General features: G+C 41.4%; 3 protein-coding genes and 1 long non-coding RNA gene across 4 annotated transcripts; 3 read left to right on the top strand and 1 right to left on the bottom strand.

Annotated features, from left to right (window-relative positions):
* Positions 1-44,687: 44,687 nt before the first annotated feature.
* Positions 44,688-82,970, top strand: LOC117562014 (F-box only protein 40). The gene is made up of 6 exons (XM_034239780.1): positions 44,688-44,767; positions 45,357-45,437; positions 45,638-45,728; positions 46,697-46,867; positions 78,311-80,170; positions 82,100-82,970. Exons 1-6 carry the CDS (start codon positions 44,688-44,690, stop codon positions 82,280-82,282), a joined length of 2,466 nt encoding a protein of 821 aa, XP_034095671.1. The 3' UTR covers positions 82,283-82,970.
* Positions 82,971-83,036: 66 nt separating this feature from the next.
* ttc36 (tetratricopeptide repeat domain 36) lies at positions 83,037-86,963 on the bottom strand. The gene is made up of 3 exons (XM_034239798.1): positions 86,803-86,963; positions 86,381-86,569; positions 83,037-83,369 (listed from the first exon to the last, which is right to left on the bottom strand). The coding sequence occupies exons 1-3, from the start codon at positions 86,906-86,908 to the stop codon at positions 83,101-83,103; spliced, it is 564 nt and encodes a 187-aa protein (XP_034095689.1). The 5' UTR covers positions 86,909-86,963; the 3' UTR covers positions 83,037-83,100.
* A 5,901-nt stretch (positions 86,964-92,864) lies between these two features.
* LOC117562020 lies at positions 92,865-93,913 on the top strand. The gene is made up of 3 exons (XR_004571477.1): positions 92,865-92,919; positions 93,504-93,663; positions 93,879-93,913. It is a non-coding gene; the product is annotated as an uncharacterized LOC117562020 (long non-coding RNA).
* A 1,438-nt stretch (positions 93,914-95,351) lies between these two features.
* On the top strand, positions 95,352-97,624 carry LOC117562024 (G2/M phase-specific E3 ubiquitin-protein ligase-like). The gene is made up of 4 exons (XM_034239799.1): positions 95,352-95,415; positions 95,592-95,776; positions 96,494-96,666; positions 97,278-97,624. Exons 1-4 carry the CDS (start codon positions 95,358-95,360, stop codon positions 97,540-97,542), a joined length of 681 nt encoding a protein of 226 aa, XP_034095690.1. The 5' UTR covers positions 95,352-95,357; the 3' UTR covers positions 97,543-97,624.
* The last annotated feature ends 46,555 nt before the right edge of the window (positions 97,625-144,179 follow it).

The following is a 144,179-nucleotide window of genomic DNA, read 5'->3' as shown; positions in this document are numbered from 1 at the left end:
TTTGGAGCTAAAATTGAGCTCAAACATTCAAGCATCACCGACACAATTCTAATTTACGACTACTACCGGCCACAATGTATTCAATTGATTGATTCCGTGTATTTTTAAATGTGTTATTGTCTCTTTATCCGCACGTGAATTCTCACTTGACAGCGTGCCCGGTATTTGGAACACCATGTGCGGTCTGTGTGACTGATGTGTCAATAACGGGCGACAAGTTCTTGTTTTTTTTCTCACAGCCTAGGTTGTTACGCTGCATAAATAATCATCAGAGCAAAACAAATTTGTACTAGACCTGTTGGGGGGTACACTCAATCCAACTCTCAGTTGATAGTCATCTCACTGAAGCTCAAAAGGGACAACAATAAAAGTTTGAGCCGGCTCGGGAGAAGAGAGTTAACGAAGCGAGAAGAAACATACCCAAGGTTAGAAATGTTAATGAAGCCCAAGGTTGTTCAGGGAAGAGAAGTTTACATTCTGACAAGGCTTAATAAGTTATTAATACAAATTTGACATGAAAAATAACAAAAACAAGCCCTCCGCAGTGGGCGCTAAAACATCAGAGACATGTCGGCAGTAAATTGAGGATATTATAAAAAAAGAAAATCACTGAACAACTCATTCAATCTTCAATCCTTTTGGGGAACAAAGTGCTTTCTTTGAAATAAACGACATTCACTAACAGAAATAGCTTTTCACTCGACTGTTTTTAAAAGCATGTCTTTGCAATTTGTAGGCCAGACTGTTTTTATCTAGGCCCTATATCAATATTGAGTTTAAGCTGAGGGAAGAAAGAAAGGAATAGAAACGCAGAACAGCAGGAGGTTTACTTGCGGTTCACAGCAATCAATACCAGTATCAGTGGGCTACTTCCAGCTGCTGACCGACATCAAAGACAGGGGCTAGGGGGGCTTCTAGGCTCACGCAATGCAAATTGTGCAGTGAACAGAGCAGGAAATCAAGTGTGAGAACTCTGTGTGGATCCAGGAATACACCATACTTTAATATTTTCCTCCATGTTTGTGTTTTTCTTTTTTTGGGTGAGTGGATTCTTTGGGAGTTGAGCAAAAGTTGGATATCTGTTTTTTCGCCCCAACTGACTGACTAAATCTAAAGCATTAAAACCTGCAGCTCCGAGGATAAGTCTTCACATTCACAGAAGGCACAACTATCCTTTCTCCCGTAAAGCCCCTGTCACACTGTCCCGAAATTGACACCCGATGGACACACGAATATGGAATTGTGAATTTCGCACGAAGATGGCCCCGAACCACACTCGAAGGCAACATTTACATTACATTTAAGACATACAACTGCAATGAAAGTACCAAAAACAATTATGTTACAGTACTATGATACTGTACTGATATCTTCAGACTTTGTTCTTTACTTTATCCGTCTTTATATGTAGAAAATATTACGTTTTCTCCGTAATGTTGTTTCCATAACAACAACAACTTCCTGTCAACTGTCCTTCAAAATAATATATTATATCCTATATGATCGGGGCGAATACCCGATGGCACCGATGATAACAAGATGCCCTCACGATGGCCTTACGAAGAGCAAAATTGACACACGAATTCAACACGAAAATGAACCTTCGCAAGGTCCTCCGGCTATTTTTTGGCATGCCAAAGATTTTGCCACCGCTCACGAAGTTGCTGCCGGAGCCTGAGAAACTCCACCGGCGGTCATACGATGGCTTAAGATGCCCTCACGAATGGCCCGATGTTGCTACGATCACAGTCGAATTTGAACATTTCCTTTATTGTGTGTCCATCGGGTGTCAATTTCGGGACAGTGTGTCACACTGTCCCGAAATTGACACCCGATGGACACACGAATATGGAATTGTGAATTTTGCACGAAGATGGCCCCGAACCACACACGAAGGCAACATTTACATTACATTTAAGACATACAACTGCAACGAAAGTAACAAAAACAATTATGTTATAGTAGCCTACTATGATACTGTACTGATATTTTCAGACTTTGTTCTTTACTTTCTCCGTCTTTATATGTAGAAGATATTACGTTGTCTCCGTCATGTTGTTGTTTCCATAGCAACAACAACTTCCTGTCAACTCGCCTTCAAAATAATATATTATATCCTTTTCAGTTTCACAGAACACAAATTGGGTTATTTACATAATATATTTACATGATTTTGTTGTGCAATAAAACAACCCGATGGACACACGATAAAGGAAATGTTCAAATTCGGCTCTGATCGTAGCAACATCGGGCCATTCGTGAGGGCATCTTAAGCCATCGTATGACCGCCGGTGGAGTTTCTCAGGCTCCGGCAGCAACTTCGTGAGCGGTGGCAAAATCTTTGGCATGCCAAAAAATAGTCGAAGGACCTTGCGAAGGTTCATTTTCGTGTTGAATTCGTGTGTCAATTTTGCCCTTCGTAAGGCCATCGTGAGGGCATCTTGTTATCATCGGTGCCATCGGGCATTCGCCCCGATCAGAGTGAGGGCGAATGCACCGATGATAACACGAAGATGACACGACTTGACAAGATGCCCTCACGAGTGCCTTACGAAGTTGCCGCTCACGAAGTTGCTGCCGGAGCCTGAGAAACTCCACCGGCGGTCATACGATGGCTTAAGATGCCCTCACGAATGGCCCGATGTTGCTACGATCACAGCCGAATTTGAATATTTCCTTTATCGTGTGTCCATCGGGTGTCAATTTCGGGACAGTGTGACAGGGGCTTTAAAGAAAGCCATAGCTCAGAGAATTACACAATACATCTCACTAATGCTTTTATCGGATTGTCAATCAGTTTTATGTGCTACAGAATCCAACACTCCTCTAATTGCATCTTAGATCTGTTTAGCAAACAGTGCTGAACCACCCACTTCCACTCCACTGAACAAGAAAATAGGGCCTCAGTTATGTTGGCATGGGAGGATAAATCTGCCACTCCTTGGAAATCATCACACCTCTATTGGACTGCGAATGTTGTCACACATGCGCTTATAAAAAGAGCATGATAAATAACTATCAAAAGGAGCTGTTAGCTGGTACCACCACTGTCATAATAATCACCTTATGTTAAAGGGCAATTATTTATTTTTGCTCATGCCACTGTAAAAGAAGGGGAGCCTATTTTGTGGCCAGAATTGAGTTGTCAAAACAGGAATAATATTTTAAGCCTGTGCAAAGCATAAAGGCTATATGGCATACCTTACGACTTCAATAAAGCATGACTCAAACAGGAGGGCATAACTAATAAAACTCCAGACTGGGCCAAAAGTAATGATGTATTATATAGTAAAATCATCTGAGTGGGCAAGGAAGCCAAAAATAATGGAGAATAAGGTGTTTTATTAAACTGACAACCTTCCAAGCACTAAATAAAAAGGTGAGAGATTTTTACATAACCAAACAAAGCCAAGACAACATTTATTGTTCCTGAATAACGCATAATTTAACACGCTTTTAGCATGAAGCAAAAATGTGCCATTTCATCATCTTCACAGGACATTTGTATACCGACAATAACTTTTATTAGGATTGGTTGAAGCGGGTGAATTAGCTACATACAATATGAACATATAACCAGCTGAAAAAGAACATGTTTTGACCTCGCCTTGACTATCCCTATGTTTATGTTTGGTTATGAAGAATCTCCACTTGATAAGACCTTCAACTTATCCTCATTTTCTTTCTTTGTCTTTAATTATAATCAACAACAACTGTTGGGAATAACAGAGCTATAAAAGAAGAGAAGAAAAAGATTCTAAAGCTAAAATTAACTGCAACAAATATAGAGCATTATTTGAATTTCATAATTGACTGATTACAATATCTGGGCGTCATATGGATGAAAGAATGGTCTTTTTTGAGTTGCAACATACTTGCCATAATAAAAAGTACAAAAATAAATTCAAAAATGTAATATGTTTATGAATGGACAATGTGAACATGTGTACTAGTATGACTTTAATGTATTTATTTATATATTCAAGTAACATTTTCCATTAAAATGTCTTCATGTTGTTAAATTATCTGTTGGTTTCATTTTACAGGCCTGCATATTTTATTTTGTCTGAGTAAAACTTTTATTGTAAATTCAGTACCTGGAATGAATCTATTACACTTTGAACATAACAATACATCATACCTTCACTAATATAATAACAAAAACTCTTCAATTAAGGAAAATCTTGTGCAATTCAGAAATATTAAGTCTCAAGGAGTTTTGCTGCGTCAAAGCGTTCTGCAATAAAACATGTTTTCCACTTATTCTGAATTCCCTGATTTGCTGTGAAATTATACAAACTGTTTAAACATCCAATTTTGGTTGCTAAGATTAACAGTTTAAATGGATTTCTTAATATTATGTTGCATCCTCATAGCACATGTTCTACACTGCTGCATCAAATGGGCTCTCTGATTCAAAGTCTATAAACTATGCAGGCTCCCTAGTGTTGCAAGTCCTTTCTTTAGAAGACAATGAATCATGCTGGACTCCCGCTATCTCAATATTGCAATTAAAAAGGCAAATGCATGTTTATACAAACCAATAATGGCAAACAAAAACAGAATCAAATGTAATAACACAAGCTGTCACATTCATCACAACTTGGTTATTGTGCCATTTCCCCATAATTTTCTTTATTTTTTTGCCAGGAAAATAAATGAACAGTACCTAATTTAATTTTTTTTTTTTAAATGCTGTTGAAACTAATTAAACATTTGTGGTTTTACAAAAAGTAAAAATAACAAATAAATCTAATAACGTTTTCCTGTTCCTATGTTCACGTATTTACAATATTACCTGACAAAGTGGTCACTTCTTACCCCCTAATCCGCGCTGCGGCGTTTTTAGCGATCGCGGCCACTCTAGTCAATGGGTGCAGCGCAGCGCAGCGCAGCGCAGCGGGTCTGGTGGAATACTGCGAGGCTGCACACACGATGCTCCGCTTCCGCAATGTTTTGAAACGCGCCTGGTGGGTTATGACGCAGGAGGAGGTTGTAGCGCGTCGTAGCGCGTCGTAGCGCGTCGTAGCGCGTCGTAGCGCGTCGTAGCGCGTCGCAGCGCGTCGCAGCGCGTCGCAGCGCGTCGCAGAGCGTCGCAGCGCGGCACAGCCGCAGCGCAGACGCTTCCGGTGGGATCAGGAGGTTAGACGAATGCAGCGGTGGCCATAACATGTAGCACCTAACATTCATGGTCCACAGGGGATACATCTTAGCTATCTTGGGCTGGTCATCTTGCCATAGGTCCAGCACTTTAGTTCATGACTTAATGCATCATTCTATAGACTTTGGCCAAACTGCCGTAGAGCTAAATGCTAACATCAGCAAGCAAACACATTCACAACGCAAATGCTAACACTCTGATGTTAAGTAGATGTAGGCTAGTGCTTGAACAGGTATAAGATTAGCATTTTCTAAACACAAAGTACAAACGGATACAATTACCTTATATTTGGCTAAAAGGTAACTAAGTTCCTTAATCATTCAAATATTTAATCCAAGCTTTTTTTAATTATTAATTCTTCAGATGTTGATATGTTACACAGGAAAAGTTAGAGGTTCATCATCAAGTTCCTTAGCAATGCTCCTAGCATCGCTGAACATTCAGTGGTCCATAGAGCTGATGCAATGGTTCATGCAAACAAACCTTTAGGCTTTCACACCTTTCCACTTCACCATCAGAAGCTGAACAGGCAGCAAAGATTGGCCCAGCAGCAGAAAATGGCAGGTCTGTGTGGGTGTTACTTTTGACCTCAATTACCATGCTATATTATCTTTTCTTGGATAGGAAAGGGAGCTATATTTCTTGCAGAAGAATAATGTATGGAGACTTTTCTGGATGGACATGTAAGGAGGGCCTGATGAAGTCTCACCTAACATCTGAGTACATGAAGTGCTACAAAGTCTTTACTGGCTGAAAGTTGCCTGCTTTAGTCCCTATGGTCCCTCCCACACCCGATCATAGACCAGAATGATGCCACATCACCTTCAGCTAAAACATTGGCCATGCCGATAAAAAAATAAACAAATTAAGTGATGTGACGGCCCCTAGGCCTTAGACTCAGGTCCCTGGTTAGCCACTCCCCAAATCAGGAGAGATTGCTGACACCTGATTTGGGTTGACTGCTCAGCTACAAGTATGGGTGCCTGAGCAGTCAGTCTTTCTCTCCTCTTGGGTTGCTTGGCTCTACTGGACCTTGGGTGGGTTGTTCTTTCGGTATATACTGATGCATGTTCACACACACCCACACACTACACACATTACTGATTAACTGACTTCATAGTTAATTTAGTTTCTTTAAATAAATGCACTTCAATTGGATGAATCATGTGTGGTCTCCTTCCTTTGTCCGTCCTTGAGCCAGGGTGTGACAGTGATTATATCCATGTTTGTACTCTTACCTGTCTTTGCTTGTGCAAATGTAAAACTGCAAACAAATAAGTAATATTGCAGGAGACAAACGAGGTTGGTCCGCAGGCTAGCTTCAACATATCATTCCCAGAACTGCATGGACATTAAACTTTACTATTCCAGGAGAATTGCATAACACTAATAATCATAGACCGTTAAAAGTTGGTAAGAGCCTAAGATCCACAGCAAGAAACAATTCCACAGTGTGTTAGCCCAGCTTTGTTCATAAAAAACTACAAATAGATTTTGACCTTCAAAAAGGGCCCCATCTGTCTGGCACCTGTGTCAGAGAGAAAACTAGTTAATGTCAGTCATCTGCAACACTGAATTATTCTCAATTGTGCCAATTGTCGGACTAGGCTGAACTGTGATCAGCTTTCATTGTCATGTGGCTTTATGGAGGGTGAGTGTTATTGTTTGCATATTCAGGGCTAAAAATATAGGATTGTCAGGAGTTTTCTTTTAAGTTTATTGTGTTATAATGAACTAAGGTGTTTGAGTAGGTGGATGTTAGCACTATCATTTACATGGGTTCAAGTTCAATCAATTAGCATCAAATGTTATTGTCTGATGTGCTAAAGCCACAAATATGCTATGATGTGCCAAAATAAAATGTCCTCTCATATTCATGAATGTAGCATTGTGTGCTCGAGACAAGTTTTTGCACTTAATGCTAATTAAAAATGCCTTACTATTTACTGTTATGTACTTGTGAGGAAGATCAGCGTCCATGTCATGATCATAGACTGTATATATGGTCATGATGCAAATTGAAAGGGAAAAACAAAAGCAAAGTCAAGTTGCTGTTTGAAAGGAAAATGTGAATCAACTCCCCCCAAAAATGTTTTTTTCATCAAGCCTATGTTTCTGTTAGGAGGCCTATGAATAAATGTATACTGAAACTACAGCTGCATGTGGCTCACTCTGTAATGGGAAAGCACATTATCCAAAAACTTTTGGACCATGCTTGCCTTTTCCCTTTCCCCATTGGATTTCAGATTGAGATACCCAAATCTTCACTCCTGCTCTATCCATTAGTCTGCAGTGGATTGCTTACATCTGACACCTCAATCAAAAGTGGAGATATTGCCTAGAAAGACGAGTGGAACAGATGCTCGGGGCACGTCAGCAAATCCCTGGTTAAACAGTGATCACTCATAACATAACAGCTTTTTTAAGTCACTAGCAGCAAATGTAGCTTGAAATTGCAATGTCTTTCTTCCCCAATGTAACAACTGTTTGAAAACCAGCAACCGTGAAAGTAGACAGACATATTATCCTGCAATGATTGACGGGCCACGTGTCATATTATTGTTTCCATGTTTCAACAAAATGTAGAGGTCACTTTTTATGAGTAACAAAGATGTATTCCCCAAAAGGAAATGGCCAAGGAGTTCTCAGTAACCTTTGTGGTTTGATTGCACAATATTTCAAAAAACATTCACATTGAAATGATATCTGGAGGACTTTGACGGTTAGGTCAGGGGTCAAGCAACAATTTAATACATGTTTTGCTTGAGTTCAGTTTTCTTTTTAAATAATTAATTAAAAAAATGTTTTTAAATAAACTTCAACATTAAAAGACATGCAGATTCATATTTTTTTAATATATCTTAGACATTTTTTTACAGATAAGTTAGCAGTTCTGTGAGGTGGTACTGATACAGCAGCCGAGTGAAATGCCAACATCAGAACATGACAATGCTAACATGCAGATTTTCATCAACCATACCATACTATTAAGTCCATCGTGTTATGCTTAAAGGTGGGGTAGGTAATTTTGGAAAAACCAGCTCGAGTGCGCTAGAATTAGAAAATACACAGCCGGAAAAAATCTGCAACTTCCTTACAGAGCCCCTCCTCCAACACACACGAACGCGCACATGACCAATGAGGGCATGAGATAAGTTTGTGCACAGATGGAAGGCTGACAGGCAGGTAGGCCATCCAGTTATTTTAGCCGGGCTGGCTAAAATGATTGGTCGTGCTTTTTACATTACTACGGCTTCCACAGATGACATTTTGTTTCTGATTTTTTGTCAAAACACTTATAAGATATTCATTAACCACATGATAATCTCAGTGATGTTGAAGATCAAGATTAATATTTGAATGCAAAAAATAAAATATAATTATATATAATGTATTAAGCTACTTAGCAGCTACTGTATTAAGTGATTAAAAGTAGCTTGACCTTTTCCTGCTTCAACATTAAAGTTACACACACAATGTATCAATAATTATAATTCAATAATATAATTTATATTATTATAAAATGTGGCATCATTGTACTATATCTGAACTATGATACATTTATTTTTTGACCTAACAATCAACATCGGCACCTCAGTTGTTTCCCCGACTCAGAGTGCAAGGAATCTGGGTGTGACCCTAGATAACAACCTGTCCTTCACTGCAAACATCGCTGCTACAACCCGTTGCTGCAGATACACGCTTTACAACATCATGAAGATACGTCCCCAGCTGACTCAGAAAGCGACTCAGGTTCTGGTCCAGGCTCTCGTCATCTCACGCCTAGACTACTGCAACTCCCTCCTGGCTGGTCTACCTGCATGTGCCATCCGACCTCTGCAGCTCATCCAGAATGCAGCGGCTCGTCTGGTCTTCAACCTTCCTAAATTCTCCCACACCACTCCGCTCCTCCGCTCCCTTCACTGGCTTCCGGTAACTGCTAGAATCCACTTCAAGACACTGGTACTTGCTTACCATGCTGCAAATGGATCTGGCCCTTCCTACATCCAGGACATGGTTAAACCGTACACCCCAGCGTGTGCACTACGCTCTGCATCAGCGAAACGACTCGTTGCGCCCTCGCTGCGAGGGGGACCCAAGTTCCCATCGGCGAAAACACGTGGGTTTGCTGTCCTGGCTCCAAGATGGTGGAATGAGCTCCCCATTGACATCAGGACGGCAGATAGCTTGCACATCTTCCGGCGCAAACTGAAAACTCATCTCTTTCGACTCCACTTCGAGCGTTAGAACTATTAACGAAGCACTTTTATACTAATAAAGGACTGGCTTACCTAAAGCCAGTTGAGTAGCACTTGAAATGTTTGGCTATATGAAACCTGATGTACTTATATGATTCTGTTTTCTTCAAGGTTGTGTCTTCCTGGTCGAATGTACGTATTGTAAGTCGCTTTGGATAAAAGCGTCAGCTAAATGTAATGTAATGTAATGTAATGTAATGTAATTTGATCCACTGACACTACTTCTATTGATATTTTGTAACATCTTCATGCACAGATCAGATGAGTAACAGCTTCATATTGGGCAAAGCAGCATATAGATTTATTGACTTTAAATACACACCTGATTGCACATACTTGGGATCTCTGTGAAAATACAGGCATAGCATTGGTTTGATGTAAACACCGAGGTCTATAAATGCATCCTTCTAAAAGTTATTTAAACCCCGGGAGGACTTTCAAGAGCACTGGAGGAGCATATGCTGCTGCCAGTGGCGGCGCCAGAGTATTTTTGTTGGGTAATCTATGGTAGGGCTAACCCATACAGTGGTGGGGCTCAAGTCAGTATTTGTAATATAAATTACATACACGCTATATCGCACCCCTTGACAGTGAAACGCCACGCGTGAGTCTTTTATTAGCTTTTATTAGTCTCCTTTTATCAGCTAAATTACATTGAGAGCAACAGGTGTGAGTTAAACAATACAATAGCCTATTCTGCTAATTCCACGTTGTTACAACATGCTCCGCAGCGGCAGAAACAAGAACAGTTGGCATATATAATTGACACGGAGAGGGAAAGAGAGAGGGAGAGAGAGAAGGAGAGTGAGGGAGAGAGACAGAGAGAGAGACAGACAGAGAGAGAGACACACATACACAGGTAAACAGAGAGAGACAGACACAGCACACAACAGGTGGCCTGTGTCTCTATTGTCATACAAAACACTTTTTCAAATGACCCATTATTACAAAAATATATTCAAAACTCACTATTCACTCTTCAGGTGGGTCGTGTGACTCTGGCACCTGTTCGACTTGTACCTCAATGCGAGGGCGTTTAAGAACAAATCTATCCATCCGAAATATACAATTAATCCTAGAAGTTCTGCTGTCTGTCTGCAATTTACTCGGCGAGTTTGGGGACTTTTCACTGTGAACGTGACGAATCAGTAATGCATGACGCAGCAGACCCAACGTTTCGTTGCTCTGATTGGCTGTAGGTCTATTCAAATTGCATTCGGAGGCATTTTGATCTGACCGCGGCTGCACTGATATTATAACGCGAGAGAATTTCCACACATTTAGTGTATAAAACTCCCCCACTACTTAGACTATTCCTTGCACCCCTCTAGCATAAGCCCGAATGGTCTCAACCATATTGCGTCAGTAACGTGCACTTGTTGTTACAGCAGGATCAGTTTGTGTGTTGTGGACACGATCGGTAGATTTTCGCAATCCGTGTTCTCAACATGCTTACTTTAACATACTTTTTCATGGTCGGGCTAAGGTAGGGCTAAGCCATTTCTTGGTATGGCTGTAGCCTACCCCAGCCATACCCTGGCGCCGCCACTGGCTGCTGCCCACAGCATGTATATTGATGAGCCTCATAATAATAATAATAATAATAGCTTGGATTTATATAGCGCCTTTCAAGGGACCCAAGGTCGCTTTACAAGTAATAGGGCAAAAACAAACATAACAAAACAAAAGTCAGACAGACAAAACAACAGATCGATTTAGGGGCCGAAAGCCTTGGCAAACAGATGGGACTTGAGGGCCCTTTTGAAGGCGTCAAGTGTGGGGATGTTGCGAATCTCCGCAGGGAGAGCGTTCCAGAGGGTGGGGGCTGCCACACTGAAGGCTCTGTCCCCGAAGGTTCGCAGTTTGGTGCGGGGGGTGGTAAGCAGGCCAGAGTCTGAGGACCGCAGGTTCCGGGGTGGGGCATGTGGGTGAAGGATGTCCGATAGGTACTGGGGGGCAAGGGCATGGAGGGACTTGTAGGTAAGGAGGAGGACTTTGTAGGATATGCAGGACTTGACCGGCAACCAGTGTAGGTGGATGAGGGTGGGAGTGATGTGCTGCCATGGCTTTGTGTGCGTGAGTACCCTAGCAGCACAGTTTTGAACATACTGGAGCCTGTCCAGGGTTTTGTTGGGAACCCCGAACAGGACACCATTGCAGTAGTCCAAGCGGGTGGTGACAAACGCATGCACTAGGGTTTCGGCAACCGACTCCGAGAGTGACGGTCGGAGTCTGGCAATGTTCCTCAGGTGGTAAAAGGCCGATTTGGTCACAGATTTGAGGTGGGAATGGAAGGAAAGGGTGGAGTCGAGGATGACACCCAGGTTGCGGGCTTCAGGAGATGGGGAGATGGAGCAGCCGTCGACCTCGAGGACAAAGTCACCAACCTTCTGGAGCAGGGCCTTGAGTGCCACAACCATGAGCTCTGTTTTATTGCTGTTCAGCTTAAGATAGTTGGAAGACATCCATGTTTTGATGTCATACAGGCAGTTGATGAGAGAATGAGGGGGGAGCTGGGAGGATGGAGTGGTGCTGAGATACAGTTGGGTATCATCAGCGTAGCAGTGGAAATTGAGTCCATGATGTCGGATGATCTGGCCGACGGGGAGCATGTAAATGGTGAACAGGAGGGGGCCAAGCACAGAGCCCTGGGGTACACCGTGGTGGACTGGGGCCGGGGGTGAGTTTGAGCCATTGATGGAGACAAACTGTTTCCTGTTGTGGAGGTAGGATGTCAACCAGGACAGCGCTGTGCCAGTGACACCTAGGAGGTCTGAGAGGCGGGTGAGGAGGATGTTGTGAGAGATGGTGTCAAATGCTGCAGAGAGGTCCAGGAGGATGAGGATGCTGAGGCGGCCAGAGTCAGCAGCAATGAGGAGATCGTTGGTGATCTTGATGAGGGCGGTCTCAGTGCTGTGTTGCTGTCTGAAGCCGGATTGGAAGGGCTCATAGAGCTCATGGTTGGACATGTACAGATGGAGTTGGCCGGCGACCACTCTTTCCAGAGTTTTGCTGAGGAAGGGAAGGTTGGAGATCGGCCGGTGGTTCTGGAGGTCGTCGGGGTCCAAGCCAGGTTTTTTGAGTATGGGGGTGACTGAGGCCATTTTGAAGCTGGTGGGGACTATACCAGGAGCCAGAGAAGCGTTGATGATGACCACCATGTAGGGACAGAGGGTGGGTAGGCAGTCCTTGACCAGGGCTGTGGGCATGGGGTCCAGGGAGCAGGTGGAGGTCTTGGCCGAGCTGACCAGTTTGGCCACTTGGAGAGCATCCACAGGGGAGAAGGAGGAGAGGTTGGAGTGGGAGAGGCGCGGCGCTTGGGGTGCGTTACCAGGTGGCTGAGGTGCAGGTAGGGGGGAAGGGCCAGTCACCAGGAGCTGCTGATGGATGGCCTCGACTTTCGCCTGGAAGAAGTCGAGGAATTTGGAGCACAGATCGGGAGCCCCTGAGGGCTGGGGGGCGTCAGGGGGCCGTAGTAGGCGGTTGATGGTGAAGAACAGTCTTCTGGGGTTGCTTTGCTGAGCACCAATGAGACGGGAGTAGTAGTGAGTCTTGGCATGGGAGATAGCTTCTTTATACGTTTTGATATGCTCACGAAAGGCCAGGAGGTGGACTGTGAGGCCAGTTTTTTTGGAGAGCCTCTCTAGCTGGCGACCATCAAAGCCATCAATAACTATAATGGTCATCCAGACATTTATGTTACAGTTACTGGGATGAGGAATGGGGCTTTTAAGAGGGCAACCACTGACTTTTATTGTTTTCATGATTTCGTTATCAAATACCAAATGAGGGCCAGAGACAACATTTTGTGAAAAAGTCATTTAATGAGATATTTTCCTCATAGGCAGAAATGTAATACAGTTAGCAACAGCAGCGCTTCTGATTTCAGACCTTCTGACTCGAGGCTTTCCAGTTTTAATGCAACAAAATAACCTGATTGGAAAGATTTCAGTCATTCTTCAGGAAAGTAAAGATAGAAATATGATGTTTAATCATGTAATATTTTTGCATTTAAACACCAAAAATCAGCCAAACTGCATACCAGGGCTTGCCTTTTAGCTCTCCAGTTGCCTCTCATTAAAATAATTCAGATTTGTATAATCTTTGATCATATATTTATGCACATAAAGCTTCAGATTTGCATTTTTTAATATATGGATTTCTGAATAAAATGTTCATTCCCCCAAACTTTTCTTTTTGTATTAAAGTGTAATTCATATACTGTACATCACAATCATTTTGAAATTAATTTGTAATATGTTCAACCCAATATGTATTTGTCACTACTCATTCATTTTACCAAGTCACTTCTTACATTTAAAGTAAAATGCACTTCTCTCTATTCTGGCTGTGAGATAATTCAAGTAGATGAATATTGATAAAGTCAAGAAACCAAAATGAACATTCTCATCGATTAGTCTTTGAAAACTCTGTTGAATAAAACATGGTATTTAAAATGTGATATATGGATGAAAAAGGTTTGTTAATTACAAACTGCAAGTCAGTTTAACATCAGACACATTCAGTTTTATCAGATTCATTACTTTGAACATATGTTGGATCTTACAGATTTTTCCAATCAAACTGTACTTTTCTGTTTAAAATGATACAAACTTTAGAAACTACATTTCCTTTATATCATTATCATCCATCATAGTTATTTTAAAACATTATGCCTATGAACTGTGAAATATACTAAACTTTGTTATCTCTTTGCCATGTTACCATGTTTTTTTAAAACATTAAAAAAAAAATGGTTTGAGAGTGTGCTGAAAGACTCTCAGAAATGCTATTCAGCTTTGCTTTTTTATCTGTATTACTGTTGTGCAATTTAAAGTAACGTTACTTAACAATGTTTCACCATCTAAAACAAGGTATTACGGTTATGGTTCCACATCATGGCCAAGTTATTCAAAGACAGTCTCTAATCAGATGAGCAAAATTCATTGCTGCTCCACTGAGAAGCAGCAAAAATAAACTGTGTTTAACATTAACTTATTTTCCTCTGAAAGCCAGCCAATTATCAACTTACACCAACCAAATCAAGTACTTAAAGGGGACCTATCATGCAAAATGCACTTTTTGATGTCTTTTATACATAAATATGTGTCCCCGGTGTGTCGGGGAACTCACGCAGCGTCAGACAATAAAACCCTTTATCTTTTCCTTCGTACCCCAATCTTTTAAAAACGGGGGTACAACGAGCGGATACAGATTTGCTGCCGATATTACGTAATATCGGTGGCGGAACCACAGAAAGTTGCTATCAGAAACAATACCTGACGTGTTTTGGAAGTAATCTCGTCTTTGTTTACATTAGCAAGCCTTGCTAACACTCAGAGCTAACCTGTACTGGAGAGCACATGTGTTTAAAAAGCAAGAAATAAAAAAAGGAACTCACCTTGTGATAAACCCACAAGAGAAAAAGCATTTGAACTCCATACTGTTTCAGAAATAATCTTTGATGTGGTTTAGAACAGGATGGCGTTTTATCACAGCAGAATTGAACTTTATCTCTGGTAGAATTCTGATCAGGCATTAGCTCCGCCTCCTTCTCTTTTTTTTTCAAGCTAAGGACCCAAAATACGCGTTTCTCTAACAGGGCTGCAAAAGAGGGGTATGAGCAGTATGAGCAGTGGCGGCGCCAGGGTATGGTTGGGGTAGGCTACAGCCATACCAAGAAATGGCTTAGCCCTACCTTAGCCCGACCATGAAAAAGTATGTTAAAGTAAGCATGTTGAGAACACGGATTGCGAAAATCTACCGGTTGTGTCCACAACACACAAACTGATCCTGCTGTAACAACAAGTGCACGTTACTGACGCAATATGGTTGAGACCATTCGGGCTTATGCTAGAGGGGTGCAAGGAATAGTCTAAGTAGTGGGGGAGTTTTATACACTAAATGTGTGGAAATTCTCTCGCGTTATAATATCAGCACGGCCGCGGTCAGATCAAAATGCCTCCGAATGCAATTTGAATAGACCTACAGCCAATCAGAGCAATGAAACTATAGGTTACTTACATAACCCCAGTTCTCAGAGTAACATGAAGTGAGATGTCTCACTATGGGATGCGCCTCAACGCGTATGCAAACAGAAGCATCAATCTCATTACGCCAATTCTGATTGGCTGGTGATCTTGACGTCTACGTCAGGGAATCCACCCACCCTTTAAGTAGCTTGCGCTACGTCGCAGCGTCATTCAAAATAAGCACCTCTTCTCGCTTCGCCTTAGCAAGAAGGGCCGTCTGGTGAGACATCTCACTTCATGTTACTCTGAGAACTGGGGTTACGTAAGTAACCTATAGTTCTCATTCATAACACTCTGTTCAATGTCTCACTATGGGATATTGAAACTCCCGTATTGCTAGACATGCTTATCTCGAAAATCACCAAAACAACCAGAACTTAACAGGTAGAACCCTGTCTCAACACGGGGCCCAGCACTGCACGGGCCACACTTGGAGCAGAGACATCTAGCCTGTAAAAGCGGACAAAAGTGAGCGGTGAGGACCAGCTCGCTGCTGCACAAATGTCTTGGATGGAAACATCCTTGAACAAAGCCCAGGATGTAGCCAGTCCACGAGTAGAATGAGCACGCAGGCCCGTTGGTGCCTGCAAACCCTGACTCGTATAAGCCAGAGCAATCGCTTCCACAATCCAGTGGGAGAGCCGTTGCCTGGTAACGGGCTTGCCCTTATGAGGGTTAGCCCAGGATACAAAGAGTTGGTCATTGCAACGAAACTCTTTTGACCTGTCCATATAGGTGCGTAAAGCACGGACTGGGCACAGCAAATTCGGCCGCTGTTCCTCAGAGGAACACAGTGGCGGAGGAAATGCCTCAATGTCAATGGGGGTACATGAGCCAACCACCTTAGGTACAAAGGCAGGGTTGGGCTTCAGCAACACTCTCGTTTGCCCCAGGGAAAACTGAGTGCATGAAGGATGTACAGAGAGCGCATGAATGTCACTGATTTGCTTGGCAGATGCCAGAGCCAGTAACAACACTGTCTTCTGTGACAGGTGTTTCATGTCAGCTTCTTCCAGGGGTTCAAATGGAGGTCAAGTGAGCCCATCTAAAACCACAGCCAAGTCCCATAAGGGCACCAGTGACCTGGAAACAGGGAGGAGCCTGCGAGCCCCTTTCATAAAACGGCAGACCAAAGGATGTTGGCTAGCCGTCTTTCCCTCAAAGCCCACATGGCATGCAGCAATAGCAGCCAGGTACACTTTGATCGTAGAGAAAGCTCTGTGTTTATCAATCAGGTCCTGTAGAAATGATAGAATCACCCCGACAGGACATTGAAAAGAGATGTGTCCCTTTTGAAGGCACCACTCCTCAAACACCCTCCACTTACAGTCATAGAGGGACCTGGTGGAGGAAGCTCTTGCACTCTGAATAGTGTTTATCACCTTCTGAGGGAGTCCCACTGTATTCAGGTTATACCACTCACGGGCCAGGCCCATAGTGCCAAGCGCTCTGGGTGTGGGTGAAAAATGGTCCCCCCCGCCTGAGACAGTATGTCTCTGCGTAGCGGGAGCTGCCACGGCTGCCCGCACAGCAGCTGATATATCTCCGCCAGCCAGTACATTGCAGGCTAGTGTGGAGCTATTAGGATCAGTGTGTGTGTGGCGTTGTTCTCTCACTCTGGCCAGAGTCGGGGGTATCAGAGCCAGGGGTGGGAACCAGGCTTGGATTTTCGTCATTTTAGGGGCAAGGCCATTTGGCCTTTGGTGTCACACATTTTTTCAGCGCGCAAAGGCCACATGCCAGGGCACAAAGGCCATTGAGGAAAAAATTAGGATTTGGAGCTTACAAATAAATAACTTCACTTTCTAATGACAAAAAACAAATCACTTTTTTAATATCAATATTCGTATCATCCTATAGGCCTATGCCTCCTTAGTATTACCGTATATAAAATGAAATACTTGACTTTGAATAATTAGTGTTTGGTATGTTTTCCATCTACTACTTCTCCCATTCACAAATCCGAAATGAAATCTAAAAATCAAAAATTATATTAATATGTAACAAATATATTCCATTTCAGAGCAGAAGAAACAGCCTTCAAGGGTCAAACTCTGCACATACATCATTCAGCAGTGCAGAGTGAAGCTCCAACATCCAACTGAACAAGCAATACTTTGAAATGCAAAAGTGTGTGTGTGTGTGTGTGTGCGTGTGTGTGTGTCTCTTTAATCAACTCCTCACAGCTCCTCATATCTGTTCAGAAACTAGACAAAAGTTAAACAAGTACAAACCACAGACTGTCTCTGTCATGACGAATACAGTCGCTGCTTTAATTCTGTCTTTAGGACGTTGTTGTGAGTGTGGACGGAGCAGCTACAACGTTAGTTTAGCCTGATCGATCCAATCTCCATTCACAAAACGCGCATTTTAAAAGGTTTTGCATGCCGTCTTGTCTGCACACTTGTCAAAGCATTAAAGCATGGTTTTTACTAACCATTATCAGTATTTAGTAGGGCCGGGACTTTAACGCGTTAATTAAGATTAATTAATTACACAAAAATTAACGCGTTAAAAAAATTAACGCATTTTAATCGCACTTATTTTTGCACCGCGGAACGTTTCTCACTGGATGAGTTTCAGGCGTACCGATTATACTGGAGCACCAACTAACGTTCATGACTTCAGACAACAACAAACCATAGTGAACAACAGTGGGAAATGTTGTTTTAAAAAACGGACGGATGGAAGCGTCGATAAGAGCACGGTTGTGTGCAAATTATGCAAAAAGGAATTCGCATATCACCGCAGCACATCAAGCCTCAAGTATCCCCTCAATGCAAAACATATAGCAGCTAGCGTGGAAGCTAGCGTGGACGTTAGCCTCTTTTATCGCGTTCACACCAAAAAGAGCCGGTACTAAAATGTGTTAATGAGAACCTTTTTACCCCCACGAAAGTCCCTGCTAGAGAGCAGAGAGCTGCTAGAGAGCAGGGACTTTCGTACGGCTCTCTTGTGAGAAAAGAGCTATATTTCTGATTGGCTGGGCGGATTGCAAACCACGCCCCGTAAAACTCCCAAAAAGTTTTGTGAAGCCGCCATTTTATTATCCTTGCATTAGCATTATTAGCATTAGCCCAGCGCAGAAACGCAGAGAGACTAACTTATGGCAACACAAAATAAAACATGGGAGCGGTGGAGATGAGGAGGTGTCGGCGTTCTGGCGATTTACTCGGAAGGCTGCTGGGACTCCCAGCAGCTTCTACTGAAGCCAGTCCCTAACTCCGGGGACTTCCGGCCGGGGACTTTGGGCGGCAGTATACGCCGTGAAGTGGTTTGCGGCCTGCCAGTAAACCCAAAGCAGAAGAAGAAGAAGTGACGTCAGCTGCTTCATTTGCCTAATCCACCCCCAGGTTCAAAGAGTTCTCATGAACTAAATTCTCATGAACCTTTGTGGGAAAAGTACTGCGGTGTGAATGCGCCTAATGGTATACTAAAATCCATGTGAAAAAAAATTGCTTCTCACTGTTCTCAGGTCAAATATTTATATGCGATTAAAAATGCGATTAATTTCGATTAATTAATTACAAAGCCTCTAATTAATTAGATTAATTTTTTTAATCGAGTCCCGGCCCTAGTATTTAGTTACTTCGGCATCATTTTGTAACGTGTATTACAATTAAATCACGGCAGTGGCGGCGCTAGGGGGTGGCTACTTGGGCTCAAGCCCCGGATGTTTTCTGAAAAGCCCCGGATGTTTCACTTAAAAAAAAAATAATTAATTAATTTTTTTCCCAAAACGTCTCGGGAGTAATGTGCAGTACCGGAGTCCACCAGAGAGGCAGCCACTGCGGGACAGTAGCCTTCCCTGCCCTGAAGAAGAAGTGATCCTTCCTAGTGCCTGACGAGTTTTAAGCTAATAGCCTATAAAGTTATGGATATTAGAAGGTTATTTTCATCGAAGCAGGCACCACAAGCTGCAGCAGCAGCAGCAGTATCAGCAGCTGACAACAATGTCATCACCAGCAGTGAAGAACTAGACGATGTTTCAGGTTTGTGAATCTAATGGTGATATCTGCACTCTGGCTGACTGAGTAAGAAGTGAAAAAGAGTGTTGTAACGTTAATGTTATAGCTAGTAAACATGGAGTAACCACACTAAGTATACCCTTATATGTTAGTATGTATACAGAACTAAATGACAAAAAATTATCCTAAGATGTAACGTTAACCCTTCATACCTCAGTCTACTTTTAAGACACTAAAATAACGTATTACAATTTTTATTTTGTTTTCGTCTGTGGAAGTATACCAGCTCTCGTTTCAGTACACATAACAACGGAACCATAGCAACGGAACTGACAGGCAACGGAACTGACAGGCAACCCTCTGAATCAGACTCCGATTGGCTGTGACTGCATTCAGTGTCCGATTCAGAAACGTGACTCTTACGGCCCGTACACACAGCAGCTTTTGGCGATTTGTCCACCGCTTCAAGCGTGTCTCCGCCCATTGACTTTGAATGGGGATGACGTCACTTTCCCTCGCTTGTCGCCGAACTGCATTGTGGGGGGGCGAGGCGAAGATTTCCAGGATTTTCAGGATGTTCAACTTTTGAGGCTGAGCTGGAAGCGACAGCCAATCAGATCCGTTTATGCAAATCTGACAGTTCAAGCGCTAGCCAATCAAACCGCGTGCAAGCTGGGAGAACCAGACCCGCAGTTCATTTCTATATTCCACAAAAATGGAGGAGAACTTAGTTATTGCGGTAGCAAATCACCCGGTTCTTTATGACCAGTCCCTATTTACTTACCGGGATACAAACCGGAGGAACCAGGCATGGAGGGAGGTGGCAGAGACAGTGGGTGAAACTGGTAGGTTTTCGCTTGTTTGGGGATTTTATATCCAGTTTACTTCGTTGCTAGTGTACTTTGTTGCTAGCAAGCATAGACAGTATCATTAGCCAGCATGGAATGTAGCATAAAATAGCACCATAGACATTAATCTCATAAATGTTCAAAATGTTAAAAAAATAAATGTTCATCATAGCCCTTCCTATTTGACAATAGTGTAGAAGAACCGGGTATTTTTGCTTTGTATGTCGGGGGCGGGATATTCATGTGATATTCATGTGATTGGTTGTTAGTCGCGAAATCCCCAAGCTGTCAGACACGCCCAGCTCCAGGATTTTCAAGATTTGGTCAAAGCTGCTGTGTGGACACACCGTTACACTCTTTACGTCACAAACAAAGATGGTGGATGAGAATAGATCTATAAAACGATAAGCAATGCGCCAGAATCAAGGTGAGACTATCTGCATCCTTTAAAACTTTACGCACATTCGTTTCACCGAAATAAGTAAACGACTGTATTTGAGTGAGTTAAGGCATTAGCTTGCTTCATTAAAGGGTGTTAATGAATAAGTGTTCTCCAGTGCCTTTTGTCCGCTTTAAGGTATTATTAAGGTAGGGTTAATGTTGCCCTCAAAGTGCACCAGATTGATGCTTTTAACTTCAATATTTAAAAAAAAAATCTTCCCGGGGGAGCATAACCCCGGACCCCCCCTAAAGGATGTTCGGTCCACTCCCCACTTGTAAAAAATAGCACTAAAAGCTCCAGATAATTTATGTGTGACCGTTGGAGGTCTCTGCTCCAGAGACCCCTCACAGGTCGACCTTCGTATATACCCCCATAGCCCGTCAGACATGCGTCTGTGGTGACCACCTTCCGCGATAGGACAGCACCCATAGGCACGCCCCGTACTAGAAAAGTCGGGTGCAGCCAGTGGCTCAGTCTGAGGGCAGCTACCCAGCGCTGAAACTCCCTCATGTGTAAGCGTCCCAGTCGTACCACCAGGATGGCTGACGCCCTGAGCCCCAGTAACCGCAGACATGATCTGAAGAGAACATATTTGCGTGGCTGGAAATGAGCGAGGCATGCCCTGAAGGCTTTCACTCTCACTGCTGACAGGCGGGCTGTAAAGGGCACCGAATTCAGGCGTAGGCCCAGGAAGAGTACAGTCTGGGCTGGGGACAACATGCTCTTTTCTGTGTTTATTACGAAACCCAGGTCGAGCAGGTGTTTTACGAGGACATTCGTCTGCGTAATAGCCTCTTGCTCCGACTGTGCGAGAAGGAGCCAATCGTTTTGGCGCACGAGACGCAACAGAGATGTGTGAGTGAGCATTCTGAATTTGTATCTTTTGAGATATTTGTTCAGAGCCCTCAAATCTAGTATAGGCCGAATCCCGTTCCCTCCCCGTTTGGGAACGAGGAAATACTTGGAATACAAGACGCTCTGACTCTGTTCGGAGGGTATTATAGATATAGCCTTATTTTCTAGTAGCGAGAAAATCTCTTGCTCCAGAATATGGGCCAACTCTCCCCGGGCTTGCAAATGCAGAATGCCAGAAAAGTGAGGGGGGGTAACAGCGAATTGGGAGTCTGTAACCCCGTGCTATTGTCTTGAAAACCCAAGCAGATTCTGTGAGCATCCTCCACTTTTCGCTTCTCAAAGCGAGCGGAGATGTCACAGCTCTGTCGTTTGCCCTCAGTGTCTCTATTTGTTGTGTTATGGGGCCCTCTAGTGTCTGAACACGGTGGTACCCCAGGTTGACAACCCCGGTCGACACTGTGCATGCGCGTGGCGGTGATGCGTTCACAGCCCCGTCCATCGTCCGCCTTCTGAGAGAGGTAGCAGCCACTCTTAGAAGGGGGGTAGACGTCAGACTGTTTATTGTTTTTATTGTTTTTCTTTTCATTTTTATTGACTGCGCCCTTGGCTTTAAGCCTGGAAACGACAGTGGAAAATGATTTATTAAGAAACAAATAGTGATGACTTAAACGAGCAGCGGAGCTTGCTGTCTTTGATGTTAAGTCCATTTCCCTCATGGCGCGAACTTGAGGATGACGTTCTGACATCACTCGAGGCGGCGGGAAGATGGGGGCATGCGGTTGCACCCCGGAAACACATGAGCATCTAACACTGGAACGTGTTCTGGAGCTGGAGAACAGGGAACTTCCAGCTCTTTTATCGAGGAGAGGAGAGGAGGCTGTCAGGACGCCCTTTTCTTCTTCCTCGTCTGGTGGCTGAAAGTCTGGACTGGCTGTGCCTGAGCGGCTGCTGCCGGAACCGGAGACTTTCTTGGCCAGCTCGTCTTCGCCTTGTGTCTGGGCTGGAGACCCGGGGCGGGCTGTGGCCTCTGCTGTTTCGGGATCTTGAAACGGGCAGGACTTAAGGCGGCCTGAGCGAAGGACTGCCGCGGGGCCGTTGAAGGCGGCGACTGGACCCTTCGGGGAAGACAAAGCTGGAGAGCCTCATCCTCCTTCTTTTTGGATTCACACCGCTGCTGCATCGAAGCTAGAGCGGAGCCAAATATGCCCTCGGGAACAAAGACGTCCTCTTTTTCCCGGTCTGGAAGGTTCGTCAGGGTAAGCCACCTGGCTCTCTCCTGTACCACCATTATCCCCAGTGCTTTGCCCGTGGCTTGGACTGCACAGCGCTGCACACGGAGGCAAATGTCCGTGATCGCTGCGATTTCGTCCCACACGGCAGGCTCAGGTTTGACCGTCATGTCCTCGCAGAGCTCCGCCTGGTAGGCGGTCAGCAGCGAGGAGACGTTGAGCGCCCTGGCGGACAAAGCTACGGCTTTATAGGCTCATTCGGTCATTGCTGACTGGAAGCGGTCTGCCTTTGCCGGTAGCGTGGGGTTCCTGCTCGGTGCCGAAGCCAGCCGCGGTTGGAGGTGGGCTGCCACCAGCGGCTCCATAGGCGGCATGCGGAGCAGGCCGAGCTTCTCCATGCCGAGCTTCTCCATGCCGTCACAGTCCAAAGAGGAGGCACCCTGGATTGGGGCCTTGATGCTGAAAGGGCGGTCTCTCCACGAGACCGACACCTCGTCCAGCACCTCTGGAAAGACTGGGAGAAGCTGCTTCCTCATCCTCGCTGCTTGGGGCAAGTTCTTCCCCTCATAGGCAAGGCAAGGCAAGGCAAGTTTATTTATATAGCACTTTTCAACACAAGGCAATTCAAAGTGCTTTACAAAAAATGAAAGAGATTAAGAAAATGGCATTTAAAATCATTAAAAAGAAAAGCTAATAAAATAAACATTAAAAGAAAAAATACATGGATAAAAGTTACAGTGCTGTCAATTAAACATTAAAAGAAAAAAGTACATGGATAAAAGTTACAGTGCAGTCTAAGATATGAATAGTTCAATTAAAAGCAGCGACAAAAAGAAAAGTCTTCAGCCTGGATTTAAAAGTAGTCAGAGTTGCAGCGGACCTGCAGGTTTCTGGGAGTTTGTTCCAGATATTTGGAGCATAATAACTGAACGCTGCTTTACCATGTTTAGTTCTGACTCTGGGGACAGAAAGCTGACCAGTCCCTGAAGACCTGAGAGATCTGGATGGTTCATAATTTAGCAGGAGGTCAGAAATGTATTTTGGGCCTAAACCATTCAGTGCTTTATAAACCAGCAGCAGTATTTTGAAATCTATTCTTTGACACACAGGAAGCCAGTGTAAAGACTTCAGAACTGGAGTGATGTGATCCACTTTCTTAGTGTTAGTGAGGACTCGAGCAGCAGCGTTCTGAATTAGCTGCAGCTTCCTAATAGATTTTTTAGTGAGACCTGTGAAGACACCATTGCAGTAGTCGAGTCTACTGAAGATAAAAGCATGGACAAGTTTTTCCAAATCCTGCTGTGACATTAGTCTTTTAATCCTAGATATATTCTTTAGGTGATAGTAGGCTGATTTAGTAACTGTTTTAATGTGACTGTTGAAACTCAGGTCAGAGTCCATGACTACACCTAGATTTCTGGCTTTATCTGTTGTTTTGAACATTGCGGACTGAAGCTCAGCGCTAACTTTTATACGTTCTGCCTTGGCTCCAAAAACCATTACCTCAGTTTTATCTTTGTTTAATTGGAGAAAGTTCTGACACATCCAGTCATTGATTTGTTCAATGCACTTACTCAGTGTTTGAATTGGAGCATAGTCTCCTGGTGAAATTGTTACGTAAATTTGTGTGTCATCTGCATAGCTATGGTAACTTATTTTGTTGTTCTTCATTATCTGAGCCAGTGGTAGCATGTAGATGTTAAAGAGAAGAGGCCCCAAGATGGAGCCTTGAGGAACCCCACATGTCATATTTGTCAACTCAGATGTGTATTTACCTATAGAAACAAAGTTGTTTCTGTCCTTTAAGTAGGATTCAAACCAATTCAGAACTGTTTCCGAAAGTCCCACCCAGTTCTCCAGTCGGTCTAGTAATATGCTGTGGTCAACAGTGTCAAACGCAGCACTGAGATCTAATAATACTAACACTGAAGTTCTGCCACTGTCTGTGTTTAAGTGGATGTCATTAAAGACCTTTACAAGAGCAGTCTCAGTGCTGTGGTTTGGACGAAAGCCTGACTGGAACACATCAAAACAGTCATTTAAATGCAGGAAATTACTCAACTGTTGAAAAACAACTTTTTCAATGATTTTACCTAGAAATGGGAGGTTTGATATGGGCCTGTAATTGTTCATTACTGAAGCATCTAGATTATTCTTTTTTAAGAGCGGTTTAATGACTGCAGTTTTCAGGGCCTGTGGAAAAATACCTGAGTGAAGAGATTTGTTTACTATATGAAGTAGATCTGAGGCCATGCAAGGCAAAACATCTTTGAAAAATCCTGTTGGAATAATATCAAGGCAGCAGGAGGAGGATTTCAGAAGTTGAATAATGTCCTCTAGGTTTTTATCATTAATCTGATGGAATTGTGTCATGATGTCTGAATTGATGTTAAGTGGAGATAGGGACAACACATTTGCTGTTCCTGATGCAGAGGCACTGACTGCTTGTCTGATTTTCTGAATTTTGTCAGTGAAGAAGGAGGCAAAATCATTGCACGCCCTGGTGGATAGAAATTCAGAGGCTACTGACACTGGGGGGTTAGTTAGTCTGTCGACGGTAGCAAACAAGGCACGTGCGTTGTTTTTGTTAATGATGTCAGAGAAGAACGATTGTCGTGCGTTTTTCAATTCTAAATTATAAAGGCCAAGTCTCTCTTTATAGATTTCAAAGTGAACCTGGAGATTTGTTTTTCGCCACCTGCGTTCAGCTTTTCGACATTCTCTTTTTTCTGTTTTCACGCTCATGGCCTTTCTCCATGGAGATATTTTCTTGCCAGACACTTCCTTTACCTTAGTTGGAGCAATGGCATCTATAACATTTTTAATTTTTGAATTAAAATGATCTACTAGCTCATTTACTGAGATGTTGGCAGGGGCAAGTGTGGAAGAGAAATTCTGAGTAAACATTTCCCTAGTATTTTCAGTTAAATATCGCTTTGTGGTTACCTCTTTTTGAATATTTTTGTGAACAGAAATAGAGCTCTCAAAGAAAACACAGGAATGGTCAGAGAGTGCAACATCAGTCACCACAACCTTAGAGATATTCAGACCCTTTGAGATAATTAAGTCCAGAGTGTGCCCCTTATTGTGCGTGGGCTCCGTCACATGCTGAGTCAGTCCATAGCTATCAAGAACACAAAACAGTTCTTTAGCCCCTCTGTCCTGGGGGTTGTCAACATGGATGTTAAAATCACCAACAATGACTAGACGGTCAAAGTCAATACACACTATAGACAGCAGTTCAGTAAAGTCATCAAAAAAGCTTGCACAGTATTTGGGTGGTCTATAGATATTTAGGAACAGAGCTCGAGAGGAGCATTTCAGCCGGAGGGCCACATATTCAAAAGAATCAAAGTTTCCATACGATGTCTTCCTGCATTGAAGGGAATCATTGAACAGAATAGCAACTCCACCCCCTTTCTTATGCATTCTTTCCTGACTCATAAAACTAAAGTTGGGAGGGGTTGATTCGATAAGAACAGCTGCACTGTTATTTTGTTCAATCCAAGTTTCTGTTAAAAACATAAAATCGAGATTGTGCTCAGTGATAAAATCATTGATTAAAAATGTTTTTCCTGCCAAAGACCTGACATTTAATAAAGCTAGTTTAAGTTTGTTAAACACACTATCAGTCATGTTTTTTATAACAAGCTGTGGCTGACATGGAATCACTGCTAAATTAGATACACTCACACAAACGTTTGAGCGCTTCCTGTTTCTATGATTCACCGCTCTTAATCTATTACCTATCAACACAGATATTGGCAAAGCTACTGGCAGGCAGGGCCCCGACATGTCCTGGAAAGAGTTGAGAGTGCCATACGCCCTTGAGCCTGGACCCATCACATATCAGTAAGAGTTTGTTGTGTTTTGTACACACACATCCTTATCAGGCTTCGGAGACTGCAGAAGCCCCCTCGAAGGGAGGGGAGGTGGTCGACGTAGGCACGGTGATGGAGACGGGCTAGATGGTGCGGGGGTAGAGGACATGCTGCCAGGGGGGGGAGGTGGTTGACGTAGGCGTGGTGATGAGGACGGGGGAGATGGTGCGCGTCTCCGCGGTGATTTTGGTGGGCGTCGTTGAGGAGCGGGGGTAAAGGACATGGTGCCAGCCCTGCGTATCGCCTTCGTTTGGTCTTTGAACTCCAGGAAGGAATCGGTGCCAACCCTCTGTATCTCCTTTGTGTGTTCATCGATCTCCAGGAGGGTGGGCGAGGGTGAAAGGGTGAACGGAGTATCCTCAAAGGCGTTGACAGGGGGGGGGGGCAGTGGAGACTCCTCCATGTGTCTCATATGTCTCCCATAATCAGAACATTCCTCAGGCGGGTGCAGTGATAATTCTTCAGGGTTTTCTGCGTGATGTGTTGTGTCTTTCTCGTGTTTTGATTCCTCTTGCCGCTTGTCCTTGGCAGAGGGAACAGATTGATGACGCAGGCAGTTGAATATGTTAGAGATAAACAATTTCACTCCTGACTTGTTCAGGCAAACTCCATTTGCCTTGAAAAGATGTCTGCGATCCCAGAAAAAGTTAAAATTGCGAGATCTGGAGGTCTCCTTGGCCACTTCAGGCCAGGGGATGTCCAGCCTGGACGCAGCGCGTTAGCACACGGCCTGCAAGTCCATACTGAGGCAGGGCGAAGCTGGTGTGCTTTCGCCCGGGGGAGCAGACATCGCCTCCGGCTTGGCAGCCTGGGCAGATTAAACGAAGATGTCATCTTCGTGCTCATCCGAGTCGGATAAGAGGAACTCAGAGGCATCCTCTTCATCCTCCTCCATATAATGGAACCAAGGTGAGGTCCAGTTGGGAGCCCCAGCTTGACACAGCGCGGGGCTCCGCTCTCGCGGCTCTTGCCGCCACCGGGCCTCAGCCTGACACGGCGCGGGGCTCCGATTCCGCGGCTACCGCCGTTGTTGAGCCCCAGCCTGACACAGCGCGGGGCTCAATCTCCGCGGCGGTCGCCACCATGTCCCGATTGCCGGGCGGCGAATCAACGGACATGAAGGGGTCCTGTCCCGACAGGCTAGCTTGGCGCGCTAGCCGTCGACGGAGGCTCTTGATGGTGAAGCGGGCACAATGCCCGCACGAACCGGGGGTATCGATAGTTTCCTGGGCGTGTTCCAGCCCAAGGCAGGACGAGCAGACCTGGTCTGAGTCCGTGCTCGAGATCTTAAACCCGCAGCCGCAGAGCCGAGCCTCCGAGCCTCCGACTCCTCTGGTGTGAGGGAGAGAAGGGTCCATCCTCGTTTGCCGGGATGTCGGCGCGGAGGGTCAAGCTAGTAACAGGTATGTTACCGAGAAAATAAATCCAACCTTATCGTTATTCCGAAAGGAAAAAACGACGGGGTAGATTTTTCTCCAAAAAATATTAACTGGTGTGTTAATATCTTTCTTATCTCCGTCTCCTCTGGTGTGAGGGAGAGAAGAGTCCGTCCTCGCTCGCCGTGGTGTCGGCGCGGAGGGATAAACTAGGAACAGGTATGTTACTGTTTGAAGAAAAAAATCAAACCTTACCGTTATTTAGAAAGAAAAAACGGCGGGGCAGATTACAATATTAACTGGTGTGTTAATATTTGTTCAATTCTTCTGCAAAGCAAAAAAGTAACCGGCAAGCGCCCGTCGACCGAATGTTAGCTTGGGTTCAGTCTGTGGACCGTTAAGCTAGCTCGGCTACTGATATTCAAGATGTGCTCTGAATCGAGAAGAGGTGTTTGAATGACGCTGCGACGTAGTGCAAGCTACTTAAAGGGTGGGTGGATTCCCTGACGTAGACGTCAAGATCACCAGCCAATCAGAATTGGCGTAATGAGATTGATGCTTCTGTTTGCATTAGCGTTGAGGCGCATCCCATAGTGAGACATCGAATGGAGTGTTATGAATGAGAACGTTGGGTCTGCTGCGTCATGCATTACTGATACATCACGTTCACAGTGAAAAGTCCCCAAACTCGCGCAGAGTAAATTGCAGACAGACAGCAGAACTTCTAGGATTAATTGTATATTTCGGATGGATAGATTTGTTCTTAAACACCCTCGCATTGAGGTACAAGTTGAACAGGTGCCAGTCACACGATCCACCTGAAGAGTGAATAGTGAGTTTTGAATATATTTTGTAATAATGGGTCATTTGAAAAAGTGTTTTGTATGACAATAGAGACACAGGCCACCTGTTGTGTGCTGTGTCTGTCTCTCTCTGTTTACCTGTGTCTGTGCCTCTCTCTCCCTCACTCTCCCTCTCTCTCCCTCCCTCTCCGTGTCAATTCTATATGCCAACCTTTCTTGTTTCTGCCGCTGCGTAGCATGTTGTAACAACGTGGAATTAGCAGAATAGGCTATTGTATTGTTTAACTCACACCTGTTGCTCTCGATGTAATTTAGCTGATAAAAGGAGACTAATAAAAGCCTCACGCGTGGCGTTTCACTGTCAAGGGGTGCGATATAGCGTGTATGTAATTATATTACAAATACTAACTTGAGCCCCACCACTGTATGGGTTAGCCCTACCATAGATTACCCAACAAAAATACTCTGGTGCCGCCACTGAGTATGAGGCATGGCTACAATGGGTGATCTGTTAGGTATTTTAAGCAAACAACTTCACAGACATGTTTTGTACAGGTATGGCCCTATAATATATGTTTCCAATATAGCATAATAGGTCCACTTTAATGATTAATGTCATGTTCTGACTCACCTCTACTCACCGCTGGGTCACCAGACCCTCCTTTCACCCACACACTGACCTCCTTTTCCCCTCTCTCTCCAAGTGAGGTTCTTACCCTCATTACCTCTGCCCGCCCTGTCTGTCCTCTGGACCCCATCCCTTCAAACCTCCTTCAGACTATCGCTCCTGATATTCTACCGTTTCTCACCCATTTCATCAACACTTCTCTAACTTCTGGTCACTTTCCAAACAGTCTCAAGGAGGCAAGAGTAAACCCTCTCCTAAAGAAACCCACTCTCAACCCGTCAGATGTTATAAACTACAGGCCTGTCTCTCTACTCCCGTTCCTGTCTAAATCACTTGAACGCGCTGTCTTTAAACAACTCTCCTGTTATCTCCATCAGAACAACCTTCTGGATCCGCACCAGTCTGGTTTCAAGGCAGGTCACTCCACATAAACTGCTCTCATTGCTGTCACTGAGGAACTGCACACTGCCAAAACTGCATCCCTCTCCTCTGTCATCATCCTGTTGGACCTGTCTGCTGCATTCGACATGGTGAATCATCAGATCCTCCTTCGCACGCTCCAAAAACTTGGAGTTTCAGGCTCTGCACTTTCCCTCCTCACCTCATACCTCAAAGACCGTACCTACAGGGTGACTTGGAGAGGGTCTGAGTCCGACCCTTGTCAATTAACTACAGGGGTCCCTCAGGGCTCTGTTCTTGGTCCCCTCATCTTCTCCCTGTACACAAACTCGCTCGGATCAGTCATTAGCCCGCATGGTTTTTCATACCACTGCTACGCTGACGACACCCAATTAATTCTGTCCTTTCCCCGCTCAGAGACCCAGGTCGTCGCACGCATCTCTGCTTGTCTAGCGGACATCTCTCAGTGGATGTCTGCTCATCACCTCAAGCTCAACCTTGACAAGACTGAGCTGCTCTTCCTTCCGGGAAAAGATTGTCCCACTCTTGACCTAACAATCAACATCGGCACCTCAGTTGTTTCCCCGACTCAGACTGCAAGGAATCTGGGTGTGACCCTAGATAACAACCTGTCCTTCACTGCAAACATCGCTGCTACAACCCGTTGCTGCAGATACTGTTAGAGATTTAAAGGGATAACTGATCCGCTTTTCAAATCTCCGCGCGTCCCTATCAAGCTGGTTATGATATAGGAAGGAATCCAGAGCTACCAAGTAACCGTTAAACAATAATCTACTTTAATGGTAATATGACAATGCAATACAATCATTACAATACAACATAATATATTACAATTATATTGTAATGGTTAAGGAGTATGCCGGCCTACTCCTGCCCTGGTTCGCGTGCTGCGGAGATCCTTTCGGTCGGGGCAGCATGTGAAGAGAGACCGAACGCCAGGGATCTCCAGGAGATATACCAGAATAAGAAGGAGGGGTTAGGGGTTAGGTCAGCTGGTCATCTTTGCAGGTCATCTCATTGGGAGACGCAACGCTGGCCAGCAGAAAACCAAACAGGCTCACTTTCCAACAAAAGGTCTCAAGGCCTGCATACCTACACCTCCCCCACAGAGCAATAAAACCCTGTTTACTCCAACCAGCCCAGAATGTTTATAGCCATTTTTAGTCCTTACATTTATGAAAGGATAAAACGGAGAAATCAATATAAAACACAAACACAGGTATTGTTTGAACAGTATTCACTTAACTGCTACTATTGATAACCACCAGAGAAACCCAAGGGACCTCTCTTAATATCTATCTGGAATTTGCAACAAGACTTTCTGCCATTTCAAATGTAACACACTTCTTAAATATCAGATGATAATACTCTACAATCCCCCTTTTTATCTCTTTCTCCAGAGATAAACTTAGACAAGGCATTTCGAAAGATACCCACTGTCATTCTTTTCTACTGTGTCCGTCCCCCAAACGTTGTATAAATCCATCCGAAGCTGGTATTTAGAGTACTTGAAACCTTCATGGAGACAGAACACCACTTTCCATGGCAGTGCAGGAACCATGAGGGGGCAGCTGAGTGCTAGAATCATCAGCCCCCCCCCCCCCTCGGAGGAATAGCCCACAAGGACAGCTAATAGGGAGGGGGAGATGCGGCTTTCCCTTCACGGGTGGAACTGATCAGAGAGAAGTAGACTCCTCTGCTGCCTCGACAAGTCCCCTGTGCCTTCCTGGCTTGCCGTGTCTTTGTCCCCCCGATCCGCTGATGGCAGCTTCTGGGCTGCCTGCTAGAGAGATGTCTTCCTCCTCCTCCGGCCCGCTGATGGCGGCTTCCGGGTCGATGCTGTAGAGATGTCTTCCCGATCCTCCTTCTCCGGCCTTTGATGATGCCTCCCGGGTCGTCTGCTGTAAGGATGTCTCCAGGGTCCTGCTCCTCCAGTCCGCTGCTTCCGAGTAGTCCACGTCTGCCAGGGCCACGTCCGTCCTGATGTCGTCCCCTGGTCCTAGCAGGTGGTTTCCCCGCCGCACACTGGCTCCCGTGGTACGAGCTGTCCCCCTTTTCTCCCAGGCAGACGGCATAAGAGGTCCGCTGGGTCACTCGGTCGGGGCCGGAGAGCCTGGGGTTGAGCCACTTTGTCCTGATGACTTTCAGCCCGACGAACTCTGCTGTGTCGGCCTTGTGCTTCTCAGGTCCCCCTTTTGGCGCCAGCAACCTGTGTGGAGAAATCTGATACAACTCCCTCAAGCCTACGCTCAGCTGTTTTGACCCACTTGGAGCCTGTTGGTGGGGTGTCTTGAAACAACAGCCGTCTGTGAACAGGTTTTCTAAATTAATTGTAGACCTCCTATCTGCCAGTGCAGCTTCAGAATCTTAATACTTGGATTGTGCCAACTAAATAAGAACCCCAACATCTTTAGGTAAACTAAATAACATATTTCAATAGCTCTGAATTTCTGACAAGCATCCGTGTTTATTTTTAAATGAAATCCTATTTAAAATCCAAATATAATATGAACTGCTAATGTTTCTGGTAAAGAAACACACTAATGTTATGGATTCAAAAACAACCAAAATCACGATACTAACAAAGTGAATGATTTCCTGGTGATACTGCTTTTACCTGTCAGTGCTTAGATATTATCACACTGAAAAACTGAATACAGAATTCCAACAAACTGTCATCAAATGTCTTTCTATTATAACTTTAGATGAAATGTATATCCCCATACTGACCTAAACAATAACGTCTATGGCTTTTACTTCTTTACCAGGCTAGTTACATGATGTTGTCAAAATTAAATTCTGTCTCAATACACTACTATGTTTTAGCTTTAACTGTAATATGTTCTTTCTACATTTCAAACCTCAGTTACTCTAATGTCTGTTAAAATATTACAAAATTGTTTCATTATCACAGGTCAACTTCTTCGGTATTCTATTCTGGAATTACATCTCTCACAGTAGCCCCTTTGCCACTGCTTCTGTGTTACCTGTTATAACTCAAATCAATATTTAGAAACATCTCAACATTCATCAAACAGTATCTTATCCCCAGATATGGAGCAGGTTAATTACATTCAATGCTCAGTTTGAACATCTGGGTTGGGGCGGAAGGTTTCTGTCAATCCTTAAAAGAAAAATGTAAATTGTGAATATTACAGCCATGTTGACATTTATACATTATACACACTCCCCCCTTTTTACACATGAAATCATGTGTAACAAAACCCTGTAATGGGAGGGGAACAAAAACTGTCAGGTAATTGGTTAGGGACATAACGAACATTATTTACAATTTGACATCCATTATCATTATTTCCACAGTAAACACTTCAGTGAAAAGAAGTGTTCCTCTCCGTCCTTCAGGCCTAAAAGAAACAGAATCTTCAGATTTTTGTTTTACATTTGCAAACCGCCAACTCATGTGAGAGTAAAATATCATCAAGTAGAGTAGAACCGGGTCACATGTGCGGTTTCCCCCTTTTTGTGGAATTTTTAGGAAACCTCTCGTTTCCCTTGGAGCACCAAAATAATATGTTAGTCCAAAAACATGCTTGGTTAGTTATTGTTTTCGAATCATGCAGTTACACTGATCACATGCCGGCATTCATTCACACTCACACTGTCTGGTTGTCATGTCAGGTTTGGTCAGGTACACCCCAGAGTCAGTCATCCACAGTGCCTTGTCAAGTTACACTGTCGGTCAGGGTCAAAGGTCAGTTGGTCTCCGTCTTTTTTGGCCATGTGTCGTGCTCTGCAGAGACTTTGACATTTCAGCATAGGCCAGTATCCTTTGTCTACAAAAATATGTATATATGGAGCGCCATCATTTATTCTAACTTGTCATTGGGACTTCTGCCTCCCACTTTTCCTGAAACTTGGTACAAAACTCACTTCCTTCGAGTACTACTACTACTGCAATCCATTTACACCTAATTAGTATTAAAATGTCTAATGATCTATTTCAGAAACTTGTGTACATAACTATTATCTTGAGTCAAAACATTACTAGGATGTGTGTCGCTCTGCATTTCATAGCTCATTATACTCATTTATAATTCTGGTCTACTTAAAAAACAATGTTAAACTCTTTAGCAGTGTGTGGATCCTTGGGTGTCCGAACATGCAACAATTACTCCCTCCTTTATCAAGGATTTAAAACCGAAGTCGTTTTATATTTCCATCTTAAAGCCCTCCTATGGTAATAACTATGCTACAATGGTGAAATCAACACTTTAGATTGGAATTGTATATGTGGCTTGGCACCAGCTCTCCCTTTAACATTATTAATACAAATAAAGATTTGTCTTATAGAGTGGTTCCTAAAACTATCCTTTTAATGGTGATCAATATTGTAACCAATGAGATCACTACTTTATTCACACGTGAATAAAAATCCCTTAAAGAATGATTTGTTAAAAGATTGAAGAATATGGTTCTACTCTGTCATGTCTTCCCCTTTATCCCTCAGTGTGTTTTAGGATGATTCTCATTTTACTTTAATAGTTTCCTCTTTACCGCTATTTTTAATTGACCACTTGATTAATTCATGGTTAATAAATCTTTCTGTCTTTACATATTTATGAAGTTAATTCAAGTTATTTAAATGTGCGTTTTGTGAATAAGTGTGTTTATGTGTAAACTCACTCATTCCCGTTCTCCTTTTCTTCTCCCCTGGTTTTCTCAAGCCGTGACCCCGGCCTCCTCACTTCTAATCGACCATGCCAACTCCTCTGATTCTGTCTTCTCTTCAGTCCATCAGCTGTTGAATCCATCCGCTGTAACTTTTTTAGGCAGCCATTGGCCCAGTTACATCTGCAGCCCCATCATGCCACTATTGTTGCACTCCTCCTTTACAGTCTCTCTGCTGTTTTTATGGAGGGCGGATTCTGCTCTCATGTCCCACACTCTGCTATTGTGCCAAATCTCGTGGCGCAGTTTGGAACTTCATGTCCTGTTTGAGGGACCGATGAGAGTTTGCCTCTTTGTCAGCATGCTGGTTTGGTTCTAGATGCCTCAGGTGGAGATGGTTCTGGATGCCTCAGGTCGTTGTTGGTTCAGCTCTGGTTCTCTGTCTGTACGATGGAGAAGGAGGAGTCTCCTGTTGGGTTAGGTCTTTCGTCTGCTTGGAGGGTCGGGATCAAAGCCTTTCTAACTCAGAGGGGGAGTCCAGGTCTCGGTACACATTACCTATAAGAAGTCTAGCACACTGCGGTTAAATAAATCCAACCCTTTCCACTCTGTCTCTTTCTAATCATACTATCTGTCTTAGTTGTTAAATGCCATCTAAACAACATAATTAATGTCTACCAATGATATTACAAAAACTCACTCTAAAAATTGTTTCATCCATTGCTACATATTTACCCAACACAACTCTGAAATACTTACATGTTTCCAGCATCACATATTCCACACACTACGAAAAAAAACATCCCCATATTTTCTCTCATTTTAAATCCCACTGTTACTTCGAACAATAGTAAACCTGCAGAGCACACCAATCGGATCACAGTAATGAAATTTGAATCAAGTGTAGGCCTATGTCTACTTTCCACCATACTTATTACTTTTGCTGAACATTTATTGATATTGTCTAAATTCCTCGTCTATGATGTGCAAACAGTTCGAGTGTAAAATGTGTTTTTCACAATGTATTTACACTCTACAGATTCTTGAGTTTACTCATCTCCTGGTGCTGTCGTTGTAAAAAATGTTCAATTCCTTATTGTTTTGTACCAGTTTTCCAAAATCAGTTCTAACTGCTGTGCCGTTTCTGGAAAGGTGGCGGTACGGCTACACAATGTGTAAGAAGGTGCCAACATGTTCCTTTTTTAACTTTGATTAATATACTGGGCTATTGTCGTTGTTACTATTAACGTGCTTCCCGTCTTCAATACCGGCCAGCAATGTAATGAAAAATGTCAAGGGTGTGATACCCCCTTTCAGCCACTAGATGGCAGCAGCAGAAGTTTACAGATTAAACTCGAAGCTAAACCATATAAAAATGTCAAGGGTGTGATACCCCCTTTCAGCCACTAGATGGCAGCAGCAGAAGTTTACAGACAAAGGGAAACGCTCTCCCTCGATTTAACATATAACAGACCTCTGGCTTTTAGCTTTCAGCCTTGGTCTGTTATTTAACCCCAGTTTTAAACGGCGACCCGATCTAAAATATCGTGTTTCCAGGTTTTGTCGTGCAGGAATCAAACCTCGCACCGAACAAACTGCACCGTCTCCACGCCACTCAGGAATAAACTACCTGCAGATCCGCGCCAAACTGCTCTATTTACGTTACGCAGGACTTTCCGTCTACCTGGCGATCAACGTTTACGTTTTGTATATAACTTTCCTAACATAGTAAAATATGCATTGTATATTCCATTTAAACTTTAAAAACACTGTGAAACGCCTACAGACAATCCTAAAGTTTTAGTGTATCCAATTACAGACAGTCGGTTTTCATAACAGGCGTCTGCGTACCTTTATTTGTAGAGTTGTGCAGGGCCCTGCCAATTGTCTGAGATGTTTGAAAGCGTTTGTTCCCGACCCATTCTGGTCGTCTGGATTCTTCCTCAGCTTCGTTATATCTGGCACGTCTGGGTCACCACTTGTTAGAGATTTAAAGGGATAACTGATCCGCTTTTCAAATCTCCGCACGTCCCTATCAAGCTGGTTATGATACAGGAAGGAATCCAGAGCTACCAAGTAACCGTTAAACAATAATCTACTTTAATGGTAATATGACAATGCAATACAATCATTACAATACAACATAATATATTACAATTATATTGTAATGGTTAAGGAGTATGCCGGCCTACTCCTGCCCTGGTTCGCGTGCTGCGGAGATCCTTTCGGTCGGGGCAGCATGTGAAGAGAGACCGAACGCCAGGGATCTCCAGGAGATATACCAGAATAAGAAGGAGGGGTTAGGGGTTAGGTCAGCTGGTCATCTTTGCAGGTCATCTCATTGGGAGACGCAACGCTGGCCAGCAGAAAACCAAACAGGCTCACTTTCCAACAAAAGGTCTCAAGGCCTGCATACCTACACCTCCCCCACAGAGCAATAAAACCCTGTTTACTCCAACCAGCCCAGAATGTTTATAGCCATTTTTAGTCCTTACATTTATGAAAGGATAAAACAGAGAAATCAATATAAAACACAAACACAGGTATTGTTTGAACAGTATTCACTTAACTGCTACTATTGATAACCACCAGAGAAACCCAAGGGACCTCTCTTAATATCTATCTGGAATTTGCAACAAGACTTTCTGCCATTTCAAATGTAACACACTTCTTAAATATCAGATGATAATACTCTACAATACACGCTTTACAACATCAGGAAGATACGTCCCCAGCTGACTCAGAAAGCCACGCAGGTTCTGGTCCAGGCTCTCGTCATCTCACGCCTAGACTACTGCAACTCCCTCCTGGCTGGTCTACCTGCATGTGCCATCCGACCTCTGCAGCTCATCCAGAATGCAGCTGCTCGCCTAGTCTTCAACCTTCCTAAATTTTCCCACACCACTCCGCTCCTCCGCTCCCTTCACTGGCTTCCGGTAACTGCTAGAATCCACTTCAAGACACTGGTAATTGCTTACCATGCTGCGAATGGATCTGGCCCCTCGTACATCCAGGACATGGTTAAACCGTACACCCCAGCGCGTGCACTACGCTTTGCATCAGCCAAACGACTCGCTGCACCCTCGCTGCGAGGGGGACCCAAGTTCCCATCAGCAAAAACACGTGGGTTTGCTATCCTGGCTCCAAGATGGTGGAATGAGCTCCCCATTGACATCAGGACAGCAGATAGCTTGCACATCTTCCGGCGCAAACTGAAAACTCATCTCTTTCGACTCCACTTTGAGCGATAGATTTATTAACAAAGCACTTATATACTAATAAAGGACTGGCTTATCTAAAGCCAGTTGAGTAGCACTTGAAATGTTTGGCTCTATGAAACCTGATGTACTTATATGATTCTGTTTTCTTCAAGGTTGTGTCTTCCTGGTCGAATGTACTTATTGTAAGTCGCTTTGGATAAAAGCGTCAGCTAAATGCAATGTAATGTAATGTAATGTGCATGATCTCCGAGGCTCATGACAGCAATACAGCACAGAGGGATGCTTTCATTTAGATTTAAATACACAAAAAAGGGATTTTTTTAACAACAGAGGCAATACCATGAGGCAGTGCATGACATTAAAGATTTTGGGAGATGGCCCTGTGGGCCATCTAAGCTAATTTACAGATGGCCCTGAGCCCAATGGAGATTGCCCTGAAAATGCGCACGGACGTAATGACACACGAAGGGTTTGGGGGGCCTCTCCCTAGAACATTTAGATTGTTGCAGGTCTTAGATGCTGTCTGGTTCTCTAGACTGAATTATAAGATGAACCACCACAATATTATATTGTACAATTTCAATTTTATTCTTCATTTCACTTGTTTGTTTGTTCTTGATTGTGTTTGCTCGCTTGCATGCCTTGCATAAGAAATACTTAAGTTGTTGGTCAAGACACTTTCCATCTGATGAAGGCAAATGCCTTCCCAGATGTAAAAAAGTAGAAAACATTACATTCAGTTATAACTGCCAAAACAAACATTATTTACACTATTATGGCCCCTGTTAAAAATGTTTGTAAAGTTATCTACTGTAAGTTGGTCGAACGAATGCCTCCTCATCCGGAACCTGACCGAGCAGACCCGAGCAGCAGTCGAGAGGAGCCGAGCGCATCCGCGAAGCACACAAAATGGCGACGTCAGAGTTCCCGTTAGCCGGCAAATCTAAATCTCTTCGGTCAAAATGTCCGGTCAAAATAATTTCCCTTTAGCGCAATACCGCTTCAATTGCGCCACTTATGTGACAGACAAGAAGAGTATGAATAGTCAATTCTAATGTCTAACACTTAATGTGGAGAAAGAGATGTCCTGTATGGTAGTGCTGGAGGGAAACGATTATTTTGAAAACGATTAATCGGGCGATTATTTGATCGATTAGTCGACTAATCTAACGATTATTTTTCTGTTGTTCAATTCATAAAAAACGTAATGGAAAAAAAACGTAATGGAAAAAAAAATGTTTTCACGATACTGTGTCTCAGGGGATCTTAATATTTATGAACCTATTAATGTGTTATACCAGATTAACGGAAATAATCTCAGCTAACTGACGATACAAACCATGTTTACCAAAACAAAACACAAGTCTCATAAGAAGCATCTAAATGACCCCTGAGCGAAAAATGCTAACGGACATTGGCACAGAACTCAAGATAAAAGTACCCTTATTACTTATCGTAGCTGCACATACAATATATCCGATTAAAGCTGAGACTCCACAGATTATGTAGGTATATAGTATCATCACTGAGTGATCCGGACTCGCGACAGGGGAAGCAAATACAGTCATCACAACACGTACCTTTACAGAGCTTCTAGGGAGATCGTCTCACCACCGTAGCTGTCAATCTGATCAAAAGACGTGTTCAATGGCATTAAAATGAGAAAAAACGCGGCTGAATCGGTTAATCCATAGGTTTTTAACGTCTATGTATAAAAAAATGATTGAATTTATAATCCATAATTCCATTTTTATGTAAAAATCGGAGAGCAAAAGCTAGCTACTAATGGTAGCCACCACAGCTAGCTGCTGCTTCCGGTCTAGGCAATGCAGCAGTCTCAGTGAGATATAAATATATAAATATCTTTGCGTTTTGGACTAACTTTAAAATATTCCCATGCTTTTGAAGACCTAGGGCGAGATGTTTTCGTTTGGGGCTTCGTGCGCAATCCTGTGAGGAGGAGGTGGTAGCCGTTTCAGTCTCCATTGTGTTTGAAGTGCGATTGCGAACTGCTTGTTGCTTTGGGTGACCCACGTGTGTGTAGCGACGCGTCAACGCGGAAATATGTCGTCGACGATATTGTCGACGCGTCGCTACAGCACTACTGTATGGGTTGATTGTGCGTTGATCTGTTGGTAATGCCTCGGGGTTCCGGTGGGCATGTAAACAAATGCATAATGCTGCGCTATACTTTGTGGCCTCACCCAGTTGCATAGCAACACTTATTGTTTAGGTGTCTTTTAATAAGCAGGTAGTCCTATCATTAGCTAGAACTAGCTGGATCTGATCGATATGGACATAAACGCGAGTGAAGTCTAATCTGACGGGAGAGAGAGATCAGCTGCTGCTGACAAGTCGACACGCAGCTCTGCATAATCACCTGCAGCGGTGAGCGGACAAAACACACACTTCAGGTTAGAATATCCCACGTAGCTATTTTAATTACATCTCAAACTACCTAAACTAGTTATAGATATGTTTAGTTTTACTGTCGGGTCACTCATTACTGGATCCGCGAGCTGCATGATACTGGCATAATAGATTGCCCGATCGGGCAACCAGCAGGTGAGGCTTCATTGCCCGAGCTAAATACTAGATGGACCCGGGCCATCGGGCAGTCCTTAATGTCGAGCCCTGCCATGAGGGTTGTCATTTTTCCCTATGCCACAGAGAATTTATCCGGTACAGACCTGTCAGATTTTGTCCACCATGCTACTCAAAAGGTGTAAACGCATGAAGAGCTTCAATGCATTTCTCTTTTCCTTTTGTTCTGGGCTGTCTCCAAGCTGAGAGCGTAGGTCACATTTTAGATTTGAGATGAGATAGAATGTGTTTTTCAGAGGTCAGGTTGTCAGCCAAACACCAGAAGTGTGTCAGTGGAGTACTGCCAGGATAACAGACAGATATGAGCTCATGCAGGGGCGGCGGGTACTGTAGGCTAGGGAAGGCTAAGCCTAGCCAGTGCTGCATAAACATGGCTGAGTCAGCGATAACTTTCGAGGGGTGGAGGTATGCCGTTCTTATTATACATCCACGCGGTATGCCCATTATTTTGAGTTTGTCCGAAGAATAGACAGGAATGTGACGGTGAGGTTTAAACTGTGTCCAGGCCAGAAGCTGTTATCCACTGCTGTAAACACCACGTCAAACCTCAACACACACCTGCAAAGAACACATGCTAAGGTGAAGCTACCGCACACGCTATTTGTTGTTTGTTTATATCACGTAGTCTGTTCTTCTTCTCTGTCTAACGGTTGTTGCCTGTTTTGAATGACACATACACAGTACCGCCGCCTGCTGGTAAGGAAAGTTATTGCCACTCACGCATGCGCAGTTCGTACGTGCTCGGCGAGTAAAGTCACGAGTAAAGTAACAAGTTACTTTATGTAGATAGTAACGAAGTAGTGTAATATATAACTTTTTATTTTTTTTAAGTAATATGTAATATATTTTAAAAAATTAGTAACGACCACATCTCTGGAGTTGGCGTTCTCTACTCTGATTTACATGAAGAACAACAGGAGGTCACGGCTCTCTGTTGAACAGGACTTGCGAGTGGCCCTCTCCTCAGTGCCACCAAGAATAAAAAAATTCTGCTCGCCCCGACAGGCACTAATATCTCACTAATTTGTAAGTCGGCAAAATATTTACAATAGCACATGTTTCAATGCTGATTTCTGAAATGTTACATTTATAATTTGTAGTTCAGGACCATGGACAATGCAGCTTCCTTGCATTGACAGTTCTCTGTGCTGAATTTCTGCTGAGTTTCCTTTGCCTCATTTTTAATTGTGTGACCTGTCTGGTTTAAATGAGTGTGTTGCTGCTTTGATGAAGCCTAATTTGATAAAGTTTAAAATTAATTTCTGAAATATTTCGTTAATAAATATTTCACGAGTAATATAGTTGTCTTTGTCACATTTTATTTGGCATTAGTAAATAATTAGGCACATTTACAGATATTTTACATGATATGAGTGATAACACGTGTTATAAGGGCTATTTTGCACAATAGGTGTGCCTTGAGATTTTTACTTGTCCTTTGGTGTGCCTTGGGCACAAAAAGTTTGGGAACCACTGATATAGAGGACGACCAACTTCAGAGGTTGATTTAAACGAATGCCGCCTTCCGCTCGCTGTTCTTGTTAGTACTTAGCTAGCAAACAATAGCCTTCTCTGCTAAGCATGCACGATGCTAACGTGAAACACAACTTGGCTGGTTAGTACGGTGGCCCTGAAGTGCAAGACACCGCAGCATTTCACAAAACGCCATAGCATTTCACAAAACGCTGCAGCATTTCACAAAACGCTGCAGCATTTCACAAAACGCCGCAGCATTTCAGAAAACACCACAGCATTTTAGAAAACACCACAGCATTTCACAAAACACTACAGCATTTCACAAAACACTACAGCATTTCACAAAACGCCGCAGCATTTCACAAAACACAACAGCATTTCACAAAATGCCGCAGCATTTCACAAAACACCACAGCATTTCAGAAAACACCACAGCATTTCACAAAACACCACAGCATTTCACAAAACACAACAGCATTTCAGAAAACACCACAGCATTTCACATTGGACGGAAAGGGTATTCCTTAGGGAGAACACTTCTTGTTTGTGATTGGACATAGCCAGCCATAGAAGCACTGCTGTGATTGGTTGTTTTTGCTGCCAGTCAAGAAATGACGCTGCGTGATTGGCCCAACACATCAGCCGTTAGCTGTTAGCACACACTCAGAGCTCACAGTTCCTCATATCTGTTCAGAAACTGGACAAAAGTTAAACATATACAAAACACAGACTATCTATGTCATTTCGAATACAGTCGCTGCTTTATGTATGTCTGTATGACGTTGTTGTGAGTGTGGACGGAGCAGCTACAGGTTAGTTTAGCCTGATCGATCCGATTCCGATAGGATTTACATGGAGATACCCCAGAATTAAAAACAGAATTAATGCTTTATTAATTCATAGTTTTTAAGGGGCTTATCTCCATGTAAATACTATGGTAGACCACCCAATATTCGCATCGCTCTAATCGCTCGAGTTTCACCGCGGCTGTCAGCTGTGTTTGCTCCTGTCATTCAAACAAGAGGCGCTGGAGAAGGGGCGGGGCGTATCTCCAAGTAAATCCTATGGGAGATACCAACTACAACAAAATGAACATATTTGACCGTGCTTTAATTGTAATATACGTTTCAAAGTGATGCCGAAGTAACTACATACTGATAACGGTTAGTAAAAACCATGAATTAACGCTTTGACAAGTCTGCAGATAAGACGGCAGGCGAAAAGCTTTTAAAATGCGTGTTTTCTGAATGGAATCGGATCCATCAGGCTAAACTAACCTGTTGCTGCTCCGTCCACACTCACAACAACGTCATACAGACATAAATAAAGCAGCGACTGTATTCGCCATGACATAGACAGTCTGTGGTTTGTACATGTTTAACTTTTGTCCAGTTTCTGAACAGATATGAGGAGCTGTGAGCTCTGAGTGTGTGCTAACGGCTGATGTGTTGGGACATATTTCGCTGTCGGGTGTTGACCAATCACGAAGCGTCATTTCTTGACTGGCAGCAAAAACAACCAATCACAGCAGTGCTTCTCTGGCTGGCTCTGTCCAATCACAAACAAGAAGTGTTCTCCCTAAAGGAATACCCTTTCCGTCCAATGTGAAATGCTGTGGTGTTTGTGAATTACTGCAGCGTTTTCTGAAATGCTGTGGTGTCTTGCACTTCAGGGCCACCGTAGGTTAGCTTACATTAACATACAACTGTCGCCGTGACGCTTAACTCATTTCAGACGGCATGCCGTCAACATGCACATTATTTCTGTAATAACAATTATTAACAATATGGAGCTAAGCATCATAGCGCTTTACTCTTAGCTCCTATGTTATCCATAGCTATCTAGCATCAGTGACCGACTTCCAGTGAGTAATAGATGAGAACAAACTTAAAGTGAAGCAAGCAGACAACAAGTCTTGTGAAGAACCTCAAAAAACGTGAACATTTATATGTAGGACATGATAGACAGTAATATCTTACCTTCCAACATTTCCACATACCAGGAGGAGGGAGGCGCGAAAGAGAACCGTTCCTCTGGCCTGCAGCCAAGAATCACCGCAGACGCATGGCAAAGGGGCAGTGTGGGCCTAATGTCTTCAAGTACATTTTACCCAGATTGTTTGTGTTTCAGTTGGTACTGTCAGAAATTAGGTAGTGTAGGTAGAATTTACCCATTAATATACTAACAATGCTCACTTATATACCTTGAGTACAATTTAAATGATTTGCTTGGATAATATATACTACCCTCCAAAATCCTTTTTTATAGTCGGCCAGCCGTGGTTACAGTCGAGCAAAGAGACGCAATGACTGGTGCGTCAGACTGTCTGATGGATCTCGAGGAGAGTTGCATCAGATTATCTCTTATGATGTAGATGGAAAAAGTTAACTTGCCTTGCTTTTCATCCCATTTTACACACTTCTGGCTGCCTTCCCACAAAGGGTGTCTGTGCCACACAGGGGCGGACTGGCCATTGGGAATACCGGGAGTTTCCCCGGTGGGCCGGTGCTGTGTGTGGGCGGGAGGGCCAAAAAAAAAAAAGTTTATAAAAAAGAAAAAATCTTTTTTTTTGCCTAAATCCTACCGGCCCACATTTGTAAGTGTTCCGGCCACTCCCTTTTTTTTTTTTGCTTACTTAAATCCTACACTCTAAACCCGGATTTTATTGAAATTAAAATGTTAAACTGTCATTAATAATGCCGTTCATGTTTTGTAAAAAGACTGTCATTACTAAAGCAAATTAGTTGTTTGCACTATTTAGCTGAAATGTACATTGCAATAATCCTATTAAGCAGAGATAACTCAGTGTGTTACGTTTCTGCAAGAGAGGGGAGGGGCTTCCACACACATTGAGCATGAGCATGAGTCCTGCAGCTGCACTGCAGCAGTCAGAGGTGAAGACCGAGGAGCCCGCTAATTATGGCTGCTGCGTTTGGTCCGACCGAATTTTGAAAATAACTTTACGTGGAATGGTGAGTTTGAAAACATCTATATCTATCTGTAGATATCTTTCTGTCAAAAATGTATTAGCTAAAAGACCTGCTCACAGCAAGTTAGCTTAGCGCTAAAGCTGCACGTGGTTTAGCTAACGTTACTTAACGGCTGATCATATGGTAACAAAACCGATTTAAAATGGCTTTTCATAAGGTTGCATATGAGTGATTCGTCACATTTATAACATTAACTTAGCAAAATGTTCAAAGGAGCATGTCATTAAGGGGATATTAGCAGAGTTTAGCTAACGTTCTGCAGAGTTTAGTTAACGTTGTACAGAGGTTAGTTAACGTTCTGCAGAGGCTTAGCTAAAAGACCTGCTCACAACAAGTTAGCTTAGCGCTAAAGCTGCACGTGGTTTAGCTAACGTTAATTAAGGGGATATTAGCAGAGTTTAGCTAACGTTCTGCATAGGTTAGTTAACGTTGTACAGAGGTTAGTTAACGTTGTGCAGTGGAGTTAATGTATTTTTTTCGTTTTATTTTCTAGTTATCATTTGGTAATAAACCCAATTCAAAATGTGTCCTTAGGTTGCACGCCTGCCGGATTATCTTCCGCTCCGAGGAGCTGCACTCCCTCATCCTGGCCCCGCGGTGCTGTACGGCGAGTGGGTGAGCCAGCGCTGTGAGGTGCGCCCCGAGGTGCATCATATATACAAAAATAAACAATAAACTAATGACAAGGACAAAGATTCAGCTGGAAAAAAACCGGGTTATTTTCCTGTCCTACAGCTGTGGTAAAGAGTCAAATATACCAACAATTTCTTGTCATTCTAGCTGTGTAACTTGTTGTCATTTTACTCCCCCAACAGACTACAGAGCCAACTGATATCCGGACCCTGGTGCTCAGAGGGCTTCCAATTATCCTTGGCGACAACCACAGACTTCTACAAAGCAGGCTCTGTAAGTAACCTCTTACCTTCTCACAGAGTATTTAAAAGCACCATTATTTGTTAGTTCCTGTCCCTGGTAAACCCTGTGAGCGTAGTTTTATACAATTACAGATTAAGATTGTTCCACTTATCACTAGTACGATTAGTTCTGGCCGATAAATATTGGTGAAATTGTTACAAACAAGACAAAACAAAAGCCGCTTATATAGTCTTAACTGTGTAGGTTAGTTTGTCACTTGTTTTTAAATGTGGCAGATCTTATAAAGTGTGCTGCTGGCTGAGACAAAGCAGCCCCTCCTCTAGCAGCTGTACCTGTAGTGATTCTAGAGCAGCAACAGTATAACGGTTACACCAGCATCAGTCATTATATACATTAATATCTCACTGGAAAAAAATCTAAAATGTTAATAAAGAATCTGAATATTCCTGACAGCATTATACTGAGGCAAGTTTTGAAAGAATGAAAAACACAGACATCTATCAGTATCATTTATTCTGTCCTCCTTCCACTGCTGCTGTGGGTCACTGCCTGCAGGTACCGCTACCCGGGGGGGGGGGTCTGCTTTTTCTCAGCAAGTGAATTCACAAGAATACGCAACGTTTTAAGATACGTGGCAAACCGAGCTAAACAGTTCATACAGACAGCTTTTGTCTTAGCTGGTATACCAAATGTGGGTTACGTTTAATATTGGGTTTCCATACCATCCCTAAATTAAATCATTTTTTATTAATTGTTTATTGCTATTTTTTTTATCACGCATGTTCATATTGCGATGACAACGCAAATATGATTTCTCGGTCAGCACTAATAGCAACAGCTCTTTCCAACCTCTTTGAGTGATCTGTTTGTGCTCTATTCCAGCAGAACCAACTCACACCTTCCCTCATGTGTCTGACTCTCTTATGACTATAGTGCATTATTCATGGATATTTAATTAAACATGTCCTGATTGTGCTCTTATGTTGCTGTCGTTTCAGGACACTGATGATGAGGACTCGTTCCGCGACATTGAAATTGGGATCCTCCTGGTTGAGCATGAAGGTGATAGTCCCTCATCTTCCCTGCATCGCAGTCCAGCCTCGCTGAAGATCATCCTTGAGGGACAAGTTGTGATCAACAACATCCAAGACCTGCCAAAAGCGATTTCTGTTTGGTCTTACATACGCACTGCATCTCAACTACCCCAAGACTATGATGCTCACATTCCAGTTCATCCAAAAGGTTCTTCTCACGTTGGGCCAAGATGAACTAAAGCCAAGGTTGCAAACATTGAAGAACCAGCTTACAATGTAAATAAATTCACTGACACTTGTTACTGCTGTTCAGCTGCTACCAGTGACATCATAATGTTCAGCACTGTTCGCTGACCTTTCACTGTCAGGTGTGTGATTTTTCACACACATATTGTTAAATGTTGTCGGTTCTAATTCCTGTCTTTGCTTGTCTTCTGGTTGACGAGGTTATTTTTGTCAATAAAAACATTGGAATATTTAAATGTATTGTTTCATGTTTTCCCTTCCATACATTTCTGGTAAAACAATGTATAAATACAATCCCCAAATCAAAATGGTACAATTAATTTTATTAAAAGACATTTCTTATATTATCACATGATATTAATCATTGATAAATAATGTTATTTATTATATTTAACTTAAACAAGTTATTTCATACAACTAAGACATCATTTATGTGAACTAATGATTTTGAGATAAGACTACAAATGTAAACTAAGATAAGTCTACTTAAAGTTCTACGTGTATACAACTTAACCTGTTAAGTTCCTTGCTTGTGTAAAAACTAGTGCTGTCAAAATTATCGCGTGAACGGCGGTAATTAATTTTTTGAATTAATTGCGTTAAAATATTTAACGCATGTGCAGAATGGCCCGCCCCATACGTGCCACCAGTGGCAGCGCCAGGGTATGGCTGTGGTAGGCTACACCCATACCAAGAAATGGCTTAGCCCCACCATGAAAAATGATGTTAAAGTAAGCAAAAATAAAGTCTGCCAACTCGCGCGGAGTAAATTGCACAGACAGCAGTTAGTAAAATTGATTTCAGTAGCCACGGTTTTGAAAACTTTTGTCACGTAGTGATCGTCTTCTCAATAGAACATCTTTGATAACGGCATGGTGTTGTTGCAGGAAGTCCCGACGGAGAATACTTTTGCTGTAGTACAGGGGTGCACATAACTGGTACGCAGGTTATGTGCGTAATCTGAAATGCGTACCGTCACTTGTGTCACAAAGCGCATTTGCGTACCGACGTACTTGTGAATCTTTTTCAGAAGGCGGTTAGATCACCGGACGACAGAGTCGGTCTCCGTGTGCACAGACAGGGCTGCTGTTAACGTCGGTCTGTACGACGGAATTGTGCCAAAACTACGCCAACCGGCTGCGGAGGGAGACTCCCCCCCCCCCCCCCCCCTCCCTTCACTGGAGAACTGCGCTAAAACAGCTGATCACAACGTTCACACTCTGTGGTCACGAAGTACTCCACTAGCCGCCGCCGCCCCCCTCTGTCGATTAATTAATTAATTAAGACCCCCCGGTTTGATGATTGATAGTTGTGTGGGTTGTCTTTCATTTTGACAGAAACATTTTATAATAAACATAGATACTGTATGTTAAATGGATATATCCGCCTTCTTTCATTTATCTTTCCATTCCCACAACAATATGCATAAATAAATGGCATATTTTGGACATAGTTCGAATGGTGATTAATCATGATTAATTAATTTTTAAGCTGTGATTAATCTGATTACAATTTGTAATCGTTTGACAGCCCTAGTAAAAACGTAACCTGTTAAGTTTCTTGCTTGTGTAAAAACGTAACCTGTTAAGTTTCTTGCATGTGTAAAAACGTAACCTGTTAAGTTTCTTGCATGTGTAAAAACGTAACCTGTTAAGTTCCTTGCTTGTGTAAAAACGTAACCTGTTAAGTTTCTTGCATGTGTACAAACTTAAGTGGTTTAAGGCAACGGGTTTGCACGCGAATTTCTAGTAAAGTCAACTAAGCCGGGATAAGAGTGTACCGGCCCACATTTGAAAGTGTTCCAGCCCAGCCCAGTGGGGTGTGGCCAGGGTTGGGTTGTAACGGAATACATGTAACGGCGTTACGTAATCAGAATACACAAATCAAGTAACTGTATTCAGCTCGCGTTACATTTGAAAACGAGTAATCTGATTACAGTTACTTTCGTAAACCTGAAGTGAATACATTTTGGATTACTTATTGGAATTATTGGTGGAAAGATTTCCTCACAACATTTAATATTCATTACTAAAGGTACAGCCGAATCATCACAGCGCATAAAACCGCGCAGATGGACCAAAAGGGGGAGCGTTTGAAAAAAATGTGCGGGTCCGCTCAGTGAAACAATAACAACGTAACATGGAGGAACAAAAGTCTGCGTTTAAATCGTATGTGTGTAGAGGTGTGTGTGGTTAAAACACATCAGCCACACCGCTCTTTAGCCTTTCTAATGATTCTGAAGGTAAACACAGTGAAGGCGGTGCGCTCCTCTTCTCAGAGGCTGAGTTAACCCTCCCGCTGCCTCCTGGTGCTGCAGAGATTTAATGAAGTGAAGGAGGTTTTCCTTCTATAAAACAACTGCGGGCAGCAGATACGGTGAGAGTCACAGACATGAATACATAGATCAAGGCAGACTGGTGCACACACTCTCCTGTTTTGCCAATCCGGTGCTTAAACAAATATAGCTCTAAACCCCTGGCCGAAATGTCCTTAAAATGAAGTCCAAGTTCGACATTTTAATTAATGTCATGCCAACACTGGCAGGACAGAAGGCGACACACCCTTTCCAAGCCATGTCCTCACATCCCAAGCTGCATCCCCAAAAAGTGTATTATGTTATTACAACAGGGTTCAGGGGGAGTGGCTGTACGGCTGTACCCGTAGGATAGAAAAGGGGGAAGTGACGTCTGACTCAGAGGTCGCGCGGCTGTGGAGAAGAACGTGTTGCCCACATTCTGTTACTGAGTTTAGGCTAGTTAGCTAGCAGGTTTATTGTTTTGGGTGCAGTCACTTTTGCCTCCACTTGCTGTTCAAATACATGTTGAAAGAAAAAGTTAATCTGTTTACAGTTCTGTTTTATATGGGTGTTGAAGAAGAAGAAGAAGAAGAAGAATTGGGAGGGATGAAACCCTCTTTAATGGTCACACATGCAGAGCACACAGCACACACAGTGAAATGTGTTCTCTGCTTTTAACCCATCCTAGTGCCAGGAGTCTATTACTAGGTGGGCAGCTATTGTACAGTGCCCGCGGAGCAATGGGAGTGAGGGGGGAAGGGGGATGTCTGGTGCCTTGCTCAAGGGCACCACAGCAGGAGGTGAACTGGGAACTCTCCAAGTAGAAGTCCACACTCCAAATAGGTCTGGTCGGGGACTTGAACCGGCGACCCTACGGCTCACAGTCCAAGCCCCTACTGACTGCCATAGATTTAGTCCCTAATTTTGCTCTCAAAATGGACCAGATTGATGCATTTAACTTCAACATTTAAAAAAATATCTTCCCGGGGGAGCTTGCCCCCGGACACCCCTAGAGGAGGTGAGGTCCACCACCTGCCCACACCCCCTGTTAAATTGTCTCACCCACATTGAGGATGCTTCCTACGCCCATGTTTTATTCCATGTGTTTATGTGTCAGGCAAATTGGGTCAAAATGTTATTGCATCAATGATCTGTTAACATTAAAATCACTAAATATATGCCGTAACTATTTTGCTCTAGGCAACTCAAGGGCTCAGGTAATGTGATTACTATATGAATAATTGTCCAAAATAACATAAAATGCATAGGGTTTTTTGTTAAGTAACATACTTTCGTCGCCGGCCGGCCGATACATGCCGCGCATTAAGTGGGCCTGTCTGTCAATTAATCCCCGGGCAACTTTTTCCCCCCAGAAAATGTGCCACACATTGCCTGCATCAGACCAGGTGACAGATCACAAATGGAACTGATTGCAGTACATAGATTACACCACAAGTGTGTTGTCATAGAATGTGCAACATCAGGAAGATACGTCCCCAGCTGACTCAGAAAGCGACTCAGGTTCTGGTCCAGGCTCTCGTCATCTCACACCTAGACTACTGCAACTCCCTCCTGGCTGGTCTACCTGCATGTGCCATCCGACCTCTGCAGCTCATCCAGAATGCAGCGGCTCGTCTAGTCTTCAACCTTCCTAAATTCTCCCACACCACTCCGCTCCTCCGCTCCCTTCACTGGCTTCCGGTAACTGCTAGAATCCACTTCAAGACACTGGTACTTGCTTACCATGCTGCGAATGGATCTGGCCCTTCCTACATCCAGGACATGGTTAAACCGTACACCCCAGCGCGTGCACTACGCTTTGCATCAGCCAAACGACTCGCTGCACCCTCGCTGCGAGGGGGACCCAAGTTCCCATCGGCGAAAACACGTGGGTTTGCTGTCCTGGCTCCAAGATGGTGGAATGAGCTCCCCATTGACATCAGGACGGCAGATAGCTTGCACATCTTCCGGCGCAAACTGAAAACTCATCTCTTTCGACTCCACTTCGAGCGTTAGAACTATTAACGAAGCACTTTTATACTAATAAAGGACTGGCTTACCTAAAGCCAGTTGAGTAGCACTTGAAATGTTTGGCTCTATGAAACCTGATGTATTTATATGATTCTGTTTTCTTCAAGGTTGTGTCTTCCTGGTCGAATGTACTTATTGTAAGTCGCTTTGGATAAAAGCGTCAGCTAAATGCAATGTAATGTAATGTAATGTAATGTGCTGAGAAAGTGTTTGTGTGTGATTTACCAATCTCAATTGAGAGAGATTAAAACATGGCAGTAGTTGTTCACATTAGGGATAATTAAGTTATTTGTGAATTGGTCAATATATTATGAAAGCTTGAGTCAACATTCTTAAAAAAGTTTGAATAAAAATGATCAATAAATATGCTATGGAAACAAGTAAATGTTATTTAAACATAGTTTTAGCATGCTACAAGCAATACACATTTGCAGATTCTAGAGATTTTCCCTGTTCACTGCATTGTTCTGAGAACATTTAAAATAAATTATTATTAAATGTGAGTTTAACAGTCTGCTTTTAATCAGATTGTAATTTTAATCTGCTGCAGTAGGGCGGCAGCAAATAATTATTTTCATTATCGTTAATCTGTCCATTATTTTCTTGTTTAATCGATAGTTTTTTGTGGTCCATAGAATGGTAAAATATGCCCAAATACCAAGGTGATATCTTCAAATGTCTTGTTTTTTCCACAACCAAAAAATATTCAGTTCACTGTCATAGAAGACTATAAACCGGAAAATATTCACATTTTAAAAGTGACTTAAAATGAATCATTGATTTTCCAAATAGTTGTAATTTAATAGTTAGCAAATCATTCATTAATTTAGTAATGGTTGCAGCTCCAATCTGGGTAATCTTGTAGTACATTTGAGTGTTTTATTGATGTATTTTCTTTTAATGTAAAGATACAAGTGGGTCCTGAATTGTGTTTAATGTATTGCTTGATTATTGACTTAATGATGAAATATCATTGTTTGCCATATATTTTGTGTCTCATGTCTTTAATGTAAACATACTGTTAAATTACTAATTACAGTTTGTCAGTGATTGTCAGGAACACAATTGTCTGAAAATCCTATATAAAACATTCTGATATGACAGACAGACCTCTGTATTGCATTCTTATGAAAGGGAACTATACTTTAAAAGGCAAAATGCTACCATTAAAGTACTTTTACTACTACTAGTATTTTGGCTTACTGCATTTATTATTGTTATAAATGTTCTTGAATTGTCCTTGAGACTCAAATGTTGGAACCTACCACTGTTGTGTGAATAAGATGATAAAAAAGGGATGTGATTATTTTTACACATGACAAAATTAAAATGTAAATGTTTTTTTAAACTTATTTATTCTCTCTTCTAAAGAAATTGGTGTTGGTATGCATTATTGCAGGTTTGTATTATCACCAAAAATCTTCCTTATGATGACAAAACTTGGGTAAAACAATGCAGAACAGTTTTTCTACACATTAGAGTACGTAAGTACTCACCCTTAGCCACCATGTATTGTTTTGCCTTCAAGCCTATTCCCTCTTCCATAGGTCTGTGAGACCTGGGGTCTTATATTAAATGCTTATCTAGCCATCAGATGTGACCTTTTGTCCAGTGTTTGTCCATATTAGCTTCCCTTTGAAGGTATTTCTGTGATGATTGAGTGTTAGAAATTCAGCTGAGTGATGGAATTACACCATTGGTCGGTCGAATGCCACTTCCTGTATCCAATTCAAATTAAAGACTTCATTTTAAATTAAAAGCTGTGTTGCTTTTCTTAAACTTTATTTTAAGCCACAGCATATTGCCTTGTTAAATAACATTACTACTACATTTGTCAATAAAAACCACAGTTCCTGCACATGAAACTATTTAGCGTTGAATATGCGACCTGAATTATTGTACTGTTAAATTGTTTGATTATATGAATGAATGAACTGCTCCATGTATCAGATTTTAATTGATTAATTACATTTTACTCAAAGTAAATGAAATAGATGAAATTAAAACAATTTAATCTTTCAATTATTTGTGTTGAAATAAAGAACAGAACAAACCAGGTCCATAGGTCATATGAATTAACTTAGTTAATAGTATGTGGGGAGAAATCCATAATGTAAAAAATCAAACCATCCTAACCAGCTTGACCAGCTTACCAGGCGGGCTTTGCTGGTCAGTCCAGCCAGCCAGCCCGCAGGACAATCAGCTTGACCAGCAGACACCAGCTTACCTGGCCCGGTTGACCAGCCATACCAAGCTGGCCAACTATACTAACAAACCAGCAAGACCAGCCTGGCCAGCTTGTCCAGCCTGGTAAACCAACTAAACCAACTAAACCAGCCTAACACCAGCCTAACACCAGCTAACACCAGCCTAACACCAGCTAATACCAGCCTAACACCAGCTAACACCAGCCTAACACCAGCTAACACCAGCTAACACCAGCTAACACCAGCTAACACCAGCTAACACCAGCTAACACCAGCAACCATCTTAAACTGGTCTAAGCTGTTTTTTTCAGCAGGGTGCCCCGACACGAGTGGATCTGACTTTAATTACAGTGTATTTCGTCAACCCAATGTGTTGCTTAAAATAATACTTCTGCATACAGTATGTGAGTGTGACACTGTAAGTGTCGCATGGCCAGATAGCCTACGGCTCGAGAAGCTGACTCAGATAAGGACATATACTGTATGATATATTATGATATGATATGATCGATGATCTGATTGAATGTGATATGAATGATAAGTGCGACACGTCGGCATCTTCTCTGCATCAGAGTCCTGCATCGGGTCGGGTACCCGCGGGTACCCGACGGGTGACCCGCAAAAAAGGTGATTCGCGGGTGGTATTTTTTCAAACGCTTTTTTCCGGGTTCGGTTCTGGGTAAAACAAAGATGATGCGAGTCGGGTCGCGGGTATTGCATAATGAATATATTAAAATAATAATAATTTAGTTTAATGTTTAAATCCTCAGACCTCTCCCCCGCGGGACCGCGCATAATCATAACCTCTGCAGCGCATCAATCTGCTGCTGAGCGCGCCACATTCGAAATGGCTGAGGTGAAGCTCTCTAGCGGAGAATACAGCATTTTCAATAACACTTCCTCAAGAGCGAAATCCAACGTCTGGGAGGCTTTTGGTTCCTAGATGGAGAAAATAACCAACATCCCACGCTTTTTGAGACAAATATGCAACTGCGTGTGTTAATAATTGCACGTTTTCACTGCTCATATATATGCGGGTTCGGGTCGGGTTGCGGATCTTGTGCCGACGGGTCGGGTCGGCTTGCGGAACTAATTGGCAATATGTGCGGGTAGCGGGGCGGGTTCGGTATTGCACGTCGCGGGTGCGGGGCGGGAGCGGGTCTTGAAAATCAGACCCGTGCAGGACTCTGCTCTGCATAGGCTACGGCACTGCAGTTTAAACTGTATTTCCTTTATCCTGTAATATGACTTGATATATTTAAACTCTGCACACTGAGCTTTGATTGGTCAGCAGACGCTGGAGGCGGGCAGCGTCAGGTAAAAAAAGTTATTTAGCCTTCCCTAACCTGAGCCTCACGCGCCGCCTATGAGCTCATGTTAGCTCCTGTTAGCTGTCAGCTACACAATAGAACACAAAGCTTACTCCCAACTGCCAGTTCTATAACTAAGCAAAACTGCTTCTTCATTTGCTGCTGCTTTCTCATAGCCTGTTTCAGGATGTGAGCGTGGTACAACTCTGAACAATACATGTGAGCATATGTATCTGAAGTCTGAAGTAAACACTGAAGTAGCACTAGGCTAGGGTATGATATATTGCTTTAGCAATGCTAATGACATCACATAACACGCATGGGCAATTGGGACTGTTAACTTTACAACATTAAAATCTATACTTCCTTTTATTCATTTTTTCATAATGTACAGCACAGTACGAATATTGCAATGAGTTCGATTTCACTATAGTGCAGTTGTAAGTGTCAATGCTCACTTCTGTGTCCATTTATCAAAGACAGTGTTTAAATGTGATGCATCTGTTTGTAGTAAAAGTATTAGTAGTGACACATTTAACAATACAAATTGGCTATAACATTCATGAAATGTAATGAATATTACCGTATAGAATTTTACATACATGGACTATTAGGCTACTCATAAATTAAGAGTTTCCATGACAGGCCGATGGAATAGGATGAAAGGAGATTCAACAATGTTGTTCCCTGGCTTGCTTGACAGGAAAATGGCTGCAAACATTTGAATCGATCATGTGACTCAACAAATTAGATTTCTATGTTCCAAAAAAACAGGCTGCATTTTAATACATATTCTAAAAGAGGGGCTATAAACAGAACAAAATTGAACAAACTGAATTATTCTACAATTTGTATTTTAGTGGATGTAATCAGGTTGAAGTCGTATTTATCCTTACTTGACTCATGCTGACTAATGGAAATTATTTAAGTTGCACACATCATTTTAGAATTTCTTTGCTCTGTAATGTTTGTGCCGATTTAATTTAGGAGTGCAAAAAATGATCTCCAAATTTAAATAAAATGACACAAATTAAAAGAACATGTATTTCAAAGGGAGAGTTACTTGTATTTTCATCCTTTCAGCTCTTATTTCACTATCAGGTGTTTTGACATTTTGTCTTGTTTGTCTCTTATTTTCTTTGAGAGATAATTATGTATTTCCACTTATTATAGTAGCCTATTCTTCTTGGCATTTTGACATGTTTCCAAGCTGAATGCAGAACATAGTCAAAACAGTTAATATATATTCACACGTGATATATAATTATACTGCAGTGGCCTTTACAAATATATATATATTATTACAATGTAAGTATTCTGCTTGGATGTAAAATGTGAGATGTTTTTCAATCAATTCATGACATTATTTCCACAAAAGATCTTTCTAAAACACATGGTTTATTCAGTGTTGCAGAAAATGCCTCCGTCTATCGCCCTTACAAAAGTCCCACCTTTCCAAATTACCTCATTACTTCAGTAAATAATATTGTGTTCACATTACCGGGTAGGTAAATTACATTTAAATTGTAACGTGCAGAGAGTCTTATGTGGGGGACATTGAGGACAACATATTGGGGACAGTGAGGACAACATCTAACTTTTAGTAAAACAAAAAAGAAGAGACAGTTATGCCGATTGCACACAGCTGAAATCTGAACTGAAAATCATTATATCAATCAAAATCCCAGGGGGAAATTAGGTTGCACTGTGAAAAAATACACACATATTTATGGCACAGCGTCTGAGGCAGGACATACCCCACAACATATAGGGACATCTGAAGACTCAGGCTCATGGTGAAGACATAATATAGACTCAGGCTAATGGTGAAGACATGAAGTTCTAGATGCAATTTTTGTCAGCCTAAACAGTCCGGAAGCCATCAAAGGAAACGCTTGAAAGTTGTTATTGGAAATGTTGCCCAAACAGTCCGGAAGCCATCGATGGAAATTGTTGTCAGATATAGTATATCCTGGTGCAGCCTATTTCAGTAAAGCACATTAAACTACAGTCCAGATATGCTGTCTAACTCCTGGCTAACGCCGCCAGCTTGGCCATTATTAGCCAGTGATCTTACATTGCCTATGATGAGAGGAGATAGAAATGGCATATATCTTCCTTTCTCCATAAATGTGGACCAAGCTCCTTCAATGTCTCAGTTCAGTTCACCCTCTGTGTCCTTCTACAGATTTCAGTGGGGACAGCGGTTTCACCAATCACAATGCTAGCCGGCCTTAGCGCGATTAGCTTCTCCCTGGTGTAAACATTTCAACATTTAGCAATGAAGTACTAGCATGTTCAAGAGGGGAGAGAGAGACTTACACCTAATCCTCGAAGTACACCAGTGCTTCCCTTAAATAATAATCGCATGCCCGAAGCTTTGGTTACAGTAGGTGTTTGGGGCTCTGATTACGACACCGGTAGGTTTTCCTGTCTACAGCCCATCATACACAGCATGGAGTGCCTCTGGCAAAGAATAGACAGTGACCTGCAGTGACAGCAGTGGTCCGACATAGAGTAGATAAGACTCTCAAACCCTGATTTTCATCATCCCATTGATCATATGAGTCAGACACTAAGGCCGCGGGCTAAATCCGGCCCCTCTGAAATGTTGATCCATCCCGCATATCAATTTGGGTACTCAATACATTTGCCTCAAACTGTTATACCTGAAGATGAAGTGATGAACTAGCATGCAAGAAAATATGTCAGGTGTTTGGAAGTAAGCCCATCTTTGTGGCTAAAGACCATGCCAGCATTAATATATCATATTTACATATTTGAAATACATGTGAGTTAAGCTTGACTGCAAAGTTTATTTCATTTTTTAGGGTGTTTATGATTATTACAGACGCATGCCATAAATAAATAAATGTCAAATAAACAATTTGATGTTACTTTTTTAAGGGTTTAAGGTAAACTAATCTGTATGCAGGAAGGCTATTTGGGGAATGGAACAATATGATATAAATAAAAGCATGTCAATAAACAATCCTTTCCCCCTTGATGGGATTCTTATTTCCTAGTTTGGCTTTTGTTGAAATTGAATTTGACACACCTGCTTTAGAGGTTAAGGAGAGAGCTTTTTCTCCCAAATCCTCTCCTCTCTTCTGACGTGATTGTTCCTGTTGCTATAAATAAACTCCACTTCTGAGACCTTAAACTGACTCAGTCTGTCTTTGTACTCGGGACACCAGAGATGAAAGCATCTTGAGAATCTTTTATTCCTTTTCTTGTTTGTGGTCTGAAGCTTAGCTAACACAATACGTGTTCTTAGGACAATCCCACAAGTCATCAGCACAGTCTGAACTGTGAGCACCACAGGGCTACAGCAAGGGAAGCTGGTTGGCTACCTTGCCGAATAAGAGACACAGCAAACCCAGCCCAATGGAAGATAATCTGCAGCCATCAGGGAGGTCTGCGCCAGTGAATTGAATTAGCTGTTTGGTAATAAAAAGCTATCACTGTGATTGGTGGCTTTGGCTGGCATTCTTGACTTTTGTAAAGAAAATTGATGAGAAGATACATTAATTGAAAAAACGAATCAATATTATTCTATTTAACTTTAAAGTATTGAAAATAAAGATAAATATCCATAACAATAATTGACGTAGTTGCATCTAAAATCTCCAGGTTTACCTAATTCTCAATCTGAATGGAAAGATGGTGGAAGATGATAATAGCTTTGTCTTTGGCTAGTTTTCAGTCATTCTCATTAAAATATGTGCCGAACATATTGTCTTATTGTAAAAGTGTCTATTTAATAAACCTTTTCTGCAGGGTTTGGACATTTCTCATACTGTTTTCCAGCACAAAGTAAGGTTGCAATTACATAAATCATGTCACAAGTTCAGAATTTGATAAATATTCATAGGTGTGAGTCAAAACTTTTAGTAAACACCAGCAAGAAAGTTTGATTTTATAAAGCTAAAATAACTAGCAAGATGTAATAAAATGTTTTCATTAGGCAGTCAGCAAGGGACAAAGTAGAGGTTTTGGGATAAGTGCCGCAGGTCATTTAATTCCTCCCCGCTGAAGGTTTTAAGTGTAAAATCTCAAGCCATGTATTCTCTAATGAACACTGGACCATGCAGTGGTATAAGCATATTTGAGATTGCAAGTGGATTGTACATTTAAGCTGCAATGGCGTGGCTCTGCAAACAGGCAGAATATAAATATTATTATCGTTCATAAAGATTAAAGTCTGAACTTCTCTTTTCCATTGAGATAAAACGTTTCACTTTTACACACAAACAGCCCAGGGATGTTGTGATTACATCAACTGGCATGTATCTGCATGCTCTTTGTTGTCCATGCATATTGTAGATATAGGAGAAACCTTTGATGGCTCCAACAAGACATCAAAAAGTCACTGGAATCAGTACACTGAAGACTGAAAATGTTTTGAATCGTTTCTATTTTTAGTGGCGAGGCTTCCGATCAGACTGTTATTGTCCAGTGGAACATGAATGATCTCTTTCTCCAGAGCACAGTTTAACCTCATTTGGCGTTTGGCCTGAATGACATACAGTACAGTCAATGTAATGAAACAGAAGCTTTGGACATGTGAGGATGTTTGTGCCTGTTCTTGTGTGCATGTTTTTTTGCATCTTTGTACATCATCAAGCCTCTCTGATTACATGCATGTGCATGTGCATGTGCCTGCATAGGGTTTAGCCTCAGGTCAGGCTGGGCTGTATGCCAGCAACATCTGCAGGGGTCTTGTGAGAGTGTTGAATGGCGAGGCAGCTGAAGATACCTGATCAGTGTGATGGATGCCCGTGAGCCTGGTGCACACACCGACATGCACACCTGCCGCCTGTGCCCCACTTATTGAATCCATGAATCAATTTAATGAGTGGAGGACGGGGTCAGGACTTCAATAAACACCCCACCAAGCTTTCAGATGTAATGTCTGCCCGATGAATGATGCTGTATGTTCAACAAATGGCCATCACAAAAAACACTTACTCTGTAAAGTGCAAATGGGTTTTGAAGCAATCACCATGTACAGTACATGTTGTTTGCTGGATTAGTTTCACAACTCATGCATATGCATTTCCCGCAACTGCAAATTAATTCAAACTAAGAGTTGAGTATAATTCAGCTGTGTGCATCTGAGTGTGTGTGGTGGTGTGAGAGAGTGAGACTTTAGAAAGAGAATCAGACATCTTCCATTGGTAATCAATACTGCATCAGTGACCTGAGCGTTTGCTCTGTGATTCATCCCATTTAGAGCCACAGGGTTGGCTGTCTGACGGAGACAACTCCATGATTTCCCTCTGGATTTAGCCATGGTAAATCCCATTCGCTTTACGTGGCCACTTCTACATCTACATAGTTAGTGATTCCTAATGCCATTAACCTGCAGAAAACTTCCCTAAAACCTTGTTTGTAAGTCGAACAGCTAGACAAGCTTTAGAATTGGTGCATCCTTTTTGTGTTTGGATGAATCTTCCAGCGCAATATAAGTAAATCACTGTCCACCATCTGATATTCATATGTTGGGTTTATAAACACCCTCACCTGATTTAAACACGAACGGGTCTAATCACAAGGTCAACAGGAGGGCCCAGGACGCAGGACAAAGGACGAATGGTTGCTATTTAGATGTCTGTGGTAGCGGCATCCCAGTAGGGAATGCATTTTTCTTCATCCACTGGGGACGCAGGGGCTAATGGAGCATGAGAGTGGCAGTTCCCCCGGAGTTGTGTAGCTGAGTCACGGCCCCGTTTGGTGAGGAGCTGCAGGCAGCAGTTGTGTGAGACTGAGACCAAGAGGGCATGCTGTGAGAGTCTGGGCCAATTCAGGGGTAAACATCAGTGGCAGTAATTGGAGAACAACACAGCAGGGAATTCCATACATTCCTGATCCGAGAAGTCGACAATATCCTGACTCTGGACTTTTGGAGTTGAAAAGCACTGATTGTCTGTGTGCCATTGTCTGTGTGCCACACAAGGACATTTCAGTCCTTGTGTGGAATGTGCTTTGCTCCCCAGTATACATATTTAGCATTTATTTTATAAGTGAAGATTGCATCCATTAAATTAGCACACAACTCAGAGATTGTCTTCGGATCGAGATGCCTAGGGAGTATGGTGCAGGGGTTGTACATGTTAATACAGATGTAAATTAGAAGCTTGTTTGAGGCTAACACCCCAAGCTGTTGCTGTCTATCACTTTTTCTCTAATTCAGTGGAGCTCCAGTAAAGCTATCAGTCCTGTATTCGTAATTAGATTGAATCAATATCATTAGTCATCCATTACAGGTGTTTAAAGGTGTCCTTTTCAATACGACCATCTGTCCTTGTGTTCTTCTTTTTGCATTAGCTCTTTGTGTTAAAGGTGTAAAGGCAGCACAGGCAGCTGTGTAACAATTAGGTAACATGGACACATTCCAAATGTAACACAACCCTATAAGATACCTCTCAATGCTGCCTTTGTGAAGCTCATAATGTTTTGTCTTTGAGGCTCTTTCACAGAGATATGGCTACTTTATGGTAATTCCTAAAGCATAGATTGTGCTGTTATCATGTTTCTTTGTTATGCCAATGAGCTGCGGGTGTGAGACGGAATGACAAAAATCGTATGTGCATAACCATTGCATATAGAGTACAGCAGGCACAAAAATGCTGCAAACATACATAATCTACATGTGTGGATCCGGTTTGATAACAAAACGACATGAATGATACACTGACACACAGGTGTTTTACTAAACTTGCTGGGAAAGTACAAGGTTAGCGATGGGAGCGACAGCCTGTGGTTCCGCTGAGGTCTCTTATCAGTGTCTGCTCCTTATCACTTAGCCACACAGCAGCAGAAACACACAGAGACTATTTTAGCTTCACCAAATGACAAGAAATGATCTACATCAATGTTTATTGCATGACATTCTGCTGTGTTGTTTTTTTGTGCTCGGATACCAGATCAAATTATTTACAGACAAGCAAAGACAACATAAAAGACTCAGAAACATTGTCTCCAACAATGTATTTGTTCTTCCTTCTGGCCATCAAATACACTATTTGTATTGTCAATTTTCATTCAGTTGTCATATAGCCCTGTGATCATGATGGGATTTGTTGTCCAAATATTGCAAAAACCCACGCAATCTCAAAACAGAACTTGAAATTTGACATTTCTGTTAACCTAAAAAATGAAAAGTCTTTAAACATAGCCTATATGTGCTTGTATGTTAATATTACAAACTGTAATAATAGCTTCAGCTCTTACAAAATGCATCTTACAAAATGCTTTATTAGGTACATGACCCTGAGAAATAATGATCTGTTAAACTTATTTGCTGAAGTTTATAATTGGAGATGATAGAAATCTAGGTTTTGCAGTCTCCCTGTATTGACTAAAAGACAAGTACAAACATGTCCATTGGTGAGGAACGCTGTGGTATATAGAACATACAGTACTTGCTAAATAACGTACGTGCGGAGAAAATAAAAAAATTATACAAACACAACATTTCCTCCATATTTTTTGTCTGAGTGCACACACACACACACACACACACACACACGCACGCACGCACGCACGCACGCACGCACGCACACACACACACACAAACTCGGCACACTGGACATCACAGGCAGTCAAAAAATGAAGCATGCATGTTGAGGTTTGCCAAGGACCCTGTGTAGAGTTACACATGAGACCATGTGTATGTTAATTTGAAAAGGTGAATGTGAATGCACATTATACATAATGTATAATATATAATAATAAAAAAAAATCCTCCTGCAGGGACAAGACAGAGTTGAAAAATGACTTTGGCGCACTTTTTCTTATTTTACTTGTCCACAACAAGCTTTTTTACTACCTTCATGAATTTTATATGATCTGTCATTTATTACGGCTGTATATTGGGCGTGAAATGACTCCCCCAGCATTGTGCCCCCCTTTCTCTTAGCTCCCGACATTACAAAAGCAAGTGGAGTGAAATGTCTCATTTACAATTTTTTAGATTTTGTCATTCTTTAGCATATTCTCCATTAATGATGCAAAATAACACAAAGTGCACTGCCCTGCGGGGGGAACCTATACAGACTGCATTACAAGGTACTTTTAATTAGTCTTTGTAATTAAAAACTGAATATCGGGTGCAGAAAGGCTAAGCTAAATTGATATGCCCATAAACATGTGCATGTTCATTGGTCAGGGTGAGCAAACCATCTCATTTTTACTCAGTGGGGTCCGACAAAAGGCTTAAGAGTTGAACTGCAGAGGGATTTAAAGGAAAGTGTGTATGACACCCTCTTAATTAAATGGCAGGAAGGAGGCAGGCTGTATAATGAGAAAGTGAGAGCTAAGTGTGAATTCGGGTAGTTACAATTTCTCTACTATTTTCGAGCCAACCATACGCTACAATATGTCGACTATAAGGGGTTCGTATAATACTCACCCAAAGGCATACTATAAGTGTCAATGGATAATAGCTGTGTGAGGTAATATGCAGTGTCAGGTTAAACAGACTTGAGTGCCATAGGAGGAGAGAGAGGGTTTTATAGTTTTAATGAGTTATAGAACATTTCACTTTATTATAACTAATTTGCAAAATAAAAAAACATAATAATACACTCTGGAACATGTTCCGAGGAAAAGAAGAAGCTCTTGTAAAGAAATTACGTTTCATTACATGGGAAACAATATAATGAAACCACAACATTTAAAAAATAATAAATTATCATGATTTGAGAACGCATTTTACTTTTGCTTTTTAACTCTGCCTGTGTTATATTTCTGTAATTCAATGGCTGGCAATGGATTTTAAAATTGCCAAACACGTTCACATGATTCATGTAGCACTTACTGTATAGGCACACACACGGTGTAGTGTACACATGATCATATACAATGCAACCAAATTGACTGCACAAGTCCTGTCGCTAAACTGAGGGGATGAACACTCACTTAAAACCTTTTCTGTCGCAATTTAGGGGTTCTGTTATAGACAGGAATGACCAAGTCCTACATACGACAAGAAGGGCAAAGTTATAACAGCCACCTGAGCATTAGCTCTATAGCCCCCTGAGCAAAATTAATATTATGCTTAAAGGGGACCTATCATGCAAAATGCACCTTTGTACGTCTTTTATACATGAATATGTGTCCCCGGTGTTCCAGGGAACTCACCAAGTGTCAGAAAACACAAGCCTCTCTATTTTCCTCCTTAGCCAAATCTCTAAAAAAGGGGCTGCAATGGATCTGAAAAAAAACGGATCCAGATTTCAATACTTTTCTACGTCACAAAGACGTGCTCCGCTTATTGGTCAACTCTCCACCTATCAGGGGAATGAGCCACGGCCACGTGCATTGCCAAACCTCTCATTCACATATAGGCTATCGGCAGGCTAAACCCCAGTCACATCTGTGTTTTTGCCTGCTCTTGCCAGGATGTCTAAGCCAGTTAAACGTTGGCTGCAAGACTCGAGAAAGGGGACTGCATGCAATGCCATCAGTGGAAAAAGAAAATAATCTGTGGCTAGACTTCATTTTCAAGGGACATGTGCCAGAAGACCACGGCAGATTTCTGTTGGTGTGTTTCAAACATTTTACGACGGACATGTTTATGAACTTCTCTCAAGTCCAACACGGATATGCCTCCAAACTAATGCTAAACCCGGGATCAATACCAATCATCCGGGACCAGGCCAGTGAGGACACATCCAATTTTGAAGCTGTAAGTTTTTATTTAGCGGTGTTTTTCCTGATAAAGCTATCTCTAGCTTGTAGTATGTAGCATGTAGCATGTAGCTTCGCCGTATCAATGTCGCCTCAAACCCAAATAGTAATCGGTTAGGTGTTTATATTTTTTTGGAAAATTTTATTTTGTACGCTCCGCAGTCTTTGCTTTGTCTTTTATTTTAATTATCAGGCATTTGCTAACATGTTCAGACATACTGCCATAATGGCGATCTGTGTGAAGGCTGTAAAGCCACGCCCTAGCCGATAACACAAGTATTTATTCTCCTATTTATTAGTATTTTGTATCCTCTAAAATCATATTGAGTAAGTTATAATAACAAACGTAATCTTCTGTAGGTAAGTGCCGTTTTTTCCAGCGTTATATGTAAAAGCTTTTGTGATTGTAGTCTGTAAGAACGATCAGATATCATCGATCTGTAAGCTAAGCTACGCTAATGAGACATGCCGTTTTTTGCAGCGTTATATGTAAAAGCTTTTGTGCGTTTACTTGTTTGCGCACATGAATATAAATGGGGGTGTGTTAGGATACAACACTGTGTGTATGTATGCGAGGGGGGCTAGTGCTGTAGCGACGCGTCGACGTCGACTTCAAAATATCGTCGAAGACATATTTCCGCGTCGACGCGTCGCTACACACACGTGGGTCACCCAAAGCAACAAGCAGTTCGCAATCGCACTTCAAACACAATGGAGACTGAAACGGCTACCACCTCCTCCTCACAGGATTGCGCACGAAGCCCCCAAACAAAAACATCTCGCCCTAGGTCTTCAAAAGCATGGGAATATTTTAAAGTTAGTCCAAAACGCAAAGATATTGTCATTTGCAGTCTTTGCCAAATGGAGTTGGCATATCACACAAGCACTGCTGCATTGCCTAGACCGGAAGCAGCAGCTAGCTGTGGTGGCTACCATTAGCAGCTAGCATTTGCTCTCCGATTTTTACATAAAATGAAATTATGGATTATAAATTAAATCATTTTTTATACATAGACGTTAAAAACCTATGGATTAACCGATTCAGCCACGTTTTTTCTCATTTTAATTCCATTGAACACGTCTTTTGATCAGATTGACAGCTACGGTGGTGAGACGATCTCCCTAGAAGCTCTGTAAAGGTACGTGTTGTGATGACTGTATTTGCTTCCCCTGTCGCGAGTCCGGATCACTCAGTGATGATACTATATACCTACATAATCTGTGGAGTCTCAGCTTTAATCGGATATCTTGTATGTGCAGCTCAGCGACGTGCAGTCAGGGGAGGCAGAGCCTCACCTGTCATACTCATAGACTGGCCATACTACAATGTAACGGAAAAACAACTAAAGAAAAACTAATAAGTAATAATGAAATGTCTCCACTGATCTGTGTTGTAAATGTGATTTCTGTATGATTCCAATTGCTTTTTATAGTCAAAATCAGCAAATTTGCCGAGCTCCGCTACAACTACGGGTAGCGATGAGAAGTGAGGCAGAGAAGCCCACAGTAACTTGCTGGAGCGCGGGCACTAATTTAGCGCGGGCACTTATTTTGTGAGCGCGCTCAAGCCAGTTACTGTGTGGTAAGGTGAGGCACAGATGAGCTCTGCCTCACCTCAAAATGCGACACCTCACAGAAACTGTCTGGAAAGCGGGCACTAAGCGCATGCCTGTTACCATCTCACTGTAGGTCACCAATGTAATGTTTGTAGATCCCTTTATTACATTTATCCTTGCCATCCATAGTCTCTAAATAACTTATTTCACGTATATGATATTTAGGCTCGCCGTACAACGGCAATGAAAAAAGTACCAGGGGAGGCAGCCATAACCTCTGCCGCACTGAAGGGGGCGCACGTGAGCCCACAGGTCCTTGTTGCTACTGTTATTCTACACAGAGACGGTAGACCAGACGCAAACAACAAACTAGACTTTTGAAACTAGATAGAAGATAAGGAGGACTTTTACAAAAAAGTAATAGAGATTGTTGTCCTTGTCCAGAAGGATAGCATGGACTTCATCTTCAAGTCAAGGTAAGACCACATTGGTAATGAAAATTGGATCTTACTAAGAAAGAACAATCCAATATTTAGATTGTGGGTATCCTTTTGTTGAACGGTCTGTTTAAAATGAATCGAAACATCAGACCAAAAAAGCTTTTGAAAATAACAGAATATTTCGATTAAGGTCAGAATATAATATTTGTAAATCTGAGTGCCTCACCAGCCATGAACCTCACCCATAGACTGTATATATAAATGGACGTAGGGTCCGTGACGTCACCCATAGGATTCTGCAGAGTTGCCGTGAAGCCCTTAGTAGGCGGAGTCGGCCACTAACGGCTCGACAGTGACGCCAGAGTTCAACTCCCGCCTTCTCCAAATAAGGGCAAAGAGGCGGAGCCGAGGCGGGACCTGCTGCCACCGAGCTGGAGGTTCCAGAGCTAGCAAGCTAAGCTAACATGCTCCCCATCTGCACGCTGCCGTCGCATTTTACGTTTCTAAGGTAAGCGGACATGAAACGTTTCAGCAAAACTATAAATAATAATCTAAGTCATTGAGCTTTTAGCATAATACTTCAGAATCTTAAAACCCCTTAACGTTTGTATGCAATTGTGCTAAATTCAACACTGGAATCAAGCAAATATTAATATGTTTGCATGACATTAGTTATTTATATTTTGATATCACTTAACTATATGTTTAATACATTTAAGTCAAGCTAAGGTACATGTGATGGTAGCTAGTTAGCGCTCTTACCTGTGAGGCCTCCTCCAAACAGCATAATAACCAGACTGTATCATTAAAACTAAGTACCAGTTATAGATCCTTGACTTTAGACAAACAATTCAAAAGACAAAATGTATTTAAAGACCAATCTTTATTTGAATGTGCCTCTTAACCTGAGATATTAGTTATACAGTAATAGTATTGACAATCTAAAAAAACTGAGCAACTCAACAGACAACTTTATGTTTCTTATTGTCTAAAGCATTTATTATTTTCATTTTCCCAATCTCATATTCAGTGTGGACGGATTGAGACAGCATGGTGTCCAGAGAGCTGCAGAGACTTCAGGGAGAAACCTCCGTGTGATGGACGTCCTGTCTGTTGGTTTGGAGAGGACTGAGGGTCTTTCCTCTGCGAGGAGGACCAGGGCTGATGAAGGAGCCCATGCTGGGCAAAGCTGATACCAACTGCACAGGCCTAGTCGGTCACTTTATTTGACTAAATGTGTTTAATACATTTAATTGGTTTACACCTTCTGTCCATATGTGCTTTTTATTTAAAACATTTGATTAACTTTTGGTTCACATTTCAATAAATTGTATTTGTATTTGCACTCCTTTTGTCCATTATTCTTACTGAAAATGTTAGATTACACATTCACATCTGACTGAAGATTGGCCCCATTTATTTGTGACGTTGCAAAACAAGGTACATGTTGTGAAGCTCATAAAGTGAGGCAAATAGAAATAATCAGCTGATGGAGTGTAGATGTGGAAATAGCTGCATTCGATCAGCTGACTGTTTTTACAATACAAGTAGTTTCTTAGTGAATGTCCTGTACTGGTCTTAAAATCTCATAACATCAGCTTTTAATTTTCCTCTTGGATGTTCTTCTTGACCCTCAGAGAAGGAGAAAATGTCCTGTCTTTCAGGCATGTCCTTTCCTAACAAAAATGACAGGAAACATAAAACATATTATTGCAGAACAAGTGTGTTATTTATGAAAGCGGTGTGTTTGTGTGTTTAGGGGCTGTAGATATAATTATTTTGTAATTGTAATGTTTTTTTTTATTTCAACAATGAGCTACAAAGACAATCAGATTATGAATGAACAGTATGAAGTTCATCAACATTGAAATATATGTTATTATCAAAATAATATTTAACTGTTATCAAAACGTAGTGCAACTGTAGAAGCTTGCTCTGTTGTCTCACTGAAAGAATAACTTTTACCACGTTTTTTACAGACAATATTGACAGATAAATAGTAGCAGTTCTCACTATGTGTTAAATATCTTTGCCTTCAATACATTAAATTAGAAAGCTGACAAAGTCATATTGCTTGTTATCATCTAAATGTAACTTTTTGCATGGAATAAACCCTCAACTTAACTGATGTGTAGGTGATCTAGTATTTAGTATTGTTTAATGGAATGTATATCAGTGTATTCAAGTCAATACTTCATTCATTTAAACCAATATATTTATTGATTCTTTGTACAGTATGAAAAAATAGTCTTTGTACCTGAGCTGAAGTTCACTGCTGTGAGGAGTCCAGTTCTGTCTCTCACTCTCTGGTCCAGCCTGTCTGCATCACCTGGACACCTTAAACAAACAGATATATATATATATATATATATATATATATATATATATGTAAAGTACCATGTGTACAAACAATATAACTGATTCTCTTCTGTTGAACATGTTGGATTGTGTATTGTCCGAGTCAGGGGCCTTTTTATTTTACTGTAACTTTGGAAGTTGTGTTACCAATGCTTACTGTTTATTTGATACCCATTTAGTAATACAATTAATAAAAACAACAAGGTTTGGGTTCGTTCTTCAGATGACTGTGACGTTAACGTGTAAGCTCAATAATGAACTCCAGCTCAACCAACCATATTGTAATATCTAAGTAATCATCTTGAAATATGACATTAATAATTGTAATATACACACATCTTATTGTGAGGTTGATTTCACATACACTTATTCGACATTAGCTTGTCTACATACACTTGAGCATAGCCAATTTAAATTAACCTTAGATGCATACAGTTCTACCTACATAATAAAATATCTCTAAGTTACAAGGATGTAACCTTATTTTATCAACCTCAAACAGAAGCCGTTTGTTCAACAGTATTATCCCACTTAACACTTGTCTATTTCGTTGTAACCTTTATATATACAGTCTATGATTTTAACTTGGAGGCTACGATTACAATCGTTAGCACCGATGTAGCTACCACTAGCTTACATGCTAACCCAAGCCTTACCATTCATTACGTAGCTGATTAAAATCATTAACACATAAATAAAGCACTAGAATTTCACTTACCGCATTCATGCACCGTCTGTTTTAACCGCAGAGCGAGTCACAATAGTCCAATATATAAGCATGAAGAACAAACAACCACGGCCGGCTACAAGTTGTGTTTCCTGGATGAGCTGAGCAGGCAGAGTCCCTGTAGCTAGCTTCATGGAGCAGCTAGCAGAGAGACAAGAAGCTAACAGCGGCAGGCACTTGACAGAGCCGTCACTCAATGTGACCACGCCCTAATTTATGCACAAACTTTAAGACCTAATATAAATAAAAGGGTTGCGTTAGAAAACAATTCACTCACAGATCCATAATCATGAAGGTGGAATCTAACTATATCGATAATAAAATGTATGGAGCCAGGGGTAGAAACATGTTTTTTTCTGCTGTAAAGTTGGGCATTTTAACATGGGGGTCTATGGAAATTGATCCTTTCTGCAGCCATCGACTATCGGCCAATATATTAACTGCAGTGTGTGGCACTTCCGTATTGGCTTCCCGGCTCTACCCCACAGTTTGCCGCTTGGTTCTGTGCCAATGTCCGTTAGCATTTTTCACTCAGGGGTAATTTAGATGCTTCTTATGAGACTTGTGTTTTGTTTTGGTAAACATGGTTTGTATCGTCAGTTAGCTGAGATTATTTCCGTTAATCTGGTATAACACATTAATAGGTTCTTAAATATTAAGATCCCCTGAGACACAGTATCGTGAACATTTTTTTTTTTACATTACGTTTTTTATGAATTGCACAACAGAAAAATAATCGTTAGATTAGTCGACTAATCGATCAAATAATCGCCCGATTAATCGTTTTCAAAATAATCGTTTCCCCCCAGCACTAGGACACACACACCACGAGTAAAACGGAGCTAAAGCCCCGTTGGTCTGTTGTTGTTGACGAGGCCTTACTTCTAGCAACAGGCTAATTAGTGGCTAGCACTCATTACAGTCAGTCTACTGAGCTCAGCCCCTCCAACATATCATCTGTATTGAGTCAGAAACACAGCATGCACGTTGCGGTTCAAAACTAACTCAGATTGGAAAAGACTAAGCAAAGAGCTTTGCTAAATAGAGAGTTTTAAGCCCCATCTTTTGGGATTTCAGACTATATTTATCCAAATAGTATTTTCTCATCCTGAATACTAAATTGAGATGATTTTGTTCTAACTATGTTTTCTTCTTTACAGGCCAGCACCTCACATACTTACTAATTAGTGACAATTTGTACATCCTTTGCTATTATTTACATTTTTTTTTATCATGGCGGAAATTAAAGACTGTACCTGGCAGCCCTGCACTACAATGAAAACGCTGAGCGTGCACAAGCCACTACATCCACTGGAAACCCTCTGTATAAACTGCAGTTCCCAAAGGCCAGGAAGGGAGAATGCAGAGCAAAACCAGTAAAGACTGACCCCACATTCCGTAAGTGTTTAAAATATTTATTATACAACTATTTACAAATATAAAATAAAAAAATTAGAAAGAACTTTCAGTTTTTTACATGCATATACTAATCTAAACCACATTTTTTGTTGTGCTTTTTTTTAACATTGCACAGGCTACGTGGCCAACTTGATGGACCTCATCTTCGACCAAGTCTTTGTGGACCCTGCACCATTATGAGCGACCTGACAGGGAGGAGGTCATCGCCGGGTATGCTACACGGTTCAATTTGGCTGCTGTCTGAACCCAACATAGACATTTCGCGGATCAGGAAACTCCCTGCGAATCCTGAGGACAACGCAGGCCAGAATCACCACTCTGATCCTGCGTCCAAGGAAGCCCCAGCACCAGCTCACAAAGCTTCTGTAGGCTAGATACCTGTGACACCTGAATTCATTAAAAAAAATATTTAGTGTCATTTATACAAAATACAAGTACATTTCGTTTTTTTTAATGGGTTCAAAGAACCGTTGATTTTGTCAATAAAGTTCCGAGTTGATATCAAATTTGTCGTGATTATTCATGTTTGGATGGGTAAAGAATATTCTGATTTCAAAAGCATAAGGTTGTGTGTGGACTTTTGTTGTCGTACACATGGGTGTGTTATGCCATTGCTGTGTAGTATATAATAGTACATGTACAATGACAGAATGAAAGATTGCATAAAGCCATATATTTCCATGAACAATATTAGCATTCGTTTTACAATTTCAGTCAAAACAAACAAACCACTCACTGCTCTATTTGCCTCAACTTAGTCCACCATGTTCAGCTCTGTAAATATTCATTGCATTCTGCAGGGAGAACACATTCAGGCACACAGGCTCCAATCCAGGATGCTCCACCATACAGGTTACAGAGTCCTCAAGTTCCTCTATCCGTCTTGACACCTAGTGTGATAAACATATATTGAATGACATGTGAAAAATGTATTCTCTAAACAGACAACTTAGTGAAGCTATCAAAAATGTTACCTGTGGTATCTCCATGCAGCACACATTCTCCGTTCAGAAGGCATCGTGGCGCAATTTGCACATGTACACCTGTAGAAAGAAGTCAATAACTGAGCTTTTAAAAACACATGAAACTGCACACATTGTTGACAACTGAGGTGTTGTTGGAGAGACGGCCCGTCCACACAGCGGCGTGCGTTGAAGCTTCCAACGCTTCTGCCCATTCACTTTGAATGGGGTGACGTCACTTTTAGCCGAACTGCATCGTGGGAAGCGACGTGGAGCGTTGCTGGCATAGCTGGCGTCAAAAGTTGAGCAATGTTCAACTTTTGACGCCTCGACGGAGGCGTCAGCCAATGAAATCCCGTTTATGCAAATCTGCCAGTGCAAGCGCTAGCCAATCAAACCGCGTGTATGCTGGGAGAGACTACGCAGGTCATTTCCTCATATTCAAAAAAATGGAGGGAAAATTCATTGTAGCGGTAGTGAATCACCCGGTGCTGTATGATCAGTCTCTGTTGATCTACCGGGATACAAACCGGAGGAGCGAGGCATGGAGGGAGGTGGCAGAGACAGTGGGTGAAACTGGTAGGGTTTCGCCTGTTTGGGGATTTTAGTTTACTTCGTTTTAACATTGCTATTGCTTTGTATGTCGAGGGCGGAAGATTCATGTGATTGGTTGTTGGTCGCGTTGCTCGCAAAAAATCCCCAAGCTTCAGATACGCCCACCTCCAAGCGTCAACGCACGCTGCTGTGTGGACGCTCCGTTATACTTTTTATCACCCTAAGTTATTGAACTTTTCAACGGTTGTTGCACGATGTTGGAAGAAAAGGAGTGTAAACTATTAATAAACGCAATGGGGCCATTGTATATATGCTGAAAATATGAATGTCTCCCTTTATAAATATATGTATCGCTGTTTTTGCGTTACAAGCTCTAAGTTATAAACTGTACACATTGCATTCTTGCTAATTAGCCAAAATATGAACGGAATAAGTAGCAAGCATCGTAACAAACAGAGTAAAATAAATAGGGACAACAGCTTGTCAACTAACCATTCAGAAACGTCCTGCTGCAACCGAGATCTTTGCACCTCCACCAAAACCTCCGCTGCTTCAGGCTCAGTCTCTGGGTCAAATTGATAATATGCTTGAACACATGCATTGCTCTGAGATGACATGTTTATTCCACACTCGTAATCACAGCAAGCATGGTAACATGACTCTCGCCGGCTCATGCCCCCTCTTCTGCAGGGGGGCGTGGTCAGCGGCTGCTCAGAATTTTCAAAGACAGGCTTGGAATAGAGCGAAAATGAGCGAAACGAGGCATGGCTAAAAAATGATCTGTTTGGTATTTTGAAAAATAAAATGTATAAATATACCTTATATAGGTATGGTCATACACTATATCATTTAAATATAGCATGATAGGACCTATCATGCAAAATGCACTTTTGTACGTCTTTTATACATGAATATGTGTCTCCCCGGTGTGTCAGGGAACTCACCAAGTGTCAGAAAACACAACCCTCTCTCTTTTCCTCCATACCCAAATCTCTAAAAATGGGGCTACAACGGATCTGATTAATATTTGAATTGTTCTGACTTCAGAAAAGGGGTGCTCCGCCTATATGGGCAACTCTCCACCTATCAGGGGAATGAGAGACCGCTCGAAAGCGCTGGAGACGCTGTAGTACATATGCCAGGCCTGTAAGTGGCGCTGTAGTCTGCCACAAAAGCAGAATCAGTCTTTGCAAAAACAGGGCTGGAAAAGAGCAAATAGAGCGAAATGAGGCATGGCTAAAATCCATGATCTGTTTTGTATTTTGAAAAAAAAACTTCACAGACATGTTTTATATAGGTATGGCCCTACAATATATGTTTAAAATATAGCATGATAGGTCCACTTTAAGCTTTATATTTTATTCTGTACAACAAATAATTGTAACTACTATTCGCTGCAGCTCAAATATAGTATACATAATATAGAACAACATACCTACAGCACACTCATATCAACAACACACTTATAAAACATTTATGTTATTTTAACCTGTATTATCGTAGGGGCCTTGTAGAAAATATATTTCTGTTTTAATTGAATTCATTTGTGTTTATATGAACCACATAATGCAATCAGTTCTTAGAACACAATTATTTGGTTACTTGGTCTAAAAGTTTAAACCCATGCATTTGGTGACCACTTTGAGCTGATACATGTTCATTTCCATTGTGCATTTTAAGAGCAGTCTGAGTTTATTTATAGGCCTTTGCTGGGCTGTGTAATAAACACAGTACTAACACAGTTTCTCGGGTCTTTTGAAATTCAGCAGTTTCACCTATTTCTCCACTGTATGTCCTCCCAATGGTTTTGTTTTATTAATATGTTTTTCCAGGTACAATAAACCAGGCTATAGGCTATATGGAAATCCCAAAATGGGAAGAGGAATAACAATAAGCATTGGGTGGGATTTACGGCAGCTCTGCAGGTGTTAGGATGCACTCTGTGCCTGGTGTGTTGGTAAAGGCAGGCAACACTTCACTATAAAACTTGAAGCCAGCGATATTTTATTAGTCCTGCTGTGTGCTGATAGCTTTTGAAGACCTGGAATATTAATCAAGTTTGACTCTTTTTTCCTCTGCCATCTAAAGCTGCCCAGTCACATCTCAGAACATTAAATTAGAGTTAAATGACATGGAGCTCGCATGATTCATTAATCCCTAGCCTTAGAATTGCTCAAATCCAAGCACCGTAAATGGACAAGCTGTAATTAGCCTTTTCTGGAGCTGCCACGTTGCATAAGAGCTCAGGCTGAGTGTTTCAATTAATTTAGATTATATGTTCTGTTAAACATCTGACTTTGCAATCTGTTAGTACATTGTGAAAAGGAGTGTTTTAAAGTGTAGGAATATATTTGTAAATTCAGGATTAGTTTAGGAAGCAAGTTAGCTAACCGGGGTTGAGCGGTTAGCTTTTTCAAAGCTAACAAAGGCAACCTACCCACCAGCAACATCTTGTTAGAAATTGACTTTTTTTAATTGTTAAGTAAACCGAAAACGTAAAAAAAAGCAGGACTCAGTCGTAGCTGTAAACGGCACTATGAATAAAGCTAGCTTTGCCCCTGTTTTTATCCCTGTCTTCATGCTAAGCTAACTATCGTCGGAGTGTAGCTTTGTATGGATGTTTATGATAGTGGTATCTTCTCATCTATTTGCAGTGGCGGCGCTAGGAGGTGGCTACTTGGGCTCAAGCCCCGGATGTTTTCTAAAAAGCCCCGGATGTTGCACTTAAAAAAAATAATATTTTTTTTTAATATTTTTTTTTTCTTTTTTCAAACGTCTCGGGAGTAATGTGCAGTACCGGAGTCCACCAGAGAGGCAGCCACTGTGGGACATTAGCCTGCGTACTGCGTAGCCTGCCCTGAAGAAGAAGTGATCCTTCCTAGTGCCTGACGAGTTTTAAGCTAATAGCCTATACAGTTATGGATATTAGAAAGTTATTGTCATTGAAGCAGCCGGCGCCACAAGCTGCAGCAGCAGCAGTATCAGCAGCTGACAACAATGTCATCACCAGCAGTCAAGAAATTGATGATGTTTCAGGTTTGTTAATCTAATGGTGATATCTGCACTCTGGCTGACTGAGTAAGAAGTGAAAAAGAGTGATGTAACGTTAATGTTATAGCTAGTAAACATGGAGTAACCACACTAAGTATACCCTTATATGTTAGTATGTATACATAACATGAATTATCCTAAGATGTAACGTTAACCCTTCATACCTCAGTCTACTTTTAAGACACTAAAATAACGTATTCCAATTTGTATTTTGTTTTCACGCATGGAATTATACCGGCTCTCGTTTCAGTACACATAACAACAGAACTGACAGGCAACCCTCTGAATCAGACTCCGATTGGCTGTGACTGCATCCACTCAGAGTGTCCGATTCAGAAACGTGACTCTTACACTCTTTACGTCACAAACAAAGATGGTGGATGAGAATAGATCTATAAAACGATAAGCAATGCGCCAGAATCAAGGTGAGACTATCCGCATCCTTTAAAACTCTACGCACATTCGTTTCACCTTAATAAGTAACGACTATTTGAGTGAGTTAAGGCATTAGTTTGCTTCATTAAAGGGTGTTAATGAGTGTTCTCCAGTGCCTTTTGTCCGCTTTAAGGTATTATTAAGGTAGGGTTAATGTTGCTCTCAAAGTGCACCAGATTGATGTTTTCAACTTCAATATTTAAAAAAAAAATCTTCCCGGGGGAGCATGCCCCGGGTCCCCCGGGAGGAGGCAACGACCACCCTAAAGGATGTTCGGTCAACCCCCCACTTATAAAAAATAGCACTGTACCCCTGCACCCCCCCCCCCCCCCCCCCCCTGCACCCAACAACTCCTGGGCTAAGCCCCGGATCTCCTACAATCCTAAATCCGCCACTGTGCCAGACAATCAACAAGCAAAGTGTCAAACAGTTATCTTCAAATGTGCAGATCTGAAACACTACATAGCAATACCAAAAAGGAAAATAGAAACATGTAAACTTTAAATTACATTACTGGATCATTCTATGGCCTTTTAGTCTGGTTATCACCAGAAGCAAGTGAACACACATTTATTGTAAATGCTCCACAATATTTGAAGCATGATTACAACTGAATTTGTCTAATTTAATCACTACTGGTCTCTTTGTCTCGATAAAATATGCGCTGATTGCAGAGCCTATAGAGAGCGCCCCTGATAAGCCTTGTATTGTAATGTGAGCCAAGTGACTACAAAAAGTTGCATGAAGTAATCCAGATGCAGATTCGAGCCCATTTTAACTCGCATAGAAAATCTGTGAGCGGGATGACAGTTCAGCCAGCCCTAATTTAAATGAGTGTAATTATATAAAGGTAGTTAACTGGATCAACGCCCCATTATGTTCCACAGCACCCTATTGTTGCAAGTGAATGAAAGTGATGGCATGAATCACAATCAACACAAAGTGACAGGTGTGAAACTTTTATATTGCAGATTCAAATCAGTGCCATGCATTGATGATAATGAGTTACTTTATTTATTAAATTAAACAACTGCTGCTGTATTTTGTGTTATGACGACTGGATGATGATTTGATAAAAAGAGGCAGCTATTTGGGCCGTATCCATAAACGATGCAAAGTGTTAAGAATGCATCAGTTCCAAGTTCAACCAAAACATAATTTGAGGCAGAGACATTTCCTTTTAGCTAATAAACAGTAAACAAACTACCTCAATTCAGTTCAAACTGGGACATATTGAAATGCACAGGCTTGAGATTAATTTAAATAACCCTGTTACAAAATCAACATTTTTGAAAAACATCATCAAATAATACCTATTTTGATCTTACACTGTAACCACACATTATTAAACTGAATTTCATGAATTTTAACTGACCGAGAAATGCTGCTGGGGTTTTTGAAAGTGTGTGACTGACATCTAGTGGAGGATATGGATCATGAATGAGCCAATGGCATAACATGGCATGTATAGCATGTTTACATAAAAGGGCTTTATTAACCTTGTTTAGACTAAACTAATATTTTGAATTATGTTGGAAGGAAATGTAAACACATGCAATCACTGGTTGTGGAATATAAAAGTTTGACAGCTGTGTATAAACAGACGATGTGCTGATGATGTTTTTGGACAAACGGTAGTTGAAGTGTTGAGCATTTGGATTACTGGTTATTATCACCACCCTCTCACAGTGAAGCAGAGGTGGAGGCTGTAACTCGACCTTGCCCCTTAATGGCTGTGGGACAATGGTGCCCCATCCCCTTGGCTGTCTGCCCCTCTGGTGTGTATATTTATAACGTCCAGACACAGTGCAGGGGTTATCAGGGGTGCCAGTAAACACAAGAGGACAGGCAGAGAGGAGCAAAGGGTGAGACAGTTTATTGTTATTGTTCAACTTATTCATTCTTTTATGTACTAAAATTAAGATCTATTTGTGTTTTTTTGTATGGTGTTCAGTTTTCTGGTTGGGTTTCTTTTACATGTTAAATTATACTATGCATTTGATTTCTATGTCAGAACACATATATATATACATCCTTAGAAGATGATTCATAGTGCTGTATAACAAAACAGTTGCATGTTCTCTAACAGGCTTGAAACTCTTCTCAGAGGACCATTGTGTATATAAGCCACAATGGTGAGTGCATTTATTATTTGTCATCAGAAATGAATGTATATTATAAATTGTAATTATCATAATAATTGAAACTGTTTAACGTTTGTTACTTTAAGTATTTTAAGCCTTAATATAAACCTAGAAATGTCACCTTCTATGCTATTTATCTCTGCAGGTGAAGAGCAAAACAATAACAGTGGATTATCATAGGCATTGTGACAAGTGCTATGATGTCCACTGTCAATTCCCGGTGCTGATCTGTGTCTCATGCAAGGTCATCAAGTGTCGTAAAAACTGTAGCGCAACCTTCCATATGTGCAAGGAAGAGGAGCACAAACTCCTATGTCCAAATGAGATGGTCCCCTGCCTCAATGTTAACTATGGCTGTCCTCTTACCATGCTGCACCACAGGCTATCCAAACACCTGGAGGTCTGTCCTGCCAGCGTGGTCTGCTGCTCTCAGGAGTGGAACCGCTGGCCTGTTTCAGAAAATGATCTAGCCTTCTACAGAAATGTTTCAGAAAACCATCAAACTGAGAGAAACCTTGATGTTGCTATGGCTCTCAGGGACCAAGAGCTGCTGTTTCGATCCATCAAAATGAAGAACGTTTTTCCTGAGTTGATGGAGGAGGATGGTGCTGCTGGGATCAACAGTCCTGCAGGTGAAGCTATGTGCTCTTTAGATGTAGGTGCTTTCCAGGAAAATGGCTGTACAAGGATGGAGGAAGAACTGAGCCAAGAGGAGTTGGATGCTTTGGCAAAGACCAGAGATGTCGATGGTATTCAGAACTACAGCTCCTGGGAGAAAGTATTCAACAAGGAGGAGGGGGGATGCAAGCAAACTATGAAAAACCTGAAAAAGAAGGAAGGAAAGGGAAATGCAAAGGAAGAGCATGAATCCTCAAACTGTCAAGGGAAGACAAGAGACTCACAACCGCGCCAAGAAAATGCGTCTGCCTCTCAAACCATGGATGGTGTAGCTGGCTTTGCGCCATGGGAAGACGGGGTCCTTGAAAGGTTAGGTAGAGAAGTCAACAATGCCGAATATAATAGGTATCTGGTGCAAAATGGGGCAATGTTGATCAACTTTGGTCAACTCCCTGCTTGCACCCCGAGAGAAAATGATTTTGTTTATGGGAAATTGGAGCCCATTGAGGTTAAAACCGTCCGCACATTTAATGTTCCTACCAGTTATCGGGCAAAGCGTGATTATCTGAGGGACTCCAGACAGAAGGTGAAGATGAATGTCGGTGTTGACACAGCAGATTTAGGCGTGTCAATCGAGGATCTGCCAAAGTGTGACGAGATTAGCGCCACACTCCTGCACTCCCTGGAAAAGGAACTGAAAGGACATTTAATCTCAGAGAGTGCGGGGAGGGACGGTTTTTACGTAGATATAGGAACACAAACGTACAACTTTGCCTCTTCCCCCTTCAAACATGATGCAACGCTAGCTGATGTTGTTGCAGACAAACCTCATGGTCTCTGTGTACAAGTTGAATCAGAATCTATCACCAGAAGACACAATAAAGCAAGTTCAGCCTTCAGCTACATGTGTGGCCACTTCTTTCGCCGTGATGAATACAGCTCTCACTTTAGGAATGTACACTCCGACATACAGGCCTCAATAAGTGGTTGGTTCCAACAACGCTGCCCCCTAGCATACCTAGGCTGTCATTTCACCCAGACCAGGTTTCACCCCGCTGGTCTTCAAGCTACGGTTAAATTCTGTCAAGATGTCAGCGCCTTTGTCCTCCAGCCAGATGTCCCCTCATTGCTTTGTGAAGATGGGAAAACCTTCAGCCCTCAGAGAAATGCTTCACATAATCAAGATCCCCTGAGCAGCCTTCCTCTGGAGATACTTCAGCACATTGCTGGTTACCTTGACAGTTTTACATTATCTCAGCTGTCCCAGGTCTCCCATCTGATGAGAGGGGTGTGTGCCACATTGTTGCAGGAGAGGGGGATGGTCTCCCTTAAGTGGAAGAAAAAGATATATTCCCATGGGGGAAGCTCCTGGAAATGCCGAAAGAAAGCAAGTACCCTTAAGATTCCTTTTTTCTTTTCTTTTCTGAAATGCACTACTTTGGACTTCTCGCTGAAACCAATCAGTCTTTCCTTAAATTGAACTGCAGATGATTTGTATAGCGTTGTCTTAATATAAGATGTTGGGGGTGAGGGTTAGGGTATATGGCCACATATGTGACGGTTATATCGCCATACTTTGAGTGCTACCAGTCCTATATATCTCATATATAACTTTGATCTAAAACTTGTACAATGGTAATGGAAAGTTTAGTTAGCAGGAGGCCAAACTTTAATATCAGTTCCCCTTTAGTATCTGGCACTGTGCTATTTACTGTCCTGACAGCTGCTGCATTGTAAAGACTCTCCAGACCCTCCATAGTCCTCTCTAACAATATTACAAACTGACTCACAGCCGTGTTGGCAACAGTTAATGGCTTTCCACTGAAGCAGCCACTGGAGAGTCGCTACGATTGTCTGTGTCCTTATCATAAACCAGCTGCATGTGGGGTCAGGCACCGTGGGGAAGTGTTTCGGAAAAATAAATTTCATTTTCTTGGGTCGAAGCAATGTTTTAGCAACAAGACAGGTGAGCAAAATTATTATTAAGCTTTGCAATGCGTGGTATTATCAACAGCTCAAATATCAAACAAATGAACAGCAGCTCTATAGGTGGTAGGTAAATGTTTATAGATGTTTGCATTACACCTGAGCTAGACTTTATACCCCATGGCTTAGGCCTCAAGTCCACAGGGACGCCTGGTGGTCTCGCGGTCTGAGCCTTGAGGACGTCCCCAGCTGATTATCTAAATCCCTTCTGGAATTATGAGTGCTTACTGTATCAGGATGAGACTTTAAATTCTTTAGACTCATGACTACTGGACAGTTAAATACATCAAGTCTTTACATATTGAAGGAAATTGGGTTACACTAAACAACAGCCAAAATATGTCAAAACATCTGTTTAAACTCAAGTGCACACATTCATAAAGGCACACAACGCATCTGTGCTAGTCTGAAGTGTTTTGGAAGTAGTAAGCTACTGAACAAATGAGACTTGGAATATATCTCGAGAGATTATAGATGGAGGTTTTGATCGATCATGCTATTAATAAACACGCCCTAAATTTACTTTGTCAAACAATTTTTTTTTCTCCAAGAATTCCAAGTGTCATCGCTGGATTGTCTTATATAGATGGTTACTTTGTGATTGAAGTACTTCTAAATGAAATAATTATTCCAGTCTGAAGTATTTGGCAACTCGGAAAACATATGAAAACAACACAGCACATTTGACTGCTCTTTCAAATATTACATGTACCAGTTTGGATTGGATAAAAACATTGTTGTTGCATTCTAAACCAAAGAGCCTTAATATAGGCCCTAAAGTTACGCTTAACCAAACCAATTCATCTTTTGCTCACTGGTTACCTTTGCAACATTTGTATCTGTATAGTAGTCTTTTATCGAGCTAACAACAAAAAACCTACATTTGTAGGGAAAATAATACCCTATCTACTTGAGGTAATGAAGGATAAATATAGTAGAAATGCTTAGGTGTGTATTTTCACATTGACTCTCTGTAGCGCAGTACTCAGGGAACAAACAGCGTGCCGATGATATCAGCCATTTGGAATGGCCGAGGCTGGCTGCCAGTAAACACAACGTTGCCATCAGATGTGATCATCCATGGCAACAAGATATTGATGATACTCTGTTGGCAACAGCTGGGTGTTTGCTCCCCAAATGAAGGGCATCATTTGTATACATTTGCAATGCATGGTAACACAAATAACATCATGCCTATGTGATCAAAATACTCCGAGATTAAGATTCCAAAGGTATTGAAATAAATGTTGTCTCATGGCCATTGCTCATGGATATATGCTTTGACAGCTGCCTCCTACACTAACTCCAGCTCTGTCTCTCTGTTTTACAGGTGTGGGAGTTTAGCTCTCTGTTTTCCTCTGTGGACAGATGGAGCTTCAGCAACAATCCCTCCATGTCAGATCACCTGAAAACCTGCACCTTTTACCAGAGAGAGGAGCACACTGAGCCGGTGGCTTTAGTTTGCCTGGGAGAGGTCAGCGACAAGCACAGAGAAGCAAAGCATAAAAGATAATGCTCATAGTCCCATAGCTCAGTGGGCGAACCACAACACGAGTGATGCCGCGTTTAGAATCACTCAGCAGTGTTACTTGTCCTCCAAATATACAGCTACTGTAGAGCAACAAAAGGGAATGCTGTGCTGCAGTGTGCTTTAGCCCTGCAGACATGAACTGAATTGTATTGCAAATAATTCATTTGGGCATGGACTGAATTTCTGAGGATTTTGATGTGATTGACTTAACCTCTAAGTCATTGTGCATGTAAGTAGGAAACATTGTTTAATATCTATTCATCCAGTGTTTTTACGCCTAAATGAACCCTCTGAAGACACTTATTTCATAATTGTTTGAGATATGTTTGGCATCCTGAGTGGACTGATGTTGTTTGTTCCATCCTATTTCAGTCTTGTGTTGAAAGCATTGTTTGAAAGACACGGGGGAGCTGTTGTTGACTGTTTCCAACATGACAAGACTGACATCTGCTGGAGAGACACAGAGGTGCATCCTCTGTTAGGATCATTGACACATGACACATCATAATCAGGCTTCGCATCTGAATGCTTAACACAACATCACAAGTCCTCTATATCATATTTAATGAGGCATAACATCACATGGGCTGTGATGAGGACACTGACAACTTTGTTTATAATGTTGACTGTCTTTTAAGTAAAATGAGAATGTGACCCTGACATTAATAATTCTGACTTGCAGTTGGCCTCATTTTTCTTTTCAGCAGCATACATAGAGTGGAATAAAAAATAAATATAAACTGTAAAATGTTCTTTTATTAATCAAAAAACGTGTACACCAAACACATTGTCTCCAATAACTATAGAGTCCCAGACACTTGAGGGTTTCGTAGTTTGTCAATCACCTCTGAAAGCATTTTGTTGCACAGGGCTGCATAGGGATTGAGAACCACAGCCTGTTGTCGAGCAAATTCACTTCCAAGTGCAGCCGCTTTTTCGAAATCTGCCCTGGCTTCATCATTCTGGCAGTCCAACCGACGTAGGAGGCCTCTCTGCACCAGCGCCTGGCAGGACGTCCGTCCAGTGCTGCCGCTCAGAGAGATGGCTCGGTCCAGGTCCCCCAGAGCTCCTGAGAAGAGAGGAGGGCACTGTGAGGCACACACACGTCTCCACTGTTGATCCCCAAAACGTAACATCTTACAGACTGCTCTCATTCTGGGTCTGCTGCAATATTCATTCTGAATCCAGCTGAATTTGTTTTGAATTACTTTAAGTATTGTAAGTATGTAGTCAGATAAGGCAAGGCAAGGCAATAAGGCAAGATTATTTACATAGCACCTTTCAACACAAGGCAATTCAAAGTGGTTTACAAAAATGAAAGACATTAAGAACATTAAGAAACATTATAAAAGGGCATTTAAAAAAGCAAAGATAATAAAACATGAGTAACAAAGGTACATGAATAAAAAGTGCAGTGTGAGATACACACATCTGAAATGTTTAGGTATGACTCTAAATCATTGCTAACTTTTTAGCAGAAATAGTTTTCTTTGTCCTCACTTTCTTTCTACTTTCTTTTTTAACATATCCTTTAGTTATTACAAGTGTTTCATGCTAAACGAACCCCCTTTGGAGAATTATAATCTGCAACCCAATATTCAGAAAATTCAACGGATCCTGGGTTGATTTGTGTAGCATATACAATTAATTTGCTCCCAGACATTCATGTGGCTTACTAGTTTTGGACCCCATCTGTAGTCAAAAGGTCACCACTTAAGGTCCTTTCAGTATTTCTACTAATCACTTAAGCATACAATAGTGACTTTTGACTTTCTGTTTGATAGGAGCGTCCTCCTACCTAAGGTTAGTTTACGGGCACAACCTCACAAAACTTGCATGTGGGGACTTTAACCCCAATACACGTAAGATAAGACAGTTATTTTCAAATGATCATTCTAAATTCACTATGATTTACATTAATCGAAAAAAACTAATGTAATTTCACTACATGTATAACAAAGTGACCTTTTTTGATAAATACTATTCAAATAATATTAATTATATAACACTAAATTGCTACTGTGTGTTTTACATCAGTGATTCCGCCAATGCTCAGTTTATATCGCAGGTTTTGCATATTATTGTAAGTGACATGGAGGTGTTTTGTTGGGAATATTCAGAAAATCTTGTTAGTCAGCATGAACCACCAGGTTGCAGGCAAATTGAAAAGCATCACCTACAATTTCAATTTTAGAAACAGATGATGCAAGTCAAAATGTTAATTCTCCAGGGCATGAGTGTAAAAACACCACATTCATCATCACAGGTGCCAAATATGTTAAATAATGCAATACATACAAAAGGGGTGAGAAGTGATTATAACCGATACATTTGTCAGTGGTATGATATAATAATATAATAGTAAGTCTTTGCTTGACTTGAGTGTCAATGGGATCAGAATATATAACAATGATCTCATAGGCAGGAATTGGGTGAAACTAAGTGAGCAAACTAAGGGAGGTGAATCAAGATTATTATTTTATCCTATTGACAATAAATATTTGAGCATTTACAGTAACTTCAGACTACAATAAAAACGTAATAACATCTGTCCTTGGGCATTTTTATTTTTATTTCTTTAACCAAATTACAAAAATGTTGCTTATTGTGTGACCTTTTTTTGAACAAAAATGAAATAACTAACTTAATATATTTTCAATCCAGTCACTGAAACCCAGAGATGGCAAAAGTAAACACATCCTTTACTCAAGTAGAAGTACAGATACTCGTGTTTAAAAATACTCTGGTAAAAGTAGAAGTAGCCCACTGACTATACTTCTTTACTCAAGTAAAAGTAAAGAAGTATGGGCTTAAGTACCCATAACTACCAACTGTTTTATAGAGTAACTGACCTCCCTTTATATTAATAGAACAATAATGTCATTGTTAGCAAATGAAGGTTTCGATGCTGAACAGCGGCAAAATTACAACGTTTTCATTGGTCCCTCTTCTAATGAAGGATACACGAATCGTGTTAAAATCAATAGGCACGCAATGACTCTAAATAATAATGATCACGCCACCAAACACAGATTAAAACTAAAGTACAGTAACCAACCTGTTTTGAAAATGTAAGAAGTAGAAAGTACAGGTAGGCTACTTCTGTTAAAAATGTAAGAAGTAAAAGTAAAAAGTCACTTTTGTGTTCAAAAGCTGTTACCATTCATGATGTTCACGGGTCAATTTTGACCCATGATTTATCTCAGTCCAAAACACACAAAAAAAATGACTATCATCCAATATTGTTTTAACTACATCATAACTAACTTATAATGCAATTCATAATCGTACAATCTTGTTGTATTTTAATGTTATGGCCCAAAACACATTAGACCACATATTGCACACGTGCATATGTGCGTTCAGGTTCAAGTGTTAGTGTACATATTATTTGTGAAAGGTCGACTTCCCGTGGGGGGAGGGGGCAGAGGGAGGGGAGACCAGGTGCATGTTGCGAACAATTATTGTTACAGTAGATGAAGGGGGTGGGGTGTCTAAAGTCAAAGATGAATCTTGATTGGGCCAAAGTTGACCTCGAGTCACCCAAAACAATTCTGCTGGGTCTCCCCAGACCCGAACACCAATTTATACACTTTTTCTTTAGAGACCTTCAGACTTCAGAAAATCTGTTTTGTAGTGTTTATACAGTATAGCTGTTGTGGAGGATATCATGAAGCCTTGTTCCGATAAAAAACTAGAGCGTAGTTATTATATAATTTTAACTTGAAACGGGTCACGGGAGACCCGAACACAACATAAGGGTTAAGTACAGTAACAAAGTATTTGTACTCCACTACTTCCCACCTCTGCTGACACCTCCTATAAAAGGCTCTGAGATGCCTGGGGGATGCCCACTTTCCCCTTGTGAAACCCTCTGGTTTAGACGATATGACAAACAGCATGTAGAAAATAACATAACACAAGGAAAACTCAGGGCCTCTGCAGTAGCACTGTTGAAAAAGTGCATCAGATAGACACAGCTCTGAAATGATGTCACGCTATCCTCAAACTCAACAGTGTGATATGTCGGTGCACTGCGGTGACTGAGGAAAGGGTGATTATTGAGTGTGTAGCATGTACCTGCTGTGTTCCCCAGCAGCCGCAGGGCCTGGGCCCGGTTGTTGTAGGCTGAGGCTCGCTGAGGCAGGATCTGGATTGCCTGGCTGAACTCTTGAAGTGCAGCTTGCAAATCCCCAGCCTCTGCAGCAGAGACACCCCGCATCTCCAACTCTTTCACTTGCTTCAGCAACTCTGTGTCAAAGCCACTGTCTGGCAGAGGGAGATAAACAGGTTGAAAAAGCACTCAAACTCAATTGACAGGCACCGTGGCAAGGAGAACACAGAAACGTCACCAAGAACTCAACTTGGATTAAAATGTCATGGTTTTTTTCTAGTCACAGAATCGAATGTGTTCAAATAAATTCAATATGCAATGAAATGATAAACATAAAAAGCTGTGACATGATATGTGTAGACACATCAAGTCAGAAGCTCACGCTTACCATCATCAATTAATTCCTCCTCTTGGTTCAGGCCGGGGACATCTCCTAAGGGGCTGGTGGGGCTGAATATAGCCTGGAGTACAGCTCTGTCATGTGCCGAGGCCATCTTTCTGTTGTATGTGAAGAAAACAAAGACAGAAATCAAGACAACTGAACTACAGCTGGGAGGAGAATTCTTCCTCCCCTAACTTCAGCCATTTCCACCAGCCAATCAAAGAAGGGGGCGGAAGCAGAGGTGGACTTTGAGCTTTGCCTTCACTGAGTACATCTGTATTTGGTTAAGTCAAAAATGCAGGTCAGGCCGGCACGCTGCAGAGCTGCTGTTACACTGGGGGAAAAAGGTCTCAGAGATATTCTGAAGATCTGCCAGTGCATACTCATGAAAACCTTTTTTAGCATGTTTTTCAAACCTTATTGGATTTATCAAATACCTCGTTTAAAAAAGAGATGCCCGGAGTTCCTGTACAGTTAAAGCAGGTTAAATTGACAGAAAGCATACATTTATGAGAAAATCAGTAACTGCTACAGGATCTCCCATACAAAGCCCTGGCTAATTTTGATTTAGGATTGGTTAAAGCATGGGAAGAGGTATTTCCCTGCTCTCCAAGGAGTACCAGGAACACAAAATCTCTGGTTGATTTTTGACCAACCCAGCAGTAAACGGGGCCAGCTCCACAAAGGCCTCAGACTGCAATGACCAATGACACCAATACTTTTTCGTTTCAGTAGTTTAGTAGTTGCTTTATTGTGTTTGTCGCTGTGGTTCATTGTTATGACGTTTTGCTTACCAAGGGGATTTTCTCGGTCTGATCTGAACAGCCAAAGCAAGTGTGCAAACCCATAAGGGGTCAACAAGTGACTTAGGAGTTTCATCATTCTAGTGGTGGGTTTCCATTAAAAAAGTCAATAAACAACATCCTAGCCCCAACTGTCTGTAATAATAATCAAGTGCAACCCTCAGATAGCCAGGAGCTGACTTTGTGGGCCCAGACTGTCCCAGGCAACCATTACAAAGCTAACTGTCATAGCATGGTAGTTGAACGTTTTCCCAGTATCAAACTAATAAATGCTGCTTTGGTTGTGAAAGTCAAACTATGTTATCTACAATACTAAGACCACATGTACAAAAATATCTTCATACATTTTGTTACTTCCTATCTGGAACATAAGCCAGTGTGGCAGCTCCATCACACAGATCAATCTGGAGTGGTGGATCTCTCTGGAACAGGCTATGTACTGTATGGATGAACAATGTCCTCGTATTCACTGGAAAGCTCCAGTGAATAGAGCAATTAATCAGTTTCAGTCTGATAATCAGCAACAGGAATCCAATATCGTTTAAAATCCTTAACAATGGGGAACCATTACTGAGCAAGTTCAGGATGTAACTTGTGATTGCAGCCTTTCAGAGTAAGGCTGACACATCTGACACATCAGACCGCTAAGGAACACTATACATTCTACCACTGAGCTGTTGCATTGTGACCTCCAGAGCAATCAAACTTTCCCAAGGGAATTGTCCATTTGCTCATCATCACCAGTATTTTTACAGCGCTGGCATCAGAGTATAACAGCTCTGTAACTATATTCTGTAATGGGAGATATCACCATGAAATATTATGGCTAAAATCCTGCCTTCTTCTATAATTGCTGACTTGAAGGTTAATGCATTTTGAAGACTTAGTATGGAAAAATCTCCTCTCATTTAGTATTTGATGGTGTCTTGTGTCTACAGTCAAATTAGAACTAAGCTCCTATATTCAAATATATGGTGCAAAAACCATTATACTTGCCTAAAAAAATACAATAAATCAAATAAGACTGTTACGTTTTTAATTGTATAGATACAAATGTCAAAGGAAATAGTTGCATAAAGATGTGAATTGAATTATTACTACAGCATGTGCAGTGTCTCTGAGGTTTGTTCTGTCTGTGAAGTACCAGATAGCTCTATCTCTCCGGGTTCAAAACATTATTCAAATGAAACTGTCTGAGGAGTAGAAATCTACTTTTGGTTCAACTGTACACATTTAATACTGTGAACAGAGTTCTCAAATAGATACTGCCTTTGCTGAAGAAGTTACAAGCCAAAACAGCACAATGCACCAAAATGACGTGTGATACTAGTCCAGATGTATGTAAATATACATAATTTTTTCTACAGTCTTTGGGGGGCACTTTTGCGTGGTAACCTTGCTCAGACTACCATATGTTACTAGTTATGAGGAATACTATATAGAAATTAGGATTTACAACCATAATATGCAGAATGGCTCAAAAATATATTCTGAAAGTAAAAGAGAGAGGACAGTTAAAGCATCACCAAATCAACAGAAAATCTGTGTTTACAACACATGAGTTAAAGGAGACCTATCATGCTATATTTAAATGATATAGTGTATGACCATACCTATATAAGGTATATTTATACATTTTATTTTTCAAAATACCAAACAGATCATTTTTTAGCCATGCCTCGTTTCGCTCATTTTCGCTCTTTTCCAAGCCTGTCTTTGAAAATTCTGAGCAGCAGCTGACCACGCCCCCTGCAGAAGAGGGGGGCATGAGCCGGTGAGAGTCACGTTAACATGCTTGCTGTGATTACGAGTGTGGAATAAACATGTCATCTCAGAGCAATGCATGTGTTCAAGCGTATTATCAATTTGATCCAGAGACTGACCCTGAAGCAGCGGAGGTTTTGGTGGAGGTGGAAACATCTCGGTTGCAGCAGGACGTTTCTGAATGGTTAGTTGACAAGCTGTTGTTCCTATTTATTTTACTCCGTTACGATGCTTGCTACTTATTCCGTTCATATTTTGGCTAATTAGCAAGAATGCTATGTGTACAGTTTATAACTTAGAGCTTGTAACGCAAAAACAGCGATACATATATATATTTATAAAGGGAGACATTCATATTTTCAGCATATATACAATGGCCTCATTGCGTTTATTAATAGTTTACAGCCCTTTTCTTCCAACATCGTGCAACAACCGTTGGAAAGTTCAATAACTTAGGGTGATACAAAGTATAACTCCAACAACACCTCAGTTGTCAGCAGTGTGTGTAGTTTCATGTGTTTTTAAAAGCTCAGTTATTGACTTCTTTCTACAGGTGTACATGTGCAAATTGCGCCACGATGCCTTCTGAACGGAGAATGTGTGCTGCATGGCGATACCACAGGTAACATTTTTGATAGCTTCACTAAGTTGTCTGTTTAGAGAATACATTTTTAACATGTCATTCAATATATCTTTATCACACTAGGTGTCAAGACGGATGCAGGAACTTGAGGACTCTATAACCTGTATGGTGGACCATCCTGGATTGGAGCCTGTGTGCCTGAATGTGTTCTCCCTGCAGAATGCATTGAATATTTACAGAGCTGAACATGGTGGACTACAGTTGAGGCAAATAGAGCAGTGAGTGGTTTGTTTCTTTTGACTGAAATTGTAAAACGAATGCTAATATTGTTCATGGAAATAAATACTGGTGTATATGGCTTTATGCAATCTTTCATTGTACATGTACTATTATATATATATATATTATTACACAGCAATGGCATAACACACCCATGTGTATGACAAAAAAAGTCCACACACAACCTTATGCTTTTGAAATCAGAATATTCTTTACCCATCCAAACATGAATAATCACGACACATTTGATATCAACTCTGAACTTTATTGTTAAAATGAACGGTTCTTTGAACCCATAAAAAAAAAACGAAATGTACTTGTATTTTGTATAAATTACACTAAATATTTTCCAAAGGTGCATTTTGCATGATAGGTCCCCTTTAAGTTACAATGGTGAAAATAAGCAATTTGGTAATGTGGGATCTCCACAGCAACAGACACGAGTGATAAGATGACAGGTAAGATTGCTAGAAAAAAGGACAATTGAACATAGAAACAGAATGGCTTGTCATAGTTATCATTGGCTTAGGAAGTAACAGCAAGTATCTCCAACAAAGTGTGTAAGTGAGTCACAGAGATGAAAACGGTTCCAGCTCAAAGCCTTTTCCAGTTGTGTCCAATTACTGTAAGCAGTGATCTGGAACAAGAAAGAGCTCATGGAGGTATGTGCTTTTGAGACCTTTAAAAGGACGAGGCAGATCTGATGTTGAAGGATAGCAGGCGGAACAAAAAGTTTGTTAAGAAAATGGTCTCAAGTTGTCAAAGATTTTGTACTTTTGGAAAATGTAATTTTTTGTGCAGTTGGTTTTAGTTCACAGAGGATTTGGTTCAGTTGGTACTTTGTTTAAGTTGCAGCCTTAGTGTTTTATTGAACATGGTATAAAGTTAACATTTCAGGCCTGGAGGGCATATGCTACGGTTACAGATAAAATGCATTATACATTGCCAGTTCGTTCTTGGTAATGCCGACAGTGGAGATGTGACTGATTCCTGGATGAAGGCCTGTGTGTATTTTGTATAATGACCCAGCTACAGTTTTGAGTCAGTCGTTTTTAGATATTGTATGCAAATGTGTATATGCACTCTTTTATGTGGCTAGTTGCCTTTCAAATGCAAACAGGGTCAGATGATGGAGTGGGTGAGAAATAGATGTGATGGCATATGTTTACATTGCATTTTTAAAAGAGAGTGACAATATGTACTCACATAAGCCCGTAAAAACAGCTTAAGGCAAGGGAAATGTTTTGGGTGTGAAGTGCAAAGTACATTTTCTAAATGCAAATTGTTGTTGGATAATTGACATTGTATTCTAAGATGGTCAACAAGGGCAAACGTAGTACAACGTCCCAAAACATTTCCATTTGGAGAAACGCGTTGCACTTATAGAAATGATGGAAACATAAAAACACCATAGTGCCAAAACACATACAAATGAAAAATAATCTTCAACAACTTGATGAATCATGTGCAGCGTTTACTTTAATTGCTGCATAAACAAAACACAATTATTGCAGCATTTGTTTTATTTGCAGTGTGTTGTTTATGTGCCGCTTTTAATAAACCCTGCACATGTTTGTCAATTTGACGAATGTTTACTAAAAGATGCACAAGTGTTGTCAAAAGGTTTTGAAGATGTTTCGTCATTTGCATGTGTTTTGTCACATTTGTGTTTTTATATTTGCATCATGATTTCCCCTAATGGAGGTGCTTTGGGCCGTTTGCACCAACACACTCTCACTCCCTAAACGTCCAGGAGCGATGCTTGGTCAGGGTCCTTTGGCGTGCAGTTGTGACGCGCCGAGGCTCCTTCAGCTTCATATGTATTCCCATCGGCGGCGGTATTTGACGCTCAGGGAAGCACCGCATCCGTTTATGTCGGCAGCTCTTTGTTACGATTATTGTGTTATGTCACGTTTTGTATGTCTTGTTTTGGGTGTTTTGCTGTTCTCCCTGTCATGTTTTCCTCTGGGTATATTGTCTGGTCCTTCTTCCTGTGTTTTTCCTCCCGTTGTTAGTTTCCCTGGTGTGTCTAGTTGTCTGATTGTGTTCACCTGTGGCCCTTGTGTTTCTCCTCCCCTGCCCGGCTGTTTCTCGTCTTGTGATTACCCCTCCCTGTAGTTAGTCTTGTCTCTTCCTGTGTTCAGTGTTGGTTCGTCTTGTGATTTGGCTTGTCCTCGGTGAGTGTTGTGTTCTGTCTTTGTTAGTATAGCCTTGAAATAAAGGAATTTTCACGTTAATCTGCATTTGGGTCCTACCTGCTTCACACACCGTAACACTCTTAAAGGAAATGTGAGCGTCCATTCCCATTGGATAACGGAGGATTTTACACCCGGAAGTAAGTATTCTCCTTACTGTCGATTGATTTGACAGTGATAACTACGGTGGCCGGCAGGTGCAAACGCTAAACAACGGCCAAAAACACACACATAAGCAGGAAACACCTGCAAATAATGAAATGAAAAACACACAAACCCCGAAAACAAACGCGACAAAAAAACGCTGCAAATACCAAAACGATATGCAAAGTCAAAAGCACATATACAACCGAAAAACACATTACAAAAAAAAAACATTCCGGAAGTGCTCCAGGCCTCTAGGGGGCTTGCTACGTGGAACAGATTGATGTATGACCAGACATAGAGAGAACGAACAAGAGGAAAGAAAGTTCATTTAAGTGGAGAAAGATATAAGAAGGTAAGTTTTGTTTTGTTTTTATACATAGAGCGTCATATTTACGTAGCTAGCGTTAGCGTGTTTGATCAAAGAGCTTGCAAGAGCCATTGTGCACCTAAATGTAACTCTTGACATATAGATGTATAGTATAGAACCGGGACGCCCCTCCCTACACGCAGATCAAACAGACTGGGTGGGGTCTCACGCCCTCACCTCGTGGAGGGGGCCTCAACTGAGCCGCAAATGCGATGCGGTGATAAAAAGGAAATCAAATAAAATGTAAAAAGTTGAATTAAAATATTAAAACAGCAACACAACATTATTCCCACATTAAAAGCCAGTCTGAAGAGCTGTGTTTTGAAGGTGGGGGGTCGGTGCAGTCTCTGATGTTTAATGGGAGTGAGTTCCAGAGGGAGGGGGCAGCGATGGAGAAAGCTCTGTCCCCCCAGGTTCGGTGCTTGGTTTGTGTGGGGATAGACAGGAGGTTGGCTTCTGATGAGTTAATTGAAAGACCGTTCTTTAATACTATTATAATATTTAGGTAGCCGAAAAATATCCACTCTTTTTGACTTAACCTAGCTGTCCTACATTTTATTTCTCCACAGATGTACTGTCCATTCTGTGGTGCCAGCGTGACATCTTCGCATGGCTTTTGTGGTGTCTGTGGCAGAGACATCACATTTCTAAAAGATGTGGCTAACAAAGTCCCTGAGGAGATGCCCACCACTAGTGCGCATCTAAGTGCACAGCCTAGCACCAGTGCAGGTAAATAGGTTGTTTGTTTTATTACCAAACAATAAGTATTTATAGAAAACTTGGTTTAAAAGTTGGAATTCTGTTATTATACAAATACATCTCTAAACTATGTGGCTTACCTACTGTTGAATGTGTTATAAGATGTTCCTCAGAAGGGATTGAGGATGAGACTCCTATTGAACATAATGAAGAGTAATGAATGTTTTATTCCTGTTTTTTTGTAGCAGGAAGCTCAGCTGTAGAGTCCTTTCAAAAATATAGGGAAATAAAAAATACAAAGGGACGGCATAACTCCAAAAATGAAAAGAAACAAATTGGTGAAGGTATGGAACGTTTTCTATTATGAATACATCTGTAATTCAAATCTGCTCACCACACTCTCATATAATGTCCGAAAAAATGTTTTATTCATTTGCATGTTATTGTCTTTTTGCAGATTTCTGTTGGAGTAATGAGGAGGATGGATGGCTGCCTTAAACCCGTGAGAGGGAGGTCACTTCCCCTTCATGTTGAACCTCAATGGGCATGTGAAGAACTGTTGGCTGCTGCCATAAAAAAGCAGAAAGCCTTTAACCAGGACTTGGAAGATGGTGCCCATGTCTTGTTGTACCCTGATAACAAATATCCCCGGAACGGACACCCCTTTCACAGTACAGATGTACAAAGAGGCCATTGGAAAGCCCTACCAACGAATTACGTTGTACATCTGTACTCTTGAAGCCGTTGAAAACAGTTGTAAGTGCTTCTGACATATATTCCCCCTTGTTTAAAGCACTAAACTGTATAATAGTTCAAATGTAAACATAACAGTTGTTCTGTCTATATTTCTTAACACAATTCATTGCACCCATCATTCCTTTCTCTTCGTGGTTGAACTTATGAGGTCAAATGGTCTTTTATGAATAGTGGCAGAAGAAATGGAATTTAAGTATCAACAAAAGCTTCCAAACTTTCCTTCTGTTCAAACCCTATGGTTCAAACTAACTATAAATCCCCTCTTAAGGATTGTAATTCTAAATTAACCTTTTTTCTCACAACAATGTTGGTTTGTTGTGCCCCAATGTAAATCCTAATGTGAGAGTGAAAAGGACGGTCAACAATATAATGTACATTTCAATAAACATTTTGTGTTTCGATTGAATCCTTTCTGATTGATGTCAATCCAATAATTCAGGATTCAAACCAACATTTGATGATAGGTACAGACGTAGGGGAACAATTATTTTTATAGTATTAATCATGACACTTTTATTTTCTTAGGTTACACTGGAACAACCTCTTCAAGTGACGAGGACAGTGTGGTTGTTTTAAAGTTGCCATCTGGAGACAGTCTTGCTGACACCGTGGTCAGTTTGGATCTATCGTGGCATTTATTCTTAATTAAGTTAATTTTATTTCAGTCAGTCATTTGTGTGTTATATACAGGTGTGGGACTTTCCAAATGAACAGAGCACTCCCAGAATGGACAACAGTTTGCCAGGGTAAAATAAAACATTGTCAACATGTTATTTTGTGCCACAAGAAGCAGAATATTTTAACAGTTTTTTGTTTACCTTTATCAGATCTCTCAGGCACCCACAACCAGCGTCTGATCGGGTAAGACTAATTAAAAATGTAATTATACCATGTAGGTTTGAATTTGTGAACATGAAATCAATAAATACCTTTGTGTGCTAATGACCCTCCTTATGGAATGCCTGAGAATGAGAAGAATATTTGATGGTCCACAGGACAGGAAATTCCTCACGTTCGACAATGCAGGTAATGATGTTCGCAAATCTGTCTTATGTTCAATACTGTACTGTAAATATAGGAGCTGCTTATGGATTTTGCAGCTGGATTTACGTGACAATTAAATTATCTTATACTGTATATCTTTATGATAACGTGGCAACTGTTGGTTAACGTGATAATAATTTGACAAAAAATATCAACAGCTGCAAAAGATGACGAATACTTTCATGCTGGGAGGATGATTGCAACTTCTATAGTTCATGGTGGTCCAGGCCCCCGCTTCCTGTCAGAGACGCTCTACCAGCACCTCACTGGAATGAAAAACACCAACATTGAAGCCATCATTGAAGACATTACTGATGACACTATGAGAGCTTCCCTGCTTGAGGTAGGCTGGCATATTAGGGCAAACATTTGTTGTTTTACTATCACAGCCCAACATACAACATGAAGTTGTCTCCCTTATAACCTGTGAAGAATTTGGTTTTTATATTGTCCGGCCTTCGATAGTTTGTTATTGGGCTTTTATAGCCTCTTTTGGAACCATAACGAACAACCTTAGCTAGCTGTTATGGCAAACCATTAGAAATGATGCAGTATTTATTTATCATACCTAACTGTCATTACAAATATCATTAATGAAAACAAATGTACACTAGTAAGAACAAGTTGTCATCTTAGAACAATATTACAAATGTATTCCTCCTTTCATGACATGGATATAGTTATATACGCTTTAATATCTTGCCACTTTGATTAATGCAACTCTTTACATTAGGTATCATTTATAATTCTTGCTCCCCTCTGCAGCTGGTCAAAAATGATTGGGGTAATTAAGTGTAAAACACAATGTTTAATAAGAAGAAGAATAATAACTTGGATTTATTTACCTTTCAAGAAACCAAAGGACACTTACATTTATGATACTATTTAATGAGAGTAGTACATCAGTCAGATTTAAACCGAACACCATAGGAGGGAAAGAAGATGTTACAATTATTGAGAATATATATTTTTAATTTGATAAATTACCTGTCTTCCTTCATATGCGAGTTTGACAGCATATTGATTTATGTTTATGGATTATGATTGTTTTCTACCCTAGATATCCAGCGCAGCTACATTGGAGGAACTACATGCATCAATCGACAGAAATTCCAGCTTGTTGCAGACTGCAGGTTGCTTGCAGTACCCTGATGGTGTGGATGGCAAAAACGCAATCATAAAGGATTTCATGCAGTGGTACATCATTTACCGCAACCATTTTGCCATACAAAGGTAATGTTTCTGCACTATTTAACCTAAGTTCAATATATTTTAATTGTTATCGAGTCGAACACATCACCATTTTGATGTTAAAGCAAGGTTATAATTTATATTAGAACCATTCAGACACAAAGCAATTCCAAGTGCTTTACACTTTCAGAAAATACAAAAATTGCATTTAAAACATCATTAAAATTATTAAAAGCAGTTTAACGTGTATTGAAGCTCGGAACACACATTTAAAGATAAGAAAAGCCTAAATCAAGCGTTCTATGACCAATTGTGATACCAAGGCGATTGAGGGTTTACAAGGGTGGAGTTGCATCTATCGATTCACTGGACAATCCTGCATTTGGAGATCATTTTATTATCAGTTTAGTTACTTTCACAGAAGTTATTCTGACTTTATTTAATATATGTTATTGGTCTTGGTCAAAAAGTAAAATATGAAACAGAAATATGTAAAGATTATTGATTGATTTACTTTACTGCATGTAAAACCCAGAGGTCATTAAAAAATGAAGTAGATCTAAAATTGGTTCTAATACTTTTCTCAGATATTGTTACTAACCTGGCGATAGGTGATAGTAGATTGATGGGTCTTTGTGTCTAATGTTTCCTAGATTCAAAGACGGACTTGAAGCCTTGGATGTGATTCATGCTTTGGAGCAGCATGGAAGTGTTTTCAGAGCTTTTATGTGCTCAAGTGTGGTAGAGCTGACTTCTGCCACATTGGAGGAAGTCTTTGAGGTTCAGAACAGCAGCGAAAAAGGAAGCACAAGACGCCATGAGGAAACAAGGGTGCTGGGATTTTGGAGAGACTATCTCCTTGAAAAAGGTTTATTTGAGTTCCAACATTGTTCACATCTTAAAATAATTAGCTATTAATGGCAGTTCTATCAATCTTGATATTTAAAAAAAAAAAAAAAATCCGTAATACTACTTTTTCTTCTCAGAAAAACGAACAGGACTCCTCCTCAGTGACATCCTGATGTTCTCAACAGGATTAAACACCCTTCCACCGTCTGGAATCCAGCCGAAACCCCAATTGGTTTTTCACCGGACATCTCGCTTTCCAATCGGCAGAACCTGCTCAAACACAATAGAAATACCAATGTCAAGCACCTACGAACAGTTTGAAAGCAACATGGACTTTGGAATCCAAAATTCGCCTGGTTTTGGACTTTATTGAAAGCTGGGCTTACAATTGACAAATTAGCCATGTTCTTCATATTTATATAGTTCGCAACACAAGACTCCCAGGTCAAGAGTTGCATTAGACCACTCGTTCTTTGAAGGTTCTCAAAGTGTTCCTGGAAGTGGTCTATGTGGTTCCTCCACATAGACTGTTGGTCGAGTCCAGAACAAACTGGCCCAAGTCGTCTTGTGGGACTGGGAACCCACAGTCAGTTCCACTCAGAGGTCGCGTTAACCGAATATTTCCCGTCTATGACGGATTTCTTTTAACAATGACGGACAAATCTGAAAGCAGTCCGTCATTTTGACAAATTAGAACAAACTCGGAAACAGCGCCAAAGTTTCCCCGCAGCGAGGCTGCTTATGGGTGTTATGCCGTGTTATGCATGCCCTCCAAAAAGGAAATCATACCGTTTCCAAACCTAACTGTGCCGTACAAATCATTGAAATGTCTGTTTTGGCTGTATGCTGTGCATGCTCCCGTGAGGTGCAGCAGCCATGCATAACACGGCGCATTTGTGAACTGTCCCCCCCCCCCCCCCAGTTGACAGTTCACGAGCATGCTTCTCTCTTCCCCCCCCCCCCCCCTCTCGTCAGAGTTGTGTAAAGGCCGACGGGTAATTCTGTGTTTTGACGGAAGTTTTACGATCCTGTCCGTCAAATTGACGGGCAGCGAAAAAGTCTAGCGCAACCTTTGGTTCCACCGTACCTGGATGTGCAATATGTTCAACAGTTTATTATTCACATGTACAAAATTGTTCTTGAAATGTTGTTTTGTTGAACTTCTTTGAAAATTAAAAAAGTTACTGTCACTTAATAGTATACATTATTTGAGTAATAACTGACTGACTGAGGTGAACAGATTATGACACAATCTTAATTTATAGTGAAAAATGTACTTTGGGGCAACTAATTTTTTCTTAGAATTTTAGGCAGTTACTAAAAATAAATCTGAACAAAATTGAGAAATATGTTTAATTGATAGAAACAAACCTGTGTGGCAGGTTGTACATGACATCTGGTTTCCCGGATGGACAACGAGACTGGTTTACAGGTCTGATAATATGCGTGTTCCACTTTTCCCTGCATTCGTCAAGGTCCCTCTGTAGCACACCCATGAAGACAAACCGCACTAGGCATGTGTGCGCATGACTGCTACTGAAGTGATGTTTTTCTCTCAGGTCATTCATGAGATCCATCCAAAATTGAGACCTGAATAAACAGATTCAAATGAGAGCTTTTTTTTATACATTGATGATTTCCATGTAAAGGGATTCAAAATAAATATAACAAATAACAGTAAACCTGTGGTATCAAATAGTCATATTTATAAGAACTGTATTAAGGAACAGAGATAAAGGGGTAATCTGTGTTTTAACTGATGATTCCGATCAATTAAATTAAAAGGAAATCAGCAACCACACTAGGCATACCATGTTTTGGCTGTGCCTGTGGTGCAGTTTAGTTGTAAAACAATTATTGTAGGAGATCGGAACTAATACACTGAAAATATAATTACATTACTTTTTAAAGATATACTATGTTCATTGTCAAGGATGTAAAAAAAAAAAGAAAGAAGCACCACACCTGTTTTCCGAAGTACGACCACCAGCTTTCAATTCTTTGATTTGCTGTTGAAGAGCCATACATGTGACTGGCAGCCCCAGCAAAATGGTCAGTGTGTCTTGATCTTAAAGCACACTGGATGGCTGCCATTGTGCCGTTTTCAGTGCCGCAGCCTCATAGGTATGACTCCATGCTCTGTAACACAACGTATGTAATTTTGAGCAATGACCCCAGGGTCATTGTTTGTTGCTCCACACTTCAACCACAATACTTTTCTGGAGTAGCCATCAATACATCCGCTGATGGCCAAACCATAGGGCTTTAGCTTATCATAGCCATCAACATGCCAGACGTGGTTGGGTCCTTCAGAGCTGTATGTTCTTCGTACAAATCTTCTATTACTGCGAAGTTGAACTCCAGAGGGATCAAGCTCTCTCATCAAGTTCATGACATCATCCCTTTTTACAGTAAGGGAGTGCTTTTGCCGCAATGTCTGACACATCGAGCGGTAACCGTAATGCTGGCCAGGTCCATTTAGCTCCTCTTGAATGGCAGCACGAACATTAGCCAGAGGGGAGTCGTTTTTTTTCCTTGATAATGAAATACTTTTTAATTTACTCTTTAAAGTACGCAGACTCATTTTTACATTGTGGGTAGTTTCCAGAAAATCCCAAATGTCATCATAGCTGAAGCCATCATGAAAGTATTTCCGAATGAGGTCCTCTTCTCTGTCAGATGCTGATTGTAAAAAAAAAAAAAACACAAGGAGAAAAAGAAGAAAACATCATGTCATGGCTCACTGTCTCAAAATCTGATTCTAAATGTATAATGTTCTCTATAAAGATATAACTAATACACAATTATGAATGTATAATATAAGCTGCTTTGTGTATTTAATGCATTGGTCTACAATTTAATGATGGCTTCTACATATTTCACATAAACAGACAATGAAAAAATGTGTCCATGCTGATAACTATACATCTGCCAATTAGTATTCTAAACAGAGTAGTGTTGAATCCTTATTTCTTGCATTTGAAACAGATACAATAAAAAAAGTGAACTTACTGTTGTGTTCAACTTCTGCCAAAAACTGTACATGTTTGCCACAGGAGCCACAGAACACTTGAACTGTCCCCAGATGTTGGCCACAGAAAGGACAAAACATGGCAGCCTGAAAAGGCATAACCTGATGTAGTAAATCCATTTAATCAAGTCAATCAAAAACACATAGTCTAAATAGTGGTTAGCTAAATAAATAGAAAGATACATCATGTTTACCGTTGAATCTGTGTTTTGTCTCTCTCTCTCTCTCTCTCTCTCCTTGAATGTCTTCTCTATATTTGTTATAATGCACACTACTATCCTGTCATTACTTTGTCCCTCTTCACATGTTGTCACTTCTCTCTCTCTCAATTCAATTCAATAGCTTTATTAGCATGACCATAGTTACAGGCAATTGCTAAAGCTCTGTATAGTTGCAACATCTATACACAAATACATACATATAAACAAACTGCTAAGAATTCAAATGTCCTTTTTCCACGGTACTCACTATGGCCCGTGTTATTTGCCTGCACTTGATTTGTCATCTCTTTTAACAATGTTCTTCCCTCACTTTATCTTCTCTTCACGTGAAGCTGTCCTCTACTCAGCTGGTGTAGTAGTTAGGCACGCTAACGCTAGCTATATAAATATGACGCTCTATGTATAAAAACAAAACAAAACTGACCTTCTTATATCTTTCTCCACTTAAATTAACTTTCTTTCCTCCCGATTTCCATCACTCTTGTTCGTTCTCTCTATGTCTGGTCAGACATCAATCTGTTCCACGTAGACTCCCCCTAGAGGCCTGGAGCACTTCCGGAATGTTGTTTTTTTGTATGTGTTTTGGGATTTGTACCTGCTTTGGACTTTGCATATCGTTTTGGTATTTGCAGCGTTTTTCTGTTGTATTTGTTTTCAGGGTTTGTTTGTTTTTCATTTCATTATATGCAGGTGTTTCCTGCTTATGTGTGTGTTTTTGGCCATTGTTTAGCGTATGCACCTGCCGGCCACCATCTGCACTACTCAACTAAAAAACACCAGATTACCTTTTACCCTTTTTAAACGGCTTTGATAGGTTTAAATTGTGTACAATGCGTTTGTGTTTTTCCCCTTCAATTCTGAGAAACAACTTGTTTTCTCTGAAATGTGGAGCGCCAAAGAGAACACTACCCACAATCCCCAGCTATTGTTGTGACGACGCCTGTCCGCTTTGCGACAAACCCCGTGATTAATCTTCAAGCTCTGGGATTGGATGTTGGAGTGGCAGTGCGCCAAGGTTACGCCGAGCGTCAAGCTCTTTGAAATGGAACGAAACCACGGCAGACTATTCAAAACTGGACTCGAACGCCCCCCCAGAACTACACATGCTGGCTATTGTGTTTCGCAACATATTCTCTATGGCACGTCTCTACTGGGAATTGTAGTTTTAAAAGACGTTTTCGTTTTTCCCAAAATTGGAAGTTGATAGTATTAAACTGTGTACAGCCCTGGAGGTTCAGGGGATGGGAAACACATTGGTGTTATCACATTTAAAACATGTAATTACTAAATGGGTGAAAATCGCTTGTATCCATAATGGGCAGCATTAATATATACCCACATGACAGCTCATTGTTACTTTGTAATTCTACTCCACTACAATTCAGAGGTTAACCTGGTATTTTTACTCTACTACATTTATTTTAGTTACTTTGCAGATTTTGATTAATGATGTGAAATATAAACAACCCATAAATCGGACTTTAGTTACATCTGAGTCAAATTCAGGGAAGGTGATTGTCAAGTGCCAACAATCAGGCGCGATATTTGATAGTTGGTGCTTGAGAAGACTAAACATTTATCTGCAGATCTTTATAAAGTATATTCATTACTCGTTATTCTCTACTAATAGTTAATTAAAAACTGTATATAATGGCTATTTTGCACATCCCTTTCAAGATTTCAAGATGTATTGACATATATACACAACTACAGTGTAGTTATGCAATGAATGAAAAACTTGGGTCACAGGTTCCTCAACAGTGCATTACAAGACATCTATCAATATGTGTGTATACCTCCACCATTAAACTGTCAAATTCTGCACATTTATTATCCTATCTACATACATAAGAGTATAATTAATGTGTATAATATCAGTTAAAATAAGTGCTTCAACATAGTTAACATTGCAGGAAAGCAATATATTACACGTTAAGTACTTTGACAGGCTTAATATGTATCTGTAGATACCCCCAACGCTTTTTTCTTATTTGAAAGAAGACCTTAACCTAAAGTATTCTTTAATGTGTTGATAAAGGTTAATTAGTTTGTCTGTTTTGCACATCCTCATATTAATATCTTTGTACATCCGGCACTAAACTGTTTTATTGTAGAGATCACTCACAGTATCTTCTTGATTTTTTATATTCTATCATCGACCTTCTACTTTCCCCCTATGAAAGTATGTACTCTTAATATTTTTTTCATCAAATAACATTATTCAACAAAAATAATTCAAAAACGTGCTTTAACCACTATGCGGTGCACAAAAGGTATACACAGCATACTAATAATAACTTTGTATTATTAGTGTAGGACACTTATGTATGTATAACATCTGAAGATATATAGTTTTATTAATGTTTTTACATAATTTTACAGGATATTGCTATACTATTTCTCATGTTTTACTTCTACACATTAATATCTGATTTGTAAAACATCACAGACAGAAAGGTATATCCATCATTTAATGGTAAGCTATTGAAATTGTGATTCCATACATACGTTGTGTCACAGAGCATGGAGTCATACCTATGAGGCTGCGTACCAGCCATCCAGTGTGCTTTAAGATCAAGACACACTGACCATTTTGCTGGGGCTGCCAGTCACATGTATGGCTCTTCAACAGCAATATCCCCTGACTATTCTCTCAACTCAGTATTTACATTCTTATATTCAAAGAAAATCAGTAATATCTTTAAAAACACACATTGCGGCTAAAACATCCAATCAGCGAGCTGAGGATCTTTCCTACGTCTGTTTCTGGTATGGTTCCTGTAATGAGAGTTCACATTTATGCTACATTGAAGGGTGGAATTGACTACACATCTTCAGAAACATAATTTGCTTCAGATATAACTCATAGCAAATAAAGTATAAAAATGTAAGTAATAAAAAGATAAAACACTGGCATGTAATTTACGTTAGAGTAAATAGAATGGTTTTGAATAATAGAGAGTAAAATCTACGTCACTTTACAGCCCCGCCCACTTTTGGGGAAACCAACGCTGTCATTTGAACGGCGATCAAGCCTGAAGCCACAGAGATCTTCTTTTACTGTCCTTTCTTCTTAGAGGAAGTACAGAAACACGTAACTCTGGATTTGTTTTAATGTTTGAGGTGCAATAAACGACACAGCAGCTTTTTGGCATGTTAAAACTATTATTTTCTACCTCGCTCATGAGAGTATTCAACCATATATCGAGCCCGATTCTCGATTTGAAATGTGTGCTCTAAAATGATATTCATAAATGACTATTATCATTATTATAAGCAAGACAATAAATGGCAAAGATATGTAGAAAATAAACGTATTTAAGATACATTCATAACAAACGTAACGTGGGAGAAAATACGTTTCTATCTAAACGTAATTGAGAATGCAGTTTAGTTCTGTGGGAACGTAATCTTTAGGAGACAGAGGGCCCTTCTCACTTCGGTTAAATGGATTCCTTGCGTCCCTCACTTGCGTCGTTTCCCTACGACTAGTCCCTCCCACCAGGGAAGCATGGAGAGATGCAAGGAAACCACGAGAAGCAGGGGGTCCTTCTCACTTCCGTTAAATGGATTCCTTGCTTCCCTCACTTGCGTCGTTTCCCTGCGTCTAGTCCCTCCCACCAGGGAAGCATGGAGGGACGCAAGGAAACCACGAGAAGCAGGGAAATGAGTTTTAAGAGCAATGGGACGTCTTTTCCTCTGGAGCGTCACGTGAAGCGACGTCCGTTTGTGATGACGCTGCACAGCTGATCGTCTGACAGCAGCCAGCTCTGTCCCTGTTATTTCCACACACACCCCCGCCTCTGTTAGTACACATTTACTGACACAAACATTTGTATCATCTGTTGTAGACCCAAATACATTAAATAAAATAAGAACTAATTCTCAAAAAAGATAAACGCCATTCTTAAAATATAAACGAAAAAAGCGATCATGAACATTTTTCAAATAAATGAAGAAAATGATTTTTGACCACTTTGTTGTTCAGATATATCACATATGTGTAACTAAATGATACATTAATTGAAACAAAACACGGTATAAACTGAGGAGTGACTCCCGTCAGGTTCATGTATTTTCTTCACTCCGCTGGGAAACGGCTCTCATGTCAAGAAGCATCAGATCAGTGCATGCACTGCCTCGTCCAATCAGTGAGCGATACACAGTAAGGGAGCGGGGCGAGTGTCTGCGGATTTCATCGAAGGATGGTCTGGTGGTTCCTCGGTTATAGCTCCTCCATTATCGCTCCTCGCTCCTCGGGCAAAGATAAGGCCATTGGGACGCTACTCAAGATGGCGCAGACAAATCAACTTCCGGTGAGACCGAGACCGAGGAGCGAGGAAATGAAAAATAAGAGAAGTGAGAAGGGCCCAGAGTGTTGGACTTTTTATGTATGAATTTATGTTTCATCCAATCACAGAGCTTGTTGACTTATCACAAGGTTTGTCAAAGCGGACAGGCGTCGTCACAACAATAGCTGGGGATTGTGGGTAGTGTAGTCTCTTTGGCGCTCCACATTTCAGAGAAAACAAGTTGTTTCTCAGAATTGAAGGGGAAAACACAAAAGCATTGTGCACAATTTAAACCTATCAATGTCGTTTAATTAACAAAGGTAATCTGGTGTTTTTGAGTTGATGAGTAGAGATATCACTGTCAAATCAATCAACAGTAAGGAGAATATTTACTTCCGGGTGTACAATTCTCCGTTATCCAATGGGAATGGACGCTCACATTGCATTTAAGAGCTGCCAGCATAAATGGATGTGGTGCTTCCCTGAGCGTCAAATACCGCCGCCGATGGGAATACATTGCAATCAGTTGAAAGCTCTTTGCGTCCGTTTATGAAGCTGAAGGAGCCTCGGCACGTCCCAACTGCACGCCACGGGACCCTGACCAAGCGTCGCTCCTGGACGTTTAGGGAGTGAGAGTGTGTTGTTTGCACCTGTCGGCCACCCTACCCTTGTTTACTGTTCTAAAAACAACTACATAAAAACACTTTAATTGTATGGAAAGAAAACACAGTGTGTCGGTTACAGGGGGTTCAATCACAGAGAAGCAATTAAAAATGATTTTCTCTGATGGTTTGCAGTTTGTAGCAACCAATTAATGGGACTACTTTGATCACTATGCAAATATGATATAGGCAAGGCAAGGCAAGGCAAGTTTATTTATATAGCACCTTTCAGCACAAGGCAATTCAAGGTGCTTTACAAAAATGAAAGACATTCAGACAAAGGCATTTAAAAACAGTAAAAGATAATAAAAGAAACATTAAAAGAAAAACTAAAAATGAAAGACATTAAGAAAATGGCATTTAAAATCAGTCATTAAAAAGAAAAGCTAATAAAATAAACATTAAAAGATAGAAGTTACAGTGCAGTCTAAGATATGAATAGTTCAATTATTTCGGTTCTTGAAACCTCCCTTTGGAAATCCGAACATTTCCGTCCCAATTGTTAATTTAGACTGATTGTTTTCACCATGTTATGCTCGCATGACATCCACAATCGGACCCTCAGGAGGGTGTACTAGCCCCCTACTCTGCTTTGCGTTCCATAACAAAGTCTTTAAGTGTTACCTGAACACCCCGTGTTACCAAAACACTATTTTTCACCCGTCGGCGATGTGATACTTGTTCCTCAGTACAAATCACCCAAAAACTGATCGTAAACCCTGGCTACGATGGATATCCCAAATATCCTACTTTCGAGCAGTCCCTCTCATAAATGTCATGGAGTTTCAGACGGTTTTCACCATGTTTTGCTCGCATGACATCCACAATCGGACCCTCAGGAGGGTGTACTAGCCCCCTACTCTGCTTTGCGTTCCATAACAAAGTCTTTAAGTGTTACCTGAACACCCCGTGTTACCTAAACACTATTTTTCACCCGTCGGTGCTGTGATACTTGTTCCTCAGTACAACTCACCTAAAAACTGATCGTAAACCCTGGCTACGATGGATATCCCAAATATCCTACTTTCGAGCAGTCCCTCTCATAAATGTCATGGAGAAATTAATTATGTTTAAATTTCAAACATTAAAAGAAAAAATACATGGATAAAAGTTACAGTGCAGTCTAAGATATGAATAGTTCAATTAAAAGCAGCGACAAAAAGAAAAGTCTTCAGCCTGGATTTAAAAGTAGTCAGAGTTGCAGCGGACCTGCAGGTTTCTGGGAGTTTGTTCCAGATATTTGGAGCATAATAACTGAACGCTGCTTTACCATGTTTAGTTCTGACTCTGGGGACAGAAAGCTGACCAGTCCCTGAAGACCTGAGAGATCTGGATGGTTCATAACTTAGCAGGAGGTCAGAAATGTAATTTGGGCCTAAACCATTCAGTGCTTTATAAACCAGCAGCAGTATTTGGAAATATATTATTTGACACACAGGAAGCCAGTGTAAAGACTTCAGAACAGGAGTGATGTGATCCACTTTCTTAGTGTTAGTGAGGACTCGAGCAGCGGCGTTCTGAATCAGCTGCAGCTTCCTAATAGATTTTTTAGTGAGACCTGTGAAGACACCATTGCAGTAGTCGAGTCTACTGAAGATAAAAGCATGGACACATTTTTCCAAATCCTGCTGTGACATTAGTCTTTTAATCCTAGATTATTCTTTAGGTGATAGTAGGCTGATTTAGTAACTGTTTTAATGTGACTGTTGAAACTCAGGTCAGAGTCCATGACTACACCTAGATTTCTGGCTTTATCTGTTGTTTTGAACATTGCAGACTGAAGCTCAGCGCTCACTTTTATACGTTCTGACTTTGCTCCAAAAACCATTACCTCAGTTTTATCTTTGTTTAATTGGAGAAAGTTCTGACACATCCAGTCATTGTTCAATGCACTTACTCAGTGTTTGAATTGGAGCATAGTCTCTTGGTGAAATTGTTACGTAGATTTGTGTGTCATCTGCATAGCTATGGTAACTTATTTTGTCGTTTTTCATTATCTGAGCCAGTGGTAGCATGTAGATGTTAAAGAGAAGAGGCCCCAAGATGGAGCCTTGAGGAACCCCACATGTCATATTTGTCAACTCAGATGTGTATGTACCTATAGAAACAAAGTTGTTTCTGTCCTTTAGGTAGGATTCAAACCAATTTAGAACCGTTTCCGAAAGTCCCACCCAGTTTTCCAGTCGGTCTAGTAATATGATGTGGTCAACAGTGTCAAACGCAGCACTGAGATCTAATAATACTAACACTGAAGTTCTGCCACTGTCTGTGTTTAAGTGGATGTCATTAAAGACCTTTACAAGAGCAGTCTCAGTGCTGTGGTTTGGACGAAAGCCTGACTGGAACACATCAAAACAGTTATTTAAATGCGAGAAATTACTCAACTGTTGAAAAACAATTTTTTCAATGATCTTATCTAGAAATGGGAGGTTTGATATGGGCCTGTAATTGTTCATTACTGAAGCATCTAGATTATTCTTTTTTAAGAGCGGTTTAATGACTGCAGTTTTCAGGGCCTGTGGAAAAATACCTGAGTGAAGAGATTTGTTTACTATATGAAGTAGATCTGAGGCCATGCAAGGCAAAACATCTTTGAAAAATCCTGTTGGAATAATATCAAGGCAGCAGGAGGAGGATTTCAGAAGTTGTATAATGTCCTCTAGGTTTTTATCATTAATCTGATGGAATTGTGTCATGGTGCTTGAATTGTTATTAGGTGGACACAGAGACAACACATTTGCTGTTCCTGATGCAGAGGCACTGACTGCTTGTCTGATTTTCTGAATTTTGTCAGTGAAAAAGGAGGCAAAATCATTGCATGCCCTGGTGGATAGAAATTCAGAGGCTACTGACACTGGGGGGTTAGTTAGTCTGTCGACGGTAGCAAACAAGGCACGTGCGTTGTTTTTGTTTTTGGTGATGATGTCAGAGAAGAACGATTGTCGTGCGTTTTTCAATTCCAAATTATAAAGGCCAAGTCTCTCTTTATAGATTTCCAAGTGAACCTGGAGATTTGTTTTTCGCCACCTGCGTTCAGCTTTTCGACATTCTCTTTTTTCTGTTTTCACGGTCATGGCCTTTCTCCATGGAGATATTTTCTTGCCAGACACTTCCTTTACCTTAGTTGGAGCAATGGCATCTATAACATTTTAAATTTTTGAATTAAAATGATCTACTAGCTCATTTACTGAGATGTTAGCAGGGGCAAGTGTGGATATAGTTGAACAACCAGCAAGCGTCTGCATAACATAGTTAGACTACTAGTTTGTTCACACTGCTCCTGACACCTGTTACTCAACTTGATGTGTAGCATACATTGAAAGCACCTGTTACAAACGCGCTGTTTTTAACCTGTGAACAGACAGCCCTCCAGCTTGCTCCGTGCACGTAGCAGTGAGTGTACCTGACTCTGATGTAACTCTGATAAGTTAGGACACCTAGAGCTACTGTGTCTGCTCGTTAAATGTTTCATAAAAGCCGGATGCCCACAGTCCGATTGTTCAACTTTGAGAAGCATTTGTTGAGGAAACCATGAAGATTGTTGAAAGGCCTTCCACCCGCCCGCCGAGGAGTTCAGAATTGGCAGCTTTGAAGCACACCTATCCTCCAAAAGGATCCCCGCTGGGTTCAAGCAGGGTAAGTGAACAAAACAACTTGCAAAATTGCTTAGCTTAAGCCAGTGGTTCTCAAACTTTTTCTGTCAGGCCCCCCCTTTGGAGAAAAAAAAAAGTCGGGCCCCCCCCAACACAAATAGTCAGGCTCAGTGGCGGCGGCAGAGATTTATTTTGGGGGTACTGTGGGGTAGCTTGACGTTTCATGGAGGGTGCTCAAACATTTAGGGTTTCCCATTAATGTACCGGGCGCTACAGTGGAACTTTCTACTGCAACACTCCCCACACACACACACAATGTACCCGCGACTGTTACAATGAAGGCTCGATAATCAGCTCACGGCATATAGGTGTAAGCAGGGGTCAAGTGCTATTTTTATAGGTGGTGTGTGGACCTCACATAGGGGGGTCCGGGGGCATGCTCCCCCGTGAAGATTTTTAAATATTGAAGTTAAAAGCATCAATCTGGTGCACTTTGAGAGCAAAATGAAGAGATCTATGGATACATCTCTCAACACCCATTTGACACAGAACTGTAAACAGATTTACTTTTTCTTTATGGATATTTTACAAATCACTCCCCTTTTAAACTTTATTCTTTTTTTAATGTCATATAGTATTTCATAGCTGTTTTTAATTTATTCTCTTATTTTTGTATAACTTCTATAATGATCATATAAACGTGTGCCTCGGAAATAATTGTTTACATTAATGGTGACCAAAACATTTGAGACCCACTGAGATAACACTGAGAGAGTCCTTTAGCTCACTGAGCCTCTCAGTCTGACAGGAGAGGACTCTCTTCCACCTTGTTGTTGAAAAAACTCCTTATATCCGTTAGCGTAGCTCGCTAGCACCAGAAGCTAACAACAACGATCTCCGGCGCGCTCTCTCTCTCTCGCGCACGCACACAAAATGGCTCGTTCCACACGCACACAGAGCCAAGCTTTAATGAAACACAGAGACCCAGACGTAATAGTACTGTATCATATTATTTTCGAATCAACAATTTTTCAAAATATGATTTTTAAATTTGTTTTTCTTTAATAATAATAAAAAAACATTTTTCCTCCTGGTCTCTCGCGCCTCCCCTGTCATGCCTCTGCGCCCCCCTGGGGGGGCGCGCCCCCCCCACTTTGAGAACCACTGGCTTAAGCTAACAGTAACAGCTTCATTTTCTGTCTGTTTTAATCTTAATTTAATCATTCAAGTATTTTTTTCAATTAGCATATTCATTTCTTGCATCATAATATTTTTTAAAAAGTGGCCCATATCCTCACATTATTGGGTAAAACTGAAAGATATTCAATTTACATTTATCTCAAAAAATGAGAATTGAAAACAGCAGGATATGTGAATGTGTCACTTAAGAGACACATTTTGCAAGAATATTATAAGTTTAATGATATTTGTATGCTAGAGCTAGACTAATGCTACTGGTTCCAAGTATCTAATTAAAAATGCTACTACTGTACCTTGGTAACCTATGGTAAAACAAACACTTAATTTAACTGTGGGGCAAACAAATCTGATGTGGACACATTTCTACAAGGTTTTTAAAAGGCACAACCCTTAGAGAGTATTTGCCTGGATGATAAAAGTCCAGGAGGATTAAAAAAAGATCTTCATGCTTGATGTGCAGAGAGAGGTTTTCTTTTTTACCACTTGAGAGAGCTCTTGCTGCTTTTATTTCTGCTGGATCTCCAGTTCCTCCCTCACCAAGTCAGTACACACAGTTTGATCCTGCAGGACTCCTATTTTCTGCAGGGTAATAAGAGTTAAAGAGTGAGGGCTAGGCTATCATGTTCACGGTCACTCAGTTAGCAGGAGATTTTCTGCCGAGGCCCGTTTGTCCCCCATGGCCTCCCCTATAGTGCAAAAGTGGAGAAGCAATTGTGTGAGGATTATCAGTCTCCTATTACTGCAAATGTCACTGCATCAGCACCACTCAACGTGATTATGTCAATAGGGAAACACATTGGCAGTGTTTACTGACTCCAGAAGCAAGAGCTGAGAGAGTGGAGCTGCACTTGCCGCAGGCCAAAAGGGAAATTAACAGATAATCAAGAAACACTGACCCTCAGTGGTAGTACTGCTGTAAACCCTAATACAAACAAATAGCAGTGAGCACATCCTTATTTCCTCTAAGCAATTACAAAGACAACAGATAGATAAAATCCGACTGCAACAGCAGTGGATAAATAATGAAGCAAGATTCACTTAGGTACTTATAGTAAATGGGACAACATTTCTGCTCATTAACCAACAATGGACATTTATTTAGGGTCTTAAATCTCCTGATGGACTCTTCTAAACACACCAAAGAGAATTTCTTATCTCTACACTTTAAATTAGCAACACAATCTAAACACAAGCAAATTATGCAATTATCTATTATTTCTTTCTTTTCACCGTCTCTTTTCTGGATCTCCCGGTGCTTCACAGCTTGGTAAAGAAACGGACTTGGATATCATAATAACCCTGAGAGGCTTTAGCTTTGCTTCACTTCTGTCTGTGAATCTGACATCAAAGCTCCTGCTCCTAATCCCCCTGCCCTGTGGAGGTAAACAGGGGCCTGTGTGTCGATTCCTGGCCTGTAATGATGACGAATAAGTACTATACCGGGCTATGCGGGGGCACTGTGAGCTGGATTAAAACAATGTAATCCGCTCTTTGGAGAGAGTGGGAATAACCACAGAGGTGCCAGAGGTTAGGCAAATAAACACTAAACAGTGCCCATTTTTTGCGGAAATCTTTAACAACACCCAGCACACTCACTTCTTCCTGCTTCTCTTCATAGACATTAGGCGGAAATGTTCATCCTGATGGCTTTATGAACAGCTAATATTGTCTGGCTACCCACTTCTAGGCTGTAACATTATTCATATTTTAATCTACAGCTTGTAAAAAGAAAACAGAATAGCAATACAGTATAAAATAAATGGATATGTTGGGGAATTGTCTACAGTAGTGCCATATCCACTGCCTCCAGTTTTGCCCCCAAATCTTGGTTACAGTATGTTTTATATATTACGTATTTATGACATGTTTTGATTTTTTAAACAAGTTACACGGCACCCTCTGTGAAGGAATGTAGAAATGCATCGTTTGGTTTATGGTTCAGTCAGGCTGAATGTGGCAAGGCTGCCAAGTGCCGCTGATGTCTCTTGACATCTCTTGACAAATCTCAGAGCAGTTTTCTACTTGATTGTTTTGTTGTTGCAGTTTGGTTTCTCAGTTTAAACTGCACTGAGTGAGAATATAGTTTTAATTTAGAAGTAAAATAATGTTATTTAAATGTATTTGAACCTATACCAGATCCTAGGTTTTATTGGTCATAGAGCAGCAATTGTCTTGCAAAGGAAGCCATTCATGTGTAAAGTAGTCCCTCATGTAGTAATGATGCATGAGATTAAGGGTTTATTTATTTATTGTAGCCAGCTGTCTGTGGTCAATGTCACATCAATCTGAGAGGACTGTCACAAATATATATTTTTTTGTAAAAACATATATGAAATCATCCCAAGTATTATTTATAATATGAAATAGGCCAGTGTCAAATGAATTGGCTGTCTGTTATATAATTATTGTCTGATCTACAGTTGTTGAAATGCATTGATAAACAGATATCTACAACAAATTGGTAAAAAGAAAAATAAGTATAATACTTTTGATAAAAGAGTTTACACAGCACTGCCTTCTTCAGGCTGAAATACATGACATTTGGCACACATGCAATTCAAGAAAAACATCAAACTAAAACACTTATCCGAGGGAATTTGTTGTGCAGCAGCTGCAATACAAAATCTCTAGCCAATTCTTATTCAAGGCATATGTTTGATTCTTATTTAAAAACAGAATTGTAGCCTTTCCATGATTATAGGTCACTTTTAAACCATCAAAACCAATGTATACCTGCCTTAAAACGATCAAAGAGCGGTTGTTCTTCATGCACTGTAATTTAAAGACACTATAACATCTTGTATAACAAGATATAAAACAATGTGTTTTGAGCTGCTTTGCCTCAACACAAAATGTGAATCGGCCTCATTCTGCAAGCTTACACACACTCGATCACTCACTCACTCTTCCAACCAACCGTCCATAAAACCATGATTGCATCAACCGAAGCACCGAGTGGAAACAAATAAAACCGAATAGCAATTTTAGGATTTGGGATATCCGGACATGTAACTGTAATGCTTTCCCAAAGTAATGTGGTGGAGCGTAGCCGGAACTGTCATAACGAAGCATGGAAGATTTATTGTTTTGCTGGGCAACAACAGATGGATTTAAGTGGAGCAGGCTGCTTTGTTAAAGGTGTTGTGCCACCTCTCACTGGCGGGTAGAAAACAACACCACAAACTTTGGACCAAAACTTAAACTTGTGATTTCCCCAGGCTGATGTGTGAATGTTTTGCAGATGTTGAGTGAAATTTGATTCAGGGTTCGGGAGGCTGTGTTCTTATTTAATCCCAAATAACTGTTATTTACAGAAAAACACAGACAATGTTGGGGGAGGTTTTCTGTTCACGTTTAAATGCAAATTGGTAAAATACATATGGCTGACATTAACAAATATATGTTTTATGTATAAGCCTCTGATTTAAATTTATAGATGGCACTCAACTAGAGAAAATAAAAACGTAAACATAGTGCTGCAGCAGCTTGGTGCACAACTGCATGCAGACGCAGAATTGACACTTGAATTCAAAATCAACAATTCACTTTAAGTCAAACACATTTCTATAAAGTTATTTACAGATGTCTTTCAAATGTTAGAAAAGCAATCATTTTCAGGCAAACAAGGCCAAAGCAACGACTGTTCCAACAACAGCACGGCTGAGTCATCGACCGTCTTCAAAATCGGACCACACAGCTAAGCCGACACCATTGTGTAAAATCCTACAGCTGGGGAAGCTTTTGACTACTTCCCCTGTGGTGCAATAATGCAGCACCGGCAGGCATTACAGTCTGCTGCAGCTAACACTGCATGAAAAGGAGCTGCAATGCTTCCTGACCAAGCCATAAGTAGCTCAAAGCCAAACAAATTCTAAATGCAATAACATGGAGACCAAAAATATGCCACCTTTTTGATTTTTTTCCAAAGGCCACTGCCCTCCATAAACCAGTGAGGGATGAAATACCCAGAGTGCTTGGCTTTAGCTTCCTCTGAGTATCGTATAGGAGTGTGTCGAGCTCAGTAGCAGCACTGTCTTTGGCAACACTTACCCTATATAAGGTGTTAACATCGATCCCACATGATGCACCTGTGTGTGGGACCTGCAGGGATTATTCAGTATATCATAGTTAGAGATAGTGTCTCAAAGAGGAAACTCATTATAATTTGTCCCCGAAAGAATATGGAAAAAATGATAAATGAACAAAAAATGCACATATTCACTCTCAGTCTAAATCTGGCAACAATGCTGATTTAGCTCAATGTTCCTGCTGTAATATGTAATATATTTTTATGCCATATTATCTGTTGTATTTCAGGTATGTTTCTCGCATTGAGCACTTAGATAAAATAGCAGCCGCATCCTATTTAAGAGGAAAATTCGTTTTTTTTGGTATTGAATTTATGAAGGTATAAAGGTATTATCCCCATTCTCATCGCATTGACAGTGCAGACACATACAGCTATTCAATCAATGTTATTCGTCTGCTCATCTGACAGCTCTGTCTGAGTAAGAGTCTCCCACTGTGCTCCAAGGACTAGCTGACGTTTTGGATGGTATTCAGGGTATCTTTTTTAGAAAGACTAGCATTTACTGGTGCAGAACTCCAGGCACACTGAAATACATATAGTGGCAGTTCAAACAGCTATAGTTCAATAGAGGATTCTGTAAACCGTGGTTATTTGCATGGATTCAGCAACAGTGCAGGTGCTCATAATTGTGTCTGCATCAAAGAGTTATCAGATAACTATTCAAATACAAACAGCAATTATTATGCACACCTTGTCCTCTCATACCTGAACCAACACTTATAGAAAATAAATAAATATTTGTATATTTTTCCTGGAAAGCTCGCATCCACCTACCATCACATTTCTCATGCATTTTTTAGAGTCAACTGTTCTCATGCCAGGATGCACTCGAAAAAGCCTATCTGGTCTTTGTGAGAATCCATCTGCATGTCTTTAAAGTCTTCTATTAGAAAGTAAAATGAGCACAAGCATATCCCTGGGGATCGTTTACCTGCATTGGATGGAAAATAAGAATGTTATGGTGGAGTAGATATTACACTGCGGCTGCAAAGTAGAATGAATAGCCTTGGTCCAAAGCTTATGTTCACTTGATGTCATGCGGCTACATCATTTGTGCGGGCGGGATAACTCATTTGGAAAATGAAAAGTCCCTTGGAGTGATGTGTGAGATCTAATCGGTCGCAATATTGTATGGTTTGTAGATTGCTTCTTGTCAGCCACTTCAGCGGGTCCAAAAATGGTAGGTTAATGTGTCAGACTGGATTGTCTGAAGGGCCAAGTGTGGCTGTATTGGAGTCTGAAATTTGTTTTTGAAGAAACTTCTCATTACAAAGATATATTGTTCACTCTCTATATGGAAAATGTAGAAAGACTTGTGAAACAGATGATAGTCACAGCTGTTCACCACCCAGGCTACCTGATGCAACACAAAAAGACAACAAGCATATTTGTTGTTGCAGTTTTGCATATTGACCAAAGGATGGAGCCCAAAGACAGAGCTTTCCAGGCCTGCAGCTGGTCACTTCAAGTTATTCAGTCTGTGAAGATATTACATGGAGTCTGAATAAAACATGATGTATTTTGTGCCTTGAGCAATATAACAACACCAAGACTTAATTTCATCCCTGTCTGCCCAAAGTCCCATTTGATTATCATTTTTTGTTTCCTTTAAGCCTTCAACTTTTTCTTACTAAGAACAAGGTTAGATTTCCTTGTAATAATATAAAGGTACAGGGCATTTTCTATTAGTATTGGTCAACAAGGTATTAATAGAAGCAGAAAGGAAAAACGTTTAGGAGACATTTGCTCGTCTCTTCCTTCGGTGACTCATCACATTTCTGTCTGGAAGCAGCAGTGTTTTCATGTGGCTCGGGTCTTTCTGGAGCTGTCCGCCCACTCACAGCTCCCATGTAAATACAATTGTTTATTATGAGCTAGTTCCAGCTAAAGGTTGAAGGCACTGACCTCAGTCTAGCTCTAATTAATCAACAGAGCGGTGCAGCGTTCCACACCATTAACCTTACAGGAGTGAGAGGTTCATAAATGGCACAGGCCAAACCTATGAGAAGAAACCCTGGGCTGCTGGGGTTTTCTGTTTAACTGTTACGTCAGAAGTAGAGATGTCCCGATCCCGATCCCCGGATCGGATCGGCCCCCGATACTGGGTTTTAAGGTGGATCGGGATCGGCAGATCCAATTAAATGTCATGGCCGATCCATAGTTAATATTTCCTATGATTGCATTGTTACGTTGTTTGTCGTTGTTGTTCTATTGCATCAGCCGCCATTATCGAGTTGGAAAAGTGGAACGGACACATATCGTTAGCTAGTTAAAATGTCTGCAGTTTGGCATCATTTTAAAATAACTACAAGTGAGTCGCCGACTGCGACATGCAAAGTCTGTGGTGTGGAAGTCTCACGAGGTGGTGCTAACAGGGTCTCCTACAACACCACAAACCTAATAAAATATCTTAAAAAGCACCACCCCGACGAACACGCCGCCTACTGTAAAGCGACAGCGTCTGCGACTGATGGACTCCATCAACAAACACTGCGGGACAGCTTGAAACGAAAGGCTTTACTTCCTCGAGACTCCGAGAGATTTCGCAAGATTACTGAGCTGATTGTGGAGTGCATAGCAGGGGACGACCAGCCAATTTCACTTGTGGAAAACTCCGGTTTTTGTCGTCTAATAAATTATTTGGGTACCTGTCTATTTCTTAATGTATACGAAATTAAATGCTGTTTGCCAACACAAAAAGTGATATCGGAAATCGGTATCGGAAAACCGGTATCGGGAAATATCGGGATCGGATCGGAACCTATATGAAAATATCGGAATCGGATCGGAAGCTAAAAAATGAGATCGGGACATCCCTAGTCAGAAGCACTAATCAATATCACAAATTGAATACATACTGTATTAGTAGAGATCCAGCAATGTATTCCCTTTTCAACAAGTCACTTTGCCGGTTGCTGCTTGTCAGTATGCAGGTAAAGCATACAATATGCAGTATGATAATAATGCTGTATGGAAAAGTACTTGAGACTAGCAATTGAAACTGTTAACATATAGAAAAGCACTTACTGAGGTAATAAATCTACTGAGAAGTTAACACATTTTCTCATAGGCTTTTATACAATATGACCACTTTGCAACCATAACTGTTGGCCATTTGAAAGAACACTGCAATTTTGCATTGGCTTCACTTTTCAGCCCCGAGGTTGCCACTTTGTTAAAACCGCCCACCATGATTATGGTGGATGTTTTTCTAAAATCAGTACACAGCAGATAGACATGTTGGTATTGGATGACTTTTTAAAACCCTGGAATTCTTTAACATACCGCATAAATGTTTTTCTAATTCTTGTTTAACCAAAAAATGCATGGTAACGGTATGGTTAAAGTTGTGTTGACTAAAAAACGCATAGAAGAATTGCATCATTGTGAAAGTAATATATCCCAGTTTCTTGCAAGACAGTCAAAAACGTTACATGTATACATTACATTACATTACATTGCATTTAGCTGACGCTTTTATCCAAAGCGACTTACAATAAGTACATTCGACCAGGAAGACACAACCTTGAAGAAAACAGAATCATATAAGTACATCAGGTTTCATAGAGCCAAACATTTCAAGTGCTACTCAACTGGCTTTAGGTAAGCCAGTCCTTTATTAGTATAAAAGTGCTTCGTTAATAGTTCTAACGCTCGAAGTGGAGTCGAAAGAGATGAGTTTTCAGTTTGCGCCGGAAGATGTGCAAGCTATCTGCCGTCCTGATGTCAATGGGGAGCTCATTCCACCATCCTGGAGCCAGGACAGCAAACCCACGTGTTTTCGCCGATGGGAACTTGGGTCCCCCTCGCAGCGAGGGCGCAACGAGTCGTTTGGCTGATGCAGAGCGTACTGCACGTGCTGGGGTGTACGGTTTAACCATGTCCTGGATGTAGGAAGGGCCAGATCCATTCGCAGCATGGTAAGCAAGTACCAGTGTCTTGAAGTGGATTCTAGCAGTTACCGGAAGCCAGTGAAGGGAGCGGAGGAGCGGAGTGGTGTGGGAGAATTTAGGAAGGTTGAAGACCAGACGAGCCGCTGCATTCTGGATGAGCTGCAGAGGTCGGATGGCACATGCAGGTAGACCAGCCAGGAGAGAGTTGCAGTAGTCTAGGCGTGAGATGACGAGAGCCTGGACCAGAACCTGAGTCGCTTTCTGAGTCAGCTGGGGACGTATCTTCCTGATGTTGTAAAGCGTGTATCTGCAGCAACGGGTTGTAGCAGCGATGTTTGCAGTGAAGGACAGGTTGTTATCTAGGGTCACACCCAGATTCCTTGCACTCTGAGTCGGGGAAACAACTGAGGTGCCGATGTTGATTGTTAGGTCAAGAGTGGGACAATCTTTTCCCGGGAGGAAGAGCAGCTCAGTCTTGTCAAGGTTGAGCTTGAGGTGGTGAGCAGACATCCACTGAGAGATGTCAGCTAGACAAGCAGAGATGCGTGCAACGACCTGGGTCTCTGAGCGGGGAAAGGACAGAATTAATTGGGTGTCATCAGCGTAGCAGTGGTAAGAAAAACCATGCGGGCTAATGACTGATCCGAGCGAGTTTGTGTACAGGGAGAAGAGGAGGGGACCAAGAACAGAGCCCTGAGGGACCCCCGTAGTTAATTGACAAGGGTCGGACTCAGACCCTCACCAAGTCACCCTGTAGGTACGGTCTTTCAGGTATGAGGTGAGGAGGGAAAGTGCAGAGCCTGAAACTCCAAGTTTTTGGAGAGTGCGAAGGAGGATCTGATGATTCACCGTGTCGGTATACAAATACCACTCCAACCTTGACACCCTTATAATTTTACTTTGTAACATTGAATATTCTCTACTTTCTGCTTTGGCACTCAATGTTAGCATTGTTCATTGCTTGGAGTGTAAAGTGTGTAATTTTCCAATACTGATCTAATAATGTGGGGTTCTATCACCAATCTGAGAGGTCTTACCCAAAATCCCAGGAGAGACATCATTGCCATGTACACAACACTCAAAAGTAGTTTATTCTCAATGTCTAGCTTTCCATTGGCCATTACCATCATCTTTAACCCAACCAGTATCTGGTAGTGTCTTTGTTTAGTCGATCGGGGTGTATATCAACAACATGTTCATATGAGTCATTTGGGAACACCCTCACAAACTATTTATTTCATTCAGGTGAGAGAATGAATCTGATTGAATCACATTCATTATCAAGGATGACTTGACTCTGTTATAATTAGATGCACACCAAGCTGGAATGATAAGTTGATCTTGTATTATCTTCATCTTTCAAGCAGACAATAAGGTCAAAAGTATTGCCATGTTCAGCGTCTCAAATGATGAGATTTCCTACTTTAATTTTGTCAAGCTTTTTGACTGGTTGTTAAAAATATCTGGATATGGCCAAGGACTCTAACCATGGATATTTCTTTCTGTATTTTTTAAACTAATAATTGTATAATTGGCTGATTAATCAATAATAATGGATACAAAATATAGTATTGTTAGTTACAATTGTATATGTGAACACTTTGAAAGCTTAGAACTGCCATTGAGCAGCCCCACCATTAGAGTTTGAGGCCCATTTTTCTTTCTCTTCAACACCTGTGCAGCACTTATGGAGAAATGGGAGACAATTTCACTGCTTTTGTATTGAAAACATAGTCCTTCCAGTCAAAAGTTTCTACTTTTAAAAGGTCAGAAAATCTCTGGGAGCAAGAGCCATCTGTTTCACAGTTGTCTCGTGTACTCTGTTTGGGGATGTGAAGAAAGAGAAAATACAACTTGCCATGTGCAAAGCAGAGAAAAGTACACTGTCAAGGCAAAATACTGAGCCGAAATTCAGTCAAGCATCAGCTCGTGCTCTACTTCACTTTTTGATGAGAAAACCTATTTACTATATGGCAATGCATGCTTATCTGTTTGTTGCTAATTCAATTTTTGTTCATGGAAACACTGTTTATGTATCAAGTTCTTTGTTGTCTATCAAAGTTTATAGAAGGTGAATGTGGGAGCAGAGAGTTAGTTCTCTTGGAGATTCTCAAATAAAATCTGTTTAACAGGAAAACGGTTTGCTTAATATCTTTGTACACACTTGTATAAAACTATGTAAATATAAAAACAGCAGATGCAATATTATCGGAAGGAATCCTGTGATCACATAGTTAAAATAAGCCAATAATAGCTAATTCATATAAGGGTCATTTCTAGTAAGAGTGACAGTTGGCCCCCTACGTAAAAAGCACTGAAGATGTTGAATGACGATGTAAATGTTTCTTAATTTTAATGCGTTTTTAGCACATTTGTGTTTTTTTTATTTGCATAGTTTTAGGAACAGTGCGTTTCGCCTAATGAAAGTCTTGTGGGCCGCAGCGTGTTTGCACCTGATGGCCACTGTAATTGTTTTAATGTATACATGAGTTATGTCTGTTTATATTTTGAGATGCGAGTTACATTTGCAATTAAGTATGTGTTCAAAAAAGACAAATCTGCCTGTCATAGCTTGTCTCAGCATGTTGGCAATATCGCTGGTGTGAGGAGATAATCTCTGATGCTCTCCTGCTCGGCTGAGTGTCAGGTTTCATCTGTTAGATATGTCAGATATTGTGACAGGAGGTAATATCCTGGGACTAATTCATTCTTGTCTTAAGAGAAATTACATTTCTCGTCTACCCGTTGCACACTCAATAGTAGTAAATATGGTGCTGTGCACAGATTAAAAAGACGTTGCATTGGCTGACCGGTGTGAGAAATGAAGTGTTGTTCTCTGTAAATCCGCCTTAGCCATGTAGCAATTATTCCAGTGTAACAAAAAAAACCCTCAAAGGGATAGTTTGAATAAAATATGAGGCTCTTTATCTGAGCGACTGCAAGCTGGGGCTGATGGCAAAACAGGTAAACACGTGAATAAATGAATGTCACTTTTATAAATGTATCAGACGGTGAAATCAATTATAATTGATCCCCCATTTATGAAACTTGGCAGGGACATTTATTAAGCCTCTAAGGGTTTGGGGGTTTGATTAAATTGGCTGAGCGGCTGGTCATGTCAAAACAACACTTAGTTTTGTAAAGTGCTTTAATAGTGTGTCACAGAAACATTTATTTGCCAGTTGTGTCTTGTCAGTTTTTCGACAGGTGTTTTCTTCACCGGGCTGAAAATCACTGTTGGCATTCTTCACCTTCTGCGGTGACATCCTGTATCAGCTAATTACGGGGAAAATACACGTCTTAATTGCTGTTTAAATACAAGTCACAAAGCGCCCACACATTGTGCACGTTTTGAAATTGTGAAACCTCTTGATGTTTGCTCCAAAATTGTAACCGCAATCTATTTAGCATCTGTATTTTTTTTCAACTATTGTACAGTGGCTTGTTTCTGTCACATGGATGTCATACTGTTTATGCAAGTCAAAAACGAAACCAATCAGAAATCCCTTATTATTACTGAGCCATCCATATATTATTTTGTTAGAAGCATTATTTATCGTAGATGTTTTTAAGCCTGATACTGTATTTTGTTTCCCTGACTAGAAAACTGGGTGGGACTTTCGGAAACAATTCTAAATTGGTTTGAATCCTACTTAAAGGACAGAAACAACTTTGTTTCTATAGGTAAATACAAATCTGAGTTGACCAATATGACATGTGGAGTTCCTCAAGGCTCCATCTTGGGGGCCTCTTCTCTTTAACATCTACATGCTACCACTGGCTCAGATAATGAAAAACAACAAAATAAGTTACCATAGCTATGCGGATGACACACATATTTACATAACCATTTCACCAGGAGACTATGCTCCAATTCAAACACTGAGTAAGTGCATTGAACAAATCAATGACTGGATGTGTCAGAACTTTCTCCAATTAAACAAAGACAAAACTGAGGTAATGGTCTTTGGAGCCAAGGCAGAACGTATAAAAGTTAGCGCTGAGCTTCAGTCTGCAATGTTTAAAACAACAGATAAAGCCAGAAATCTAGGTGTAGTCATGGACTCTGACCTGAGTTTCAACACATGTCACATTAAAACAATTACTAAATCAGCCTACTATCACCTAAAGAACATATCTAGGATTAAAAGACTAATGTCACAGCAGGATTTGGAAAATCTTGTCCATGCTTTTATCTTCAGTAGACTCAACTACTGTAATGGTGTCTTTGCAGGTCTATTAGGAAGCTGCAGCTGATTCAGAATGCCGCTGCTCGCGTCCTCACTAACACTAAGAAAGTGGATCACATCACTCCTGTTCTGAAGTCCTTACACTGGCTTCCTGTGTGTCAAATACTATATTTTCAAATACTGCTGCTGGTTTATAAAGCACTGAATGGTTTAGGCCCAAAATACATTTCTGATCTTCTGCTAAATTATGAACCATCCAGATCTCTCAGGTCTTCAGGGACTGGTCAGCTTTCTCTCCCCAGAGTCAGAACTAAACATGGTAAAGCAGCGTTCAGTTATTATGCTCCAAATATCTGGAACAAACTCCCAGAAACCTGCAGGTCCGCTACTATGGGCTCAGAACAGTCTCATAATACACACAGAAGGATTCACACTTGTATTTCCGGATCCACACTTGTGTTTTTCAATGCACACACAAATGTGTTCCGTTTCATATACATGTAAATAAAATCCAAATACAGAAAAAAGTTTTACATATGTATTTTTGATCCTCACATATTTGTTTTCCGTTTTTAAAACCTCTGCGCCTGCAAACACAAACCGCTTTCTGTGCATGGATCGCTGTGCATTCGTGTGTGGGTTTTTTGAGACTCCCCTGATGGTCAGCCGATTCGTACTTGTAATTTTTTCTATCTATAGCCAATCAGATGCCTCCTCCATTCTAAGCCAATCACATAAGCGCGCCCCCACGAGGGTATGATTTCTTGCGTTCATGACACTTCATATAGGCCTACGCATTTTTTTTTGCGCTGTCCGGTCAGCTGTAGTACCCCTCACTGCAGTGCGCAGTACCTCAACATGGGCGGGAGCTCAACATGGGCGGAGCCTCAACGCCCCTCCTTCTCAACCTTTGAGGCACGTGACGGGACGGCCCCTCCTTCTCAACCTTTGAGAAGGATTACTTCAGGAGTTCAGGGATTACTTACCTCCATCGTACTCTGACGCTATGATTAATAGAACAGAACTGCTACCCCGGAAACAGGATGCAACGCGTCATCTGTGAAACTCGTCACATGCCTCAAAGGTTGAGAAGGAGGGGCCGTCCCGTCACGTGCCTCAAAAGTTGAGAAGGAGGGGCGTTGAGGCTCCGCCCATGTTGAGCTCCCGCCCATCTTGAGGTACTGCGCACTGCAGTGAGGGGCTTCTCAGTCAGCTCGCTAAACAGAGGGCGGAGCATCAGGTGATCATGCAGAGCTGCAAGTCTCCGTCAGACTCAGCAGCTGATCTGATCTCTCTCTCGCGTCCGGTTATACTTTACTCGCGTTTGTTACCTTTTTACTAACGGTATCTCGGCACCGAAATCGTAGTTTCGGTTACACACCGGTGGTTTCTGACTTGGCTCGTTGTCAGCCGGTAACCAGCTGCCCAGACATTTCGAGGGGAAAAGGGATGCAAACGGGGCGTTCGGGTGCAGTGGGAAGAACCTCAGTTTATTCACGTTCTTCAGACTAATCAGTTACATTGACAATGTATTGCATAGGCATACATACAGACTAGTTACTTTTCCCGTTCTGACCACTTTCTCTATACTTTCGTCTCTCTCTTCATAACTCCGCACTTCGCCTTGGCCATCACATTTTACACACACACACTCCAAAAACCCACAACCCCTTGCGGCTGCTATCTTAAAGTGACAGGCCAAGCCTATAACACGTTTATGTCCATATCGATCAGATCCAGCTCTCCTGATCGGCCTTTATAGAGAGCACCGATCAAACTATTAAGAGTGAATATCGGCCGATAATGACCGGCGGGGCTCCCCCCGTTGACAGTTCACTGTCTAGCACTGGCTTCGTAGTGCACTGATCGATGAGGCTAAGCTAACCTGTAGCTGCTCCATCCACACTCACAACAACTTAATACCGCCGTTTTTGTGTACACACACAAGTTTTTGTGTACACACACAAGCATTCATCAATGGTTCGGAAAGTGGCGCTGTACCTTAATAATATAAAGGCTTAAGTATTTGCGTGCATTTCCTGTTCGGAAAGTGGCAATGTACTGAGAGTGGAGGTGTCCTGAGATTAGCGCCTGCAGGCAGGCTCCATGGACGTGTCAGCTCCGGACAGCGCAAAATGCGTACATGAAGCGCTACGTCATGAACGCAAGAAATCTACCCTCGTGGGGGTGCGCTCATGTGATTGGCTTAGAATTGAGGAGACATCTGATTGGCTATAGATAGAAAAAATTACAAGTACGAATCGGCTGACCGTCAGGGGAGTCTAAAAAAACCCACACACGAATGCACAGCGATCCGTGCACAGAAAGCGGTTTGTGTTTGCAGGTTCAGAGGGTTTAAATGGAAAACAAATATGTGAGGATCAAAAATACATATGTAAAACTTTTTTCTGTATTTGGATTTTATTTACATGTATATGAAACGGAACACATGTGTGTGCATTGGAAAACACAAGTGTGAATCCTTCTGTGTGCATGTGTGTATTATGAGACTGTTCTGAGCCCATACACTACAACTCTTACTACTTTTAAATCCAGGCTAAATACTTATATTTTCGTCGCTGCTTTTAATTGAAACTGAGCCGTTGTGTTCATCAGTAAAGTGGAACTTCTGTGTGAACTATTCATATCTTAAACTGCACTGTAACTTTTTATTTATGTACTTTTTATTCATGTATTTTTTCTTTTATTATCTTTTACTGTTTTTAAAGGCCTTGCTTTGTCTGAATGTCTTTCATTTTTGTAAAGCACCTTGAATTGCCTTGTATTGAAAGGTGCTATATAAACAGTGTTGGGACTAACGGCGTTTGCAGTAATTAGTACGCTAACGCATTACTTTTTTAATTCAGTAACGCAGTTACCGTTACTACATGGTGCGTTACTCCGTTACTGCGGTAGTTTTTTTATATAGTCAACAGCCAGGCGAACAGAGATGAGAACTGTACTTAAGTACAGTACTTGAGTAAATGTACTTATATACTTCCTGTGTCACATGCGGAGATGGGCTGTGGGCGTGTTTGTGTTGTTTACTAACAAGACTATCATGGCGGCGGCGGAGCTCAAGTCTAGTTTCTCCACCTGGAGATATTCTCACTATTTCACTTTTGTCGAGCACAAAGAAAATAACGTTTTAGTTAAATGTAAGTTGTTTCTTGGCGGGTCAAAGATCCTATCTACTGCCCAAACCAGTCATTCAAATCTCTTAAAACATCTGCAAAAACAACATGCTGGGACGAAGCTAGTTGCTAAGACCACAGAGACTCAGCCGACGCCACTCCACCTCCACCTAAGCAACAGCGGCTGGATTTTAACCAAGGGACTGCTAGCCAGGGAAAAGTCGATAAAGCCATTGCACGGTATGTTGTAGAACACATGCAGGCTATTGCTACAGTGGAGTCACCCGCTTTCAGGGAGCTAGTTAGCATGATAGCATGTCCGGGCGGCACACGGCATATTGGACGGAAAACTTTTTCCAACTACCTGGAGAAAGAATATACAAAAATGGAAAGCCAGCTAATATCGATGCAATCCAGATTGCATATAATGCATGTCAAGTTGATCAACAGATTGTATTATTCTCCAATGCAATAACAGTACTGAAATGAAGGCTATAAGGGCATTAATTTGAAACATTTGTTCACAGTAACGCATTACTTTTGGATGTAAGTAACTAGTAAAGTAACTGAGTTACTTTCGACATGAAGTAACTAGTAATGGTAACTAGTTACTGGTTTTCAGTAACTAAATCCGTTACTGGTTTTCAGTAACTAGCACAACACTGTATATAAATAAACTTGCCTTGCGTTGCCTTGACTTTTATAGACATATAATCAAGATAAACAATGGATGTGCTTTTAGTGGCAATAGATTTGCATTAGTGCATTACTTTGCACTTAAATCCCTCTTTCTTCCACACACACACACACACACACACACACACACACACACACACACACACACACACACACACACACACACACACACACACACACACACACACACACACACACACACACACACACACACACCGAATACCTACAATTCAATTTAAGTAATCAGATTCATTTTCACCAAAGACAATGCTGTTTCCGCCAGAAGCCAATGCTGGGACCTTTCATCAACATCCTGACACAATCACAAGTCAGATGTCTAATTTACATTTGGCCACACGCCACTAGGCTAATTAAGGATTTAAATCCGCTTGGAAGGTCAACACAAATCAATAGTTCTTCTCTTTGGACACTTTGGTGGAGTCATCAGTTGGAAAGTTTAGAGGAAGTTTGTTTAAGATGTCTGAAATCTACAGTATAGGGTTTCTCTATTTTTTTTTTTGCTTTACCTTCCCCTGTTAGGTACATGTTCATTCTGGGGGGTGCAATATAAATGATAAGAGGTGTATCACATTTCCACGCTCTTTCACTTTCATCGTTGCTGTATGTATTATGCAATGACAACCTCTCTGTAATTATGGCATCACTGGCTGCGACAGGAAAAATGTCAGATGCAGACTTGTAAATTAAAGCTAAATGTAGGTGGCAGCATTCTTCCATTCATTAATTCATTCATTTTTACAATTTGCATCTTTCTAATTCAACTGAAGTCTAATTTCATGCCATTGTAATTGTTGAGTACATGGACGACAGGTGCAAACACAACAGCCCGTAAACATTTCCATTAGGAGGAATGCTCTACAGTTTCAAAAACAAATCAAGTTTAGAAAAGCAAATGTGCCAAAGCACGTTCAAATGAAGGAACATATTCACCACATGCGCATCATTTAGGAAACATTCACCAACTTGACATTCATGTACTAGACCCGCTGCATAAATGAAACGCTGCAACAACAACAAAAAATGCTGCAAGAAACTCACAATGCTACGAAAACCAGGGGACAAAGTGTTGATGCTAGGTATCATAAAGTTAGCCAACTTTCACTGCTGTTGGAAGGTTTCCTAAAATGTATGTTTTTATCTGCTTATTTTACCAAACGATCTCATGATTCATTCCAATATTACAGCCAACTTACAGCGTTTCATGTATACAGTGCTTTTAGCATGTTTCGTCAAGTTGTGAATGTTTTATAAATGCAGCGCATGTGTAGTCAAGCTGGTGAAGATGTTTTCTTCAATTGTATGTGTTTGGTCAGATTTGTGTTTTTATATTTGATTTGATTTTTTTATTTGTAATTTTAACTTTATTTAACCAGGATAGGTCTCATTGAGATAAAACATATCTTTTTCAAGAGAGTCCTGGCCCAAGATAGGTAACAGCACAGTTACAGACAATTTTAAAACACACAATCAATTGTCAAGCTTTTCTAAGCTTCTGCGCATTTCTCCCAGTGGAAATGTTTTGGCAGTTGAAGCGAGTTTGCACATGTTGGCCACCGTAGTTGAGTACAAATAAATAAGGAAAAGCTGTGGACGCAGAATATTAGCATCATAAGGACAAAAGCACCTTGACAACAGGTAGAGAAAACATCCCTGATTATACAGACTTACAATATTGTAGGGAAAGTATAAATGTTGTTGTCCCTAGACAGAGCCTTAGCCTGAAAGCCTTCCATGCTGTTGTGCAGAGCTCTGCTACCTGGTCATTACATGTCGAGTATAGTTAGTATGAAGGTTAATGGATTTCATATTGTGGCCCTCTCACCTGGGAATCGTCTCACTTCAGCTCCCCTCTCAGATATAGCTTTAGTTTAATCTGTTTGCCCTTTTAGACTCCAAGAGCAGGCTGGCATTTTATTTGTTCTCTGCACTGCATTTAGAGCCAAGGCGCTGTGAGTGGGATTAGCGCAGCCTCAGCAGCAGCAGTTACTGCAGCGATTTGGATCACGGTGAAGTTGTGCCCCGGCTTTGCACCAAAATAACAATGAGGGTGAATATACTGTATGTGTGCCTCAACCTCCACACAGGCAAATGTAGCCTGTAATGCTAAATACAAATTGAGAATTACAATATTTCATACACGATAGAGTATGGAATTAATTATTTTTAGTTTTTATTCACAAATATATCTGGAATTCTCAGTTGAATTACATGCATTGTTGCAAATACTCAAACAATGTGAAAGTAACGCTTTAATTAATAAATACAAAATATAGGATGAATGCTTATTATTATTATTATTATTATTTTAAAGAGGCCCTTTAATGCCTTTTGCTATATAGGTATTTGTGCCTGTAAATGGTCGACAAAGGCTAAAATCCCAAAGTTCCCACCGCTTAATATGCTTTGATTGGTCTTCTTTGTTTACTTCCCTTACATAGTGACATTTCTACGTAATACTTGTGCTTCTATTGGCTAGTGCTCCAACAGATTGTGGGTGATTAGCTAAGGGGCGGGACATCTCTAAGCGGTTGACCAATCACAACCGAGCAAGCCAGCTAGCCAATCAGAGCAGACTGGGATCTGGTTTCAGACAGAGGGTGAAAAGAGGAGCTGCAGCCCAGGCAGTAGGAGACAAATAAATACCTTTTTGAACATTAAAGCACGTAAACCTGTCCCAGTAAAATCAAAATACAATATTTATATACATTATATACAATAATGAACCTGAAAATGACCATATTTCCTTTTAAAGATGTTAACATATTCTTATGCTGTGTTCAAAATAAATAAAGACACACACACATACTGTAGAGTTATATTTGTATTTATTCATGTTAGCAAACTATGGATAAGCTTAAAATGGGAATAATTTGGGTAAAACTGTGAGCTGCATTTGGGGCCTGTTGACATGTGTTTTTGAGGACAAAGGAAGATGGGGGAAGGTGAGAGCATGTCCTGATTTGCATTCAACTTAGATCTAGCTACCGTGTTTGTGATATTAAGAGAGGTCCCTTGGGTTTCTCTGGTGCTTATCAATAGTAGCAGTTAAGTGAATACTGTTCAAACAATACCTGTGTTTGTGTTTTATATTGATTTCTCTGTTTTATCCTTTCATAAATGTAAGGACTACAAATGGCTATAAACATTCTGGGCTGGTTGGAGTAAACAGGGTTTTATTGCTCTGTGGGGGAGGTGTAGGTATGCAGGCCTTGAGACCTTTTGTTGGAAAGTGAGCCTGTTTGGTTTCCTGCTGGCCAGAGTTGCGTCTCCCAATGAGATGACCTGAAAAGATGACCAGCTGACCTAACACCAAACCCCTCCTTCTTACTCTGGTATATATCCGGAGGATCCCTGGCGTTCGGCCTCTTCTTCACATGCTGCCCTCGGGTGAAAGTAGCTCTGCAGTATGCGAACTAGGGCAGGAGTAAGCCGGTATTAGTCCTTAAGCATTACAATATAACTGTAATATATCATGTTGTATTGTAATGATTGTATTGCATTGTCATATTGCCATTAAAGTAGATTATTGTTAACGGTTACTTTGTAGATATGGATTCCTTCCTGTATTATAACCAGCTTCATAGGAACGCGCGGAGATTTGAAAAGCGGACCAGTTATCCCTCCAAATCTCTAACAAAATGGTGACCCGACGTCTAGATATAACGAAGCTGAGGAAGAATTCAGACGCTTTCAAACATCTCAGACAATCAGCAGGACTCTGCAACTTTGCAAATAAGGTAAGCAGACGATGAAAGTCGCCTGTCTGTAATTGGATACGCTAAAACTTTAGGATTGTCTGTAGGCGTTTCACAGTGTTTTTATAGTTTAAATGGAATATACAATGCATATTTTACTATGTTAGGAAAGTTATATACAAAACGTAAACGTTGATCGACAGGTAGACGAAAGTCCTGCGTGACGTAAAATAGAGCAGTTTGGCGTGGATCTGCAGGTAGATTATTCCTGAGTGGCGTAGAGATGGTGCAGTTTGTGTGAATGCGAGGTTTGAATCCTGCACGGCAAAACCTGGAAACTCGATATATCAGATCGAGTCGCCGTTTAAAACTGGGGTTTAAATAACAGACCAATGCTAAAAGCTTAAAGCCAGAGGTCTGTTATATATTAAACCAAGGTAGAGCGTTTCCCTTTGTCTGGAAACTTCTGCTGCTCCCATCTAGTGGCTGAAAGGGGGTATCACACCCTTGAAACTTCTGCTGCTGCCATCTAGTGGCTGAAAGGGGGTATCACACCCTTGAAACTTCTGCTGCTGCCATCTAGTGGCTGAAAGGGGGTATCACACCCTTGAAACTTATGCGAGCTTAGAGTTTAATCATTACATTGCTGGCCGGTATTGAAGACGGGAAGCACGTTCCCAGTATATTAATTATAACTGATTTTGGTAAACTGGTACAAAACAATAAGGGATTGAACATTTTTTACAACGACAGCACCAGGAGATGAGTAAACTCAAGAATCTGTAGAGTGTAAATACATTGTGCAAAACACATTTTACACTCGAACTGTTTGCAAATGTAGACAATATAAATAAATGTTCAGAAAGAAGACATAGGCCTACACTTGATTCAAATTTCATTACTGTGATCCGATTGGTGTGCTCTGCAGGTTTACTATTGTTCGAAGTAACAGTGGGATTTAAAATGAGAGAAGATATGGAGATGTTCTTTCATAGTGTGTGGAATATGTGATGCTGGAAACATGTAAGTATTTCAGAGTTGTGTTGGGTAAATATGTAACAATGGATGAAACAATTTTTGGAGTGAGTTTTTGTAATATCATAAGTAGACATTAATTATGTTGTTTAGATGGCATTTAACAACTAAGACAGATAGTATGATTAGAAAGAGACAGAGTGGAAAGGGTTGGATTTATTTAACATCAGTGTGCTAGACTTCTTATAGGTAATGTGTACCGGGACCTGGACTCCCCCTCTGAGTTAGAAAGGCTTTGATCCCGACCCTCCAAGCAGACAACGAGACCTAACCCAACAGGAGACTCCTCCTTCTCCATCGTACAGACAGAGAACCAGAGCTGAACCAACAACAACAACAAGACTACATCAAGACTGCAGCCAGAACTATCTCCACCTGTGGCATCCAGAACCAAACCAGCATGCTGACATACAGAGAGAAACTCTCATCGGTCCCTCAAACAGGACATGAAGTTCCAAACTGCGCCGCGAGATTTGGCACAATAGACATGAGAGCAGAATCCGCCCTCCATAAAAACAGCAGAGAGACTGTAAAGGAGGAGTGCAACAACAGTGGCATGATGGGGCTGCAGATGTGACTGGGCCAATGGCTGCCTACAAAAGTTACAGCGGATGGATTCAACAGCTGATGGACTGAAGAGAAGACAGAATCAGAGGAGTTGGCATGGTCGATTAGAAGTGAGGAGGCCGGGGTCACGGCTTGAGAAAACCAGGGGAGGAGGAAAGGAGAACGGGAATGAGTGAGTTACACATAAACACACTTATTCACGAAACGCACATTTAAATAACTTGAATTAACTTCATAAATACGTAAAGACAGAAAGATTTATTAATCATTTGGTAAATTAAAAATAGCAGTAAAGAGGAAACTATTAAAGTAAAATGATAATCATCCTAAAACACACTGACAGAGTATAACCATATTCTTCAATATTTTCATCATGTTAACAATTCATTCTTTAAGACATTTTTATTCACGTGTGAATAAAGTAGTGATCTCATTGGTTACAATATTGATCACCATTAAAAGGATAGTTTTAGGAACCACTCTATAGGACAAATCTTTGTTTGTATTAATGGCTAGTGCCAAGCCACATATTAAATTCCAATCTAAAGTGTTGATTTCACCATTGTGGCATAGTTATTACCAGACTTCGGTTTTAAATCCTTGATAAAGGAGGGAGTAATTGTTGCATGTTCGGACACCCAAGGTTCCACACACTGCTAAAGAGTTTAACATCGTTTTTTAAGTAGACCAGAATTATAATGAGCTATGAAATGCAGAGCGACACAGATCCTAGTAATGTTTTGACTCAAGATAATAGTTATTGTACAAAAGTTTCTGAAATAGATCATTAGACATTTTAATACTAATTAGGTGTAATTGGATTGCAGTAGTAGTAGTACTCGAAGGAAGTGAGTTTTGTACCAAGCTTCAGGAAAAGTGGGAGGCAGAAGTCCCAATGACAAGTGAGAATCATCTTGAAAATTATAGTTGAAATCGTGACATATTTTTGTAGACAAAGGATACTGGCCTATGCTGAAATGTCAAAGTCTCTGCAGAGCACGACACATGGCCAAAAAAGACGGAGACCAACTGACCTTTGACCCTGACCGACAGTGTAACTTGACAAGGCACTGTGGATGACTGACTCTGGGGTGAACCTGACCAAACTTGACATGACAACCAGACAGTGTGAGTGTGAATGTATGCCGGCATGTGATCAGTGTAACTGCATGATTCTAAAACAATAACTAACCAAGCATGTTTTTGGACTAACATATTATTTTGGAGCTCCAAGGGAAACGAGAGGTTTCCTAAAAATTCCACAAAAAGGGGAAACCGCACATGTGATATTTTCCTCTCACATGAGTTGGCGGTTTGCAAATGTAAAAGCTGAAGATTCTGTTTCTTTTAGGCCTGAAGGACGGAGAGGAACACTTCTTTTCACTGAAGTGTTCACTGTGGAAATAATGATAATAATGTTCGTTATGTCCCTAACCAATTACCTGACAGTTTTTGTTCCCCTCCCATTACAGGCTTTTGTTACACATGATTTCATGTGTAAAAGGGGGGAGTGAGTATAATGTATAAATGTTAACATGGCTGTAAAATTCACAATTTAAATTTTTCTTTTAAGGATTGACAGAAACCTTCCGCCCCAACCCAGATGTTCAAACTGAGCATTGAATGTAATTAACCTGCTCCATATCTGGGGATAAGATACTGTTTGATGAATGTTGAGATGTTTCTAAATATTGATTTGAATTATAACAGGTAACAAAGAAGCAGTGGCCAAGGGGCTACTGTGAAACCGAAGAAGTTGACCTGTGATAATGAAACAATTTTGTAATATTTTAACAGACATTAGAGTAACTGAGGTTTGAAATGTAGAAAGAACATATTACAGTTAAAGCTAAAACATAGTAATGTAATGAGACAGAATTTAATTTAGACAACATCATGTAACTAGCCTGGTAAAGAAGTAAAAGCCATAGACTTTATTATTTAGGTCATTATGGGGATATACATTTCATCTAAATTCATAATAGAAAGACATTTGATGACAGTATGTTGGAATTCTGTATTCATTTTTTCAGCGTGATAATATCTAAGCACTGACAGGTAGAAGCAGTATCACCAGGAAATCATTCACTTTGTTAGCATCGTGATTTTGGTTGTTTTTGAATCCATAACATTAGTGTGTTTCTTTACCAGAAACATTAGCAGTTCATATTAGATTTGGATTTTAAATAGGATTTCATTTAAAAATAAACACGGATGTTTGTCAGAAATTCAGAGCTATTGAAATATGTTATTTAGTTTACCTAAAGATGTTGGGGTTCTTATTTAGTTGGCACAGTCCAAGTATTAAGATTCTGAAGCTGCACTGGCAGATAGGAGGTCTACAATTAATTTAGAAAACCTGTTCACAGACGGCTGTTGTTTCAAGACACCCCACCAACAGGCTCCAAGTGGGTCAAAACAGCTGAGCGTAGGCTTGAGGGAGTTGTATCAGATTTCTCCACACAGGTCGCTGGCGCCAAAAGGGGGACCCGAGAAGCACGAGGCCGACAGCAGAGTTCGTCTGGCTGAAAGTCAGTCGTCAGGACAAAGTGGCTCAACCCCAGGCTCTCCGACCCCGACCGAGTGACCCAGCGGACCTCTTATGCCGTCTGCCTGGGAGAAAAGGGGGACAGCTCGTACCACGGGAGCCAGTGTGCGGCGGGAAAACCACCTGCTAGGACCAGGGGACGACATCAGGACGGACGTGGCCCTGGCAGACGTGGACTACTCGGAAGCAGCAGACTGGAGGAGCAGGACCCTGGAGACATCCTTACAGCAGACGACCCGGGAGGCATCATCAGCGGGCCGGAGAAGGAGGACCCTGGAGACATCTCTACAGCATCGACCCGGAAGCCGCCATCAGCGGGCCGGAGGACGAGGAGGAGGAAGACATCTCTCTAGCAGGCAGCCCAGAAGCTGCCGTCAGCGGATTGGGGGACAAAGACACGGCAAGCCAGGACGGCACAGGGGACTTTTCGAGGCAGCAGAGGAGTCTACTTCGCTCTGATCAGTTCTACCCGTGAAGGGAAAGCTGCATCTCCCCCTCCCTATTAGCTGTCCTTGTGGGCTATTCCTCCGAGGGGGGGGGGGCTGATGATTCTAGCACTCAGCTACCCCCTCATGGTTCCTTCACTGCCATGGAAAGTGGTGTTCTGTCTCCATGAAGGTTTCAAGTACTCTAAATACCAGCTTCGGATGGATTTATGGACACAGTAGAAAATAATGACAGTGGGTATATTTCAAAATGCCTTGTCTAAGTTTATCTCTGGAGAAGGAGATAAAAAGGGGGATTTGTAGAGTTATATTTGTATTTATTCATGTTAGCAAACTATGGATAAGCTTAAAATGGGAATAATTTGGGTAAAACTGTGAGCTGCATTTGGGGCCTGTTGACATGTGTTTTTGAGGACAAAGGAAGATGGGGGAAGGTGAGAGCATGTCCTGATTTGCATTCAACTTAGATCTAGCTACCGTGTTTGTGATATTAAGAGAGGTCCCTTGGGTTTCTCTGGTGCTTATCAATAGTAGCAGTTAAGTGAATACTGTTCAAACAATACCTGTGTTTGTGTTTTATATTGATTTCTCTGTTTTATCCTTTCATAAATGTAAGGACTACAAATGGCTATAAACATTCTGGGCTGGTTGGAGTAAACAGGGTTTTATTGCTCTGTGGGGGAGGTGTAGGTGTGCAGGCCTTGAGACCTTTTGTTGGAAAGTGAGCCTGTTTGGTTTCCTGCTGGCCAGAGTTGCGTCTCCCAATGAGATGACCTGAAAAGATGACCAGCTGACCTAACACCAAACCCCTCCTTCTTACTCTGGTATATATCCGGAGGATCCCTGGCGTTCGGCCTCTTCTTCACATGCTGCCCTCGGGTGAAAGTAGCTCTGCAGTATGCGGACCAGGGCAGGAGTAAGCCGGCATTACTCCTTAAGCATTACAATATAACTGTAATATATCATGTTGTATTGTAATGATTGTATTGCATTGTCATATTGCCATTAAAGTAGATTAACTGTTACTTTGTAGATATGGATTCCTTCCTGTATTATAAACAGCTTCATAGGAACGCGCGGAGATTTGAAAAGCGGACCAGTTATCCCTCCAAATCTCTAACAATACCCACACACAGAGCCGAGCTTGAATGACACAAGCACACGTTTATTTCTGTGAGCTTGAGTGCTAACAGCTAACGGCTGTGTTCAGAGGCGCGGGAAGGTATTTTGAGTGGGGGTGCTGAGGTGGTGGACTCCAGTGAACACTATTACGGGCACTATAGAGCACGCACAAAAGCACTCCCCACACGCAAACTATAGGTTACTTACGTAACCCCAGTTCTCAGAGTAACATGAAGTGAGATGTCTCACTATGGGATGCGCCTCAACGTGCATGCAAACAGAAGCATCAATCTCATTACGCCAATCCTGATTGGCTGGTGATCTTGACGTCAACGTCAGGGAATCCACCCACCCTTTAAGTAGCTTGCGCTACGACGCAGCGTCATTCAAAATAAGCACCTCTTCTCGCTTCGCCTTAGCAAGAAGGGCCGTCTGGTGAGACATCTCACTTCATGTTATTCTGAGAACTGGGGTTACGTAAGTAACCTATAGTTCTCATTCATAACACTCCGTTCGATGTCTCACTATGGGATATTGAAACTCCCGTATTGCTAGACATGCTTATCTCGAAAATCACCAAAAACAACCAGAACTTAACAGGTAGAACTCTGTCTCAACACGGGACCCAGCACTGCGCGGGCCACACTTGGAGCAGAGACATCTAGCCTGTAAAAGCGGACAAAAGTGAGCGGCGAGGACCAGGTCGCTGCTGCACAAATGTCTTGGATGGAAACACCCTTGAACAAAGCCCAGGATGTAGCCAGTCCACGAGTAGAATGAGCATGCAGGCCCGTTGGTGCCTGCAAACCCTGACTCGTATAAGCCAGAGCAATCGCTTCCACAATCCAGTGGGAGAGCCGTTGCCTGGTAACGGGCTTGCCCTTCTGAGGGTTAGCCCAGGATACAAAGAGTTGGTCATTACAACGAAACTCTTTTGACCTGTCCATATAGATGCGTAAAGCACGAACTGGACACAGCAAATTCAGCCGCTGTTCCTCAGAGGAACACAGCGGCGGAGGAAATGCCACAATGTCAATGGGGGTACATGAGCCAACCACCTTAGGTATAAAGGCAGGGTTGGGCTTCAGCAACACTCTCGTTTGCCCCGGGGCAAACTGAGTGCATGAAGGATGTACAGAGAGCGCATGAATGTCACTGACTCGCTTGGCAGATGCCAGAGCCAGTAACAGCACTGTCTTCAGTGACAGGTGTTTCTTGTCAGCTTCTTCCAGGGGTTCAAATGGAGGTCGAGTGAGCCCATCTAAAACCACTGCCAAGTCCCATAAGGGCACCAGTGACCTGGAAACCGGGAGGAGCCTGCGAGCCCCTTTCATAAAACGGCAGACCAAAGGATGTTGGCTAGCCGTCTTTCCGTCAAAGCCCAAATGGCATGCAGCAATAGCAGCCAGGTACACTTTGATCGTAGAGAAAGCTCTGTGTTTATCAATTAAGTCCTGTAGAAATGATAAAATCACCCCGACAGGACATTGAAAAGAGATGTGTCCTAATTGAAGGCACCACTCCTCAAACACCCTCCACTTACAGTCATAGAGAGACCTGGTGGAGGAAGCTCTTGCACTCTGAATAGTATTTATCACCTTCTGAGGGAGACCCACTGTATTCAGATTGTACCACTCACGGGCCAGGCCCATAGTGCCAAGCGCTCTGGGTGTGGGTGAAAGATCGCCCCCCCCCCCCCCCCCGCCTGAGACAGTATGTCCCTGCGTAGTGGGAGCTGCCACGGCTGCCCGCACAGCAGCTGATATATCTCCGCCAGCCAGTACATTGCAGGCCAGTGCGGAGCTATCAGGATAAGTGTGTGGCGTTGTTCTCTCACTCTGGCCAGAGTTGGGGGTATCAGAGCCAGGGGTGGGAACGCGTACAGAAGGACCAAACGTGAGCGCGTTTGAGTGGGGGTGCTGAGGTGCTGGACTCCAGTGAACACTATTACGGGCACTATAGAGCACGCACAAAAGCACTCCCCACACGCAAACTATAGGCGCATTGAAAAGAACAGCTGACATTGAGCATTTTCTTTTGATGCGAACAGATCTACCGCGGCTCTGCCGTAACGCACCCCCAGCTGACTCACAATCATTGGATGTAGAGTCCAGTCTGCATATAGTGGTGCACCTCTGGACAGCAGATCCGCCCCGAGGTTCATCACTCCTGGTACGTGCGTCGCTCTCAGAGAGAGGAGACGTCAGCCGCTCCATAAGATCAGTTTGCGTGCCAGCATGTGTAACTGGAGAGAACGCAAACCCCCTTGGCGGTTTATATACGATATTGTGGTCGTGTTGTCTGTCCTCACGAGGACATGATGTCCTCTGAGAAAAGGCAGAAAGCGTTTCAGGGTGAGGAACACCGCTAAAAGCTCCAGATAATTTATGTTTGACCGTTGGAGGTCTCTGCTCCAGAGACCCCTCACAGGTCGACCGATCGTATATACCCCCCCAGCCCGTCAGACATGCGTCTGTGGTGACCACCTTCCGCAATAGGACAGCACCCATAGGCACGCCCCGTACTAGAAAAGTCGGGTGTAGCCAGTGGCGCAGAGCCATTACGCATTTCATAGTGACCATCACTCTCCGCGCGCCATGACGCGCGGGGTCCAATCTGAGGGCAGCTACCCAGCGCTGAAACTCCCTCATGTGTAAGCGTCCCAGTCGTACCACTAGAATGGCTGACGCCATGAGCCCCAGCAACCGCAGACATGACCTGAAGAGAACATATTTGCGTGGCTGGAAATGAGCGAGGCAAGCCCTGAAGGCTTTCACTCTCTCTGCTGACAAGCGGGCTGTAAAGGGCACCGAATTCAGGCGTAGGCCCAGGAAGAGTACAGTCTGGGCTGGAGACAACATGCTCTTTTCTGTGTTTATTACGAAACCCAGGTCGAGCAGGTGTTTTACGAGGACATTCGTCTGCGTAATAGCCTCTTGCTCCGACTGTGCGAGAAGGAGCCAATCGTCCAGATAAGTTGCCAGGCGAATACCCTGTTGTCTTAACGGGGCTATCGCGGCTTCCGTACACCGTACAAACACTCGCGGGCTGAGAGACAGACCAAAGGGAAGTACTCTGTACTCGTAACAGACACCCTGAAAGGCGAACCTCAGATATTTCCTGTGTGAGTAATATACTGGGATGTGGAAATACGCATCTTTCAGGTCGACTGATGTGAACCAGTCGTTTTGGCGCACGAGACGCAACAGAGATGTGTGAGTGAGCATTCTGAATTTGTATCTTTTCAGATATTTGTTCAGAGCTCTCAAATCTAGTATAGGCCGAATTCGGGGCAGGCCAAAATATTATTTTACCAACAATGTGGAATTTATTGGCTACATATTACACAGATTATGCACAGCGGGAGCAGCAATAACCGTCAAATAATAATTCAGACAGGGGAGCTCCGCACCCCCTGCCTGCCGCTAGGGGGTGCTGTAGCGCCCTCAGCACCCCCTTCCTGCGCCCATGGCTGTGTTGTTTTTCTGGGGTTCCCATTGAAGATGACATCACGGCTCCGCCTACACTGCGTTACTATAGATACTACCCCAGTTCCTAAACTGTAATGGAAATGCGCCATAAAGTGAGCCAGTCCTAACGAGGCCTAGCCATACCGACCGAGGCCATGTAGTGGAAATGCGCCATAAGATTCGAGGCTTCGCTCGGTATGGCTAGGCCTCGTTAGGCTTTGTTAGGACTGGCTCACTTTATGGCGCATTTCCATTACAGTTTAGTAGCTGGGGCAGTAACTATAGTAACGCAGTGTAGGTGGAGCCGTGACGTCATCTTCGATGAGAACCCCAGAAAAACAATAGCAGCCGTTAGCTGTTAGTACTCAAGCTCACAGCTCCTCATATCTGTTCAGAAACTAGACAAAAGTTAAACAAGTACAAACCACAGACTGTCTGTGTCATGGCGAATACAGTCGCTGGTTTATTTATGTCTGTATAGGCCGTTGTTGTGAGTGTGGACGGTCGGAGCATATACGGCGTTAGTTTAGCCGATCTCCATTTAGACAACACGCATTTTAAAAGGTTTTTCGCCTGCCGTCTGTCTGCAGACTTGTCAAAGCATTATTTCATGGTTTTTACTAACCGGTATCAGTATGTTGTTACTTCGGCATCATTTTGAAACGTATATTACAATTAAATCACGGTCAAATATGTTCATCTTGTTGTAGTTGTAGCCCCCTTGCCAGCGATTCCGTCACTCGTTTAGCATACTCAGCCCTGTTTGTTGGCCCGGAAAGAACCTCGATTTTAAGGGGCCAAAAAATCTGGAAATAGGACCCACTAGCCGGTACTACGCTAAGTGGAAACGCAACCAAAAACGGGGTCCGCACAGCTCGGCACACTTAAAGCGAGCTCCGCGCTGTAGTGGAAATGCGCCATTAGATCCTTGAATAGTATATGATTCGAAGTATGACAACAAAGAACAAATCAAATACATCTTTATGATCTCCTAATAGAGTTTGTGTTTGCTTTGTTGTAGGCTGTGATTTAGAATTGTCTAATATGAAAGTGTAAGTCTTTCATTGTGACAAATAAATATTACCATATTTTTGTAAACTACATCGGTTTATTTGCAGTCACTTGAACAAAATCGACTTGGGTTCCCCTCCAGTAACTTTATTTGCAATAAACTCTTTGTGTGACTTTCTGAGATAATGGCACTGTTTAAATAAAGTACAAATATCTTGACTGTTGAGCCAGTGTGCATAAAAACCTGCCAAATATTTAAGTTGATTGTCTGGTCTTCAACCTCTGCTTCAGTTTATCAGTACGAATCTGAAGAGATAAGAGCAATCAGCAAGACAATTAGGAAATATGTCAGTGTTTACCTACTGACTTCACAAAGGTGTTTTTTGTTTTTTTACAGTACTACTGCCTGTAAATAATGTAAATGTTCCTTGTTTCTGGCATAATGTTCTTGCACTTGATGTTATAAGGGACAGTCACAGCTGTGGGCTTGTCTGATCACGGCCTCATGCCAAATATACTTTCAAACCATGATTACTAGCAGCCGGGGCGGAAAAAACACTCATGTGAGCCTCCAAGGTGATCCTGTTAGTAAAATGAACTTTTAAAAATGTCAACAACCTGCTAGTAGAATCGCTGCAAAGCCACCACCACTGACAGTTCCAGCGTAAATAATTCACCCATACAATCCTTTCACCAAATGTAATAGGAGCTGGAAACTGTTTGTTGATACCTGGCTTGATTTGTAGGGATGCACGATATTGGTTTTTTGAAACCGATACCGATAACTTCCTGCTTCTCAAGACCAATACCGATAACCGATAATAAAAAAATGTTTACGCCACTAATTATTTTAACGCGATTAACGCATGTGTATTTTTTTTCCTTGGCCGCCCCGTAGTTTCAGAGCGCATCGAGTTTAAAATACCATCTACAAGCTGATGCTGACAGCCCCGCTCCTGTCGCCCGCTTGTGGCAGACCACACTTCCACGCTCACCGGCAGGCACCGACTGGCCATCTGGAGGACCGGGAGGGTGTGTGTATGTGTGGCCCGAGCGAGCGAGAGAGAGACCTTACGTGCATTGTTGTTGTTAGCATCTGGTGCTAGCTAGCTGCGCTAACGGATATAAGGAGCTGTTTAAATGAAAACAGAGGAGCGACATTTCGCCACAACTGCGCCGAGCACTTGACTTTATGCAGGAAGCCAGACAGTGGGACATTGTACGAAAAGTCAGCACACTCAGCACGGATAGTGCGCAACATGATTGCAGCGTCCAGGCAGCTCCGGTTCGAGCATATGCCTTGAGTTGCACATAGCTCCAACGCCCATACCACCGACGACATGTTTGTTTACTGTCCTGGCTTCACGGCCGCACACCATTTACGTCACAGCCAGGCATGAGTTAGGGAGCGCTGGATTTGTTAAGAACTCCCCTCTTCCTAAACCACTAATACCACAGTACTGGCAAAACGGGAGGAGCCGAGTGAAAAACAAGCGCCCCTCATCCCAATCCACCCACACCGCAGTATTTTTTTCTTTTTTTTTACCCAAAAAAGATATTGTATATTATCGGGGTTATTAATACTGGTATCGGGTTTATCGGGATGACGTCATAATTCCTAATATAATAATAATTATCGGGCCGATAATTATCGTGCATCCCTATTGATTTGTTAAAATAACTTCCCCAAATAATGAATTAATATATACATATAAAATAAGAAACACAGTAAAGTAGCTAATTTAGGCTGTTTACTATACATATGACTTAAAGGGGACCTATCATTCAAAATGCACTTTTGTACATCTTTTATACATGAATGTGTCCCCGGTGTGTCAGGGAACTCACCAAGTGTCAGAAAACACAACCCTCTCTCTTTTCCTCCATACCCAAATCTCTAAAAACGGGGCTGCAACAGAGCTGATACAGACTGACACAGATTTGAAATATCTCTGACTTCAGAAACAAGGAGCTCCGCCTATATGGGAAACTCTACACCTATCAGGGGAATGAGAGGTTGCCGTGGCATGGTAACAGCATGGTAACAGCATGGTAACATGACGCTCGTGCCACGCACCCCTCCTTTGCAGGGGGCGTGGTCAGCTGCAGCCCTTGCAAAAACAGGGCTGGAAAAGAGCAAATAGAGCAAAATGACGCATGGCTAAAATGCATGATCTGTTCGGTATTTTGAAAAAATAACTTCACATACATGTTTTATATAGGTATGGCCCTACAATATATTATTCAAATATAGCATGATAGGTCCACTTTAAGTTTCATTAAAAGGCTAGCAGTGGGGTAAACCTTTTCATAAATTGTGCGAATAAACTCTGTTTACTGTGGCTTTTTAAATTAAGGTACTGTGCTGCTAAGCCTTATATTGGCTACCTAGCTTGGCTACCTAGTCTTCTTCATCAGCCAGCATCCTTGGTATCTGTTGTTCACTGAGTTGATTCCCCCCCATCCGTCTTGATGTTTCTTGGCATCTCTTATGACCATTTATCTACGAGTTACTAACATTTATAACTGCCAAAAGGGAGCCTTGTTGTAAAGTGTGAAACAAATCACCATTTATTAATGAGTTACTACCATTTATTAATGAGGCTTAGCAGTACAGATGCATATGGGCTCACTATTTGGCAAGCAACCGGTCACAGTTGCCCTGTTTATCTTATGTCTTATAAAAGCTTATTAATGATTTATAAAGTGTTCACAACCTAATTAATAAATGAATTACAAACTATTCGTAAACCCTTTATAGGGGTAGTCTTATTGTAAAGTGGTACCCCCCCCATATTATAGTATCGTCTTAAATGAGACCGTAGTAGATACAGTACAAATGTCTGTAAGTAAGATCAATATAAATGTACAATTCAGTAATAGAGGATCTATATAATGTCCTTCTTAGAAAGAGTATAGGTATACAACATGTGATCGAAATGTATTTGTGGTGTCTCGTCAATTGTGTTAGTCGTGTTTGTTTTATGTCTGTCACTTCATGTTTAGTCAGGTATGTAATTCCAAGTCTAGTCAGGTTTCTATGTAGAGTCAGATTTTCTTGTTACTTCATGTCATGTCTCGTTTTCCCATTTCCTGTTTTATTTTGTACTTACCTCTGGTCTTTCCTTTCAGGTCCTGTTAATTCCTCACTTTGGGTGATTTTCCGTCATCGTCAGCGTCTGTCCCGCCCCTGATTGTTTCCACCTGGTCCCTATTCCCTCATGTATAAATAGTCCTTGTCTCCCTTTGTCTTGTGCCAGTTCGTCTTGTTTCAGTGTGCTTCCATGTCCAGAGACCCAGCGTTAAAACCAGAGAGGAGAGTTTTTGTTTGTTTGAAATCGAGAAGTTTTGTTTTGTCCTCGCATGAGTGATTTTTTGTTAAAACTTTGTTTTATTTTTTCATTAAAATCTGAGCCGTCGCATTTGAGTCCAGTATTTGTGTACCCCGTTCTAACAGTATTATATTGTTATTACATTTACTGCAAATGGGTGGTTATAAAAATAAGACTGTATAGAGACATCTCGGCACACTATACCAACCCAGTCTCACGGCATTTCGTGTTCATCAACACGATTTTTAATCTATTGATTCGTGTTCACCAACACGATTTGCCCCTTTTTTTAGTGTTGCACAGCACGATTTTAAAAGCAATGTATTTCTACTGCCTGCAGCACGTATTTTTCTCCGGTCGGGTCGAGGAAGACCGGAAGCTGTGTGGTTCATAAAAACATGTTCTTACTCAATATCAAGCCACAGTTATTGCTTTTATTTGAAATCGTATAATTTCG

This window comes from Gymnodraco acuticeps, unplaced genomic scaffold (genome assembly GCF_902827175.1).
Source record: "Gymnodraco acuticeps unplaced genomic scaffold, fGymAcu1.1, whole genome shotgun sequence".
In the NCBI taxonomy this organism is placed as follows: Eukaryota; Metazoa; Chordata; class Actinopteri; order Perciformes; family Bathydraconidae; genus Gymnodraco; species Gymnodraco acuticeps.
The sequence above is the reverse complement of the archived record's forward strand: the minus strand, read 5'-3'. Positions and strand labels throughout refer to the sequence as shown.

Coding starts and splice junctions, on each gene's coding strand:
- LOC117562014 (XM_034239780.1), top strand. CDS start 44,688: ATGAGCATGAGTCCTGCAGCTGCACTGCAGCAGTCAGAGGTGAAGACC. Junction 45,438..45,637: donor CGGTGCTGTACGGCGAGTGG/GTGAGCCAGCGC, acceptor CTCCCCCAACAG/ACTACAGAGCCAACTGATAT. Junction 80,171..82,099: donor CCTGGAAATGCCGAAAGAAA/GCAAGTACCCTT, acceptor TCTGTTTTACAG/GTGTGGGAGTTTAGCTCTCT.
- ttc36 (XM_034239798.1), bottom strand. CDS start 86,908: ATGGCCTCGGCACATGACAGAGCTGTACTCCAGGCTATATTCAGCCCC. Junction 86,570..86,802: donor GGAGGAATTAATTGATGATG/GTAAGCGTGAGC, acceptor TCCCTCTGCCAG/ACAGTGGCTTTGACACAGAG. Junction 83,370..86,380: donor GCTGCTGGGGAACACAGCAG/GTACATGCTACA, acceptor CTCTCTTCTCAG/GAGCTCTGGGGGACCTGGAC.
- LOC117562024 (XM_034239799.1), top strand. CDS start 95,358: ATGAGAAGAATATTTGATGGTCCACAGGACAGGAAATTCCTCACGTTC. Junction 95,777..96,493: donor TGAGAGCTTCCCTGCTTGAG/GTAGGCTGGCAT, acceptor TTTCTACCCTAG/ATATCCAGCGCAGCTACATT. Junction 96,667..97,277: donor AACCATTTTGCCATACAAAG/GTAATGTTTCTG, acceptor AATGTTTCCTAG/ATTCAAAGACGGACTTGAAG.